Consider the following 144,179-nt stretch of genomic DNA (forward strand, 5'->3'; position numbering starts at 1 on the left):
GGAGTTGCAGCAGCGGATGGCGGCGATATTTAACGCCGGATGGTACAGCTGGAATGCAGGTGGCTAAAGGCGCAGACCCCATTCGGAATCAGGCGTCCTCATTGCTGCAGGGAACTTCCGTTGGTTGCTTTACGACGGCGGTTTGCTCGATTCCGGAGGTCAGCGACAGTGTCACTGAAGGAGATAAAATCTCATACCTATGGCAAAACAGGGTCTTATATAGCCTAATAAGTCCCTTTTTCGGCGGTCTCTCTAGAGCGCCCCCATTGGCTCGCTCTCCTCAGACGCCTCTCCATAGGTTCCTGCAGTTGCCACAGCCCGGCCAAACAGAGCGCTCCTCGTGCTGTGCTATTGCCATGCAGCGACACTGCACTTTACACAGATACCATATAATAAAGTTTTGCTTCATATTCTCGAGAAAATTAGCTTTTCCCATACGCAATATGAGAGACCACATGATAGGGAACCCAGTGTATAAATTAACCCTCCTATATTTGACTAGTCATTGTGAGAAATATTAAGGAAACATTAGAGAATTAGTAATGTCTGATTTGTAAACTATTCTCTTTCTTTTTAGGTATCTTTCTTTTTAAGTATCTTAATTAAATTGGTTGATTTGTTCATGAACTGGACTGATTCAGTTTTTCTGAACGCAATGCAAATTTCAGTATGTTCATCAAACAAAACTCATCGTATGACTTCAGTAAGGGGAAAATAGTGCACACGTCAGTTATGATACTTCTGTGGTGCTTTTGTTTCCTTTTTGAAGCTTGAAAGCTTCAGTTCACATGCATAGAAGAGAGAGAAGTGAACAGAACATACATTTTTTACTAATTTTCTTTACCAGAAAGAAATTATTTGAAATGATGCATGGAAGAGTAAATTCATTTATTTGGATTGATATAAAATGTTCAACTTCTTTACGTTCTCCTGGACATAAATATGTATATGTATATAGGCAGAACCCAAGGTTTCACAGCAGCGTGAAACAAAACGTGATTCATCAGACCAGGCCACCTTCTTCCATTGCTCTGTGGTCCAGTTCTGATGCTCACATGCCCACTGTTGGCACTTTTGGTGGTGTACAGGGGTCAGCATGGGCACCCTGACTGGTCCTCATCTATGGAGCCCCATAGTCAACAAACTGTGATGCACTGTGTTTTCTGACACCTTTCTATCAGAACCAGCATTAACTTCTTGAGCAATCTGAGCTACAGTAACTAATCTGTTTGATTGGATCACATGGGCCAGCCTTCACTCCCCACATTCATCAATGAGCCATGGCCACCCATGACCCTGTAGCCGGGTCACCACCGTTCTTTCCTTGGACCACTTTTGATAGAAGGAAGATTGTCGGACACACACAATGTGGACATCTCATTGTAAATAAGCCAATAAAGATAATGTCTGAAGACAATTTCAGTGTGTAACTGGGTCTTCTTAGCTAATCTAGAAAGGTTTTTTTAGATTTGAAAAGATAGCCGACTAGATCAGCAAATGTATTTGTCAGCATAACTGTGAAACCAGAATGTACAGTATTTTGACACAAAAGCACAGTAAAAACTGGTGTTTTAAGTGAATGTATAAAGTCAGTTCTCTTCAAAGTCACACAGGTTTCCTAAATAACCACAGGTCTAGTTCATCATAACTATGAAAAGTATTAACTATTTTAACTAACAGTTGAAACAAGTCCAAATACTTTTTGTCTTCATTTTGAACACTATTTATGATATTTGTTTGTCCTTTTTTGTGACATATTTAGACTGAAAAGTGTTCTTGTCTAGTGTATGAAATGCAATGATATTAATACATATAATTAATACATTAAGACAATTGTCTTTGGGGGCCATATAAACAAATGATAGATTAATCATGTTTTGTCCAAAATATTGAATTGAATTGCCATGTAACAGCACATTTTAAGCATAAAACAACAAAATAGGCTATTCTTTCATTCTTTCTTTCTTTTTTACATTCTGTTTTATCATATATAAATTTACCACACAAACTTATTTTCGTGAAACTGTTTGACCACAGGCTTGAAAAAAAAAAGTGTTTGTGAAATGTTTCATTAATGTCATATTACTTATCTAGTAAATTCATCTCGATTTAAGACTTTTTGGATATTTAGACTAGAAACAAGAAACAACTACTAAATAAGAAAAGCATTTTTGCAGTGTTATTGTTTTTAGTTTTTCATTCGATGTGGGTTAGTTATTAATAACCGGTAAATTAAACAGTAGCCTACTGGAGATGTTTCAAAAATATTGAACTAGCCAACTATGTTAATAATTTTTCAATGAACACAAATGACAACAATCCATGTGTTTTCACCAACAAAACATAAGTTCGAGCTTTCTTTTGCAGGCAAAACTTTAGGAGCATAAAAAGTGTGCTTACATGACATAAACTCGTGTTTTATCTTACCAATAAAAAATAAAAATACAAACTTGTGCTAAATAAAGGTGTCTTACCTGGAAAATGACAAGGAACAGAAGCGATATGCATAGAGTTTTGACAGAAAGATATCCCATCTTTATTCATGAATCGTAATATTCCTGAGCAGCGATCTTCATATCATCTTCAGATAAGTTTCCCGCGACTTTATTGAGCTGTCTGATCCTTGCTTGTCAAACCGCGTCGAGCACTGATGTGAGAGGTGTGAGCTCTTGCTCAAGGTGAAGCTGACTAGAGTTAAATGTTACTGTTACAGAGAACGGTTTTAATGTCCCGCCTATGCTTCACCAGGTCTATGGGCTAAACGGAATGGGCGTTGCGAAACTCATCGCTTCACAAATCGCTTCACTACATCACCAAAAATAATGACTGCTATTCCGCCCCCACAGTCCAAACAGGAAGTAATAATGTCCTCAATTTTAAACAGGCCACTGTAAATCGTAAACTTCATGAAAGTATGGGAAACAGACAGTTTTTTTCCTTCCTTTTTTCTTTTGGCAATATGTAATGAGGAAATAGCCTACGCATCGTAATGTAAAGATAAATAAATAATATAGCTAACTTATGTTTAACATTTTCGGGACTGAAACTTTATTTTATTTTCCCTGATCAAGCTGCACTGAACACTTTCCCAACACTGCTCAAAATAGCTGTTCTGATGAAGATTTGCATAACTCCCACACGAAACACACACACACACACACACACACACACACACACACGCACGCACGCATGCACACAGACACACACACACACACACTTTTTGTGACATATGGGGACATTCCATAGGCTGTACAAACCGTATTTTCTATCCCCTTACACTGCCCCTGCCCCTTACTACCCATCACAGGAAACATTTTGCATTTTTACTTTCTAAAAAAAACTGTTTAATCCTGTATGATTTTTAAGCATTTTGAAATGTGAGGACATGGCCAATGTCATCCTCTCCTTGTAATACCTATGTCATACCCATGTCATTATGCACATTTGTGTCCTCATATGTCACAAAAACATGCCCACACACCTATCTATCTATCTATCTATCTATCTATCTATCTATCTATCTATCTATCTATCTATCTATCTATCTATCTGTCTGTCTGTCTGTCTGTCTGTCTGTCTGTCTGTCTGTCTGTCTGTCTGTCTGTCTGTCTGTCTGTCTGTCTGTCTGTGTGTGTGTGTGTGTGTGTGTGTGTGTGTGTGTGTGTGTGTGTGTGTGTGTGTGTGTGTGTGTGTGTGTGTGTGTGTGTGTGTGTGTGTGTCCTTGTTTATATTACATTGTGGGGACCAGTCAGCCAGTAAATCATACAGCCTACATGATTTTTTTTTTTTTTTTTTTGCAGAATGCAGAATGTTTCCTGTGATGGGTAGGTTTAGGGCTAGGGGCGGTGTAGGGGTATAGAATGTACAGTTTGTACGGTATAAAAACCATTACGTCTATGGAGAGTCCGCACAAAGATAGTGAACCAGACACTGTGACAGTGTGTGTGTGTGTGTGTGTGTGTGTGTGTGTGTGTGTGTGTGTGTGTGTGTGTGTGTGTGTGTGTGTGTGTGTGTGTGTGTGTGTGTGTGTGTGTGTGTGTGTGTGTGAGAGAGAGAGCCTGTTTATGTGGTTTATGAGGACACAAATTTGTATAATTACATGGGTATTACACTGGTATTACTCTATAAATGTGGTTTATGAGGACATATCAAATGTCCTCATAATTCAAATGGCCTTAAAAACATACTAAATTAAGTTTTTTTGAGAAAGTAAAAACGCAAAATGTTTCCTGTGATGGGTAGGTTTAGGGGCAGGGGCAGTGTAAGGGGATAGAAAATACGGTTTGTACGGTATAAAAACCATTACGCCTATGGAGAGTCCCTGTAAACCACATAGACCAACATGTGTGTGTGTGTGTGTGTGTGTGTGTGTGTGTGTGTGTGTGTGTGTGTGTGTGTGTGTGTGTGTGTGTGTGTGTGTGTACACTGATCAGGCATAACATTATAACAACTGACAGGTGAAGTTAGCCAAATAACAGTGATTATCTCTTCAACACTAGGCAGCATGTGAACATTTTAGCATGTGAGCAAGTTGATGTGTTAGCATAGCCTGGCCCATGTGGTCCAATCAAACAAGACGAGCTACTGTAGATCAAAATGTCAAGAAGTTAATGCTGGTTCTGATAGAAAGGTGTCAGAATACTCAGTGCATCACAGTGTATTGAGTATGAGGCTGCATAGCTAAGGACCAATCAGGGTGCCCATGTTGACCCCTTTTTACTACCAAAAGCACAAACAGTGTGCACGTATGCATCAGAACTGGACCACAGAGCAATGGAAGAAGGTGGCCTGGTCAGATGAATCACGTTTTATTTTACATCACGTGGATGGCCGGGTGTGGGTGTGTGTGTGTGCGTCAAACCTGAGAAACACATGGCACCAGGATGCACTATGGGAAGAAGACAAGCTAGCGAAGGCAGTGTGATGCTTTGGGCAATGTTCTGCTGGAAAACCTTATTTTGCCATCCATGTGGATGATACTTTGACACATACCACCTACCCAGGGCCGTACCCACCATTGAGGTCCTCGATAATTCTCTGAGGTGTACATAACAGAAGTTGCAAAATAATATAGCCTATTAAGGCAGCGTGTAAAAACAGGTGTTCTTGCCTCGTCCGGCGTATGTTTTCAATTGTTTCCAATAGATGCGCCGCACTTTTCAATAGCGCCAACAGCTGGTAGGTTTTGTCCATTTTTACGCGTTGAGCTCCCACAGTTTAAAGGGGGTGAAATGCTGTTTCATGCATGCTGAGCTTTTTACACTGTTAAAGACTTGGATTCCCATCCTAAACATAGACAAAGTTTCAAAAACTAATGTTGGACGTTTGATGGAGTATTTCTGTGTCAAAAATACTCCTTCCGGTTTCTCACAAGTTTCAGAGAGTTTTTTTTAGAGTATGGCTCGGCTTGACGTGGATAGAGCGTAAGGTCCTTGTATGGGCCGTACGGGCTCTTCTCCTGGTAGGGTGCGCGTACGCGTGCGCGTGACTAGAGCGAGAGAGGAAATGCACGCCCATAAACACTCGCTCAGGTGCAGATCCCGTCGTCTGTGAACACTTATGTCCTTATAGTCCGCGCCGCACTCCACTTTATTCCTATGGGTGACATCAATTGACTTCAACGCTTCAACACAGCATTCCGGGAAGGCAGCGCTGCATTTGAACCGATTTGAACGCAGAAATGACGGGAAGCTTCACAACATCGCTTCAGTCGTGTCGCAAAGTGGATTTCCAGACACCACAGTTTTATATATATATATATATATATATATATATATATATATATATATTAGGGGTGTAACGATACGCGTATTCGTATTGAACCGTTCGGTACGAGGCTTTCGGTTCGGTACGCGGTACGCATTATGTACCGAACGGTTCTTGGACTAATTAACTAGATTTGGAAAATAAAAAAGTGTGTGAAATATAATAATATGCGTTCAACAAGGTAGCCCAATAACCAAAACGACATAACAGCCAATGCCCCTGACACCGCCGAAGTGAAAAAAAAAAAAAAACACCAAATATGTTTTAGGCTGCTCAGTCAGGTGTTCGCTTACTCAGTAGGCTACGCGCTGAATGCTCGTGGCAAAATGGCAATTGCGTTTAAAAAAACAGAAATAGAAGATCCTCCAATAACCAACAGGTCTGGTGTTTGGGTGAACTTTGGATTCTTGGTAAGCTATGATGGTGTTGGCAAGATTGATGGATTAAAAAACAACGGTATGTCGCATTTGCTGAGGGTACAGCAGCGGGAATAATTCATGTCATGTCAATCAAAGCCGACAACAAGACGATAAAAAGGAGAAACAGCAACAAACTATCCCACAAACTATCCCCGCAGCATTTCCAACTTATTCAAATGGCAAAAGACATCACCGCGGCGAGTGGTCCATTTATAGCCGCGGATATGAGACCTAACGCCCGTTTCACACATACTCCGTCTCCAGTACGTGTGCGGTGCGTATTTTTTTTCCGTACATGTTAACGGATGACAGCTTTCAAACTGCACGCGGGTGCTGTCCGTCAGTCTGTTCCAGGAGCGTTGCGTCTGCAGCAGTGCACGGATCGTTTTCGTACCGAGTCTATTTTTTGCTGCGCTGCGTTGCTGCATTAAAGTGGTAGAACATTGTTCGCATTAAAATAAACATACTGACGCGAAAATCTAGTAATTTCACCACAGATGCATCTCATTTAAAATATACTCTTGTTTCAAAGTCAACACATGGCTTTTTTTTCTCAAGTAAAGCAACAAAACGACACCTTACCTGGCATTTAGGTAAGGTGCCATAATGGAGAGCACTCATACTTTCTTGGAGGTGAAAAGCAAAGTTCTTTTTGACCTGCAGGATTTCTTTTAAAAGGGTGTAAAAACGAAAGTAAAGACTAGAGTCGGCTGTTTTTGAATAGACTATTGTAAGTTTCTAATTTAAAATGTTTGTGATTTAAGGCTATAAACTATGTTTAAATGTTTTGCCACTTGTGTGAGCTAAATCTAAAGTATATAAATATGAATAAATGAATTTAATAAAATGTTGTTTAAATGTAGTAGGCTACCTAACCTGACTTCTATTAAAGAGTAAACAAAGAAAATTGGAATTCTGACGAGGCATGTTCAGTAAAAACTTTTGGATTTTAAATAAAAAATAATGAATAAATGCTGTGTTTGTGATATGCAACAGCGGATCAGTTACGACTGCAAACGCAGCATATGTGAAAGCACTACAGGGTGTGGGGCTCCTGCAACGCACACGCAACGCAACACGCACCGCACGCTAATGTAAAGAGCTAATGTATTCCTGTAACTACATAGAAGATGGGTAAAATCATACAACAACAAAAAATTATACTTTGTTAGTTTTAATAAAATAATAATAAAAAAGGTAATTTCTGCCAATTTTTTCTTTTTGCTGTATCTAAAACATACCGAACCGTACCGAACCGAACCGTGACACCAGTGTATCGTATCGAACCGAACCGTGAATTTTGTGAACCGTTACACCCCTAATATATATATATATATATATATATATATATATATATATATATATATATATATATATATATATATATATATATATATATAGTAAGAGATATGTATGTATGTATATGTATGTATTATTTACATATACTGTATGAAACGCCTATTATATCCATTCATTTCATTGTTTCTGACTATTGTAATCTTTCTCTTCCTGTAGATTCAGACCCATTCTAATTCCCAAACCCATTGTTTACTTAAGTTCTTGACGAAAATAGTACTAATTATACTTGCGCAATGCCCATGAGAGGAATGACCAAGTTTGCACACAAATATTTAGAAGTTCTAAAGCTTTTCTTGGAGATTCTGTGTTTACTATGATCACTGTATGATATCACTTTCAGATTCATCTATGTAAAGGGCGATGGAGAGAAGCCCACAGGCCCTCTCACTGTCCCATGTCTCGTGGGTCTGGGTGGTTCCTCTCAGGGAGGTCATTATCCAGCTTCAATTAAAAACCAGTCCCTATACTCTTCTTTCTGAGTGGGCACCATGTAATCAAAGAAACTGATGACAGAAACATACAGATCATACCATTATATGACGTTATAATGTTATGTTATAATGTCATTTAGCAACAGTGTTGGAGAAAGTTACTTTTAAAAGTAATTACTGTGCTAGTCCTTAAAAGGTGACTAATTGTGTTACTTATATGGAAAGTAATGCATTACTTTTGTGTGAATTTTTCTTACCTGAGTTAGGCTTGGTTATGTGTTTTAATTTTTTTTTCTTCTATTTTTGACAAATGTAATGGCACATCAAAGGTGTTGATGCAAAAGGAAATGCAAATTCACGCCTGTGCATTAAAGCGTGCAGCTCAAATGAACATTTTAGTTGTGTTGCCATTCGGCCAGAAGAAAGAAACATTCTTACTTCAGCAATAAAAACATAAATGAAACTCAAATGTGATGTTTATCTTAAGTAATTTTTTTCTTATTAGTAACATTATATGACTACCTTCCTAATACTGTGTTGTTCCCAGTACCGCCGCCCAGTGGCATGCACCCCAGTGCGCAATTACTACTGAGGGGGCTTTCTTACCATAGTGCATTCAGGTGCCATGTGTTCCCCAGGTAAGCGACGCACACGCACCCGGCCATCCACGTGATGCAAAAGAAAATCTGATTCATCAGACCGCCCACCTTTTTCCATTTCTCTGTGGTCCAATTCTGATGCTCACATGCCCACAGTTGGCACTTTCGGCGATGGACAGGGGTCAGCATGGGCACCCTGACTTGTCCTTAGCTATGCAGCCCCATACGCAACAAACTGCGATGCACTTTGTATTCTGACACCTTTCTATCAGAACCAGCATTAACTTCTTGAGCAATTTGAGCTACAGTGGCTCATCTGTTTAACCGGACCACACGGGCCAGCCTTCGCTCCTCACGTGCATTAATGAGCCTTGCCCAGCCTGTTCACTGTTCCTTCCTTAGGCCACTTACTTGATAGATACTGACCACAGTTTTGGAGATGACTCAGTCGTCTAGCCATCTCAATTTTTCCTTGTCAAATTTGGTCAAATAAATCCTTGTGCTTGCCCATTTTTCCTGCTTCTAACCCATCAACTTTGAGGACAAAATGTTCATTTTCTACCTACTATATCCCACCCAATAAAGGTGCCATGATGAAAAGATAATCAGTGTTACTTACTTTACCTGTCAGTGGTCATAACGTTATACCTGATTGGCGTATTTCGTAATTTAGATATATTTTTAAGATGGAAAAATACAGATGCTAGAAATGTGGCTTTAAAAAGAAATTTGTATTAAAGAGCACACCCAGGTTCCTAACTGATGCCGAAGACTTGACAGCATTTCCACAAGAGTTAGACAGTAGTCTATTCTAGGTTATTACATGCAGAGGTTTTTGGTCCAATAATTAGAATCTATGTTTTCTGTTGATCTCTGTATTAAGTAGTAGGAAATGACTAATTATCCAATTTTATGCATTCCAGTTATTTTATGAATTTTTAAGTTTAATTTGGGGATTGAACAAGTATAGAGCTACATATAATGTGTTACCCCCAACACTACGATGTTAGTACAGTGTGGGTGGGTGTCAAGGCATTGCTATGTTGTTGCTTTAGTGTTTAGAGTGCTTGCTATATAGGGCTCAAATAGGTCTAGACCCTAGTCTACTGTTGCGTCCAAAATCGCATGCTTAATTAGGTACTACATTTGGTTTGAAACTTACTTTAAAACTGTTAAAAAGCACATTCTATAAATGTGTGTAATATGAATGAAATTCGAATGTACTACACCATGTTGTCAATATCATAGGCCGTCATTTGTGGCACTTCACTGCCATTCACAAATCCTCTTCCGTGGCCTTATGGGATAGCAAAACAACTAGTGGATGCAGACTTCAGATTATTAACAGAAGTGATAGGTCATCCGGGCACCTTTTGCCTACTGTTTTATGAATACAATGAATTTCACATCCCAGCCTATGATGCATCTGCAGAAACTATGACAGAGTTTGTTGGAAGGTTTTTGCTCATTTTCTAATGTTTATTGAACTTGTTGTCTGTGTCATACAAAGGAGGAACGGACTATCGGAGTGACCAGTGTTTAGCAATTAAACTAAACATAAATATTTACAGAATATATTTACAGGTACTTGTTTGATTTCGCGGAAGGATTGAGATCAAAGGACTTTGCAGAGTTTCACCAGAGAGGCAGCAGCAGCAATTTTGAGGGTGCAGTTCACGCGTCAGGTAAGTGGTAATGATTAAATTGCAGACAAATATGTCGAACATATTAGGCTTGTGTGGATATTTAACGTTAGAAGTGAAGTAAGAAGTAAATTAGAAGTAAATATATCCAAGGGAAATAGGGATTATTTAGGCCTAAGTGATGTCTACGTCAAATTCACTCGTCATCGAATAAATGATTTACGTTACATTATTGTGGTAATAATACATAATTTTGTTTTAAACTATAACACTATATAATGTATTTTAGATTCAATTTCTCTGCGTGCTGTGTGCTATTTTTGTGTAAGACAAACTTTCTCTCATTAGATATAGGCCAAGGTGCTGTGGTGATTTTTATACGAGCAAATGTACTGAAACATGTCAAACGTGTAAATGAAGTTAGCGCCACATCCTTTACCGGAGCATATAAAGGTTGTACTTACTCATGTTTGAGTTCGCAGATACTACCGCTTCAGCACCACCATCCTCCCCACCACCACCAAGATGGGACCTTTCCTCCATCCCCTCCTACACAACCAGCCAGGCTTTCATATGATGCTCAACACCACCAGACGGGATCTCCCCTCTACCCTGAAGACTTCAGGATGTCTCTCCCTCCATCCACCCCACCACCACCAGATCTGGTGCTTCGCAGGGGGTGAGCTGCGCCCCTGCCTCTGTAATCAGGCAGGATACGCAGATTCCGTACCCTCGGAATGCGAATTACAAATGGGGTCTACGCCAAAGAACTTGATTGCTTGCTGAGCTCCTAAATAAATGTTATTGTTACAGTTATTGTTCATTCTTCCGAGTCTTTCTGGCAGAACTTAATGTAGGCCAAATAATGTACGCTATTTAGGGATACGTGGTTGTGTTGAACCTAATTTTTTTTTGTGTTCCAACTTTTGAAATTGTCCCGTAAAGTTAAGGGAACAACATAACCACGAATACTATGATAAAATGGCGCTCATTTCATCGTTCTCACAAGTGGGACGAATTCTAAACAGCTTAAGAGAAAGAAAGCAAGCCATGTAGGCCTATGTTGCAATATAGGGTTAAAAAAATACCATTGTAGTAAATGGTTGCTCTATCTGCTTTGTTACAAACATTCTTCCAAATATCTTATATTGTGTTCAGCAGATCAAAGAAAATTATACAGGATTTGAACAACATGAGAGTGAGTAAATGATGACAGAATTTTCATTTTTGGTGAACTATCCCTTTAACATCTGAAACACTGGCAAGTAGCAAGAATGCTCCACTGTATCTACTTTGACTGTGTGTGTATTTTCAAAACTAAAGGTGCATTAAAGACATTAAAGAAAAGTGACAAGGGCTTTGGTCATTTTTTTATTATTTAAAGAAATTTGAAATGAATTCTTATGAAAATGTATTATTTGTATGACAAATGTTATAAATGAGATGATACAATGTGTTTTCATTTGTTTTCATCCTTTTTACATGTTCTAACGAGTTCCACTGCAATTTCTAGTAAAAATTAAAACCATTTAAAAATAAAACCCCTAATTAAAATGTTTTAGTTGAATTAATTATAAAAACAGGTTGAGTAAACGTACATTTTAAAGTTGAAGTCAAGTTTGAGCCAACTAAAAATTATTAATTAAATTAGCTTTAAAAATAATTGAGCAAACATACATTTTAATGTTGAAGTCAAGTTGGAGCCAATTAAAAAATATTAATTCAGGTAACAATTTCTAGAATGAAATTGAGTGAACGTAAAACATCTGTGGAACTAGTTACTAAATAATAATTAGTTGAAAGGACTAGAATTTTTTTTACAGTGCAACCCTACCCTGGTCTTTAACTCTTTCCCCGCCAGCGTTTAAAAAAAAAGTTGCCAGCCACCGCCAGGGTTTTTGACAATTTTCACCAAAATTGAATAGCCCATAGAATATTTTGTTTAATGAATATCTGAGCATGCAATATATCAAAATAAAGAGCTGACCCTCTTCTTTTAAACAAAAAAACTGTTTTATTCTAGCTTCATGCATTCCTTTTTTATCAACACTTGAATATGGGTAGGTTTCATAAAAAAATAACATTTTGAACAAAAAGCTGAGAAAATCAATTTTTTGTGAAAGACTGTTTCCAGATCAGATTCAGAGCGATGATCAAACGCAGATGGAGTAGATCGAGTCCATTAACACCCCTAATGCTAACACAGTCCTGTAGCTCATCCTGGGTCACCATTTCATTCAGTAACATTAGATAGTTTTGATTCATATGCTGTTTATTGATGATGATCAGGTTATTTTTAATATATGACTACATGCGATCGTTCGTTTCACTGCGTCTTACTCGCGTGTGTTTTGATCAGGAGATTCAGGACTCATTCAGAAGATGCGCAATAGCGCCCCCTAGCGCCCGACAGTCAAAACACGGAAACACAGAAAATTCCGTTATTGGCCTGGAAGCATTTTCTCACAAACAATGGAAATTTCCGTGTTTGGCGGGGAAAGAGTTAATAACTTTCAGAAAATGTTAGTTACAAAATATTGTTTTTAATCATTCATAGATTTTTTTTTTCTGAGGCATTACATTAGATTGAAGATTAAATTAGTTTGCACCTTTTTAAGTGGAGGTCTTTCTTGATTGCTTTGAGGGGGTGGTTTATGGGCAGGTAAATGTATGTTTTTTTCTTCTAATGGACCAAATAATCTCAGGCAATTCATATATGATAGCCTCGAAACCAGCTGAACATTGAGTGTGTGTTTGAAATCAGGAATGGTGAGAGAACATTGTGAAGACTTGGGTCTTCAGCCAACAAAGTTTAAATCCCATCGGACTAGCTTCCCTTAATGTTTACGCATTAGGTCAGTAGGTGGAGAGCAGACGGTATTTTGTGGCTGTTCAAACACATTCAACACATGAGTGTTTACACTACGAAAGCTATCTGGTCTACTGTGTTTTCAACTACCTCTGGAAGTGGTGGAAAGTGGACAAGCATAAACCATTTTGGACCCCATTTACACCTGTGTTTAGCATCATCCACTCGTGATTCGATCAGTCAAACCTCATCTTAAAGCTGCACTATGTAATTTTTCCATCCACTAGAGGGCGCCTATTCAAAACAAAGGCGTAGATTGAGCACAGAATCTTGGGACATATGGTCTTCACCTCACATCCGGTGAAAAATAATCGGGATAGGAAATCGTCTCGGGTTATGTATATAACCCTTGTTTCCTGAGAGGGAACGAGCACTGCGTCGGAACGACGAAGTTGGGGATGCTCCCTAAGCATCAACACATCTAAAGTATAAATGAAACTAGTCCAATCCTGATTGGTGCTACATCATGACGTAGATGTGACGGCATACCCGGAAGCTATAAAGGGGAGCCCGGCGCATTGTAGCGTCAATTATCGCAATGAAGCAAAATGCTTCCAAGCGATACGCGGTGTGACGATGAGACACATTGCTCGTTTCCTCTCAGGGAACAAGGGTTATTAATTAATTACTAATAGTAGGGGTTGATGCAGGCAACCCTTTCTTGGGGGAGCCAAAACTCACTAACAGCTGGTCTGATTTCCTCCACTGAGCTGACCTTTCCAGATAAACCCTCAAGGCCCGAACTGGGCACAAGAGGAACAGTCTTCCTTCTTCCGCCCTATTGTGGGGCAAAAGGATGAAATGCCTGAAGGACCAAGGACCTGACCACACTGGATGGGTCCTTAGACACGTAGCCAGGTCTAGGGTGCAGTACGGCTTTGACTCCTCCGGGGGCAAACTCCAGGCAAGTTGGCGTAATTGCCAAGGAGTTTGGAGGAGAGGTGATAGCTAGGAGGAACGCCACTTTAAGCGTCAGATTCTTGGGTTCTGCCGATTCCAGTGGTTCAAAGGATGCCTCAGCCAAACCCTCGAGCACCACTGCCAGATCCCATGTTGGTACTGTAAGAATGGATTTCACCTGAGAACAAACTCAAGGGATCAAAGCTGCAATAAGACAATAAAACTTTACTCTCTGAATACAAGAGAAAACAAGACTCCACCTGGTCCAGTCCTATTTCCTCACCCCTGCCGAGATATGACCCTCTCGCCTTTGTCTCAGGGTCACACAAACATGCAAATTTCACAGATACTGCCACAAGCTGTTTTGTATGGTCAATATAAATACTTTTGGTGTGATTGGTAAACAGGTTTCATCCTCACATCAGTGGAACAGGTTAGGGTAAGGGTTAGGGTTAGGCTAACCCTAACCCTAACTCTGGTGTGGGGAGATGCTCATAAAGATCTTTTGATAAACACTTGCTTTCAGGCCCCAAGGATAGGTGGGACCATTTGGGTCTGAGAAAAGAACCAAAAGCTGCATAAATATTTGGGTGCTAAATGTTTATTGTTCTTTGTTCTGGTTGAGTATTTAAGGAGAAGGGGCAAACCACTCTGGGAAGCATCTGAATCCAGAACTTCCCACACTGTTACGGTGTGTCTCTATTGCCAGGTAAATGATGACTCTTTGAAACTATGTTTACACTATTTTATAATTGAGTTATGTTGTATGCTGATCAGTTGTGTATAATTGTCTATGAATTTCTTTATTTTGATGTTTTTGCCTGGCTAAAATAAACATTAACTTTGATTAATCTTGTATAATTCCAAAGCCGCTTCTTTTAGTATGGATCAATCGAAGTCCGTTATTACCACAGATTTCGTGCCAGGATAGATCAAACCGAAGGACTCAATGACTGGAGCATGGAGCACAGCATTAGGGATAATCTGATTTCTGACTATCACTGTTTTAGCAAGTTGCAGTTCCTGTGATTATTATTCCCATTACGCTTTAAGATGAGTGAGCAGGCACAACCACTTAAAGGTAAAATATTCACTCTGTAATCCTCTGACTAATATCAGAACCGGCCAGTCTGCTACCGTGAGCAAATGTAATCGCGGACATTCATTTCTCTGAGCAATATCAGGTCCCTTAATTTACGAAGAAAGTGAGAAGTAGAGATACTCAGAGAAATCAAAGATCTAAATTAAATCACAACTAATCATACGATCAGCCGTAAATTTATAAACGTAACTCAATGAAATTACATACAATTAGAGTCAGATTAAATTCAACAATGAGTCTGATTTAAAATTGGATCTTCACATTTTAATAAATTGCAGTGTTCTTTATAGAAGCGCCTGAAAAAGACATACACGCAGAAGTCCTTCGACCAGCTGTTGGATTCCTACGTTGGGCCAAACAGGTGGAGTTTACAGTACTCTGGTACGGACTACAGGCCTCATCCGCCATGCCCCACGGAGGAAACGTACCACCAAATGGTGCCTACCCAAAGGCCCATCACTTAACGGAGCATGGAAAGCTCCAATAGCTGCCACATACACCTTAAGTGTGAACGGGGTAAGCCCTGCAGAGAATCGATTTTGGAGGAAATCCAGCACTGAAGCCACTGGGCAGTTAACTGGGTCCACCTCACGTTCTCTACACCAAGTGGCGAAAACATTCCACTTGAGGCTGTACAATCTCCTCGTAGACGGGGCCCTAGAACTAAGTAGGGTCTCTATAACGTCTACTGGCAGCCCCTCTTCTCGGAACCTGGCCCCCTCAGGGGCCAGACCCAGAGGTTCCATATTTCGGGGCGGGGGTGAAATATTGTGCCCCCTGCCTGCGATAGGAGGTCCCTCCTCCCCCTGCCACGGGGGACCCACCAGCAGAGCTATTATATTTCCGAGAACCATACTCGAGTCGGCCAATGAGGAGCCACCAGAAGGAGACTGACTCCTTGTTGCCGGACTCTCTCCAGGACACCTGGGAGCAGAGCGATCGGGGGAAATGCCTACAGACGCTGCCTCGGCCACGTCTGAACCATGGGAAAACCACAGTGGACAGTGGGACGATTCTCGTAACGCGAACAAATCCACTTCCACTGGGTTTTCAGTTTGCCTTGCGACCAACAGAGAATGAGATGCGCCAATTTGCATAGGGGGCGAGATCTCAACCCCCCCTGGCGGTTCAGGTATGCCACGACTGCCATATTGTCGGTATGGACCAGAACGTGGTGCCCGCGAAGTTCCGGGAAGAAACTCCTCAGAGCTCTGTAGACCGCCATCATTTCTAGTCAATTTATATGCCAGGTGGAAAACTTGTTTTCTGGACTGGCGTCAACACGCTCTTTTTCGTGTTGAGTCTCAGCCCCAAGCATTGAATATATGCTAGAACTACATCTCGATGTTGAACTGCCATCTCGTACGACTGTGCCAGAATTAGCCTGTAATAACCCTAAAAGGGAACGAGCACTGCGTCGGTATGACGAATTTGAGGATGCTCCCTAAGCATCAGTGAATCTGAAGTCTGAATAAACACTAGTCCAATCCGATTGGCGTGCGTGATGACGTCCTTGTGACGGCATACCCAGAAGCATGCGCTCCAGGCGTGCCGAGGTGTGGCGACGCGACGCAGTGCTCGTTCCTTCTCAGGGCACATTGGTTATATACATAACCTGATCCGTTCCCTTATCAAGGGAACTCCCACTGCGTCGGAACGACGAATTTGGGGAACGAGTACCCACTAGGCCACACCAAGGGTACCGCCTGCCCTAGTGTGAAGCTGGAACCCGGGCACAACTAGGACTGGAGCACCCTAGCGCCAGGCATTGCAGGGAGATGCAGGTTATAAAACCTGATAAAGGTGTGTGGGGTAGCCCACCCAACCGCCTCGCAGACATCCTGCAAGGGGACCCCAGAAAGGAGGGCCATCGAAGAGGCCATGCATCTGGTGGAATGAGCCCTCACGGCCATAGGTGAAGGCAAACTGTGCACCTGATAGGCCATGGTTATCGCCTGGACAATCCAGTTACTGATTGTCTGAGTAGACGCAGGCTACCCTTTCTTGGGTGAGCCGAAACACACCAAAAGCTGTTGAGATCTCCTCCACTGTGCAGACTTCGCCAAATACACTCTAAGCGCCCCAACCGGGCAGAGTAGGTGAAGTCTCCCTTCTTCTGCCGTCATGTGAGGCAGAGGATGAAATGCCTGCAGAACCAAAGACCTGACCACCCTTGATGGGACCTTAGGCACGTGCCTTGCCTTTGATGGCTTTTACTCCACGCGGGGCAAATTCCAGGCTAGTTGGCGTTACCGCCAAGGCCTGGAGGTCTCCCACTCCTAAGAGAGGTAATGGCAAGGAGAAAAGCCACCTTAAGGGTCAGGTTCCGTCGACTCTAATGGCTCGAAGGAGGCCTCAGCCAGCCCTCCGAATCCACTGCCAGATCCCAGGTTGGAAATCTGGTCCGAGCCGCAGGCCTCATCCTCCGAGCCCCACGGAGGAACTGTACAACCAGCTGGTGCCTACCCAAAGGCCCATCACCCATAGGAGTGTGTAAAGCCGCAATGGCAGCCACGTACACCTTGAGTGTGGACAGGGTTAGACCCGCAGAGAAGCGATCTTGGAGGAACTCCAGCACTGAAGCCACTGGGCAGTTAACTGGGTCCACCTCACGCTCCCTGCACCAAGTGGAAAATACGTTCCACTTGAGGCTGTACAGTCTCCTCGTAGACGGAGCCCTGGAACTGAGTAAGGTCTCTACCACCTCTGCTGACAGGCCAGCCTCTAGGTACCTGGCCCCCTCAGGGGCCAGACCCAAAGGTTCCAAATCTCCGGCCGGGGGTGCCCGCCGCCTGAGACAGGAGATCCCTCCTCAGAGGAATCTGCCACGGATGACCTGCCAGCAGAGCTATGATATCCGGGAACCAAACTCGAGTCGGCCAACAGGATGCCACCAGAAGTAGGCTGACCCCCTGTCAACGGACCCTCTACAGGACTCCCGGAAGCAGAGCAATCGGGGGAAATGCGTACAGACGCAGCCTCGGCCACATCTGAACCATGGCATCCAACCCCAGCGGGGCTGGATACATGAGGGAAAACCATAGTGGGATGTCTCTCGAGACGCAAACAGGTCCACTTCCACTGGGACGAACCTCTTGCACATGGCCTCCACCACATCGGGGTGGAGTCGCCACTCCCCGGGCCTCAGCCCCTGCCTCGACTGGATGTCTGCTCCCTCATTTTGGACCCCCGGGACATACATTGCCCTGATGGACAACAGTTTCCCTTGGGACCACAGGAGGATTAGATGTGCCAATCTACACAGAGGGCATGACCTCAACCCTCCCTGGTGATTGAGGTATGCTAAAACAGCCATATTGTCTGTCCGTACCAGGACATGTTGGCCGCAGAGGTCCGGAAAAAAGCTCCTGAGAGCTTTGTAGACCGGCATCATCTCCAGGCAATTTATGTGCCAGAAGGAATGACGGCCCTCGCAAAGCGGTCGTCCATGACCGTGCCCCAACAAGTGAGGAAAGTGTATGTTGAAATGGACTTCCGGCAACAGAACGCTCCCAACACTGGCTCTTCGGACAGAAACTAAGGTTTCTTCCATATGATTAGGGAACGAAGGCACCTGCGCGTTACCCTGAACATACGAAAAGGATTTCCTCTGGGGGAAATCCCCTTGGCTTTCAGCCACCACTGGAGGAGTCTCATGCGTGAGCTGCCCAGCCGCAGGTCTTTCCAGAGGCGGCTGGAGCAGCATGCGTTCGTGGGAAATCAATGTGACGGCAGGATTACCACATCGATTTCCCCAGGGCGCCATGAAGGAAGCAACCTCGGCTGCCCCTTCGCGGGAGGGACCGCCCTTAGAAGTCCCGCCGCAGCTAGGACTGCTTCCCAGCAGCCTTCCACGCCTGAAGGACGTTGCTCAGATTGCCCTTAGGAGCGGAAGGCTGTTGGTGAGAACGCCGCCTCTGTTGCCATGCTCCCGGGAGAGGGGCTCTAGAGGCGACGCTCTCCTTTTGTATCTGATGATGCGAGGAGCTGGCAGATGGCTGAGGCTGCCCAATTGGGCCATCCTTCCCGGGCTTAGAGCGGCGAGGGAGGTACTGCTGGAAGACCGCTGAGTGCTTCTTCGCCTCCTGGTGTCTGGAAACGACGGTATTAACTGCATCTCCAAACAACCCAGAAGGCGAGATCGGGGAGTCCAGGAGAAAGGATCTATCCTTCTCCTTTATCCCCGACAAATTCAGCCAGAGATGTCTCTCCACAGTTACCATCGCAGCCAAGGAGCGGCCGATGGCACGAGCCATCTCCTTGGTAATGTGGAGAGACAAATCTGCAGCCTTCCGCAGCTCTAGAACATCCTCCGGAGAGGGACCCTCGCCCTCATCAAGCTCCTTCAGGAGGTCCGCCTGGTAGGCCTGCAAGATGGAAAGAGTGTGCAGGGAACTACCAGCCCGCCCAGCTGCCATATAAGCCTTGCCCACCAAAGATGAGGTGTCCCGACAGGGTTTGGCGGGCAGCACCGGGGCTTTTAGGGACGACGCAGATTCGGGCGAAAGATAGCTAACGAGAGCCTCCTCCACCCGAGGCATCGCCCCATAGCCATGCCTCGCGTGCCTCCAGAACATTGGAATAATCCAACACCGGGGGATTGGAAACATGCGAGGAATAGGGCTTATTCCACGATCTGCACACCTCAGTGTGCAGATCCGGGAAGAATGGTAAGCGCCGGCGCGGTGTTTGGACCCGGTGCGACAGAAACCAGTCATCCAGCCTACTGGGTGGCTGGACTTCCTGCGTCTCTTGTGGCCAATCGATCTTTAATTTGGCCACCGCCCGAGTCAACACCACAGCCAGCTCCTCATGGGTGGGTGGATGAAGCAGGGAATATAACGCCTCGATGCCCACCCCTTCCGGCTCCTCGGAACCGGAGAGAATGAGCATCGGACCCTCCAACCCAGGGGAAGATGCCGCCAAGCGGGCTTCCACACGGGGAGGAAGATCCTTAATAATACTGCATTATATAATCCATTAACAACAAAAATGGATTCTTTGCGATAAAGCGTAACTTTCAGATACAATTTCAAGTGAAAGTGATTGATCTTGCATGGATTAGAACCTTGTGTAAGCTAACCTAAATTCTTGCTTTATTCCCTTTGTTTTAAATATAATTTCAAAGAAAATTAATTTCATCGATAGATAAGTGCAAACACTGTTCAGAAACAGGAATCATGTACTTAAATGTGTGTAGGAATGCAGAACTGATCAGTTCTGAGGTGTCCCGCCACCCGAAGGCCGTTGAGTATTGGTCTTTCTTTAAATCATTAACTCTGTATTTACCTAGTTTTTCTTTCCTGAATACCAGTCTTTGACCTTGTAAAAAAAAAACAGATTGTAGGAACAGGAACACTGTGACAAATGCCAACTGATTCCCACACATATTTTAATATTCATTCATCATAGCCTACAGTAAAAAGAAATTCAGAGAATACAATGTTGCTCTCTTATGCAGTGCTCTCTCAACACTGGCCCCCATGAGTTTTATCTAGATATGTATGTATAAAGTTTGTACAGTTATACTAAAAATTATTCAGACACCAGATATATATATATATATATATATATATATATATATATATATATATATATATATATATATATATACATCATTCTTGATGCAACTTGATCGTAAAGAATTAGTCAATTACTGGCCAATCTCAAATCACTGTTTCTATCAAAAATACTAGAAAAGGCTCTGTCTTTACAATTATGTTCCTTTTTTAGAAAGAAATGGTATATGTGAGGATTTCCAGTCAGGATTTAGACTGTATCATAGTACTGAGACTGCTCTCATCAAAGTTACAAATGATTTACTCTGATCATCTGATCATGGTTGTATCTCAATATTAGTGTTATTCGATCTTAGCGTTGCATTCGATACTATATCGATCACAACATTCTTTTGAATAGACTAGAAAATTATGTTGGCATTAGTGGAATTGCACTGGCATGGTTTAAAGCGTACTTATCTGACCCAGGGCTCTACACTAACTTTTTTCTTGAGGAGCACTTGTGCTCCTAATAATTTTTTTTAGGAGCACCGTCAAAATTTATGAGCACTTAATCCAATCCATCAAACACATTCCAATTATAACTTTCCCATTCCAGGACGATATTTGTCCCTTTAAATTAATGTCCAGGGGCATTTATACCATTATAAGAGCAATGTTTTCTGATCTTATTAAATATAGGCCTATGCATCATCTGTCAATTTCTTAAATTAAAATAGAAAAGTTGTTTTTAAAAATGTTAATTTAAACAATAAATAATAATAAACAATTAGACACAATCAGATGAGATACGCTTCAAAAGATCCATCTTTGCACTGCAGAGTGGCACAGAAGCTCTATCTGAAGTGGGATTTAGACACATTTACATGTTTAATACAGCTCATGGGTAAATAATATTGTATGAATGTTTTGTTTTTAATGCAAGTTTTCAATTTAGAAATATGTACAAATGAAACTGTGGCTTTGATTTTCACGAAATTGACAGTGTTGTGGCTAAAACATTGTAACTTAATATCAACTTGTCTATTGGACTTTTGTACAAGATCAGTTTTACATGCACTTTTATATGCAATCATGCAATCAATACTCGGAGCAATAGTTAGCCGTAAATTTTGGCGTTCTGGTGCTTTATAAACAGAAATGCGGCAGAACATTGCAGCCGGAGCTACTTCTCTCTGTTTGTGTCTATGCCGAGTCGCACAGTTACTGTGCTAATCCGCAGTGTACCATAGTGATTCAGGATAAGACAAAAACATGGTTTAGAAAAAATCTCCATGATATACTCGCTCATTATATACATTTAGTATTTTTTTTAAACAGCGTGTGTGATAAAGATAGAACTCAAGGGCTTTTTAAATGTAGAATAATAAATAATTTTTTTAATAGCATTTTTGCCCCAAGCATCTGTTAATTTCTGAGCTTGTTCCAAATCCAAATGTGGTCCAGTTAATTTTGATTTGGCTGCGTCTACAAGTGTGCATTCCTGCGTCAGACTTATTCTTATTCTTATTTTGTACTTATTCTGCTGACCGAAGGCATGAAAAACAGTTGATTGCAGTAGGAAACGTAGCGTAGTGATCTAGAACACACAATCAAAAACGTTTTACGCAATGAACTGACACTACCAGCTGATACTGCTAACAAGATCACCTTCCATCATGTGCACCGCCTTGGAAAACGCTTGAAAGATAGACCATAATCCCCCCCATAATCACCAAATTTGAACATTACAAACAAAAAGAACTCGTGAAGAGCAAAGGAATAGAATTAAAAGGCACCATATTTGGGATGAAAGACCACTTTCCACGGGAAATAATGGAACGGCGAAAAATTCTGTATCCTATTCTCAAGCAGCACAAGCAAACTGGAAGCCGGGCTTCACTTGTGGTGGACAAACTATACATAAATGGACAGTTGTACAGAGATTCTAAAAGTAGCCCCTGTCTCATCTAAGCCATGAGTAAAACAATAGAAGAAACCAGGAAGAAAAAAAGAGGAATTTCCCCCCCTGAAGAATTCAAATTATCTTACCTTTTGTGTTCAAGTATTACTATGTTTTGTCACTTTTTGTTAACCTTTGTTGTGTTTTTGTATGTGTATGTGCTTTCTCTTCTTCACTACCTTTTTCCAATTATTCACTTGTATAAGTGGAATCAACAGGCACTTTTTCTCTTATTTTCATATACAGTAATACCAGCTATATGACTCTTTTAGTATACTCCAAAGACCCTTTTATGCTAAAAGGGTTCTAAAATTACAAGAAAGAACCCTTTTGGCACTTAAAAATGGGTCTATATATAGAACACTGCAAAAAAAAATGCATTTCTTATCAAAGAAAAAAATGCATTTCTTATGTTAGTAAAAACTTTCTTAATTTTGAGTTCCCTTTATCGAGGGAACGAGCACTGCGTCGGAACAACAAAATGGGGATGCTCCCTAAGCATCAGCGACTCTGAAGTCTGAATAGAAACTAAACCAATCCGATTGGCGTGTGTGATGACGTCATTGTGACGGCGTACCCGGAAGTATAAAAGGGGAGCCGGCGCATAATGGCGGCAGTCTTTGCTCTTCAGCAGGTGCTCTTTGTACATTGTCTGTCTATTTACTGTTGTTTTGTCCAGTTGTGATTGAAGTGTGTGTGATTAGTTTAAAAAGTGAGAATGGAGAGAGATTTCAAGCAGTGTGTGCATCCTTGCCCTCATTACATCTCGGGCTCGGATACACACATGCTTTGTGTGCAGTGTTTGGGTGTTCAGCACGCTCGGGCGGCTCTCGAGGGAGCCGCCTGTGAACACTGTGAGCGGCTGACACTCAGACTGCTCCACTCTCGGCTGGCTGTGTTCGATGAGACCGGCCAGCCTCGTGAGCCCCTTGGTTTTGGACCCGCAATCGCTGAGGCGGCTCGGCATCGCAGATCATGGGGCTCACAGCGGGACTTGTCAGAGGGTTTTGGGACTGCTACAGTTCCGATGATCTTCCTCCCTGTGTGGAAGCCCGCTCTGCGGGATCTTCCCCCGGGGTGGAGGGTCCGATGCTTGTTCTCTCCGGTTCTGAGGAGCCGGAGGGCGTGGGCATCGAGGCGGGGGATGAAGCGGGAAATTGTACGTTTCATCCGCCGGAGCTGGTTGAGGTGTTGACCCGGCCGGTGGCCAAATTAAAGATCGAGTGGCCACAAGAAATGCAGGAAGTCCAGCCACCCAGCAGGCTGGACGACCGGTTTCTTTCGCACCGGGTCCAAACACCGCGCCGGGGCTTACCTTTCTTCCCGGATCTGCACACCGAGGTGTGCAGATTGTGGAAGAAGCCCTACTCCTCGTGTTTTTCCAATCCCCCGGTGTTGGATTATTCCAATGTTCTGGGGGCACGCGAGGCGGGCTGTGGGGCGATGCCGCGGGTGGAGAATCTTTCGCCCGAATCGGCATCGTCCCTGAAAGCTCCGGTGCTGCCCACCAAACCCTGTCGTGACACCTCGGCTTTGGTGGGCAAGGCTTATATAGTGGCTGGGCGGGCTGGTAGTTCCCTGCACACTCTTTCCATTCTGCAGGCCTACCAGGCCGACCTCATGAAAGAGTTGGACGAGGGGGAAGGTCCCTCTCCGGAGGACATCTTAGAGCTGCGGAAGGCTGCAGATTTGTCTCTCCGCATTACCAAGGAGACGGCCCGTGCCATCGGCCTCTCCTTAGCTGGAATGGTAACTGTGGAGAGACATCTCTGGCTGAATTTGTCGGGGATAAAGGGGAAAGATAGATCTTTTCTCTTTGACTCCCCGATCTCGCCTTCTGGTTTGTTTGGAGACGCGGTTAACGCCGTGGTCTCCAGACACCAGGAGGCGAAGAAGCAGTCAGCGGCCTTCCAGCAATTCCTCCCTCGCCGCTCTAAACCAGGGAAGGCTGGCCCTAGCGGGCAGCCTCAGCCGTCTCCCAGCTCTTCGCAGTGCAGTGGGACAGCTCGTGCGTCCACACATAGAGACTCTTTCCCAGCTTCTCCCTGCTGGTCAGCCGCTTCAGGGGGTTGGGGACGAGCCTCGTGTAACACCCGACGCCAGCCTCGAGAGGCTGGTTCCCTTAGTAGATTATCTCGGCGCATGGAAATGCCTTCCGAGTATTTCTACATGGGTCCTGCATACTGTAGAGACAGGTTACAGAATGCAGTTCGGTCACCCTCCTCCGAAATTCAGGGGGTTGAACTGGACCGCAGTGGTACCAGAGCAGGCTCAGGTAATGGAACTAGAAGAAAAATCCTTATTGGCGAAGGAAGCCATAGAACAGGTTCCTCCGCTGGAAAGGGAGTCCGGGTTCTACAGCCGGTACTTTATAGTTCCCAAAAAGGATGGGGGGTTACGTCCAATTCTAGATCTGCGGCATTTGAATCGGTCTCTAAGGAGGTTCAGATTCAAAATGCTCACGATCCCCATCATCGTGAGTCAGATCCAGTCCGAGGACTGGTTCGTCACGATAGCTCTGAAGGACGCATATTTCCATATCCCCATCCTTCCGTGTCACAGGAAGTTCCTGAGGTTCGCTTTCGGGGGCGAAGCGTACCAATATCGAGTGCTTCCCTTCGGCCTAGCCCTCTCCCCACGCACATTCACGAAGTGCATGGATGCAGCTCTAGCTCCAATGAGGCTTCTGGGCATCTGTGTACTGAATTATATCGACGACTGGCTCATATTGGCCCAGTCGTACGATATGGCAGCCCGGCATCGAGATGTCGTTCTGGCCCACATAAAGTGCTTGGGGCTGAGACTCAACACGAACAAGAGTGTGTTGATGCCATCCCAGAGGATTACGTTCCTAGGGATCGTATGGGATTCGACTACGATGCGGGCACAATTGTCTCCTGCGCGAGTCGAGACCGTACGGGCGATGGTCTCAGGAATAAGGCTAGGCCACAGCATCACTGTGAAGCACTTTCAGAGAGTGCTGGGGCACATGGCAGCAGCGTCCAACGTGATACCGTTCGGCCTGCTGCACATGAGACCCCTCCAGTGGTGACTGAAAACCAAGGGTTTTTCCCCCAGAGGGAATCCGTTCCGTATGATCAGGGTAATGCGCAGATGCCTTCGTTCCCCAGTCATATGGAAAAAACCTTGGTTTCTGTCCCAGGGGCCAGTGTTGGGAGTGTCCTGTTGCCGGAAATCCATTTCAACAGACGCCTCCCTCACTGGTTGGGGCGCGGTCACACTGCACGAAAAGTGGGATTTTCGTCCCCGTAAACGGCCGGAAATCTCCCTGATTTTCGACAATTAACGTCAGTTTACAGCCTGTGAACGTCGCGTTCGTCTGTGCCACATATTGACGGAAACGAACCATGACGTATGTGGAGCTTGCGGAGGCATGCTGGCGCCGGCGCTAATGGCTCTAATTAGCATATGAATAGCAGCTCTGGGCGGCGCCTTGCCGGAATGGCTTGAATTTCCTCACTCAGTATTGGTTGAAACTACTACATTGAAACAAGAAATATCACTCGTGATTGGTTGGCAGATCTGTTACTATTGGTCAACCTGGTTAATAAATTAATAAATTTAAACCCCCAAATTATAATAATTTTACACACATATATAAAATTATGATTTGCATATTATTTTTTAATTGTATATATTCATATTCATGTGATATGCTATTATGTTTTATATTCATGTCATTGTTATCCTATGGACTACGCTATTATAACCATCAAGGACATTCATTTATTGAGGAAAGGAAAATATGCCAGGGACGTGCAGTTTATTCGAAGAAAGAGCTTTATTAGAACAAACACAAACACACAACCAAATGCAAAACGTTTGAGATCTGCCCACACAACAATAGGAAGCTCACGAGAAGCCCAAAGCCCATGAAGTCTCTGTTTTCCGCTTCAGAGCTGTAGGTAACTACCGCCATTCTGTCTGTTTTAAGTCCATTTTTCAGACGTCTGGAGACGTCTGTCGTGCGTTGCCCTGTTCTTTGGAATCGCCTCTAATCTCGATTGCAGCGTGGCACAGAGCTCGGCGAACTCCTGGCTGGTCGAACAGTCCATCCAGACACCGCGCGAACGATGCCGTCTTCCTCATCAGACATCAGGTCTATGGTAGCGCACTTCCAAAGGCCCACCTCATATCCTCAGCTAACACACTCTTTCTTGCTTGTAGCAGCTGTAAAAACAACCAATAAAGACAATCAGTATTGCGCGATGTACTGCGTAAAATGCACCTGAAAAATAGTCACACTGACCAAAAACGGATCTAATCTAATAAATCTTACCCTCTTTCTTCTCAATCGAGTTGAACTCTTCACAGCTTTTCAAGAACTGGATGTTTGTACCTCCTGCGTACTGTCTCTGTCTTACATGCAGCTGGAAAACAATTAAATGAGTGTTATGACGAAGTTGTGAAGACGGCGTAGGCTACTGCTTCCTGTAAAATGACCAGAAAAAGAAAACACGTTTATAAAGCAACTTACATTTGTTCTTTTACAAGGCTAATTTCAGCTTGTGCTACTTAAAAAGCTTTGCTTTAGGTTACTTTAGCTTAGATAACAGTCTTACCGCAATCTTAGGACTGGTCTTCGTCTTCTCTTCTTAAAGTTAGTATCTTCCACACAGTTTTTCGACTCCAAAGCAAGCAACCTATCATCTATGGACAGCAACCTGGAGATTACTAAAGTTAACTGCTCGTTAAAATCGGCAGCAAACTGAGCAAGCTGACGAGATAGCCCACTGATTGCATTCAGCTGTTTCTTCCCGCCGGTGTTACGGATCAACTGGGGATCATGTTATCTGGGGACGGGCGCGTGCACGCAGCTAGTTTTACCTGGATTTACAGCAGATGTTAGACGAGGACAGATTCGTCACAGCGGATTTTCCACTGAACAGATTTAAAACGCTTTCCACATTATTGGTAAATGTTTGCATAATATCAGGCTCTGTGTTTTCCTCTGTCGCTGCTTTGCTGTATGTTTCAAACGCAGTTTAAGGGAAATTTTAATGTGGTTTCATTTCACAACACAGACCACGCCCACATTTTGTTACATTCTTTTCGATGAAAGTCGTATCCAATGACAATTACATTCAATAAATTACATTGTGTCGTATTAGTATCGGAATTTTTATTTTATTTTTAATAACTATTGTTTTTGTAATTTGCTTAGGGTATTTTTTAATATATATATATATATATATATATATATATATATATATATATATATATATATATATATATATATATATATATATACGATATATATATATATATATATACGATATATATATATATATATATACGATATATATATATATATATATATACGATATATATATATATATATATATATATATCGTATATATATATATATATATATATCGTATATATATATATATATATATATATATATCGTATATATATATATATATCGTGTATATATATATATATATCGTGTATATATATATATATATATATATATATATATATATATATACGATATATATATATATATATACGATATATATATACGATATATATATATATATATATATATATATATATATATATATATATATATATATATATATATATATATATATATATATATATACGATATATATATATATATATATATATATATATATATATATATATATATATATATATATATATATATATCCTAACTAAAATAACTCATAGCCTGTCATATTACCTTTCTCATATTAGCCTATTATATTCTATTATAATCTATTATATTGCCCACCCCTTGCCCACCTGCACATCCCAGCTGATATACAAGATTTGGGGGGTCATTCTGCATTTGAAAGTTTGAAAGGGTTTTAAATCTTCTAAATAAAGTAAAATGATTCAAAATCAAGTAATTTATATATGCCAAAGTCAACTTTAAACGTATACAATGTAATTTCCAAACAGCAAAATTGTGGCCAGTGAAAATGCTGAGTGGCTAGTAACTTTGGAAAACCACTAGCCACGGTGGCCGGTGAGCAAAAAAGTTAATGTCCACCCCTGTATATATATATATATATATATATATATATATATATATATATATATATATATATATATATATATATATATATACATATACACACACACACACACACACACACACACACACACACACACACACACACACACACATATATATGTAGTGCCGTTAAAATTAATTTGCGTTAACACGTTAATTTTGACAGGCAATGATATATAAAGTTTGCTGATGTATGACGCCGCTTATTAGCAGGAGACCGCAATGATTGGTAAAAGTTGCGGTGATTGGTCAAAATTGCGAGTCGCACTGAATTCACGGGGACTGATTGCAAATGACACACAATAAATAATCTAGAATACTTTCATCAAATATATAAATTCAAGCTTAAGTTTAAGATTTTACAATTAGGCTATACTGAGCCTGATCTATCTAAGAGATTTTCTTAGAAGGAAGTTCATACCTTTTAGAAAAATGTCACATGGGTTAAAACTCCTGCTACCATGATTTGCATTTGTATAGCTCACAGCATGTTCATTTACATGTTAAAGCCTCCCCTGGAGTTAAGGGAAGGGGGGTCTTGGGGGGGACAACTGCCAAGCAATACCCACGTCAATTTCTGACAATTCACGGCAGTTTTCGGTGTCGCCTGCAAACTGCCGTGTACAGTCGTAAACCTGATCTTCCACGACAATCTACAGTGCCGCTTACTGACGAAAATCCCACTTTTCATGCAGTGTCATGGACGGCCGCTTTGCGAGGGGCCCGTGGGAGGGCCTTCATTCCTCCTGGCACATCAACTGCCTGGAGATGATGGCGGTCTACAAAGCTCTCAGGAGCTTTTTCCCGGACCTCCGTGGCCAACATGTCCTGGTACGGACAGACAATATGGCTTTCGTAGCGTACCTCAATCACCAGGGAGGGTTGAGATCGTGCCCTCTATGCAGATTGGCGCATCTGATTCTCCTGTGGTCCCAAGGGAAACTGTTGTCCATCAGGGCAATGTATGTCCCAGGGGTTCAAAATCAGACATCCTGTGTCTATGGCAGTGTGTATTCTCCTGAGCAGCAAACAGGTCGACCTGCGCCCTGCCGAACTTTTCCCATAGGAGCTCCACCACCTCGGTGTGGAGTCTCTATTCCCCGGGCCTCGGCCCCTGCCTCGACAGGATGTCTGCTTCCACATTCAGGCGCCCTGGGATGTAAACTGCCCTCACCGAGCACAGTTTCCCTTGGGCCCACAGGAGGATCTGACGGGCCAGTTTGTATAGCGTACAAGACCTCAGACCCCCCTGATGGTTGATGTAGGCGACCACCGATGTGTTGTCTGTGCAAACTAACACATGGCGCCCCCTGATATATGGCAGGAAGTGTTTCAGAGCCTGAAACACGGCCAACATTTCTAGACAATTTATATGCCATAAACGCTGGTCCTCTTGCCACAGGCCCTGGGCCGAGCGACCACTCATGGTCGCCCCCCAGCCCGTCAGGGAGGCATCCGTGGTCAGAGACGCGCGCTGACACGGTGCCCCCAGGGACGGGCCTTGGGCCAGAAACCAGTGTGCCACATTGAGTTGTATGGGACTCGACAACGATGTGGGCACAATATTCCCCGCACGTATCGAGTCCATACTGGCGGAGGTCTCCAGAGTAAAGCTAGGCCGCAGCCTCACTGTTAAGCAGTTCCAGAGACTGCTGGGTCTCATGGCAGCAGCGTCCAGCGTGATTCCGTTCGGCCTGCTGTGGTGGAGGCCATATGCAAGAGGTTCGGTGGAAGTGGATCTGTTGTGTCTCGAGTAGGGATGGGTATCGTTAAGGTTTTAACGGTATTACTACTCTTATCGATACTGCTTATCGGTCTGGTACTTTAACAGTATTCTTATCGGTACTTTTTGAGATATATATATATATAACACACACACACACACACACAATTAGCAAAGATACACATTATATAGGCCTACACAGTGCTTTAGTTTCAGGAAGAATTCTAGTAATCAAATGCAAAATAACACTGCATAGTTTATCATAGATAGCCTAAATTAATGCGTATTAAAGCTGAAGTTATTCAATCAAGAGCTGTGAGTGATTTTCTCTTTGCATTTGGTTGTTTAATTCGCAGTAATTCGTCATCATGTTTATTTACACTGCTGCCTCTTTAAGACAGATGTGCATCTATAGGCGACTGATAAAAGGCATCGATGTACTATACTTTCTCCCGACTATATCCATAACAACAACATCCATTTTAGACACAAACTGTGTTGTGTTTAAGAGACTCTCCAAGCCGGTCATTTTGACATAGATGTTTGTGTACATTTGATCGTTTAGACGCGAGTGTGAAACCGAAAGTGTAATTTGCTCGTCTCATCTGCGGCTGTTTCGGAGCTCGCGCGTATTTGAGAACAATCTCTTGCTCATATTTTTGTGCTTTTAATCGCTCTTTTTATTATTAAAGTCTTTTCACACAATTTACCAACTGTAGCTAGACTGTATTTTACAACAATCACTGATTGTGCTGATTCTGTCATTGTGTTTGAGTTTTAGGGAGAAATGACAGTGTTGCTGCTGTGGGGAATTACCTAATAAGTTGCGCTAGACATAAATATTATAATTATAATCTTTGGAAGCCAAAATCTAAAATAAAATCAGACTATCACAGAACTAAAGTGTAACCAGGCTGTTTGAATTAGTTCTGTCCGTCCTCTGTCATCACTCATTAGGGCTGTCGTTTTGCGCCCCTCTCTCTCTCTCTCTCTCTCTCTCTCTCTCTCTCTCTCTCTCGTCACGTGTATTTTTCAAAAGTACCGACAGCAGAATCGATAACGTCCAAGCTTATCGATACAACGGCCTTTCAAAATTCACCCCCGGGTCCCGTTTAATACCGGTTTTCGGTACCCATCCCTAGTCTCGAGAGACGTCCCACTGTCCACTGTGGTTCTCCCTCAGGCATCCTGCTCCTTTGGGCCTGGATGCCATGACACAGACATGGCCAAGGCTGCGTCTGTATGCATGTCCCCGATTGCTCTGCTCCCGAGAGTCCTGGAGCGAGTCCGCCGGGAGGGCGTCAGCCTGCTCTTAGTAGCACCCCGGTGACCGTCCAGAGTATGGTTCTCCGACATCATAGACCTGCTAGACGGCCTTCCATGGCAGATCCCTCTGAGGAGGGACCTGCTGACTCAGGCAGGGGGCATTCCACCCCCAGCCGGAGTTATGGAACCTATGGGTCTAGCCCCTGAGGGGGCACAGCTCATAGAGGAGGGTCTGTCAGCAGGTGTCTTTGAGACCCTGCTCAGCTCCAGAGCTCCTTCCAACAGGAGACTGTACAACCTGAAGTGGAATGTGTTTTCCACATGAGGTGAACCCAGCTAACTGTGCAGTAGCTTCAGTGCTGGAGTTTCTCCAAGATCGTTTCTCCGCCGGGCTTACCCCGTCCACACTTAAGGTGTATGTGGCAGCCATTGGGGCTTTCCACACACCTATAGGTGAGGGACCACTGGGAAGGCACCATTTGGTTGTACGGTTCCTCCGAGGGGTGCGGAGGATGAGGCCTGTAGCTCATTCCAGGGTTCCGACCTGGGACCTGGCAGTAGTGCTCGAGCCGCTGGAGCTGGCTGAGGCCAAGAACCTCACACTTAAGGTGGCCTTTCTCCTTGCCATCACTTCTCTGAGGAGAGTGGGAGACCTCCAAGCTTTGGTGGTAACGCCAAATTGCTTGGAGTTTGCCCCAGGCAGAGTTAAGGCCATCTTGCATCTGACCCCGGGTTATGTACCCAAGGTACCATCTAACACGGTACAGTCGGTGGTTTTCCAGGCATTCCATCCCCCGCCTCATGTGACGGCGGAAGAGGGTAGACTTCACCTCCTCTGCCCGGTACGGGCATTGAGGATTTATTTGGAGAAGTCTACCCAGTGGAGGAAGTCAGACCAGCTGTTGGTGTGTTTTGGTCCACCCTAGAAAGGGCTGCCTGCGGCAAGACAGACTATCAGTAACTGGATTGTCCAGGCAATGGCCACGGCCAATCAGGTGCTCAATCTGCCTTCACCTATAGCCGTGAGGGCTCATTCTACCAGGGGCATGGCCTCTTCAGTAGCCCTCCTTTCAGGAGCCTCTTTACAGGAAGTCTGCGAAGCGGCCGGGTGGGCCACTCCGCACACCTTCATTAGGCATTATAGTCTGCACCTCCCGGCGACGCCAGGCACCAGAGTGCTCGCCTCTTGAGTGTGCCCAGAATTGGCTTCACACCTGGGGGTTACGATGGATGTGGCATAGTGGGTATTCGCTCCCGAAGTGTCATCTACGATGACGCAGTGCGAGTTCCCTCGATAAAGGGAACGTCTCGGGTTTTGAATATAACCCATGTTCCTTGAGAGGGAACGAGACACTGCGTCTCATAGCCACGCCTATTGTCAGAGCGATCGCTTCATCGCAACAAGCTAACACTGCTTGTGCCGGCGTCCCTTTGTACCTTCCAGGTATGCCATCACTCGCTACGTCATGATGCAACACCAATCAGGATTGGCCTTTTTTCATTCAAGCTTCAGTGGCGTCACGCTAAGGGCGTTCCCCGAAGTATCATCTACGATGATTCAGTGTCTCGTTCCCTCTCAGGGAACATGGGTTATATTCATAACCCAAGACTTTTTTCAACAAAACATTATTTAAAGGGATAGTTCACCCTGAAATGAAAATGTCATATTTACTCACCCTCAAGTTTTCCCAAACCTGTATAAGTGTTTTTCTTCTGCTGAACACAAGAGAAGATATTTTAATTAATGTTGTAACCATTGATTTCTATATTAGGAAAAAAAATACTATGGATTTCAATGGCTGCCAACTGTCTGGTGATTCATTAAAATATCTTCTTTTGTGTTTAGCAGAAGAAAGACACTCATACAGGTATGAGGTTGAGTAAATGATGGCCATTTTCATTTTGGAGTGAACTATCCCTTTAAAGCTGCAGATTCACCTTATGTCGACCATAATACGTAAAGAAGTATCACAAAATAGCCATGTCAGTCCGTTTCTCAATAAACACAAGATGTTTTTTCATTTGTGTTATAGTGGATACTGAATGGAGATCAGTTACATTTAGGGGTGTAACGATTCGTTTTAACAACGATTCGATTCGTATCACGATTTGAGGTTGTCGATACGATTCAAGGAGGATATTGGTTAATTTAGAACGATTCAGTGACTTGAAATCGATTCAGTAACTTTTTAGCCAAAAATTTAAATCAGTGTGACTGAAATAAATACGTGCAGATGAAGTTTCCTAGATTCCTGTTGTTTCTTTTAAGGGAATCAGATATCAATGACTTATGAATATAAACTAAAAAGTAAAGAATTAATGGCAATTGTGTTCACATTTTATTTGAATAAAGTGCAACCAACAGTTTAGGTTGAATTAACAGTAGGTTTACCTGCTACTTTTGCTGTTGTTTTTCAACATAAAAAAAATACAAATATAATATTAATATCAAAAATAAAGTGCAACCAACATCTCTTCAGGTTGAATGAGCAGTGGCTGAACCTGCTACTACTACAAACAGCGAGAGACTCCTTTAGAACAGCTCTGTCTTTACTAAAGCCAAGTTTCCACAAACTGGACCGCAATGGTGGCCTGATAGTTTCTCGCTTGTTGGCTTCTGCTCTGTTATCAGCTGTCATGACAAATCCTGTCCGCTCTGTGTTTTGTTTTCTTTGCGCTCGCTGCTGCTGCCACGTGCGGCTGATGTCACATATAGGCTGACTTAGTAATGTTTAACGCCTTTATCATTAAAAGTGCTAAGAAAAAATATCCATATAAAGTCTGACGTGCTTAAATCAAATGCGTTATTTCCTATTATCGATACAATCGAACGATTACCTTTTAAAACGATATTAGATGGATATCTCTCGTCCGGAAGGCCAACTTGCAAAGCACAGATCGATGTAGTTGGATCATAGGAATATAAATCGATACATCGATGTAGTAGATGAATCGTTACACCCCTAGTTACATTCCATAAATGTAATAGTGATTCAGGAATATGAATAATTACCTGATTAGTAATTGGGAGTAGATAAAACACAGGTCAGGTGAGGCTGTAGATAACTCAATGGCTGCGTCTGAAAACCTAGTCAGCTGACTCGTTGCCTCGTCCTCGCTGCCTTATCAGACAATGACTTGTAAGGCAGCGTTTTGTGCATGAAGGCACCTCACGAAACTAATTTTGGACAGACTTCTAAGGCAGTGTAACAGTTTAATGATCTACAGAAAAATAGAGCGTGCTTTGGTAAGAACTAAACACATATTTAATTACTACATTGGTATTGTCTTGCTAGAAATGACATCAGAAGTGGAAAATATTGGTAAACAACATTCACACACAAACTGACCAGCAAACACAACTTTTGGACGCCATCTTCCCCCCCCCCCCCAGCTTAACTGTCACTGAATGAAAAGCATAGGATTTTGGGATACCAAAGGCAATGAAGGATACATGTACCATGCCTTCAAAAATCCATCAGATGAAGGTATCTCGGTGGTGCTTCATCCTCTTCATCCTCCTTCACTCCGACTAAAAGAGAAATGTGCCCTGCAAGCACCAATAAAGACATGGGCTGTGTGTGCAGTGTGACATTCCTGCTCATGTTCGTGTCTCTTGCACTTCTGTTAAATGATGTTAATACTTTATTCAGGAATTCCCCAATAAACATTACTTGCATTATGCATTTTTTAAGAATGTAGACAAATACTTCTAATTACAATAAGTAACAATTCAAATCAAATGCAAATAACAAGCACACAAAATAGAGGAACAGAGAAATAATAAAGTAGATGGAGCATTGTTTTAAATTGCACAAGAGAAGTCGTGTGTCTGGTGGTTCAACACAATATAATGCACCTATGTACAAATGGCTTATTTTGTTTACATTTTAAGTGTTTTTATGATAAAAATACAATACCCCACCCATTGGTATCACTATGGTATTTGGTATGGGGGCCCAGCAAGATGGTTTGTACCCAGGGCCCAAAATTTGGATCTACACCGGAGCTTTCTGTATTGGTCCCCCTATTGCTGCTACAACAGTCCTGACCCATCGAGGCATGGACTCCACTAGACCCCTGAATGTGTGCTGTGGTATCTGCACCAAGATTTTAGCTGCAGATCCTTTAAGCCTCCATGGATTGGACTTGTTTGTTCAGCACATCCCATAGATGCTTGATTGGATTGAGATCTGGGGAATTTTGTAGGCCAAAACTTGTTGTTATGCTCATCAAACCATTCCAGAACCATTTTTGTTTTGTGGCAGGGTGCATTATCCTGCTGAAAGAGGCCTCAGGCACCAGGGAATACCGTTTCCATGAAAGGGTGTACATGGTCTGTAACAATGCTTAGGTAGGTGGTATGTTTCAGAGTAACATCCACATGGATAGCAGGACCCAAGGTTTCTCAGCAGAACATTGCCCAAAGCACCACACTGCCTCTGCCGGTTTGTCTTCTTCCCATATTGCATCCTGGTGCCATGTATTCCCCGGTGAGCAACGGACAGGCACCCAGCCATCCACATGATGTAAAAGAAAAACGTGATTCATCAGACCAGGCCATCTTCTTCCATTGCTCCGTGGTCCAGTTATAATGCCTACATTCCTGCCCATTGTTGGCACTTTCGGCAGCGGACAGGGATCAGCATTGGCACCCTGACTGGTCTGCGGCTATGCAGCCCCAAACGCAACAAACTGCGATGCCTTGTGTATTCTGACACCTTTCTATCAGAACCAGCTTTAAAAGGTTAGTTAGGCCAAAAAATGAATTTTATGTCATTAATGACTCTCCCTAATGTCATTCCACACCCGTAAGACCTCTGTTCATCTTCAGTTTAAGATATTTTATATTTAGTCAGACAGCGTATCTAAGTGTATTCACACTATACTGTCCATGTCCAGAGAGGGAATAAAAACATCATCAAAGTAGTCCATATGTGACATCAGTTAGTTAATTAGAATATTGAAGATACATTTTAGTCAAAAAATAGCAAGAACTACGACTTTATTCAGCATTGTCTTCTCTTCCGTGTTTGTTTTGCAGAGCAGTTAGGAGAGGTTGGGGTGTTGCTGCTCTTTTTAAAGAAGTCTTTCAATGTAAGCAAGTGTCATTTGGTGAATATTTGTCTCTAGAATATCTGGGTATTGTGTTAAAAGGTGCTCCACGCATCCTGCTTATCATTGTTTACAGGCCTCCAAAGTACTCTCCAGCCTTTATTTAGGAATTTACAGAACTGTTAATTTCCTCCGAGTTTGACTGTTTTGCTATTGCTGGAGATTTTAACATTCACATATCATAGTGATTCATGCTTTCATCACCAGTAGGGTGAACTATTGTAATGGCCTTCTCACTGGCCTTCCCAAAAAGACCATTAGACAGCTTCAGCTCATACAGAACACTGCTGCCAGGATTCTGAGCAGAACCAGAAAATATGACCATATCACACCAGTCCTCAGGTCTTTGCAATGGCTTCCAGTTACATCTAGGATCGTAAAGTACTACTACTTGTTTATAAATCTCTCAATGACCTAGGACCTCAATACATTGCAGATATGCTGATTAAATACAAACCCAACAGATCACTCAGATCAGCAGGATCAAATCAGTTAGAAATACCAAGAGGTCACTCAAAGCAAGGAGAGGTTGCCTTTAGCTATAATGCGAGCTGCAGTTGGAACCAGCTTCCTGAACAAATCAGATGTGCTCCAACAGTAGCTACATTCAAATCCAGACTCAAAACACATCTGTTCAGCTGTGCATTAACTGAATGAGCTCTGAGCACTGTACATCCGACTGATTGCACCTTATCTATGCATCATTTTTAAAATTATTTTTATAACTGTTTTAGTTTACCTTTGTTATTTTCATTCTATTATTTTTAATTCTCTACATTGTATTCTTTTTCTTATGCATTTTTATCCCTATTTTAATTCCTTTCTATGTAAAGCACTTTGAATTGCCATTGTGTATGAAATGTGCTATATAAATAAACCTGCCTTGCCTTGCCTTGCCTTGTTTTCAATCCTCTAATAAAGATTCAAACGGTCATTAATCAGCAGATTGATTCATGATTTGGATCGCATGTCAAACTGCCAAACTGCTGAAATCACGTGACATTGGAGATCCGAATCATGAATCAATCATCACGCTAGCTATCACAATTTGGCCCTTGTCAAACTCGCTCAAATCCTTATGAGTGCTCATTTTTCCTGCTTCTAACACATCAACTTGAGGACAAAATGTTTACTTGCTGCCTAATATATCCCACCCACTAACAGATGCCGTGATGAAAAGATAATCATGTTATTCACTTCATAATGTGGTTAAATGTTATGCCTGGTGTATATGCCGTAGAGTGTAATTCAACCTTTTAACCACTAGATGTCAGACCTTCACTGTAACAAAAACGATCACAGTTTTTGATACCCCCTCGTCCATAAGAGGGCGCTCATTTAGAAACGTTCTACACTGTCACACGCCATGTATTTTACAGCAACATACATTTTGAACTGTACAATTAAAGGGATAGTTAATCCCTGAAATTACCTTATGTTATTGTTCACTCTAAAAAATGCTGGGTTAAAAACAACCCAAGTTGGGTTGAAAATGGACAAGCCCAGAAATTGGGTTGTTTGAACCCAGTGAATGGACCTATTTAAAAAGATAGCTTTTTAAATAAAAAAAAGAAAAAAAAAAAACATGCTCTGGGTTTGTCCATTTTCAACCCAACTTGGGTTATTTTTAACCTAGCATTTTTAGAGTGCATAATCATGCCTTTCAAACCTGCATGGGTTTCTTTCTTGTGCCGAACACAAAAGAAGATATTTTGAGGAAATTTGTGAACCAGACAGTTGACAGTAGTCACTGACTTCCATAGTAGGAAAAAAATGTTAGGGAAGTAAATGGGGTCAACGGTTTGGTGAACAATATTCTTCAAAATATCTTATTTTTTGTTCAACAGGAGAAATAAACTAATACAGGTTTGGAACAATTTAAATTATTTTTGGCTGAACTATCCCTTTAACATTGCCATTACTTGTATGCCAATTTGACCCACTATTAAGTATTACACAAGTATTAGTAGGCCTATTACACTTGCATAATTAGTATTGCATCAAAGCTTATGTTCCTTTGTTGGTCGCTTATTTTCTTTCAAAAGAAGAAAATAGCTGGAAATATTCAATATCGGGTTTATCTCATGTCCAGCGAGTGACCTACAAAGTGAGCACTAACCCTAACACCCAGCTCTCTTTTAAACCTCAGTGTCCCTTTAATCTGCGGATCAACGCGCTGACGTCAGCTAACCCCCTGGGCCACGCGCTTCCATTGGCTGGAGGTGACGTAAACGGCATTTTTTTCCTCCTGAACCATGACCTCATCCTTAGTTCATTTATAGTGCCTAAGTGCACCTTCTGTTTTCCCGGCTGGCTAATATCTACTATCGCTTATCTCGCTATTCGTCACGGCGTCAGTCGCTGGCCCAGATGCGCTGCAGAAGAATGAAGGGTTTTTGATGGGTTTTATTCGCATGTGACAGAGACTCATCCAGACTCATGCTTAGTACACACTAGTGACGTCTGCTGGCGAATGGCTTCCCATCGGAGCACAGTGCCCTACATGGAGAGCAGCTGAAAAACTCGGGATCAGGGCAAACGGAGGTGAGTCCAGGACTACGAACAGGGCGGATTGATATTTGAGACCTCGCATTTAGGCATATGGCTTTATTTGATGATAGTCGAAGAGCGAGTGTGGTTTTGGAGATGGACGCACTGGCGTGGATCGACCGCTAGTCTATCGTCTGTCTGTTTGAGGGCAACAATGACATGCTCAACAACACACTTTGGTCACAATGTGTCATCAACCGGTTCATTTATTGTTTAATAAGGTATTGTATGGTCAGTGTCACCTCACGCGTAAGAATTACAGGGAGAAAATGACAAATAATATTGAATGTTTTTTAATATTTGAGTGAGGCTTGTGCTCATTGCAGTCTAGGAGCTTTGTTATTATTATAGTCCTCTGAATGTCCAGCATCAGGTTTATATAGTAGCCTACATACAATTTACATGAAAGAAATATATATATATATATATATATATATATATATATATATATATATATATATATATATATATATATATATATATTTATTTTTGTGTGTGTGTGTGTGCGCGCGAAGCAGACCCTACAAATGAGCGGGAAAAATGCTAAGAAGATGTTGATGATAATTAAACATTAAACAATGATAACAAAATAACACTTGCTATAATAAGTAGTCATTGATTTTTAACATTTTAATTAGTGGTTTCCAAAATTGATTTTAACTTTGTAATGTATATACAGTAAAATTTAATATTTAGTTTAAATAATTAATATTAACTGCAACTATAATAATACATTGTAATAACTGTTTTTTAGTAATAATATAACATGATAAAATAAAAATAAATATTGAATTGGATTGATATTATCACAAAAAATTGTAAAATAACAGAAATAATACTTTTTATTATTTTTATATTAATGATCAATATAATTATTGAATGATTACTCAAAGCTATTAACATTATACAATATAAAATATAATATCATGTATAAAATATGGTGTTACTCATTGTGATAATTTATTATTGACATTAGTAATATGCTGTTTTTATGTTAGCATAATGTGATACTATTAAGGATAGTTTGTCCTATTCTACAAATGAGCTTTATTATTACATAAATATAGCATTCATTTTCTCATAATAGATGGATGGATGGATGGATGAATGGGTGGATGGATTAATCTCAGGCTGCAGGGTTTAGATCTTGCTCATGCTCTGAGTGCACATGGCTATAGTTTGCCTCAGAAGGATAACTTTGAGAACGTTGTCTCTTTATGGTATATACAGACATCTATTGGTGCATTGATTTGAAATTATATGATATTTTTTGTGATTTGAAATATCATGAAACTAAAAAACTTCTTGCGCCATAATGTGAAAGACAGATCGGCCCATGTTACCAAATCCAGTTCATCACAACAGATGATATCACTGCAAAAATGATTAACAAATGCATGCAGGCTCAGGCAGAACAATGGTCTATATCACCCTGCGTATGGCACAGAGTCCAAATAAGTGATGTCATCCATATAGTTAATGAATAACACAGATTAAGATATTTTGCTTTCTTTTCTCTTCCATTCTGTGATGTTTGTCCGCTGTTGTCCAGGTGCAGTCTGTCATTAGAAAGCAGTTGCTGTCACTTTAAACAGAGACGCGCTTCTCTTTGTTTTGCTGTCATGGGTCATTTCAGCCAAAAAAAGAATACGAATATATATTTTCTTTTGTTTCCCAACATGCTACTCGGAAGTAGTATGGAATCCCTGAAAATCAATAGAACAGATGTTTGGAGTGCTTCATTCTTTGGGATGTGAGGCGACAGCCTCCGCAACCTCTCCGCATGCCCAGACTACTTTTTTCCCTTTCCGTTTTTATATTCCGTTGCCATGGCAACTGTGTAGTCTCACTCCATCTCCACATCTTTGCACCACTGTTGTTTATGCCAGAATTTTTGATGATGTAAAGCAATTACACTACCAGTCAGTTTGGAATAATTATGATTATTTTATTTTTTTATGTTTCTGAAAAAAGTGTCTTCTTCAGTGCTCACCAAAGTTGAATTTATTTGCTCAAAAATATGGCAAAACGCATATTTTTTTACCATTTAAAATAACTGTTTTGTATTTTAATATACACTCACCTAAAGGATTATTAGGAACACCATATACTAATACTGTGTTTGACCCCCTTTCGCCTTCTGAACTGCCTTAACTCTACGTGACATTGATTCAACAAGGTGCTGAAAGCATTCTTTAGAAATGTTGGCCCATATTGATAGGATAGCATCTTGCAGTTGATGGAGATTTGTGGGGTGCAAATCCAAGGATGAAGCTCCCGTTCCACCACATCCCAACAATGCTCTATTGGGTTGAGATCTGGTGACTGTGGGGGCCATTTTAGTACAGTGAACTCATTGTCATGTTCAAGAAACCAATTTGAAATGATTCAAGCTTTGTGACATGGTGCATTATCCTGCTGGAAGTAGCCATCAGAGGATGGGTACATGGTTGTCATAAAGGGATGAACATGATCAGAAACAATGCTCAGGTAGGTCGTGACATTTAAACGATGCCCAATTGGTATTAAGGGGCCTAAAGTGTGCAAAGAAAACAGCCCTCACACCATTACACCACCACCACCAGCCTGCACAGTGGTAACAAGGCGTGATGGATCCAGGTTCTCATTCTGTTTACGCCAAATTCTGACTCTACCATCTGAATGTCTCAACAGAATTTGAGACTCATCAGACCAGGCAACATTTTTCCAGTCTTCAACTGTCTAATTTTGGTAAGCTTGTGCAAATTGTAGCCTTTTTCCTATTTGTAGTGGAGATGAGTGGTACCCGGTGGGGTCTTCTTCTGTTGTAGCCCATCCACCTGAAAGTTGTGCAGATTTTGGCTTCACAATTGCTTTGCTGCGTACCTCGGTTGTAACGAGTCAAAGTAGCTCTTCTATCAGCTTGAATCAGTGTCCATTCTCCTCTGACCTCTAGCATCAACAAGGCATTTTCGCCCACAGGACTGCCACATACTGGAAGTTTTTCCCTTTTCACACCATTCTTTGTAAACCCTAGAAATGGTTGTGCGTGAAATCCCAGTAACTGAGCAGATTGTGAAATACTCAGACCGGCCCATCTGACACCAACAATCATGCCATGCTCAAAATTGCTTAAATCCCCTTTCTTTCCCATTCTGACATTCAGTTTGGAGTTCAGGAGATTGTCTTGACCAGGACCACACCCCTAAATGCATTGAAGCAACTGCCATGTGATTGGTTAATTAGATAATTGCATTAATGAGAAATTGAACAGGTGTTCCTAGTAATACTTTAGGTGCGTGTAGTTTAAAATGTAATGTATTCCTCTGATGCAAAGCTGAATTTTCTGCATCATTATTACTGCAGTCTTCAGTGTCACATGATCCTCCCAAAATCATTCTAATATGATGATTTGATGCTCAAGAAACATTTATGATGATGATGATTTATTATTATTATTATTATCAATGTTGAAAACATATAAAAAAAAAATTTGCGGAATATTTAGCAAGGATGCATTTAATTGATATTATGCATCGAAGAAACCTGAAAAAACATATTATTAGTTCTTAATAATAATATACAATATTAATAATTGAGCTCAAATAATAATAGATAATAATTAAGCATCAAATCATCATATTAGTATGTATTTATTGTCAAATATTTAGCAAGGATGCATTAAATTGATATTAATTAAAGAAACCTGAAAATTGTTTTATTATTTCTTAATAATAATAACCATTATTAATAATTTAGCACTAATAATAACTTATCATAAGCATCAAATCATCATATTATAATGATTTCTGAAGGACCATGCTAAACTGCTGAATACATTTTCACATGTATTAAAATAGAAACATGTATTCTGAATTGTAACAATATTTCACAATAGTTTTCCTTTACTGTATGATGATAATAATAAGTTTCTTGAGCAGCAAATCATCATATTAGAATGATTTCTGAAGGATCATGTGACTGAAGACTGAAATAATGATGCTGGAAATTCTGCTTTAAATCACAGGAATGAATTACATTTTACAATATATTCAGTTATTTTAAATTGTAATAATATTTCACAATATTACTGTTTTTACTGTATTTTTGCACTCATTCTAGAAAGTGCAAGACAGGTGTAAATATTAAATAACAGCACAAGGTAATGATCCACCGGTGGTCTCGAGAGAATACACACCTTCTCATTTCGACATACACAGTGTTAAACTGCAGTGCCCCCCCCCCCCCCACTCGACTCGAATTGTCAAGCCGAAGGAACGCCATTAGACACATGCAGCGTCAGCTTTGTTATTCTCTGACGTGCCTCCACTTCTTCATCCCATCCTGCAGGCCGGGGGTGGGGGGTGGCGGGGCTGTTGTCATGCTACCGATCGTCCGATTGAAGGAGAGGTTACAGTGAGGGCTCCTTTTCTCCAAGGTGTGGCTGTACATCCTTCCTGTGGTGCGATTAGAGAGACAGAAGGGTGGTAAGGAAGATTCTGTCTCTAGTGGATTAGTCTGGAATTGTGCATGTTTGTGTTCTGGTGAGAGGATGAAGGTTATGGTTACTTATGGTTACTGGGAATGTGATCAAAACAAAGGCGTCCATGTTGGGATGGTGGTTGCGTGAGGCTGCTCCGTCGCTCACCTCGCACTGGGTTTGTTTATGTGGATGTGATGTGAAACTGATTATTTGACTTACAACTGTTTGGATAGAAAGACTGGAAGTGTGAGGTGAAATGGAGATTGTGTGTTTTGTTTATGCTTTTAAACATTTTGTTGGAATGCTTGTTTTTCTTCTATTATTTTCTATATAGCAAAAAGTGTAGTGAGTATATTTATATACCACACGTGTGTGTGTGTGTGTGTGTGTGTGTGTGTGTGTGTGTGTGTGTGTGTGTGTATATATATATATAATATACACACACACACAGAAATATTGCATTAGAGTCTCCTGATTTCTGCATGGCGCTGCAGAAATCTCAATGTTGCAGCATCACCCTCCCTTAATGCACCAGAGAGAGAGAGAGAATGAGAAATTGACGGAAAGATAATGTGTGAAAGTTTGCAGCAGCTTGCAGTCAAGGTTATTATTGTTAGCAAAAGCTATTGCAAAGATGAAAACAAGCGGTACAACATATTTTTGCTAACAAACATTTTTATGTGAACAGAATTTAAACAAACTGCAAAATGATGTTCATCATTCTTAGTTTTTTTTCCCATAGTTATTTATTTTTGTTAAGTAAAATAACAATTAAAACATTTGCATGTGAACAAAAACAAAAAATATAAATATGCACTAAAATACAAAGAAAAACTAAAGAAACATTCATTGTTATTAGTTGTTTTGTATTTTTTAATAGTTTTTTGTTTTATTTTTGCTAAGTAAAATAACAACTAAAACATTTGGAAGTGAATTAAAACTAGAAAAACTCAATAAATGTTCATAGTTATTCATTTTTTCCATTTTTTTCCATTTTTTTTAGTAAAATAACAACTCTTACATAACATTTGCAAGTGAACAAAAACTATAAATATGCGCTAAAGTGAATAAAACTTGGTTAAAATATTTTTTTTCTTTTGTTTTTTTTGTTTCATTTTCAAGTAAAATAAAATCTAAATGTTTGCAAGCAAACAAAAACGGAATCTATAAATATGTTATAAAATAAAATAAAAACGTAATATAACTGCATACAATTATAATAACTGCATTGTCATTTTGTTTCCTTATATTTTTTGTTTATGTTTAAGTAAAATAAAAACCAAAAAAATTGCAAATAAACAAAAACTACAAACCTTTATTAAAGTAAACAGAATGTCATTAAAATTGGATTAAAGTCTTCATCGTTTTTGGTCATTTATTGAGTTTTCGTATTTTCACTGAATGTTGGATGGACTGAGTTAATTAATCTCTTAAAGTTAGGGTAGGCAAAATTACTCATAAGCACTTCTTTATACTGGTTAAAACATCTGCATCTTCTGTGGAAGTCCCAGGACCAAATACATTTCTTCCAATCATTGCATTCGGTCCGAATTCAATGATAGGATGACCTGCATGTCATTGCATACTTCCATGCACCTGCTTGCACAGACAGTGCGTTCATGAGGCAATACAGGGTTGAAGAAGTTCAAAGAATTAACTGCCACCGAGCACAGCAAACAAACAGCAGCCAACTTTACAATTCCTCCTGAACAAAAACAATGAGCTTTTACTATGTTCACCTAATTATTGCCTTTCGGGCAGGTACCCTTGACATTTTGGTAGCCTGAAAATAATGTAACCAGTCCGAATAAAAATAAAAAGATTTATGTAGAAAATTTAACAGGAGTCGAAATATCAATTAAAAACAAAAAACATTTATTTGGTTCTAACTGACCTGAAATTTCTATTAATTTCTGTTCTGACCTTTCTTTTTTGGGGTAAGCAGAACTGAAATAGCATTGTAAATCCATGCACCTCTTAACATTTTTGTGCACACACAGTAAAGTTTAATTGTTCACAATTTTCCCCCCACTGTGTGTGCAATCTCTTTCATTCAGCAGCAACAAAATAAATATATATAAACTAATATATAAATATAGCTGGGGAAAAAATAATTTTGATTAATCACTTACAAAATAAAAGTTTGTGTTTACTTTAAGAATGTGTACTGTGTATAATTATTATGTATATATAAATACACACTCCATGTATATATTTAAGAAAAATATTATATGTTTATGAAAAAGTTTTATATGTAAGGGATAATGTACACCCAGCCGGTTGTTATCCCAGAATAAACCCTGACAGAGTGATCAGGACCCTGACGCGAAGCGGAGGGGTCTTGGATCACTCTGAAGGGGTTTATTCTGTGATAACAACCGGCTGGGTGTACATTATCTCGCTTATTACATGGCTACTAGTCTCAAATAAATAATTATTAGACACAAAATATTGTCTTGAGATGAAATATTTTATTAGCTCTTATGCAAAGCTTCCACGAAGAAAAACAGCTCCAACCTGCATTAAGCCTAGGGATACACCACAGGAAACGCGCATGCTTCAGGATCGGCTCGGATCAGTCGGACGTAGTGGTGTACAAGAGGTAAAAACGATATAAATACTGTTCGTTTTTTTCACACAAACCGCTCGTTTCATGTCTTAGGCCATCAGTGTGTACTTACGATGGGGGATTGTTTAATTTGGACTTCTCTGTGTATGCTCTTTGAGGTGGTGACCATAGACTTGCATTATGTGAGGCACAGACAAGAAGGGTGTGACCTAAAATGATTAAAATTGAAACTACTGGGGAAACAAATACTCCTGCATCTCGGATGCCCATGAGGTAAGCTAAAACGTATCAAAATTTAATTTCAAAGTGAACTATCCCTTTAAGAACGTTTTTGTTGATTAAAGTTGAAACTATGATGAAAACATGTTGTGTTTGGGGTTGCGCCATCAGATATACAGCAAAAGGTGTAGGATTGTATTGAGTTCCTTCAGAAAAAAGTAAATATATCCAGCAAAACCTGTGGGTGAGGAGGCTAAAGCGAGTGGATGTCGTCAAAAGTGGCGCTACAGAGAAGTATTCTCAAAACGGTCCAGCTTCAAAATTATAGCAGAGCATAATTATCTTCAGCTGGGGAAATTTGAGACTAATATTACTAAACTTTAGATCTCTTTTAAAGATTGAACTCTTTGCCAGTCACTGCCTGGAGTAAAAGTAGGAACCGAACTTCTAGTGTCATGTAGGCTACTGAACAAATGTCAATGGAAGAAATAGGAAAAGCAAAACATAGTTGTAGGCTGATGGTTGATTGATGCGTGTACCACATTGGCTTTATCATCACAGCAAGTTTAGTTTGAGTGAATGTCTAACGTAAGCGGAGTAGCGCTAGTCTACAGCATGCTATCCTTTTGACCGTCAGAAGCTCACGTCTGTGCCATCTTATCCGACCCCGACGAGCAACAGAAAACGCTCATAGCCTTTTTAGTTAGATAACAGGGAAATAGACCATCTACGATAGCCTAACATATAGTAAGTCAAACAGCAACAGTCACTAAAAGAACTACTCAAGGGTAGGCTGAAGCTTATTTAAAAATTATGGTAGTAGATGGTAGTAGACTAGCGCTACATCTACTAGACCAAGGTTAGGCATTTCATGTATTGCTATCTCCTGAATTAATTAATCAGTCACTCAATAATCATGTTACCTATGTCTGAATCCCAAGCAATTTACTAGCGTTGCCATAGGAATGCTTCGGCTTTTGCCACCCGGAAGAACGTTTATTACTGTTGTGACGTCATGGTTTGCCCGTTCAAGCGCAAGATTTGAATCAGAGCTCAATATTTGCGCGCTGTGAGACGTGCGCACGCTTTTGGACGAGCGCACAGAGACAGATCTTCTCACACTGCAGAAAGTTCTTATTCGCATCTTCTAGCGAATATACCCAGGTGATGATGGCGAAAATGACTGGTCATTCGGCAGCACTTGCATGCATTGAACAAATGCTTGCATGCAGTTTACAAAGATAGACCGTTTTGCCCACGTTTTTCTTTTATTATCGCTGTTGTAGTGTAGCCTATCACTGAGGAGCCAGCATGAGTATCCATCAAAGGAAACATACATAAAGCATTATTTTTCAAGCTACAACCAGTGCCGGCGCTCCCACCACGCGCATCACGTGCTGAGCGTAGTCAAGCAAAACACAAGCTACCCATAGCAATGCGTTATGACAACGACATTTCAGACTGACAGATAAAAGATAAACGGCTTTTCCGCCATTTGTTACTGTTTTGTACACATTGTTATATTAATTATAATTCAAATTCTGTTTTATTGGCCACAATATAGTAATGATGAAAGTTGAGAGGGGCACTTTTGAGTCATTTTCAAAAAGGGCAGGGGCTCAAACCCCCAAAGCCCTCCCCTCTGCAGTGCACTTGCCTGGTGTGTCCATGGTCCTGACTCCTTTCGCAAAATGTGGCAAAATCTCCGACAGGGCTTTAATAGTCTAACGTTACAGTGAAAACGTTACAGTCGGCCCTAAATTGACAGGGTCGGTCGGGTTACGGCAAACAAAAATAATTTTTAAGGATGGCCCTAATGATGTTTGTGTGGTTTTTACATTCAAAACAATCATAACCAATAAGTAATAGGCTATTTTCTACACTGGTTTTGAGGCTCTCTCCAAAACGCTGGGTTTTGATAGGTATGCAGCACTGGAGACTTGGTTGTAAATGCCCACGGCTAGGATTGGATAAGATTTGCATATTTAATGAAGATGCCTTCAGATGAGAGAGAGAGAGAGAGAGAGAGAGAGAGAGAGAGAGAGAGAGAGAGAGAGAGAGAGAGAGAGAGAGAGAGAGAGAGAGAGAGAGAGAGAGAGAGAGAGAGAGAGAGAGAGAGAGAGAGAGAGAGAATAGCAGAACAAGAATGGAATATAATGAGATTCATCGGCCTGCCTTTGCGAGTGATGGCCAAGACTTGTCTGAGTCCAGCATACTTAGAGGATATTCTTATATTACCATGACCTTTCATATATCAAAAGCTCAAGGGAAAGTTGATTTCTCAATTCATCACCACTTTAAATTAAAAATTTAAAATTTTTACACTGTTACTGCAAACTGAAATATTTTTATGGATGACCTGAGGGAGGGTGGGATCTTATGTTTTAAAAGCTAGCTTGCTATTGCTAGCCTCTATAAAACTTCCTAGCCTAACTTTAGACTATTGGTGTATTCTGTGAAAAGAAATAAAAAGACAAGAAGGACTGTCTGAACTAGGGAATAGTACTGATATGAAAATCTTGGCCAATACCGAAAGCCTGATAATTGTTTAAAGCAGATAACCTATATATTGGCTGATAAGTCTAAATTCAGATTTTTATATAATTTTTGAGAACCTGTTAAAAAAAAGGCATGTTCCAAGCAGACAATTACGATGATGTTCTCATTTTAATTGAGTATTTTATTGTATTGTATGTGTGTCATTTTATATGTTGCACTTAACTGTATTTTCCGTTTAAGTGATTTCAATCATATTTCAAGCTATTCAAAACCATCATGGTGGTCAGTGCGCATCTGAAGTGTCTCATCTGAAGAAAATAATCCATTATTTATCGGCTTTAAGATATTTGACCAAATTTTCTTATCGGGCCAATAACGATAACATTAAAAATGAATATATCGATATATACATATATCGCTTGTACCGATATGGTGGCCTATATATTATGCATCCCTATTCTGATCATCATGTAAAACAACAGAATAGATTATGATTATCAAGGAGATAATTCACCCCAAAAATGGCAATTATGTCATCATTTATTCAACCCCAATATTGTTCCAAACCAACATGATTTTCTTCAGAGAAATAATATTCCAAGAAATGTTTCATTGTGTTTCAACACATTATTTCCAAAAGACACAAGTAAATACTATGTTTTAACCATTAAAACTACTTAAAACTAATAAAAATACAAAGCTAGTTACTTTTCCAAAACGTTAATAACCTTGCTTACAGTCTGCCACTTGGCTGTTAGAGGAGAGCTTATCCTGATCATCTGCTTAACTTTAACCATGGCCTTGGTTGTCTTTGTTCTGTGTATCTTTGCCTTGTTGCTCACTAACCTGTGGTAATGCACAATGATCTGTTGCGTTCAGTGCAAATGTGTTTTTCAAGGAAACTGGATATATGCAAGTCTTTGGTCTGCCAAAGGCGCCAATTCTAAAGCAGCAGAATTTGTCATAGAGTGACATGTTTGTCCGGTTGGAGGAGAAAGGTTACCTCGTTCCACTTTCACTTTTGGTGCGGTTAACCTCCCATTAGTAAGTCAGTGGAGGAGGGTGACAGCCAACACCATGTTTTTTTATGATGGGTGTTGCATAGAGTAGGCTTGGGAGGAATACGACTCACATGAGCAATTTTGTTTAAGAATATATTATGTTGAACTTTGATCATCTACTATGATATTTGTATGTTTTTGCTTTTTTATCTCAAATATTGTTCACATATCTGTGCTAGTGAGCACTTCCCCTTTGCCGAGATAATTCATCCATCTCACACTTTATTTTAAGGTGACATAGTTACATTTTAGTTACATTCAGTACTGAATTGTTACATTCAGTACTGAGCAATATTAATTAACTTCATGTACTTATTATAGAGTTACGGTAAGGTTAAGGTTTAATTTAGGATTAGTTACTTGTAATTTTGCATAATTTACTGTTACTAAATTACTATAGTAAGTACATGTAGTATAGTGATTCTATAATTAGAGATACATTTTGCATTTTAAAAAGTTAAGAAAAAAACTGTTCACTAACATTAAATTCCAGTATAATATTGAAAACATACTTAATTTTAATAATTCAGTGCTTGCCAAACACAAGTTACTTTCTAAGTAATTTCTTTCTAGTATTGCTTGTCAACTCTGTTACAGACAAATTAGGCAATGTGTAGAAATATCACTGGTGACAGTTTGACAGGAACAGGATTTACAATTTTAGCCAAAAATTCCACTTGCTAGCATAAATGCTAAGAGCCCATGGCACCAATGAAATCATGACTTAAAAGTCTTTTTAACAAGCCACTGTGTGATCAGTGACACATTCTGCTTTCTTTTTGTTGTTGTGGTAACAGTTTTGACATTTTTCAGAATAAATAGTAATTATTTCCTCAGAGAGAGCACACATACCTTTCAGTGCTTCAGATCTTATCAGTAAGGGAAAATGACATAATTGCCTGTATCTTACATAGTTGTAAGAAATTGCATGTATCTGTTACAGTAAGAAAGTCAAAGTATGGCACAGAATTGACGCAAGGGCTATGGACACATTTTACACAAGATAAAAGTTATTTTGAAACAATTTAATGTTGTAGAATTAGGAAAATGACTATTTAGGACTTCTTATAGCTTGATTGAGCGCATATGTTTTTATCCATATTTAAAAAAAAAAGTATTTATGTGCATCTTGACATTTTAATCTTGCAATTTTCACTGAACAAAATTATAAACACAACACTTTTGTTTTTGCCCCCATTTTTCTTGAGCTGAACTCTAAGATCTAAGACTTTTTTCTATACACAAAAAGCCTATTTATTTCAAATATTGTTCACAAATTTGTCTAAATCTGTGTTAGTGAGCACTTCTCTTTTGCCGAGATAATCCATCCACCTCACAGGTGTGGCATATCAAGATGCTGATTAGACAGCATGATTATTGCACAAGTGTGCCGTAGGCTGGCCAACAATAAAAGGCCACTCTAAAATGTGCAATTTTACTGCATTGGGGGGTCTGGAGGGTTCCGAAAACCAGTCAGTATCTGGTGTGATCATAATTTACTTCACACAATGCAACACATTTCCTTTGCATAGAGTTGATCAGGTTGTTGATTGTGGCCTGTGGAATGTTGGTCCACTCCTTTTCAATGTCTGTGCAAAGTTGGTGGATATTGGCAGGAACTGGAACACGCTGTCGAATCACCCAGTATTAACTACACCACCTTAAAACAATGTGTTATCAAATGATCTACCTCGTTTGAGCACATACATTTTTTATTTGTATTTTTTTTTACAATTTATGCGCATCTTGGCATTTCCATCCAGCAAATGTTATGCGATATCCCAAAATTCACAGAAAAATAGATGGATAGAAACCTAGCTAATAAAATGAGGGTGAATAAATTACATGATATTTGGGTCAAAAAAACCTTTTAGTATGAAACGGTTGCATAATAGTATCTATGGTAACCAAGGTAAAGTGTTGTACTGTATGGTTTGCGAACACAGCCATTTTCCTCAGCTAATGTATGTTTTACTTCAAGAAAGTTATGGCTTTCTATTCAAAAGATTAAATGAACCCACTGCAGTGTTGCTGCTGAAAACAAATATTTCCTTCATTCTCAACTGGCGCACGATTTAGTCTGTTGCTCTGCATAATGTAAAGCAGTGAGCGGTTTGGAGATTGAAGCATTCAGAAGGTCATTGCATACTTAAGCGGTTCCTGCTCTTTCAGGCCTGATCAACACATCTCCCCACTCATACACAGTCATAAACAATTCCTCGCCCTCCCTCACAGATGCCTTCCTCCAACACAGATGCACGTACGTTGAACATATAAAGCTCTTTTCAGTCTGCCAAGTGGAATATTTAGGTTTAATGTACCTCTGCAATAACAGGATTATTGTAAAGACTATATATATGATCCTTGCAGCCGTAGCTATAAATGGAACATTTTTCCAGTCTTGTTACATAATCTACATTGGTTCAGTTTCCTAGCATCACATCCTCTGGCTGTAATATAAACAGGGTTAGGATGTAATGTATCGCATATTTCCGATAAAGATCTGCTGAGTTAGAATCAGTATTGCTATTCATAAAATACTTATTAATACTGTGCAAGGAAGCCTACAACTTCATTATGGCCACATTAGTTTGTTGGTAATCAGATTTTACAGAAAATGCAATATTTTGACATATAATACACACAGTAAAACAAACTTGGTAACTTAGATATAAATGTTTATATATAAATGTTTATATATATATGTTTATATATATATATATATATATATATATATATATATATATATATATATATATATATATATATATATATATATATATATATATATATATATATATATATATATATATATATATATATATATATATATATAGTGTGTGTGTGTGTGTATGTATGTATGTATATATAAAAATGTTATATATAAATATACAATTTTTTTCTTTTATATATAATATATACATGCTTGTGTGTATTTCTATACACATAATAATTATACACCGTACACACATATATTATGTAAACACAAACTTTTATTTTTGGATACATTTAAATATATCGTTGTAAATGTAATATAATGTTGTAATTACTGTGTTTGTATAATACAGTGAATTGAATATTTACAAATGTAAGGATATTTATCACATTATTTTTATTTGGAACATTATAGTCACAAACTAAAATATAAGATTTACAAAGGAATGAATAAATGGTATCAAACCCTAATCCTACCCTAATCCTATAGTAAGTACATGTAGTTCATTATTATTACTCAGTACCTAAATATTTAATTGCATGGTAACAATGACACCTTAAAATAAAGTGTAACCAAACCTTTTTTCATTTGAGTTCCCAAAACTGACACATGTTAAGTAATTGAATTGTTTTATTGAGTTGAGTTTATTTTGAGTTCTATGAACTTGTTTCTTTTAATTTAGACAAACTTTAATTTACTAATAATTCCTATTTGCCAGCATGCTTTGCCATGGCACTTGAAAGGGAGAGTAATTGCTCAAATTAAGTTTTTTGTGCAAGTTTAATGTTAAATGGGAGATTTAGTAGTGTTTTAATGTTTTGCTGTATTAATTTTGGAAAAGTGTCTGTTATGCTTTTTTTGTGGGGTTTACCATCATGGTGACGAGTGGAGCATGAGCTTGTTTTGAGAACAGATATATGTTAAATGGATTATATTGCTGTTCTCTTTCAGCAAGTGCTATAACATTTTAGCATTTGTTGAATTAGCTAGTTACATTTCCACTACTACAAATATTAAGTTACTCAAAATTGTTAAGTTTAAGAGCAATTCAAATGTCCAAAAGTACAAATTGAAATTTGAAATCTGCTTACTTAAACTTTGAACTTCTTATCTTAAAATGTAACTGATTACCTATATTTTTTTACCTACAACATATTTGGGTTTATAATGTAAACTGAAGAATTGTACATAGTTTTTAGTCACTTTAAGAATGTAACTATACTGTATTTTTTTTAGTATTATATATTTTTGCCATGAATATAGTCTTTTATGCTAACATGACATTAAAAAGGTAAATAAACAGTATTGACAATGGCATTTTGGCTATGATAAAAAATATATTATTAAATGTGTTTACAATACTTTTTTAGTAATTCTCTATTTCATGCTTTTTTAGAATTTGGGTCTATATGTGCATCTGTCGGACAGCTAAGAATTGGTGATCACTGTCGATGAGAGGGGGCACTTGATGCATTTATTGAAGGTTGTAGTGTGACAGCAGATGTTGCTTGGGCTGCAGCTGGCTTTCATACTCCCAGAGCTTAGTTTGCCCTAACGCAGGTGGTTCCCGTTTCATTAGTGTCATTAATTCCAGAAACATACGCAAATGCAGACGTGAATGCCTGGCCAATGAATTGCAAGTGCGCTGTATCATCGTGCAGACTCAGCTTGTGTTTTTGCACTGCTGTGGCGGTAGCACACCTTAATACCCAAGGAAGCGATAAAGTTATCTTTAAACGTCTCTGCCATTAATCTGGATGTGTTCTTATTCAGACTGCTGGCTATTCACTTCCATATGCGTTTTGTCAATAGAAATGTGTCATTCACTACTGTAAAGGGACATGACCGGCTGGTGGTTTTTGAGCACAGAGCGCAGACGCTACTAATTCAAAGTAGCTAAGAATAAACTAAAAAAGTTACAGTGTAGCTTTAAGTTTTTAAATATTCCATAAGCTAAAAAGTTATAAAAATTACAAATCACACATTATTCATTAATAGATGTCATTGTTTTGGGGGAATAGCACCAAATTGCATAAAAGACTTATTAATGATATAATTTTATATTTATATTCCCTTTATGTTTTATATTGCATGTTGGTTGTACCACATGACTTTGAATGAATGAATTACACATTAATTCATTTTCAGTGAAGCACTTTTGGTTATTTTAAGGTGTCCTTATTACAGTTTAATTATACATTTACTTATTGAGTAAGGTTAATTAACAACATACTGTTTACATACTAAAAGGTAGGTTTGTGGTTAGTTGCATACATGCAATTATGCATAATTTACTGTTGTTACTTTAGTAAGTACATGTAATAACAAGGACACTATAAGATAAAGTGGTATAATAGTTAAAATAGTAATTTAATAATTTCGCAGAGAATAATTTTATTGCACATTCTTGGGGTCTAAAGATGTTTGTGATGCATTTTATTTACATTCACCATTCAGTCTTTAATTTTGTCCTGTGTAGTTTTTCATTACAAGAACAACAATCCTAACTGTATTATGAAAAGACTAAACGAGATGCACCCTACCCATTTATGATTGTTGGCGATGTGCTGTCTGAAATAAAAATGCTAAAAAAAACTCTATTGTTTTTGTCTTTCCGCAGACACCATGCGCACCTTGATGTCTCTTTGTGACCTGTGTCAGTGATTTTACTATCACTGATCCACAGCCTCTGCCTTGGTTGTCGTTGTGAGCCACCTTCATCCAGAGAGGGGTACCTCCATGGCGGGGGAGAAGAGCCGTCGCAGCGTCATGGATATCAAGCGCCTGGCGGGCCTGCTCCAGCGCGGAGCCGGGCGATTGCTGGTCATCGACAGTCGGACTTTCTCGGAGTACAACGCCTCGCATGTGCACGGTGCCGTTAACGTCTGCTGTTCCAAACTGGTCAAGAGGAGGCTTCAGCAGGACAAGGTGTCAGTTACCGAGCTCCTGCAACCCAACGGAAAGGTCAAGGTATCGAGTGTGTGTTTGAGAGAATGTGTGGGTAGTTTACTTAATCGAAAAATTGGGGAACTATCAGTGGCATCCAAAGGAGGTTGTTGTGTGTACGTGGACAGCTGCAAGCCTTTGAAGGGTTCGGTTTACAATGCTGTTCGTGTTGTCGCTTCAAAATATTATAATGAACTAATATTTACTTGTGAACACCCATTAAAGAGTCCCTGCTTTTGGCGCCAACTTGCAACATCTGCAGTCAAATTCATATGCGTGTATAGTATTTGACACTTCCTTATGTAAAATGATTTTGTAATTAGGTGTAGTAGTCAACGTTCAGTTTGAAGTCAAACTAAATCTTTGAGACAACACAAACCGGGGGTCTTGATGTTTGACACGCAGCTACCCTTGTTCTTCCCAGATTGCTCATTCCTAAATTTGGAGGATCACTGTAGGTTTATTAGTTATCAGAGGCTCTGAAATTGGAGACTTGAGTTTTCCATGACTTCTACATTGAATATGACATCATTTTTCCCTCCCGCCCGACTGGCATGCCAAGTCTTTATATTTTTAGGCACTCTGTGAAACTGACAAAACTCAGAGGGGGAAATCCAACCACCGACAGATGTCACGTAAAACTCCATGCCATTACTGATGAGGTCAATGGCGAAAACTGATCTGCTTTTATTGCGTACCTTGCTTCCCGAAAAAATTGCGCCGCATAGGGAATACAGTACAATTTTAAGTCACACCAATGATAAACACTGATGGTCTCAAACCCACCATGACACAACGCCCTGTTTTTGAGGGCATAGACGCAGCTTGCCTTTTTGATTGTCATTTCCTCATATTAAGGTTCACGAATGAGTGAACAACCTGTCATGCATGCAGTCTTGTGCTTTTCCGGTTTGGCTTGCAATAAGAATGTTTGCAAGCTCTTTGTTACCCATTTCAACTTGGTTTTTAGTTGCATTTTTTTGCGTCTCATCTATTAATTTACACAATTGAGAGTGTGAATGTCCAGCGTGTTCCCTGCCTGAGGCTCAAGATGCAGGGATAGACTCCAGCATCCTGCAATTACTGTAAAAGAAGCAAGTTTTTTGATGGATGGATGGATGGATGGATGGATGGATGGATGGATGGATGGATGGATGGATGGATGGATGGATGGATGGATGGATGGATGGATGGATCATGGATCATGGATTTGGGTAGCATAAAGAGAAACATTTAAGGGCGATACAAATGTACTGATATAATAATGAAGGAAAAAAGCTTTATTAAAAAATGAAATTCATAAAAAGAAACCCATATTAATTAGCATGGCATAATCTTCTATTGTTATTTCTTCAAAAAGTAACAACAACTATATTTGAACAAAGAATCATACAGAAAAAAAATATGCCTTGAAAAATTCTGTATATTTAAAAATGCTTGAAAATAAGATTTCAAGGTGTTAGTAAATATTTAGTTATTTTTTACTTTATGGTTACACCATGACATTTTTTGAGTAATTAAATGTAAACATTTGGTTTCGTCATAACCATATGAAACCAACATGAATGCACATGGTCTGTTTCTAAGAATTTGGCTAAATAATTTATATAGATTATTTAGATTATTATTATTAGATTATTCTTCAAATATTCTTCGATATGTACTTCTTCCAATATGTTTCATATGTTTTAGTATGGTGTTGTCGCTGAGTATGTCAGCTCTGGGTCTTTGTGTGCTATTTGTTTCCAAAAAAGGCATTTTGATTTGGATCTGCTGGCCAAAACCAGTTCCATCTGAATTTAACAGAGTGGCACTGTTTTCTTGGGTCACTCTTTCGCGGCACTCCCCATTTCTTTCCACTGCCGAGCCTAGAGGCTGTGTGGCTTTTATTATCTCCCTCAGTAAAGAGGATAACACTTGTGATTAATGCAAGTCCTGGATAAAGCTGGAGCTATCTGGGTGTAAGTGGGGGGAGGTGGGATGGGGGCGAATTCAGGAAACTCTTTGTTATTGGATGAGCATGACATCATAATCTTTAGTGTGGCCACTGACAGAGCGCTAGCTAAGCACGTGCAAATCGTCTACGCGACTAGCGCAGGATCCAGACAAAACCCTTACCCCCCCCACTGCTTTGGACAGCTGCCATTGCCAGAAGTTGTGGCATCAATGTGTGAGCTGAAAGTAACGACATCACCGCAACCAAAGGCCACCAGTGTGGTCCATTGTGAGTGCGAATAAAGGAAGGAAGTGAAAGAGGGTATTAATGGATGGGTAGCACACATCCACACTGAGATAATGCCTGAGGTCCCCCATGGCTCTGTGTTCAGCCCATTTCAGATTACATCAGCGGAAGGCACCATATGCACCAATTGCATGGCCTGCATTGTAAATGGGTCAGTGTTAAGTGCAGTAGATAGAGTGCAATGGTACAGAAGCAGGTCTTCCTTTGCAGCCAGGAACAGTCTTGGCTTATGGTAATCTGTGCTGCTGAATGTTCCATTGAGCTGGTACTGACAGATGGCTATGTAGTCGCCCAGAGCGAAGACAGCCGAATAGGCAGATCTGAAGGATGTACAGATTGAACAATGGCTCAAGAAATCAAGGCGATTATCCAGGCCTTTATTTTACACTCTTTATAAAACATACACCTTTTCAAAATTTCACTCATGTTTCTATTTTCTAACAAAAACATCAATAATGATTTTACATGCAAAACTCACTGCCAGGCTGATGCGAATTGTTGGCAGTGTGTTGCTACACTATATTGCCAAACATATTGGGACACCCCTCCAAATCATTGAATTCAGGTGTTCCAATCACTTCCATGGCCACAGGTGTATAAAATCAAGCACAAGGTCTGCTTCTACAAACATTTGTGAAAGAATGGGAGCTCATTCTCAGGAGCTCAGCAAATACAAACATTTGTGATGTTTGAATTTCATTCGAAAGTCCATTCGTGAAAGTGAAATGCTGAGGAGCACAGTGCGCAGAAGTCGCCAACTTTCTGCACAGTCAATAGCTACAGACCTCCAAACTTTGTGTGGCGTTCTGATTAGCTCAAAAACAGTGCATAGAGAGCTTCATGGAATAGGTTTCCATGGCCGAGCAGCTGCATCAAGGCCTTACATCACCAAGTGAAATGCAAAGCGTCCGATGCAGTGGGGTAAAGCTCGTCGCCACTGGACTCTAGAGCAGTGGAGACATGTTCTCTGGAGCGACCAATCACGCTTTTCTGTCTGACGAGTCTGGATTCGGCAGTTACCATGATAACGGTTCTTGCCTGACTGCATTGTGCCAAGTGTAAAGTTTGGTGGAGGGGGGTTTATGCGGTGGGGTTGTTTTTCAGTGGTCGGCTCTTAATGCTTCAGCATACCAAGACATTTTGGACAATTGCATGCTTTGTGGGGATAGTTTGGGGATGGCTCCTTCCTGTTCCAACATGACTGTACACCAGTGCTCAAACGAGGCCCATAAATACATGGATGAGCGAGTCTGGTCTGGAGGAACTTGACTGGCATGCACAGAGTACTGACCTCAACCTGATGGAACACTTTTGGGATGAATTTGAGCAGAGACAGAATCTCTGAATTTGAGCAGAAGGTCTGCGAGGCAGACATTCTCGTCCAACATCAGTGCCTGACCTCACAAACCTAAACTGAAGGGATGCACAACAGAGTCCGTTAAAGATGACAAAGTAGTATGTCCCAAAACTTGCATACTCTTTTGCTACACACTTAAAAGTATGTACTTTTTCTTCACAAAAAGAGCACATACTTTTAGGACGTAGTATCAGTAGCCGAATTGGGATGCAACATATAAACTTCTGAAATGCTGCTTTACTGCTGAATTGATTAATTTTACCACATTAACAATGTTATTTTCCTGCTTTGACTCGATCATAAAACGTTATATGTATGTGACTTGACTTGAGCAATATGTATGCTCAAATATGTGCAAATCACATCAACAACACACTAAAAGAAGTAAGAAGCTTCCTGTACTGTAGCTTCCTACACATATTTTCATGTGAAAATTGACTCCAACATCGTTGACTGTGTCCTGATGCATCCACAGAACATGTAAAAGGATAGAGGACATACTTGTCAACAAGTTAAATTATAACAAACGAGCCCAATGAAAATCGAATGGCACTGGTCAGTGGTCTAAAGAGATATATGTATCCACACAGGCCCCGACAGGTGATATTAATAGTAATCGAACGTGCCATTTTTAAAATTCTGCTGATGTCACAGCATGCAAACGATCTAAATGTGTTATAGATCTCAGCAGTGACCTTGGGAACATCCTGTGGCTCTTGGAAAATGTAGCTATTTGACATGCTCGTATTTGTGGGTGACACCTAACTATTACTGAACCGCTCTATTGCTCGGTTTAGTAATAATTGGGTGCCTAATTACAACCCCATAGCACTAGCTGATGGGATATTCGAGGCATCTATGGCTATGTTTGGAATAGCATATTACCATGATAGTTTTAATTTTCCTTCAGTATGCAATATATACTGTATACTATTCGCATTGTGCCAATTTCTGTATGTGTGGAATACCTGAATAAATATATTTTTTGCACTTTATTTTAAGTGCACTTATGTGTACTTAGTGTTTTTACTTAAGAAAGTACTAGTTAATATAAGGTAACTATATGGGTTAAGTTTAGGTTTAGGGGGTTATTTCAGGTTTAGTACATTGTTATTACCTAGTTATTGTTATAAGTACATAGTATGTACATGGGGAAGAGGACTGTAAAATAGTGCTGCCATATTTAAAAAAGTTAAATATCGCAATAACATAAGAAATAATATTATACATCATACTATGCATTATATATACATTTTCTCAAATAATTAATAATAAAAAAAACATTATACAGTATATAATAAATGTATTATGTTGTTATCCAACGTAATTAATAATTAAAATAATAAACAGTATATTATACATAATAGAGTACATTTTATGTATTGTCTAAAATATATACATTATACATGCCATTTCATATTTAAATATGCAGCACACTACAATGAATATCATTGCACTTGAGGTGATCTTACTTTTCCAGTGCAAAATATGAGCTGTGAAATATTTCTCTGTCTGCCTGCGAGATGTTTATGATTAGAATTTTACACAAAATAAAAAATATTGTAAAATAATAAATACAATTTTGTAAAAATAATAAATAAAAAAACCTAATTTCAGAGAAAACTGGACATCACTTTTTAAATGAATAATATATAATTTTGATGTTGACCAGAAGGACTTTGTTGTCAACTGTTTTTTATTACTAAGTCATATGTGTAATTAATTGTCCAATTATTATTATTATTATTATTATTATTATTATTATTATTATTATTATTATTATTATTATTATTATTATTATTATTATTATTATTATATGTGTAATTAGTTATCAATTATTTTTATTACTATAATAAGTACATAGTTTGTACATGGAGAAGATGACTAAAATAAACTGCTACCGTTACCATATATATATATATTGTTGATTTTTTGTTTTTAAAACAATAAAGTTTTTTTTCTTCTTATCCAAGATATTGCATAAAATAATAAATGCATAAAGTAAATATTATACTGTAGATTGTATTTTTCTCAAATAATCAATAAATAAATATAATACATTATATAGTACATTTATTTTCCAAAATAAAATAAGATAAATTAATAATTTTAGAGAAAACTGTACAACACATTATTAGTAAAACAACAACAACAACAACAACAACAACAACAACAAAAAAAAACGTTGAAAATGAAGTCATATGTGTAAATGTGGAAGCATTCAAGTTTGCCCTAAAGGTGACCCAGGCTTCAGCAGGCCTTCACGGGAGGCCATGCTTCTCAGAGACCATAATCCCCAGGTGATGATGTCACGTCTGGATTTAGCTTTCATCCAATTAAGGTGGAACACCTTGTACCGAAGCAGGAGGGGCCTGTGGGAGAATGGCAGGGCGATGAGAAGGGAGGCTTAGGCCTAGTTTCTCACTATCCTGTCAATCAATAGCCTCTGTTTAATACCTTATCTAACAGCTAAGCTTCACTTGCATAATCGGTCAAGGTAAATGAAGAAGGATACACGTAAACGTATTCCAGGCCCTTTAAAACCAGGACCAAGGTGCTGTTATTTAACTTTCTCAGTTAGGCTGGCAGGGAATGCATGGTAATCTTCCACTCGAGTCCCACCTTCGGCAGGTAACGTCACCTTTTAGGCGCACTGCCAAGTTGACGGTGTTGTAAGTGTACACAGAGGCCGACTTTCGTTTTCGTTTAAATACACCTTCTCACCTTCTTGCTTTTAGGTACACCCTATATTTGCAAAGTTCACTGGTTGTGCTATGGATTTGAATTAAATTATCAATATATTTTACTGTAAAGACCAAAACAAATTTTCACTTGCACAAAAGGAAATATGACTACATCATATAACTGAAGTCTACAGGTGGTAAACTTTTAAAATTTAGTCAGTGCTGTTTATAATAAAGGCTAGGTTAGGTAGGATTTTACCTTTTATTTAAAGATGAACATTTTGTCATAATTTTTTCACCCTTACCCTGTATGAGTTTCTTTAGTAATGAGTAAGTAATGACAAATTTTACATTTTTGGATGAACTATCCCTTTAAAAGAGCTTGAGCATTTAAAGCTGCAGACGATATAACTGCAGTGCTTGCTTATAATAAACAGAATGTTATCGTCCATTGGTGTGAGTGCTATTAATCATTATAGTTATCTTTATAATTTATCGTTCTTGGTGTGATAAAATCATTGACCAGAACCATGACGTTTAACGTTCAATAAGCACTTATCCTGCAGCGCGTATTGACTCTGTCAGCATCTGTTTCATGCACACATCATGGGTGAGTGTAACGTCGGCCAGTAAGAGCTGTGCATGTAAACCTCACTCGCTTGGCCTCAAGAGGCGCACTAGTGAATGACTCCAGAAGCTGGGGTCTTTAGCATCTAGTTAGTGTTAAAGTCCTTGTTAGTGCCTGCCTTCCACGTCAGAGACCCCGGTTCGAATCCTGCTCAGAGCGGGTCGAGCAGGACCATTTACATTTCGTGTTGTGACCTGAATGGGAGTGAGGTTTATGGGGGGATTAGTGTAACGTAGGCCAGTAAGATCTGTGTGTGTAAATCTCACTCCCCTGGCCTCAAGAGGCACCTTAGGGGCTGCGGTCTTTAGCGCCCTTGTTAGCGAGACCACCTCCCACGCCAGAGACCCTGTTTCGGTTCCGCTCAGAGTAGATCGAGTAGGACTGTTTACATTTGGTGACGTGACCTGAATAGGAGTGAAGTTTGGGGGGTGAGGGTAACATAGACCAGTACGAGCTGTGTGTGTAAACCTCACTCCCCTGATCTCAAGAGGCACACTAGAGGCTACAAGCATCCTTGTTAGCAAGCCCTACTCCAGAGACCCCGTTTCAAATCCCGCTCAGAGCAGGTCAAGTAGGACCGGTTTTAATTTAGTGTTGTGACCCGGATAGGTGTGAGGTTTAGTAAGAGCTGTGCATGTAAACCTTACTCCCCTGGCCTCAAGAAGCACGTTAGAGACTATTGACTCTAGCGGTCTTGTTAGTATTGCTGCCTACCACGCCGGAGACCCCGGTTCGAATCCTGCTTGGAGCAAATTGAGTAGAACTGGTTAATGGTTGAGTAGGCTATTAAGACCTGTGTCTAAACCACACTTCCCTGGCCTCAAGAGTCATGTTAGTGACTGATGCTAGAGGCTGTGGTCTTTAGTGTCCTTGTTAGCTCTCTCGCTTTCCTTACCGAAGCCCCCGGTTCAAATCCCGCTCAGAGCAGGTTGAGTGAGACTGGTTACATAAACTACAACAGGTAAACGTAACCAGTGTGAACACAGTTCATTGTGACCAAAAATTATGCTAGAGTAGCAAGATGGATTGTTTTTTTTTTTACTGAAATACCAAGAGGTGGCTCATTGATGATGAACTTTGACTGGTTATCACTTGAGAACACAACACCACGAACCACATAACATAACAGTTACCTGATTTTAATTACCAGAACTGTATTATTGGTTTCTGATAAAGGAAAACTTAAATTTCTATCTCAGTAGAAAAAATTAATGTGCATCACTAATCTCACATTTTTTCTTAAACTCACTTAAGGAGTGCGTGAACTGACTTGACTCACTTAATCTTGATTTTCAGTGAATAGCAATGATATTTTTGAGGGATTGAAAGCTTCATTGCAAGTTAATATTCTATAGAGGAAAGAAAGAAAGAAAGAAAGTATTTTTTTGACTATTAGTAATCACAATGGAATGGTAATATAACCAATGCAGTTTTTTCTACACACCTATGCATCCCTAGTAATTGTCGATATTGTCTGTGTTTTTGCTTCCTGCATGACTTTCCTCTTCTCATCCCTCCTTTATCTGCTCCTCCATCTTTCCTCCTCTTAGTCCTATGTCACTGCCCTCGTTCTGTCTCCCCTCCTCTCTTTCTGTTTTCTCCAGTAGTGCTCCAGTATTGTAGTGAGTCATTCTGCAGCGGCTCTGGCTGATGGTCATGTGATTAAAAACTGCCTGACAACATTGAGACAGCCGGGCTCGCGTGCAGCCACACACAGCTTCGCGCCCCTGCTGCATCGTGAACGCACACACATAAGCGCATCACAAAGTGCATGCACTCCTATTCAGGTGTAACGTAGTAGTGCATGTGCCAAAGCCTCCCAGCCCTTTTATTTTTTCCAAAATGCGTGTTTTTCTGCAAAAGATTTGAATTTGGAGCAAGAACATGATCATACCAAACCTTTGCTCTTGATTCTTGCATGTTTATCTGTTCAGCATTAATGCACATTAAAAAGCTGAGGCATTTCTTAAAAATGCACTTTAATGGAACAGTGATTGAGTGATTTATCACACAGATTGATTATTCGGACAATAAACATGCATGTCTGGCCAAAATGCAGTCTCCCCCTTGTGTTGATTTCACCATAAATTTGTTTGATATATTAATAGTATATTACTTATATTTATAGCATATCGCTCATATGAACAAACATTTATATATAATTGCATTCTAAAAATGTATATTAAAAATTTATATTGATAAATTAATCACCCACACCCACACTCACACATATATACATACATGCATAGTTACATACATAAATACACACACACACATATGCATAAAAACGTAGTAGTATATTTATGTAAATACACACATATATATTATCAATTTATCAATATACATTTTTTTTTTTAATGTTTTAAATATTTCTATTTAGGTTTAATTTATTTTTATTTCAGTTTTGATTTATTCCCAGTTAATAATTTTAGTACTTTAACTTAAAGTTATTTTGAGTTTATTGCCAAGACAACATTTTTAATTTTCATTTAGTTTTACATTTTTCAACTAATAATTATATTTAATTTAATTTTATTTAATCTTTAGTTAAATTTACATATTTTAATGGTTTCAGTTAACCCTCATATATATTATATGCATGTATGTGTGTATTTATATTAAATATATTTTGATTTATAGTTTATATTCAGAATTCTTAGATTCTTGTAAATATAATAAATAATGAATATCATATATTGTGCATAGTTAATATTGTCTAATATATTATTACTTTTCTAATTACACATATATCATTCATCTTTGTCTAATTTTATGTGTGTATATATTAATACACTATTAAAACATGCTAATGTAAACAATCATTTTCACAATATTCACGGTATATATGACTGTTGTATCTGATTATATAAATTCATATTATATTTAGCTTTTTTTGCACGTTACATTTGCTAAATGTCATCGTAGCAGCCTTGCTATATTGTGATAATAGTCAGCTGCCTGTTTGCATTGCAGATTCTATCTGTGACCTCTCTTACTGATATGTCCCTGTGTATTTGTGCACTCAAGGTGGACCTGGGCCGCAGACAGGAGGTGGTGGTGTACGATCAGAGCACTAAGGACGCCGGTCAGCTTTCCAAAGACAGCTTCGTCCACATCCTCCTGAGCAAGCTGGACAGCACCTTCCACAGGGTGTCTCTGCTTACAGGTACAGAACACCAACACTTCCTGATACTTAAGCTAGGAAACTGATTAGCAGTTGAGGTCTGAACTGCGGGACAGGGACAGGGACTGGTTCTGGTGTACACCAGCAGATGGCGATTCTTACATCAGAGATCCTCAAACACACTCCTGCCCTATGCTGTCATTCCCTCACATTTACACTTTTCTCTCTCTCTCTCTCTCTCTCTCTCTCTCTCTCTCTCTCTCTCTCTCTCTCTCTCTCTCTCTCTCTCTCTCTCTTCTCTCTCTCTCTCTCTCTCTCTCTCTCTCTCTCTCTCTCTCTCTCTCTCTCTCTCTCTCTCTCTTTCTCTCTATTTTTTAATTTCCCTTTCGGCTCTGTCTTGTCTGAGTGCTTTTTTTGTCTGTGCAAATGAATCAGAGGCCTTGATGATTTATGTTGCGTGCTGACAGACATTTTTGTTATGTCATCATTTAAGGAATGCGCACACTCGGCTGGACGAGTACTCATGTTGCACAATGTAGTTGGCTAGTGAAAACACTCTTCATGGTTTGAGTTTTCATTTGCATTTTTCACACCAATAAACTATACTTCTGAAAGGTGGACCTGGGCCGCAGACAGATTGCATGTTTGGTTCAATTAAAACGAACCCTGGGGAGATTGCTCTGTTAACACAGTTCTTTTGAATACGTGTGAACGACATTCAAACCCTGGTGTGATCAAACAAACAGACCAAGACCACTAAAAAAGATGGATCTCGCTCCGCTTACAAACGAACTCCAGTGCGGTTCAAAAGAAATGTGAACACAGCACAGGCCAAATACATGTAAACGAACCAAAAACAGGACATTAGGTCACAAGATGAGGAATGTTTAAAAAACATATGTAGGCTACACAATTATAACAAGCGCATTAAGCCCAGCACACAGCATTGTTTTGTATGTTTAGTAAGTTCTGTCTCAAAATATATAGATGCACAATAAAAGCCGATCAATCAGATTGTAAACATATCCTGGTGCCTTTAGGTTCGGTATCTTTAGGTTCAGTGTTAAAATGCTAGCGTGAAGGCTAAGCGGACCAGGACTAAAAGTTTTTTTTTTGTTTTTTTTTTGGTCCAGACCAAACAGACCAATCGAAACAAACTACAAGTGTGAATATACTCTAAGTCTCGCCGTTTCCAACAAACAGGCTAAGACTTTGTTACAAATTGTATGCTTTATTTAATGCAATGCAACCTGGAAAATTTGTAAACCTGAGTTAGCATTTTAGCAGTTCTTATTCCATCGCCCTGAAGTCAATGTTTTTTAATGGGTTTTTGATTAAAGGGATAGTTCACCCAAAAATGAAAAGTTGATGTTTATCTGCTTAATCCCAGGGCATCCAAGACGTAGGTGTGTTTGATTCTTCAGTAAAACAAAAAATAAGAATTTATGCATGTCAGTGGGGTGTTTTCTATGAGAGTAAAAAACACATAGACATACGAATCCATATTAAACCCTGTGGCTCATGGAGACACATTGATGTCGGTTTCTGCAAGATATAAATGATCGGTTTCTGCAAGATATTCTCATCAGTGTTCTCTCAGCTTTGACATAGGCCTACTTAAATCTGCATATTTGTGATATTCACCCCAGGGGGTTATTTAATTTTATAAATTAAAATTAATTTAAAATTTTTTTTAAAAATCTTATTAAATGTATGCATCATCTTTCATGTTAAATTCTTACATTTGATTAATAAATTCAGTTATAATATTAAAAACACTATAGGCTGTTACCAATCAAATTAAATAATTTAAACTGCAAAAAATACAGCTGCAATAAATAATGTTATAAGATTGATGTTCTAAATAAAACATAAACATAACCGCCAATAGGGGGCAGAAAGTGATCGTCTTCATAAGTGAGTCATTGAGTCAAAATGTTGAATCATTTAGTAACAAAACACCGCCCTGAGTGTTGCTTTCTTTGTGTCGTTTTGGAACTATTTTGAAGAAATCATGGGTGAAATGAAACAAAAAAGGTTGTTTGGATCTAAAATGTAAGTAACTTAATATTAATTAGGCTACTTGTTTATTGGCTACACCATTCATGCTACACAATTCACAATTGCAAAGTCGACTTGTGTTATTAACAATATCACACAAAAAAAATTTACCCTAAAATGCAATGTAAGTCGCTTTGGATAAAAGCGTCTGCCAAATGCATAAATGTAACTGTAAATGTAAATAAATATTAACAACAACAAAAAACTCAGTTTTACCCCAGACAAAGAATGTCAAGCCCTTGGCTTAGGCTACAGACAGCACTGTATTCTCCTGTGACCAATGGTTTGTCTGTATGTGTATTCAGAGGCAGTGAGCAACGGCCTTTCAATATAATAATAAATAACTACTTTAATGCGAGAAAAAATAATTGTCGGCGTTAATTAATTAATGCGTTAACGCAATAATAACGCGTTAACTTGCCCAGCCCAAATATATATATATATATATATATATATATATATATATATATATATATATATATATATATATATATATATATATATATATATATATATATATATATATATAATATATAATATATAATCCTCATTAGTGCCTGTGCGGATGACACGGATCAGTTGAAAGATACATCTATGTAAATAAATATTTATGATCACGCCTGGTTTTGACCTTCTTCTGGCGGAAGTAATGGTGCTGGGAATACTAGAGGAGATTTGTCTGATATGAGGTAAAAAAATAACACATACTGTTCTGTTTCTTGCAGAAATTGATCGTTTCATGTCTTGAGACATCAATGTGTCTCCACGAGCCACAGGGTTTAATATCGATTCGTATGTCTATGTGTTTTCTACTCTCATAGAAATACACCCCATTGACATGCATTATACGAGCAACGGTTGGAGTTAAAAATCTTTATTTGTGTTCTATTGAAGAAACAAACACACCTACATCTTGGATACCCTGGGGGTAAGCAGATAAACATCACATTTTCATTTTTGGGTGAACTATCCCTTTTAATTCCTGAAATGAGGCCTGTGGTGAACACAAGCTCAAGATATTTTCACGTTTTGTTCTACGCCATCAAATAGATGAAGCTTAGTGATTAAATGAAAAAAAAATGCTGTTACGTGTGTTGTAAAAGGCAGTTGCTAGCAAGTGACTAAATGGGACTACATAGCTTGTCATCAGCCGGACAGGTAAACTCATCTATTCACTTTCACAGCCTCATAGTTTATATAATTAGCAATATATAGTAAATTGTTTTTTGGGGTAATTTAGAACGCACGTTTGTAAAATGCGTCTATAGGCGGGTGCACAACGCACATACATTCAGCTTATTACACACACAGGGTCGCGCAGCAGTACACAAACATTTTTTTAGATAAAAAATTAAAGGATTCAATGTAAAAGATTATCATTGTGTACATAAATATAAAAATGCCTAGATGTCATAATGGACAGTCATTGCATGTTTCAGAATTAGCCTACCTATTTGCAGTAATGACAAGCAAGCTGGCGTCATTGGACGAGCAGATTAATTTCCTCGCTAGAGAAGCGTTTAGTTTTTCCGCTTGCAATTTCCGCCATATAAATAGCGAATCCACCATGGTACAAGCACAACTGGCTTCTAAAGGGAATGTGAGGTGAAACTCTGATTGGTTTATTAAAACACACCCATGACTCATTAAGAGACTAGGTACAACCTTTTTAGGCCATGCACCTGATGTGCCGACCCTTTTACCCATCGTTAAACTAGCAAAAGTGGATTCGGACATGCCCTGAGGGCACTTACACCATATAATTTAGACCATGTGCCTAGAACGGTAAAAAAAGGGCCTACAGTCACCAGTGTTGAAGTTAGCAATAAAACCCATAATAATAATAAAACAAAGTAAAACACATTTTCACATGTCATAATTGTTATTTCTATTTATTTATTTTCATGTTGGAGTTTGGAAAATTACTCAAAAGCCCATCCTTGTCTGCAAACAAAGGAAAAGAGTAAATGATGTAATGCTGACTGTTTCGGCAGTTGCTACACACTGGTCTGACAGGAATCTCCTGCTGTCAATCAAATGATGATGTCATAATTCACAAAGATGCTGCTAGCTGCTAAAGGCATGATTTTGATCCAAAAATAGTATTTTTTTCACTTTCTTCTTTGCACACTTAATACCTATAAAAATAATAATACCTATAAATATTATTTTTTGTTAATAGCGAATGTCACAGCAAAGTTTGTCTCACAAAGTGACGAGTCTGTAGAAACCCTCACAGTAGGTAGTTTTTTTCTCTCTCGCTTCTTACTAAGCTGCTTGATCCAAATATGTCAGCAGTGAAAAGAAGCTCTAATTTATTTGTCAGGATTTGGAGAAATTTCACCCCGTCTGCAAATCTCTGATTATATGGCTGCTTGAGCTGAAGCGCCTGTCACTTTTTTGGGTAAGCTTCTGCAACCTTAAATTAGAAGTGTCACACATGACATGGATACGTAACACGGTCATCACTGAAGCTGAGACAGCACAACGTTGATTTTTTAAATATGCGTTCTTTGCTAAGGCAAGCATCCGTATTAACTACCCACTGTTGCTCAACCACTGCAAATATTGCAAGTATATTGCTGTTGGAGACGTGAAATATGATCTGTTTCTCAGAATTAATGATGTAATTAATTTTCAGACTCTGAAAATAGTTATTTGTGTACATTAAGTCAGGAAAGAAGACATACTTATTTTATTAAGACCATATTAAGACAATATGAATGACAAAATGGCTCTTGGCGGCCTTTGATAAACATTAAAGGACAGCTCTAGAGGAGATGATGTAATGTTTCTGGATGTACTCAGTCCACTACTTGCAGTAATATACAGACTATATATATATATGTTTCATGTGATCTGAATTTTTATCGACTTGTTTTCATTTAGTCACAGTATTTTCACCCACAAAATTTGTGTATTATTTATATTTTGCTTTTGTGTGTCAGAAATATCAGTTTACATTTCCAAACATTCCTTTTGCCATTAATTCAGTGAGATTTTTGTATGCACGCTATACAAAACAATATTTGGCCCCACTTTATATTAGGTGGCCTTAAGTACTATGTACTTGCATCAAAAAATAAGTAAAATGTACTTACTGTGTTCAAATTGTATTGCAAAGCACCTTTACTGATATTGAGGTGGGATACATGTAAAGTTGGGGACAGGTGTGGGGGTGGGGGTCATTTTAAGGGTAAGGTTAAATGTAAGGGAAGTGCCAACTGTGTAATTACAAATGTAACTACAGAAATTAATTACATACGTAATTACATTCAGGTATTTTTTAAAATGTCAGTACAATGTAAAAACTTGTATGTACACAATAAGTGCACTGTATCAAATTATTATTTAAAATGTTAGCACATGGTAGTTAAGCCAACCTTATATAAAGTGGGTCCTTTGGAAATATAAATTTTTTTTTTTTTTTTTAAAGAAGTATCTTATGCTCATTAAGCCTGCATTTATTTGATCAAAAATACAGAAAAACTGTAATATTGTGAAATATTATTACAATTTAAAATAATGGTTTTCTATTTTAATATGCTTTAAAATATATTTTATTCCTGTGATGCAAAGCTGTATATTTAGCATCCTTACTCCAGTCTTCAGTGTCACATGATCCTTAATGGGATGATTTGATATTCTATTATTATCAATGTTGAAACTGTTGTGCTGATTAATATTTTGTTTTGGAACCTGCTATACTTCTTTTCAGGAAAAAAAGGTAAAAAGAACAGAATTAGGAATCTTTTCTAACAATATAAAAATTTACGGTCCCTTTTTATCAATTATACAAATAAAAATGTATTTCTTTAAAAAAATAACCTTTGAACGGTTGTGTGTGTAGTGAAAATGAAAATAACTTTGTTATAATACCACTAACAGTTGACCGTGGAATATTTAGTAGTGAGGATATTTCACAAATGGACTTATTGCACAGGTGGCACGGTACCGTGCTTGAATTCACTGAGCTCTGAGAGTGACCCATTCTTTAACAAATGTTTGTAGAAGCATCTGCATGTGTGTGTGTGTATATATATATATATATATATATATATATATATATATATATATTCTACGTGGCATTGATTCAACAAGGTGCATTCTTTAGAAATGTTAGCCCATAGCATCTTGCAGTTGTTGGAGATTTGTGGGATGCACATCCAGGGCACAAAGCTACTGTTCCACCACATCCCAAAGATGCTCTATTGGGTTGAGATCTGGTGACTGTGGGGGCCGTTTTAGTACAGTGAACTCATTGTCATGTTCAAGAAACCAATCTGAAATGATTTGAGCTTTGTGACATGGTCCATTATCCTGCTGGAAGTAGCCATCAGAGGATGGGTAAATGGTGGTCATAAAGGTGATGCACACGGTCAGAAACAATTTTCAGGTAGGCCGTGGCATTTGAACGTTGCTCAATCGGCACTAAGGGGCCTAAAGTGTGCCAAGAATATATCCCCCACACCATTACACCACCACCAGCAGCCTACACAGTGGTAACAAGGCATGATGGATCCATGTTCTCATTCTGTTTACTCCAAATTCTGACTCTACCATCTGAATGTCTAAACAGAAATCGAGACTTATCAGACCAGGCAACATTTTTCCAGTCTTCAACTGTCCAATTTTGGTGAGCTTGTGCAAATTGTAGCCTCTTTCTCCTATTTTTTTGTGGAGATGAGTGGTACCCGGTGGGTTCTTCTGCTGTTGTATCTCATCCCCCTCAAGGTTGTGCGTGTTGTGGCTTCACAAATGCTTTGCTGCATACCTTGGTTGTAATGAGTGGTTATTTCAGTCAAGGTTGCTCTTCTATCAGCTTGAATCAGTGTCCATTCTCCTCTGACCTCTAGCATCAACAAGGCATTTTCGCCCCCAGGACTGTTGCATGTTTTTCCCTTTTCACACCATTCTTTGTAAACCCTAGAAATGGTTGTGCGTGAAAATCCCAGTAATTGAGCAGATTGTGAAATACTCAGACTATGCCAACAACCATGCCACGCCCAAAATTGCTTAAATCACCTCTCTTTCCCATTCCGACATTCAGTTTAGAGCATTGAAATGCATTGAAGCAACTGCCTAAATGCATTGAAGCAACTGCCATGTGATTGGTTGATTAGATAATTGCATTAATGAGAAATTGAACAGGTGTTCCTAATAAAAGTAAAATCACAGAGCGGGGTCAGGGCATGCTGAGGAGCACAGTGCGCAGAAGTCGCTAACTTTCTGCAGAGTTAATAGCTACAGACCTCCACACAACGCATGGCCTTCTGATTAGCTCAAGAACAGTGCGTAAAGAGCTTCATGGAATGGGTTTCCATGGCCGAGCAGCTGCATCCAAGCCTTACTTTACCAAATGCAATGCAAAGCATCAAATGCAGTGGTGTAAAGCACTCCGCCACTGGACTCTAGAGCAGTGGAGACATGTTCTCTGGAGTAACCAATCACGCTTCTCTGTCTGGCAATCCGATGGACGAGTCTGGGTTTGGAGTTGCCAGGAGAACGGAGCCTGACTGCATTGTGCCTGCAGTGTAAAGTTTGGTGGAGGGGGGATTGTTTTTAAGAGGTTGGTACCAACTTATTAACATGGTCATGTCAGATTCTACTGGATTCAACTGCGAGCCTTAATCAAGATTCTTATGAATTCAATCAATTAATATACTTTTTTAATGCGAACACTTAGTGCGCCTGTACAGCTAAACGCATAACCAAAAAATTTCAAAGTGTCCTCCATATGATATTGTGCATGAACAGAGGTGCTCCTCATAGAAAGTTTTATTCTTTTCCATTGATGGTGCTAATTCTTTTCAGAAGTTATGAGTGTTGTGTTTAAACTAGAGTTGCATGTCTATGTGGCATCTATTCTTGTTGGGTCTCCAGTAGTTTGTTTTTGTTCCATCTGTTACTTTTCTTTTTTGACTGCGAAACATGGCTGGTCAGTGTCTCCACCTCGTAGACAAAATTATTTGTGGAAAAAATGTGCAAGTGCGAGTTGAGCATACATTGTAGGTGCAGTAAAAGATATGTCTGCGCGTGTACAGGATGCCCTTACAATGCCAATGCTATCTACATCACAAGCACTGTACACATATCCTAAAGTATAGCTTGAAGGGATAGTTCACCCAAAAATTCTAATTAGCCCATGATTTACTCACCCTCAAGTCATCCTAGGTGTATATGACATTCTTCTTTCAGACAAATACAATCTGAGTTATATAAAAAAATATACTGGCTAATCCAAGCATTATAATGGGAGTAAATGACGGTCCTGATCAGTCACTGATAATGATACTGTTAGGATGCCAGCTTAAGAAGCTACATATGAAGAGAGTAAAGGCTGCTCACTAGGGTTTGAAACCGAGCTACTTGTTTTTGGTTTATCAGCAGATTAGATAAGGTGTTATGATCGGAATAGCGATGATTGTGAGTGATAGACTCTAAATGAACAGGAAGTTTATGACCACTTCCTGTCTCAGGCAGTCTCGGTTTTCTTAACTATAAATGCTATCTGGATAAGAGAGTGTTGTTTATGCACTAACCAACTGTGAAACTCCCTCAAACATGCATGCAGACTGATGCAACAGAAAGCAAGTGATGGTTTTAATGCTTGATAATACCATTTCAAATGTATTTCACAAAATGTTAGCACTTTATGTAAAAAAGGCAATTTTTGAGTGGTTTTATATGAGTTAGTTCGCCCAAAAATCAAGCGTATAGCGTCAGTTCTGGCAGGTCACGTCAGTCAAGCTCGCGTCAGCTGATCACGTCTACCTATAGGAATACGACTTCTATCACCGCATATATACACTCACCTAAAGGATTATTAGGGACACCTGTTATATTTCTCATTAATGCAATTATGTAATCAACCAATCACATGGCAGTTGCTTCAATGCATTTAGGGGTGTTGTCCTGGCCAAGACATTTACATTTACATTTATGCATTTAGCAGACGCTTTTATCCATGTTGGTTCTTTTCTGTTTACCCAAAGGGGGGTTATTGCTACTCGCCCTGCTCTTATCCACGGTAGGCTGCAATGCTAGTTATTGACCATAACAGAACCATACCAATCAATCAATCAACTTTATTTATATAGCGCTTTTACAATGACAATTGTTTCAAAGCAGGTTCACAGTGTTAAACAGGACAATATTGCAACAAAATTTTGACAAAAAATTGTTTTGACAAAAAAAAACAGCAATTCAAACTGACATCAATACATGTGTCAAGGGTTCAAGGGTCATGGTTACGCTTCGCTAGTTATTTTAGTCTATACAGTTTTAAATATGGATATTTTTCTTACACAAATGCACCACTTCGCTTTAGAAGGTATTTATTAACCCACCGGAGCTGTGTGGAGCAGTTATATGATGGATAAATGTACTTTTATGGACTTCAAAAATGACCTAACAATTCACTGCCATTATAAAGATTGGAAGAGCCAAGACATATAACATTTAAATATCACTCTGATTGTGTTTGTCTGAAAGAAGAATGCCATATACACAAGGATGAGTAAATAATTGGCTAATTTATATTTTGGGGTGAACTATCCCTTTAAAGAAGTTTGTCCTGCAACTGTTGTGAAATCTTGGTCAGTGGACCTTAGACTTGCATTGCAAAAAATAAATACCTACAATAAATATCTAAAATGATACCACCGTCATTTCACCAAATTGTGGAAGTTCAATAGGCATAGTGGTGAATTATAGCAAAGAAATCGTTAGTTAATATGTTTAGCTTGCAAATTTGGCAGCTAGCCAGCATAATTGGCCATGTTTATGGAGTAATGGAAATGGAGGATGACGTGAAAGATTTAGTCTGCCTTAAACTTGTTGAAAAATATGCAAGTCTATATTGCAAAGAGTCTAATCATTTAGTTTGTGAACGTTACATAGTGACTTCCTTTACCTTACTGCAGGGTTTAGCTTAGACTGTTCAGACTGTTAGCCTGTTCTCACAACGCCCTTAGCCAGTGTTTCCCTGTGGAACTGGGCTACATTAACATTGTATTAATGTGCTGGCAAGCGGGCTGTTTTTCATGTCCGCGGGTTGAAGCGACCCCAATAATGGGATATTTATCTAATGCAAATTTTAGCAGAGTAACCCCGCCAAAAAAACGCAGATTTTACCCCCAGAATGAGATTTTTACCTGTGGAGGTTTTGTTCTGAAGACCTGGCAACCTTGCCCTTGGCTAAAACTGATATGTTGTGTGTGGGTGTCTGTGTATGCATGAGCCACCTGTATGATCCCTTGAATTGTTTCCTTATAATAGAGGAAACCACTTAAATTACTCGGTCATTTATTGTCGTAGATAAGAGTAAGACACCATTCAAAACTGTAAACTGTTTGCTTTTATTGGTATACTATCACAATAAAAAAATATATATAAGGAATAAATAGGCGAGATATATTTCATAAACAAGTTCACGGAAAGTAAACAGAGAAAGCAGTTCTAAATTGAAGAACTGCTGTCTCTTTTTCCTTTCCGTGAAAAAGTTTGTAGAGCGTGTTAAAAAAATGAAGCGAAACTCAGCAACGTATCCATTCTAAATTAATTTAATTCTAATTTAAAATAATCATGTCCAGTAAATATTAATGATCAGTTAACAAGCTTCGGTTTTCAGTTAGTGGAAAAACTAACTGAACATCCCTAGTGTAAATAAATTATAACTAGTGCTGTCATTTGAATTTGAAAAAAAATAAAAATAAAATAATGAATGATGAATGAAAATATCAGAGTTTTGAATATTTTTATATTGTAATACCTTGCTCTTAACTTAAGTTACTCTCCAAATTAATGTAGAAACAACTTGAAGACAGTGTATTTTAAATATTTGTTGTAATGCCATCATATGAAAGAAGGCATCACTGATTCTAAAACTGCTACTGATCTGTCTATGAAATAATGTTTTATTTTATTTAAGGGAACTTAAAACAATCTTCACATAAACCCATTATAATAAATGTCATATTTACCTGTGGCATTCATATACAGTATAATCAATATAAAGAAATTTTATAAAGTTATCAACACATTACAGTCTTGACTACATAAATTATAAATCAAATATTGATTAATCCTCATTAAAGCTACAATTGTCTCTGTTATCTTTGTTCTTTGATTAACGTCAGACATCACACCAACTGGTTTATGCTGCTGTCACTTTAAGAACATGATGTGGATTTGACGCGCTGTTGTGCGCATCTCATTTCCTCTCTTCAAATTAATTTAAGATGTTATTTAACTTGTTTAAGACTGCTCTTATCAGAATACTCAACCAAACGGTCATTTTGGCTTAATTCTGTGTGTTATTGTTTGTTCAAGTGCTAAAGAGAACTGGATTCTGGCACGCTGTCTGAGCGTGCAATACTGATGTTGGTCTTTCTGAGCGTAGTGTGAGTGTGTGTCAGGACAGTCACAGACAGTGCATTCTCTTGACTTGACGCTCTTGAATGGTTCAAAAGCGTTTGCCTGAATAAGAATGTGATCATATAATGTAAGGCTAGCCAAAGGATGACCGAAATAAAGTATATATCGCATGAGTTATCACGCTAATTTTGACAGCACTAATTATAACGCATCTGAACCAGCTCTTCGGGTCCACCTGGTTGACTGACATTAACATTGTCTTTGTTGCCTGTTGAGATGTCCTGCTGTTTCCTGTTAATGTGTGGCAATCACAGGTTCTTGGACTGAAATGTTATGCATGCTGTTGTTGAATTTGATCTTCCATCTCCCTCCACAGGCATCTCATCCACGCTGTCCTTCTTATTGGAATGGAACACACACATTTACACACACAGAGTTCACAGCCTGAAGCTTTCACACCTTACCCACAGGGATGTGCAGCGGAACATACACGCGTGTCATACAGATGTGCAGTCACGCTTAATCTCCCTAGCTTGATGCCATCTGCCTTTGTTTTTCTATGCATGGTGGGACATCAATTTCACTGGGTCACCTAGATGCATTTACATGTGCCATTTTCTCCAGGTATTGTTTGAGCCAATGACATCATACACGTTTTTTGCTTTATTTATTCATACATCATTTTTGGTATTAAAATCTGCATAAAGATCTGAAAAAGCCAATATATTTACCAGCCCAGACCCTCGTTTCAAAGAATACAGGACAGAAGTAATTGAAAGTGGACAAAAGAGACAGAAAAAAAAACACATCAGGGGCCTCATTTATAAAACTTTCCGTAGTTTTCATCCTAAAAGTTGCGTACGTAGCCTGGTAAGCCAGACCCACATCAAGATGTTGGGTCTGGGAACTCACCATTGGCAGGGCTCAATCCAAGGGGCGGGATAAACTGTTGTCTTTCAAACTCAAGACTCAAACTGCAACAGGATAGTGCTACAATCAACCAGAGAAACGAAGAAGGTGAAGCAGTCCACAGAGCTAGTTGATTTAACTTTTGCCGTATCTGGTCGGCAAAACACTGAACACATCTTCCTTTTTTGCCATTCTTTGATCTTTTCTCAAAGAAAAGCATAACTCCAAGTCTTCCAGAGTCACGGCCAAAGCAGATTCAAAAGGTGATGTTCGCCAGCTGCTTCATTTTCAAGTAGCACGCAACTCTGCCGTCATTATGTTAAGCCCGATCACCGACTTTGTACACGATGTGATTGGCCTGACTAGAGTTTGGTTTTTCCAGCTCGCAAGCCAACGGAGAGTTGCTTGACGCCCTGGCTCCAAATTATATTAAAGCACAAAAGCTTTAAGATTTATAAAACCATGTGGCAGAACCCATGCAAAATTCCCTTTATAAATCCAGTCAGCGGAAGATGTGCATACACTCATCTCCATCCCGTGTCCACCATATATGGAGCTGAAATCACCATAAACAATGCCTCGTTTAACTATGTATATCCTTTTCTGCATATAATTTGCATATGCATATTCATCCACGTTTAACCAACCCAGGCTCATTGGTAATATGTGACTCTGCCTACATTTTTGCAACACCCAAAATATGTACCTCCAGGTACGTTTACCTGCACTTTTTGGGTGAAACGTCCACTGAAGGCGCTAAGTGGTAATATTTTTTCTCCGTTCCCAGACTGATCTCATGAAATGGTGTATGTATGACACGCCAATTCGTATGCCATTTTGCCGTGCTATCAAGACGCATAATCGCTTTTTAGCGTGTTTATCAACGGTGTTTCATTCTATCCCCCTACACTGCCCCTACCCCTAAACCATCACACACACACACACAACAGCCCCTAAACCTACCCATCACAAGAAACATTCTGCATTTTTACATTTAAAAAAAAACAATTTAGTATGTTTATAAATCCATTTACCTTGTGGACACACACACACACACACACACATATTCAGACACATTTTGAACGCGTAACTCAAACGCTTCCCTAAACCTACACTGATAAAAACAACTTGTAAGATTTACTTGATAAAATCTTTGTAACAATTTGTAAAATTTACTGCTGCGATATCAAGTACAACTTACTTGCCAATATCAAGTAAAATGTACTTAACTATAAATGTAACATTTGCAAAGACATTAAGTAAATGTTACTTAATTATATTTAACTTAGCATGTTGTATTTATTAAAAGTAATCAAGTAAATTTAATTTTAAAAGGAGCATAACTATTGTGAAAATTTTATAAATCTGTATTATTTACTCTTATGAAGTAATTAACTAGATTTTATAATGTTTGTCCATTTGACATTTTGAATTACTTAGTTGAATTAATTTATATTACTCACTATTATTATGTAAATGTTGCTATTTTAAACCAAATAAATGTAATAATGTTATCTGCATCAAATACATTTATCACAAATCACACATAAATACAATGAAGTTGAACAGTTTATTATGTCAAAATTTAACCATTAAATCAGTAATGTTCACATCAACTGATTAAGTAGTTAAGGTACATTCATTATAATTTACAATAACTGTAGAATTAACCATGTATGGTTCAACTAAACATCAGCAGCCAACAGTGGCATAACTAACATTAATGGGTTAGTTCAGCCAAATATGAAATGTATCACATTTGAGTCCAAAAATAACAAAAACTACGACTTTATTCAGCATTGTCTTCTCTTCCGTGTTTGTGTTCAATCCTCAAATAAAGATTCAAACGGTGAAGAGAAGACAATGCTGAATAAAGTCGTAGTTTTTGTTATTTTTGGACCCAAATGTATTTTGGATGCTTCAAGAGACTCTAATTAACCCACTGATGTCTCATATGGACTACTTTGATGATGTTTTTATTCCCTTTCTGGACATGGACAGTATAGTGTGCATACACTTGCATACGCTCTCGGACTAAATATAAAATATCTTAAACTGTGTGTTAAGATGAACGGAGGTCTTACGGGTGTGGAGCGACATTAGGGAGAGGAGTTAATGACAGACATTGCATTTTTGACTGAACTGAACTAACTTAACCCTTTAATGACGAGCACATGCATAGTCCAGCTGAAACAGAATGGTCACTTTTCCTTAATGCTCATTCACACATCGACTGGATCCTCTCGATCAGCTCCATGGACGACCATCTTAAGGATATGTTCAGCGGCAACACTGCGACTGTCCTCCTGCATACAGTTTGTAAGAAAGAAAGAACACAATTCCATTTAAGAAATAGAATTACATTTATAACATTACATTTTATATTCATTAAAAAGGTGACCGGACCTTCATGTCGTTAGCTCACTAAAATAGAATTGCTGACATTCATGCACTTGTTGCTAACGTTATACATCAATGCTTATTTGGTATCAGAGTTCACCTGCCATCCAAACTTTCCTTCTTTAGTGCAGAGTGCAGACTAACTTATGCTTTGATATAATAATTGCTGTGAAATTTTCAGTGGATATAAAAACAACTAACTTAGACACTTTTAAAAAATGCTAACATTAGCTAGAGGACACACACAGGCAGCCAGCACTTAATTACGGCCAGCTAACATTAAATTATTTTGAAGTTAACCAGACAGGGTGACTTTTTCGACAAGAACGTGGCTAACTACATTTAATCCCCTCTATCTTTGACTAAACACCAGTCTCAACTTTATAGAAGTGGATAATGCTTTAGCTTTAGCTACCGTTATTGTGATTAAAACTCACTTTTAGTCAATTTTAAACCGTAACGTCTATGCAATAATCAAACCATCAAAACGAAGTACAACGTTATCACAAATCTAAAATAGAAAGGTCAGAACTTACCGAGAATAAGTCAGCCATGTAAAAGCGACATCCCAAACCGACCGTCTCTGCCACTGAACAGGGATATTTTTGAGCAACAACAAAAACGGGCGGGCAGATTCACTTTGCTTTTCAGATTAAAATTTACTTAGTATTTTTAGGTGAATGTGCTGTGACTATAAAACATTAAATACTATTTGTAAATATATGGTAAAATTTACTCTTTCTTCTCAGTTAATTTATTACATTAATAAATTGTGTAAATTTTACATAAGATATATAGTTCCAACTTAATCTTGATTTTACAATGTATAAATTACATGAATTAATGTAATAGATTTTACAATACCACAAAGTCATTTTTTTCAGTGTACCCATTTGTGTATTATAAAAACAGGATATAACAGGCAGATATGATTGCATGCATAATTTATTCAAAAAGTACAAATATCCCAAGTGTTCCGAGGCCAAACGATTGATTTGTGTGAAGAAAATCCCCAAAAGCGATCAGAACGTCGAGTCTATCCACCAAAGATTAATACCGGTAATACATTTCAAATATTGCCGCCGCAAGTAACGTCATGTCAGCTTTGACAGCATTGGCTATCGTGTGTCTCGTGACCAATTGCGTTATTACGTCAGCTTTGATTGTAAAATGTCATTGGCTCTCGTGTGTTTCTTGACCGATCACGTCACTTGCCGTGTGTATCATTTGAAATTAGAAATATGAATGAACGACTGCGTGTGTGTGTGTTCTGTTCACAAAGTAGCGCGATCATCATTTCAACGACTAAACATTAAGATCAACTCTGTTCTTCACATGAAGATATCGTATGACTTCAGAAGACTTGGAATGCAACATGAGTTAATACTTCTATACTGTTTTTTGGTCAGTTTTTGCAATAAATACATGTGACTGTACATTTATTTGCCTGTTACGTGTTTTATATTGTTGAGAGTGGGTAGGTTTAGGGTAGGAGTGGAGTAAGTAGCTCCAAAATATAAAATTAGGCTATAAATATGAATTCTGTGAGATCAGGTTGGCGAAATCACATGGCATAGACATACACGCGGAGATGATGGTTTTATATTTTATATTTAAAAAATATTACCACTTAGCGCCTCCGATGGACGTTTCACCCAAAAAGTGCAGGTAAATGTACCTGGAGGTACATATTTTGGGTGTTGCAAAAATGTAGGCAGAGTCACGTATTTCCAATGAGCCTGGGTTGCGTTTAACACTCAAGACATTAGGAAGATCCAGGAGAAGTGCCCATACAAGGAACTTCGCACTTTATGACATCATGCAGGGCCAAAAAACTTTTCGTAACATATATATATTTTTTTTACATTTTGGCACGAGAATCCAACTCTTTAACAGTGTAAATTAGTCAGAATGTATTAAAATGGCAAATGGCATTAGGACACCCCCCCCCCCCATTTAAATCATTATTTTATTTATTCAAACTGTTATTGTGAACATGCACTATATTTATGATAAGAACCCATAAGGAGGATTCAAAGTGGTTTTCCTTCATCTGCATAAGTATCTCAGCTCACCAACTGCTCAGTCTCCAAAATGTTCATATGCATGGGTCAAATTTTCCCGTCAAGTTTGTTTTAATAAATCACAACTGGTGCGTAGGGAGGGCCTATTTTGTGCATATGCATCGGTTGTAAATGAGGCCCCATGTGTGAACAGAAATAAGTCTCCCTCATCCACTTGTGATCCAATCTACCAAAATGCATCTTAATACCTGGTGTTAATACCTTAATACCTAAAATCTGAAAGTAAGATTGCAAAATGTCATGTGGTGTGCAAAACCTAAATTTATGAATGAACAAATTAAGATGACTTGAAAATGATTAAGATATATACATCCACATGTATTCATTGTGAAAATGTTACTTTTTATTTGACTTTTTACCACAACAATTTTTTTTTATAGTTTAAAACTTTTCAAAATCCAATTTTGTTTCATCCAAATGAAACCAACATTATTTCAAAGAGTACACTGTAAAAATTATATGTTCAATAAGTAGACAACATAGGTTTTTACATTGTTTTAACTTATCAAAATAAGTTAAGAAATGTTAAACTTTTTTTTATTAGTTATTCAAGATGTAACTCATTTTTTAAAGTCAGTTTAACATAATTTAAGTTGAAATAACTTAAACATTCAAGTCGATTGTACTGCAAAAGTTCAAAATTTGCCTTTTTTTTTTTTTACAGTGTTAGTTTTTTGTTTGACACATTTTAAACTTCCAGCTGCTCTAAAATTGCTCACTCAAAAAGGATGAATACAATGTCTTCTGTACCACCAATAGTTAACACAGCAAAAGTGGGAGGAATTCGGCAGAAAGTAGCAAATTATGCTCAATTAGAAGATGAAAGTTTTAGCTTGGCATGGAGCAGAGCGTGGCTGTTCCTTCCCCCTTTGTATTTAGCTGCTTTTGGAGCTGAATTCAGCTTTGTCTCACTCCCGGGCTTCTATTATGCAACTGGGCGTTTCTTGCTGAAGTGTTTGTGTGTGTTCGCCAAAATGAGGTAATGAACAGGTGGTGACGCATTTGCTCTAAAACAATATCAATATATCCTTTCACTGTAAGCCTGCCCTCAACATTACGTTCTCTCTCAGACTCCAGACTCACCACAGTCAGCCAAAGCTCCAGTTTTTGCAGCCATTTCTACGACCAGTTGAGGTAAAGGACAGGAGGGCATTCATGATTTAAACCAGCACAGGAAAAGTCTGACAGACTTCTCTGGAAAAATGTTTCCTATTATATTTGCACGACTTTAACTGTTCTAAGCCAAGATTATAAAAGACGAATCATATTTTTAGCCTAAACATTCAGCATTGCAAGATACATTTGACACATAAATATACTGGTAGTCCAACTTTGAAGTCAATGAAACGAACAAAAATGCCACTAAATTAGATCCCGCTGTTGTTTTTTACATGAATGCATTTACCACACTGTAAAAAAAAACTTTTGTTTTTTGTTGGTTTAACTTAAAAATGTAAGTAACCTAGTTGCCTTAAAATTTTGAGTTTATTGAAATTAAAATTTTGAGTTGATACAATGAAGGAAATTTGTTTAATAAATAGAAACTCAAAATATAATTGTATATGAACCACATAAAAAATTTGATAAATCATGAAAATAGCACTATTTGGCATGTTTCACTGCGTCATCAGAAATAAAACACACAATTACTCAATATGCTTACAAAATCTTTTAATAATATTTTAATAAAGGTTGTCAAATCTAAAAAAAAATGTTCATTGTATTAACACAAAATTTTAATTTCAATGAACTCAAAATTTTAGGGCAACCAGGTAACTTTTTTGCTAAATAATTTTTTACAGTGCAGATGGTTTTATCCAGGAACAAAAGCAATTTTTCAAAGTGCCAACTATAATCATAATATGCCACTGCAAAAAAAAAAATGCTTCTCTTAACATTTTTGTTTTGTTTCCAGTCCAAATATCAGCAAATTCTTAAATCAAGATGCATCAATTATATTGGTCAAATGACATAAGATATTATATCTTGTTTTCTGAGGAAATAAATCTAAATTAAGTGAGTTTGGAAAAAAATCAAGAAAAAAAAAAGCAAACTGATCTGCCAATGGGGTAAGAAAAACTTGCAAACTTTCCAAAAGAGACGAGATTACTTTTTGTACCTGATTGGCAGATATTTTAGCTTAGTAAAGTAAAATTAAGTAAAAACTCACTTAATTTTGCATTTACAAGATAAGTAAAAGGACATGAGATATTTTCTGTTTTCTTGAAAATCAAATAAAAATTAAGCTTTTAAAACAATCAAAATTATTTGCCAATGGGGTGAGACACAAATCCTGTGTCTTGTTTCTATCCCAAACAGATATAAGATTATTTTCCTCACCCCATTGGCACTTCATTTAGATTTTTCCCCAGAAAATAAGAAAAAATATCTTATGTCATTTTACTTATCTAGTAAATGCATCTTGATTTAAGAACTTGTAGATATTTGGACTGGAAACAAGAACAAAATGCTAAATAAGAAGCATTTCTTTGCAGTGTATAGCTGCAACCTTTCACACCAGGTAACTCCAATAACTTAGTTATATGACTTAGCCAGGAGGACAGTTCCCCTAGGAACATTTTCCAGGTTGCCAGTAGGAACTCTTAAGTGATGTTGTTGTGACTTTTATTTTTACAACGCTGCAGACCTTTATTTTGAAGGAGCTGTGAACGCCAAAGCCTGAGCACACATCGCTTCTCAGTCTTCATTCGTTTGCTATCTGTCTAACAGTCATGTCTAATACATTATTAGATATAGAACTGTTATACAACGAAAGTAGACAGTATATGAAAAAGTATCAGCGTTTGCTGTGTGCTTGATGTCCAATGTCGCTAGCTGAGAAGAAATACATGTTTCTCTTGGTTCCCCTCAAAGTTGCATTGGATTTTCTTTTTAGTGTATAGGTTAAGAGGTCCATCTGTCACTGTTTTCCACTGTTTATGTTCATAAAGTTAGTTCTAAAGTAAATATATAGGCTATAATCTATGTGTGTACATGGCTTTTTATAAAATGGCGGGAGTTGGTGTTTTACATGCGTTCGGCCAATCAGCACACACATCACTGGTAGCTCCTATAGTGCTGGGTTAGATCCTACTCTTGGGGGAACTGATTTAGCTCCTACTTTCAAGAAGTTTCTAGATCGTTACAGCGGTGCGAACACACCAAAAAGTCTGTACTTTCGCCATTAGTTCTAGGAACTGAAAATGTTCCACAGGTGGGAAAGTATCTTATGCCGGACAGATTCAAACTTACGTTTTCCAGAAAGGCACCAAGGCTCAACATTTGTACTTTTAGAAGTTATTACATATAAATATAGAAGCAAAAAAATGAAATGATGCCTAAAATTGTGCAGCCTATAATGGAAATGCTATCCGATTCCACATTTTTTCATAGTAGATCAAATGGGTAAGCAAAATCCCAAAACTTGCATTTGACCCAAGTCATATCTAAAGAACCAGAATCTTATAAATGGGCTGTTTTTGGGCCAGTAGAAAACACCTACAAACCATCCAGAACACCCTAGCAACCCCAAAGCATTTCCCTGAGACCACTAATTTACTCGAACAAATACCACTTTTTTGGGGGATCGTTTATTGGATGCTTTTAGATGATGTGAGGAATAGCAACATAATGTGAACATTGAAACCCTAGTCATAATAGACATTTTGTAAAACAAATCTTGAATCAGTTTAGAAGGTTAAAAACTAAAACATTGTCATTTAGCAACTTGACTTCCTTTGTTGATGTATCCCATGTCCATTATCGTCCCAGGGCAGCACGGGGATCAATGTTTCTATTGAAAAAGAGCCACTGTTGCCATTACTATGAGGTAAGCTCTCGAGGGACGATCTTGGTGCTCTGTTATTTTCAACACACACACACACACACACACACAAAACTCTTTCTCTCGCTGTATGTCTTTCTGATTAGAGCATGGCTCTATTTTTAGTTCAGGCTCCTGTGGTCATCACATCTGGCGCCAGTCGCCTACTTGAACAGGCACACATACACAGGCCACAGATTCGCAAAGGTCAAAAAGATGACCTTTCGGTCTCCACCCTGTACCCTCGACATGCACATACACCACTTTGCGGTATGAAGAAATGAGTAGCATTTGTCCTACATATGGCCCACTGTAAACTTGGCTTTAACTTCTCTGTGCTCTCATAGACCTCAAATTATATGTGTTATGTCAATTCTGAGAAACAAGCTGAAGAAATGAAGAAATGTCAGCGAGCCGACCAGTGCCAAATACTTTCAGCATGACATGAACTACTTCTCCTTGCCTCTCTGCTACCGTCTCCCTCTTTTTCACTCTTTTCTCCTTTGGTTTACCCACGCCCACTTTTCTTTTCTGGATTCTACCTATCATTCACATTTCACCTCAAAAAATAAAAACGTTTAGTGCATTTAACTAAACGAAGGAAAAATTTTCCACTCTATGTCCAACTTGCAGAACCAGAAAGAAATATTTAACGCTTTTGCAGCATTTTATTTCCCCACTTTTATGCTTTTAGCAATGCTTTCTTGCATTAAAACCAGCATAATTAAAACCATAAATAATTATATTTTCCATCCTCTCTCAAATTGAAACAGCTGTTTTTGCAATTGTACCTTAAAGATCATATGGAAATGACTTGTTATAACTGGCTAACCTCCAAGCACCAGCATATTTCATTCAGGACAGGCCAAGTGAAATTCTTGTCAAAAGAACTCAAAGGGTAGAAAATGGCACTTATAATGCCAATGATTATTATTATTTTTTAAAGTTGAAATTATATTGGATATATATTTTACAAGAAAATACTTTTTAAAAGGCACAATATGTAAGTTGAAAATTTCCCAAAAACACTAGAACATTGTCCTATATATTTTGTTGACCTGTGTACTTGCATTATCCCAAATGTTTCCGACAATGTTTATATCCAGAGAAATAAGCCATTTTAACCAGGACGCGGACCATGTCAATTTGTCGGCTGTCAATGACGTATCCACATTACCCTCGATTTCTGTACAAACCATGGAAACACCAGAGATGCTTTAATATAATAATGTATTTTATTAGACAGATGAGCAACTGTTTGAATACATTTATCAACAGAAAACGAATCATTGTACAGCGCAACATAGTTATTTTATGACTCTCTTGTTCTTGATTCACCACGAGTAATGGTTTTACCATTCCTCAGAGACAGCACTTTTTTGTCAAGTGGCTAACATCAGAGAGAGAGAGAGAGATTTCTGTTGCATCACCTCATACTCATGACCGAAAAAGGAGAAATGGCGCCGGGGACTGTGTCCCGTCATAATAAAACTCCATTGCGTAACAATTGCTCCAGTGGCCTCCTTCATACTAGAGTAATGTTAATAAAACTTTAATACTTTCGCTCATCCATGAATACGATTTCTGCTCGAGTGAAAAGTCAAGACTACAACTCCCATGATTCCTCGCTCATTCACGGCATCATCAAGCTACGCCATTGTTTTGAATAAGCGACCTCTAGCGCCAAAACTTACATGAGCCCCTTTCACACTGCACGTCGGACCCGCAATATTCCCGGAACATTGCCGGGTCGCCTTCTGTGTGAAAGCAACCACATCCCGGGATTGATTACCGAATTCGACCCGGGTCGGGGACCTAGTAATATTGCGGGATTCGACCCGGGACGAGCGCTGTGTGAACAAAAGCCGAAACTAATGCTGCAACGTGTACGTAGTTATCGTGCGACTCCTAGAGCTTGTTTTTTCAATAATACAACCCTGCAGTGCCAGAAGAGCTAGTCAGTGTTTTAAACGCAGAGAGTGTTCGTATACAAAAGAAACTAAAATTAAACAAGCAGAATTGTGTGCAAACTAGACACAAGTCGAGACCACGGAGCTCCTTACTATCCGCACTGAAGCTGAGATCGCTCGCCATTATACGTCACATCAGGATGTCACGTGTCAACTCGACCCGGGACCATTGAACGCTGTGTGTGAGAGCGCACATATTACGGTATTTCGCTGGCAGTGTGAATGGACCAAATCTAGCGGCCCGGGAACAAATGCCGGGTCGCATTATCCGTGTATTTGCCGGAATCGCAGTGTGAAAGGAGCTATATTGTACCCTTAAATATGTTTAGTTTCATGCTCAAGTTTCACATTTAATTCAGTGTGTTACTTGCTGTTTCTACCAATTTCTGAGTGAAAATTGTAAATCCTGTAGCATCAAGTTTTTACTTGGTTTTTTCTTCAGTGTGGGTTTGATTCCCAGGAAGATTGGTCAATTATATATCTTAAATGCAATTTAAGTTTAAAAAAAAACTGAAAAAGCATCTGCCAAATGCATACAGTCAAACCAAAAAATATTCTGGTACCAGGTATAATTTTTTACTAGTGGGTGCAGGACACTATAGTTTATGAAAGTGAGGATAGCAAAATAAAGTAAAATGACATTATACCCCAAAATTCTTAATACTGTGACTACAAGTACAGTTGATACAAGGGACCAACATGATTCAGACACCTGACCTGACCATGTTTTGCTTAAGTGTTTTTTCTTTAATCGCTAATGCGACCTTTTACTGAACAAAATGAAGCATTGCTTGGTCACCGGTCGACCTAAATGGGTATTATCTAATTGTGTACTTAAATTTAACAGCTGATTGGTTGATTGTAATCCGTAATATCCCTTTCTATCAAAGTTATCTGACATAACTCTGAGTTCTTGTCATATTTTATTACCATTTTCTAAACTATAGTGAACAAGCTGTGGGTTAAAAGTGTCTAAATTTTGGTTTAATTGTACATTTGCGTTAATCAACTTAAGTTTAAAATGATTTTTGCTGCTTAGTTTCAGTCAATGTTCTGGATCATTTTGTTGCTGTACTTCATCTTACAATAAGCAACATTTTGAAAGTGTTATAGATTTTACACATTTCAGAAGTGTTGTTTGTTGCTATCACAATGCTACACTATGTTGCTATTCCATGTCGTTTTAGTCCAGGGTGTTGAATTGCTCCGACGGTAGGAAAATTCCTTTAATTTATGTACATGTCAGGGAGCATTGTCTTTAGTTATTTTTCTTAAATGTGACATATATATGGATCAAAACCAGTCATAACGGTCAATTAATTTTTTTTTTAGTTACAACTATTGAAATATCTGGAATCTGAGGGTGCAATAAACTCTAAATATTCAGAAAATCACCTTTAAAGTTGTCCAAATTAAGTCCTTAGCCATGCATGTTGCTACTAATAATATTTTTGTATATATATTTATGGTAGGAAATTTACTAAATCTCTTCACAGTACTTTACTCAAACATAAAAAAAGAAAATAATTTTGACTCGTACAATGTATTGATGGCTATTGCCACAAATATACCCGTGCAGCATATGACTGGTTTTGTGCTCTAGGGTCACATACAAAGAATTGTTCTAGTTCTAAATTAGCATGTTCAATCAACACTTCTATTTGTAATATCTTTCAAACGTTCCAAAGGTTTTGGTGCCTCTTGAAGAATGCAATGAATTCCAGGAAAAGTTTGCAGAACACAGGACATACACATACACAAACAAGTGACGCAACCCAGCACTCATTTCCTGATAGAGGCCCAAAGTCCTTCCATTCCATCTTCGGCTAAATTTGGATTTCCAGTGGAGCTTGAAGCCCCTGTGTAAAGAATATGGGCTTTGTCATAATTCCTCTGTCTTATTGGAAGCATTAATACTCCCTTCTCATTTCTCTCTCTCTCTCTCTCTCTCTCTCTCTCTCTCTCTCTCTCTCTCTCTCTCTCTCTCTCTCTCTCTCTCTCTCTCTCTCTCTCTCTCTCTCTCTCTCTCTCTCTCTCTCTCTCTCCCTCCCTCTCTCTCCCCGTTTCCCCCTTTCCTTCCCACTCTCACGAAGCACATCCTCCCAGTTGTGTAACCCTCTCTGGAGACCTCTATCCTGGTTTACATGTGGCCTGATGACATCATTGTTCTCCACAGGGGGGTCTAGATTACTTTCTTTCTCCGTCTTTTAAGGGGGAAGGGTGGGTCCATCCATATTAATAGATCAACCCTAGTTTCTCAATCACCCCTTCTTTTCTAGTATGGAAAATTGGGAATAGTTGATGCAAAAAATTATACATCAGTGCTCATGTTTAAGGCACAGTTCACCCCAAAATTTTAATTCTTCAATTGTTCTCCATTGTATGTCTTCGCTTTCTTTCCATGTTTGAACATCTGACATTACGACATTATTTTTAAGCTTGGGCAAAGGAAGGAGTCCAACAGTTGGTCAATCTTCTTCTCTGGACATCCTTGTCTCACAGTGACATTAGAATACTTGCTTAAAACAATCAATTTCATCATCCGACTGTATTAATCACACTAGATGGTTTTAAGCTTTTGGCTGTTAACACATCTTTGCGAAACCTCTGAAAATTTAAATCTGGTGTAACTGGCCCCCAAAAGAGTGTTAAAACTGTGTCCTCCTTCGGCTGTCGGGAACATAGCTGAAACATGGCAGACCTTGATTAATGAACTTGACCTTTGACCTGTACACTGGGTTTCAGCCCAGTACTGAGTGACGGCATCCTGTTGAGCCCTTACACTTGGAAGCCTTGAGTCTTTTCTGAACTGAGCGAGATCTGGTTCATATAGTCTTTTTAACATTAATAGTGCTTAACAGTTTTGGCAATGTTAAATGAAAACTAATATAAGACTCAAGCAATGCTGAATGTTTCAGGAGATTTGGAGGTATTGGTAGAAACATGAAATAACAGCACATATCAGCAACCAAAAGCTGTATCCTCTTGTAAGAGGATGGTGTACCATTACAATAAAACTAGTGGTGTGTCCCATTTTGATTTTTGTAGTTAATGTCATTTTGTAGTAAAAGTTGTGTTAATAACGTTCTCACACTGAAAAACAAACAAGTGCACTTCTCAGAGGATGTATTGATGCTTCCAAGTCCTCGTGCCAAGTTTGTATTTAAGTGTTGGAAAGTCGTAAGTACAACACCAAATGTGTTCAAATCATTTGTTAGAATCCTGAAACTTAAAAATACTATTTCCCCACTAAATACGATCTTTCCGACTTGAACACACCATAATTCAATAAAAAAAAAGGAAAATGGAAAAAAATACTTTTTATTTAGTCAATGGTTGCAGCTTTCTCCAAATAGCAGGAGGGGCTAAAAATGCTAGCAGCAACATATCAGTTACTTTTGAAATGTCATTTTCAAATAGAAAACAGCAAATGGTTCCATGTAGTAAAAAAGTAAAGGTTTTCAATTTGAGACAACAACATTCTTCTAAAATTCATATTCAATTCAGTTATTTAATTTGCGGTCGTCAGTATGCAGAACTTTCAACATCTATTGACGCTTTTTTGGAACTGCGCTCTTACGCTTATTTTCCCTGTTTAGGCAATCTGGCCCCATAGTGTTATGCCCGGTACATTGTATGAGTTTGGGTTGTCCCAGACGAAAGATGACCAATGATCGTGATGATCCCTGTAGTTGTGGCTCCTAAACAGTGCTCCTATGATATACAGTGGTTCAAAGAAGGCCGTTGTCACAGTCTTACGACCAAAGACAGCCTGCGAAAATGTTCTGATAATATCAGAAATTCAGCATGATCATCTCACAGTGTTTGCTGCTACACTATGTCTACTGACTTACGTCACTATAAATACGACAAAATACGACATGAAATGGCGTATTGATCAACGTGACATGCCGCTAAAAGTTAAAACTACTTACCTCAAGCTTCATTTGCAAAATTGGCATGCCAAGTTGGCCTCTTTTCCCTAGCCACGACCGCATCCATATTCTCCTCCTTCCTTGCTCCTAATTTTTCTCACAAAGAAACCACAATTGCCAAAGACTGATTCATCTTGCTCTATTTGTTTACCACTAGCACATGCTGATGATGTTTCATTCTTCTATACTAACTTGCATGGTGGCCTACGATTCAATGAGTCATTATCAAACAATCTACATGCATGTCGTTCCCAAGTTCATTAGATCCATGTCATCGTGTGGTTTGCAATGATCTTATAGGATTGCAGAAAGTGCACTGTGGCAGGCATTAGCCATATTTAGTGATGTTTGGTATAGTGAAGAAGTTTGAAGAGAAATATTTGATTTACAGTACAGGAACAGTACTCAAGCAATCTGGGAAGTTTCATTCTCAAGAACACAATGGTGATCGTTTATGGGTTCAGATCCACAACCTTTTTTGTTTCTTGACCTCACCTCAGCTATACAATTCCCTTAGTTAGCCTGAAGTGTGGTATTTAAATGTTTCGTGTGGAAACTCCTACGTCTGGAGCGTTGTGGGCAGCTGCCCAATGGCTGGGATATGTCCGAGTTGACACCTACAATTAAAATAGCATGTTTGTTGCGGCATGTGTTCTCGATTAAAGCACTTCAAACAGTGGTTCCAATCAAGAAGGATGGTGATTAAATGATATGAAATATAGAGTAGTACACCACAGCAGTAAAGACATTGCAACACGGCAAATCTGCTCTGTTTCAGTGGCAGTAAAAGGATATTGCTACGCATGCGCAGCATGTAATGTTAGCGTGTCATGTTTCTTTCTTTCCATGACTTCATCATGACTTCACTTATGGCTTGTGTACACAAGACATCTAGAAGCGTAATCATGCAGTGAGAATTCTAGCTCCTTCGCCCCATATTGTGAGTGCAAATGAGAGATGCCCCATTGGGATCCATTTATGTCATATGCATATCAAACTCCAGCTAAATTTCACGCTGTTTTATCACAGACTGGGGGATTTAGACACACTTAGACTGATGCACACATGTGAGTGTTGAGTGATTGAAGCTGGCGTTGGGCTCGGCTGAAGACTACCTCACACCTCAGGCATGACAGCTGGGCCTCGTAAGCATTACATCATGGACTGATGTATCTGTGTATCACATGTCACTGGTGCTCTGAAACAAGCGCTATCAGCGATAACCCCTTTTCCTACTCCACACACATACAAACTCCTTTTGCACACACACACACCATCCTCTGTTAAAGTCCAAAAGCTTTAGATTCAATTTATTGTGGCAACACTTCATAAACCCCACATACTGGCGAGTGGAGTTGCAGCCAAACTGCATGAATGACGTAGCTACTCTGCTTGACATGATAGATGATCCTGCAGTGTAATGTTGTATTCTGATACAACTGCTCCCGCCATAGATATGCACATGCATTTTGATAAAAAAAACTACAGTTAAAGGACAACTCCGGGAAATTTAAGTTTATCTTGATCGTTATACCTTTGTGATTACAGAGGTATAACTTAAGGCTAATATAATTTAAGGCTAATATAATTTAAGGCTAAACCCTAACCCTAACCCTAACCCTATAGAAAAAAAAGGAACCTGATTGGTGCTTGCAACACGGAACTATTACAGTTAATGCCCAGAGCCCCCACTCAGCTAAAACGGCAGTTATGGGGGCATAAATGTAAAGGGTGTATTTGTGCCTCTTAACAGACACAAAATGCGATTAAAATGTCTGTCCAACATGAACAGGGGCCTTACATGACAACGAGATGTGTTTAGCCACTTAGCATAAAAACGTAAAAATTTGCCGGAGTTGTCCTTTAACATTCATACAGTTATGAATGCTGCAATCAAACCAGAACTAACCAGCAAAAACCAGCCTGGATCTGGACTTGATTGCGCTACAAGCTGGTCTTTTCAGCAGGGATCTTACTAAACCAAATATGACATGCAATAATGCAATAGAAACAGCCATTCCATTTACTTCATGCAATGATATTACTGCTACCAGCATTAAATCAAAATCGCAATGTTTATTGTAAACGAGTTATCCAACTTCGTGCTCTTATAATCTCACAACCTCTCCCTCACATGAGATCCCAACAATAGCACAGAACATTTAAATGAGCCAATCAATTCCCGATGATTAAAAGCAAGTCCCGCCCTATATTTATTCTTGTTTGAGAAGCGGCTTCACTTGGATGTGTCACAATAGGGAGGAAAAGACTATTGCAACTTACGTTTTATGTTGACTTTAACACATTTCTTGCAGCAAATGGATAGTTGTGTTAGACTTTAAAAGTAGGGTAGACACTTTTTGGAGAGGCTAGCAATAGCGAGTTAGCTTTGTAAGCATAAGATCCTACATTCCAAAGATATAGAGATATGGAAATGCATTGACAGGCAGGGAGGACATCGTATCATTGCATTCGGACTGATTGGACAAACATTTCATGGTCCTACGCCTTTCACAGACAATATATATTTACATTTAGATCACTTAAAAGGTTAGCTCACCCAAAAAGGAAAATTAGCCCATGATTTACATTTAATCCGTCACAAGCCACTGTAGGTGTATATGGCATTATTCTTTCAGATGAATACATCAGGGTTATATTAAAAAATATATTTAAAAATGTCATAGCTCTTCCAAGCTTTATTATGGGAGTGAATGGCAGCCCAAATTTTTAAGATCAAAAAAGTGTTTCCATTATAAGAGTAATCCACATGGCTCCAAGGGGTTAATAAAGGCCTTCTGAAGCGAATAGATAGGTTTTTGTAAGAAAATATCCATATTTAACAAAATCTAAATATCTAGCTCCCGGCAGACTGCCTCCCATATTCAACTTACATAGAAACTGTCTCGCAGTTCAAAATGCTTATGCTGTGTCCAACATCATGTGTTGTGCCAGTTGTGGTTTTATCCGTAAGTTGAATACGGAAGGCGGTCTGCCGGAAGCTAGATATTTGACTTAAATGCGTATAAATATGGATATTTTTCTTTCAAATCCCCATTGATTCGTATCAGAAGGCCTTTAGGTTTTATCTCAGAAATAAAACTACATTTACACATTTCTCAGATGCATTTATCTAATGTGAATCAGTGCATTCAGTATGTGCATTTATATGAAATCCTCTACTGGAGCATTTTAGATGCAAAATTTAGATTTTTGGAAGAAAAATTGAAAATTGGCTCTCAATAGGCCATACACAACATAATTTTATAAAAACATAATATACATATAATTTTAGTTTTCCCCCTATATGCATTGACAATAAAACCATTTTCAAATGTGCACAATGCACATTTAGGGAGTGTGAAGAGAGACAAACTAGCTAAAATGGTTATATCTGCATATAGCAATTGTGTACTTGCATTCTGGTTCCTGTTCGAAAACAGTTGAAAGGGTGTTATATTTTTTCATTTTCAGAAAAACATAGAGTGGGCCCCTAAGGTGGCTGCATATTTGCTTGGTGAGTAAGGAATGTGGTTGCATGCCATACTCATGAGCCGGATTCAGCTCAGAGAGAGAGAGAGAGAGAGAAACGGGGGGAGACAGAGTGAAAGTAAGCGAGAGAGGAGAGAGACAGGGCAGACTATGCTCACGGCAAATGAGCTCATTCGCTCTAAGGTCACACAGAGAGAGAGAGAGAGAGAGAGAGAGAGAGAGAGAAGGCGGGGAAAGACTTGAACGGAGGCTGTGCAACAATAGCGAGCTCCACTTTCAGTTGTTGCCACACAGAATGAGATCGAGGAAGGATCCGTGGCGCTCCTGAGGAAAGACCACACACTTCTTTCTGTGAGGGGGATGCAGTTGATTCTTCCCTGCGGAGTGTTGTTTTTAGGATCGTACATTTTTGTGGTTACCCAGCATCTTGCAGACGTATAGTTTTTGGACTGTGGTTTGGACTAGTTGGTGCATTCTGAGTTGGTGCGGATGCCCCTAGACGTGGTCATATCCCCTCCGGAGAATTGCTTCTGGCCGGGGATCCAGCGAACAGACATGAGGCTCAAAATCCGAGTCCGTAAGATGAGGAAGGAACGCAAGCTTAGAGGTGTGTAGCGTCTGTTGTCACCTGAACAGATGGGGCTTTCCCATATGTACCTGTCAAACACGTGTAGGTTAGAGATTATGCGACGTGTTTTTATATTGTTCCAATATTTTAAATTGACTGATCTTCAAATTCATTTCTATTACCATGAATGTATATTATAAAGTAAAACATTAACCTAGCATTGCTATAGTGCTCCTATGATTATCTCCTAGAGTTGTAGCAAATTAAAAGGACATGAATAGAGTTGCTTTACATGATTTAAGTACATTAATGCAGTGTCTTTGTGTGTGATGCGTTGCACATATGTGAGTGCATATTTGAGTTACTACGCGTGCGTTTTACTGATGTCACCAGGCAGAACTTAAACAGTTGGACTTTGCCGGGCAATTTACTTTTATTGCAGTGACGTCTGTTTTTGTAATGGCTTTAGGGCAGAAATGCAATAATTGTAATAGCGCCAACAGTTAATGATTCGATGATACAGGGTCCTGGAGTTTAACACTTCTAATCTGTCAAGCATGACACAAAGCACCGGGAGTGATGAGGTAGCCACCAACCCCCTGCTGTTTTTTGTGTTCCTCATTGTGCAGCATGCATGTGTGCAATGATGTCATTGGGCCTTTATTGAGATGCTAATAAGTGAGTGTGTGCGCGGAGATGGGGACAGATGGGGGCTGCTCCTCAATGGCGTCATGTCTTCTGCATCTGGAGACTTGTGTGTGTGTGTGTGTGTGTGTGTGTGTGTGTGTGTGTGTGAGTGTGTGTGTGGGTTGGTGTGCATTAGTTTCATTCAGAGGCCCATCAATGCCGCTGGATGCAGAGCCTTGAATAGAAGCCTGTGTGAGAGTGTCTATAGAGCTCAGCTGAAAAGATGAAAAACTGAGGGGCTCCTAAAGATGGAGGTCAGGTGCCGCAGGACAATGAACTGATATCAAAGGCTGGAGTTAATGAACTGTGCAACTCTGTGTTATTAAACACAAATACGTCTTGATAAGTTCATGGTCTCGATAGTTCATGGCCATATCCGAAAAGTGTAACCTTTTTACCTTGTCTGCTTTGTTGCACAGTAGGGGAACATGGCATTGCAACTGCTGTAGAATTTGGGTAAGTCTTTGTTGACCCAAGCATTATAGGCTCTACAGAACCTATTCGCCACCTCTGCAATTTCAGATAAATGTTGTGGTTCCCCCATACGAGAAAGGTTATTCCACTGTTCTGTTTTCAGAGAAAGCTGGATGGCAAATGAAGGTTATGTAAGGTTTGGAGACTGAGAAAAAAACCGTAGAGGAAGTGTGCGAGTGGCACATTGCCTTCTCGTCCAGTGTGAGTTTCACCCTGGCACACTTCTCTTGCTAAAAACACACATGCTTAGTGGTTTAGAGAAACGTCACCACTGGCCTCTTACACAACTGGAGACTATAAAAGTGACTAATGTTGCCTAAGTCTGTCGTGACTGTAACTTTAGTGCATGTCTTTGCATTGTGCATGTTTTTTAAGTTTTACCAATAATATCCGATAGTCCATGCACACTTGCAACATCCAGTGAGAACTTTAATTTCTTTTAAATGTGTATTTGTAAAACTTCTTTGACTTGACTTTTTACGGTGCAATTAATTGTTCACATTTTTGCTGCAAAAGTCAAATTTAACTTTAGCAAGATGTTAAGACAGATACGGAAGCTTATGGTTTCCTTGTAATCCTAACTGTCACCACCACCGCCCAGTAAAAAATGATAGCTGATGACCTCACTCAAGCATTTCCTCTCTTGGCTTTTCAACAATGTGGTGCTGTACTTGTTCCTGTTTGTGTTGCTGGGGTACAGAAACAAGTTTTTTGAAGGAAGATATATAAAGCACCCCTCTAGAACTTCGCAGCAGGACGATATTCCAGTTCCTTGATATGAAAAGAGCATCAAAGATAAGTTGCGAATGAGATCCTGTCTGCTTTCCTTTTTGAGCTGTGGTCTTGCTTTCACAGATCCCAGATGCTCTTTGAAATCCTTGACCTTTTGAGTTTAAGGGTCAGGATTGCTTCTCTGTTTTGACCTAAGTAATGCATTTGAGAGATGTGAGAGAGGGAGCTAGTTTTAACAAGCCTTAACTAGGCAAATCTTATGTATTGCTGACAGTGTTGACATAATGACCAACATTTTTAGGCGGTTATGTCACTGAGCCAGTAAGGGGAGTTACATTTGGGGGAGGGGAACAGATATCCAAGATTAGATGGTTGTATCAATGTGTTTGAATTTATTTGTGTGTGTGGTTAGGGGGGAAGGGTGCATTTGAACCAGTATGGGGGATGTAGAACATTTGGTCGGTAGTCATTCATCTAGGTTCGAGAGCGTATGGAGGAGGCACAAGGGGCCCGTTGGTTCTGCTTGAGTGACATGCAAATCACCTCAGACTTCTGTGCTGAGAGATGATGTCATTGTACCAACCGTTGCCATTAATAGCAGGAAACAGACAGGTTGTCGCTCAGGCTCTTAAAAAAACAGGCACCCCCTAACATACAATAGTTGTTTAGATGGTGATGAATGCATGGATAAGAGGGACAGGTGCTCCTTGTTGTCAGTTAGGGCAAAGCAGGTGGTGTCAACCTTCTATAGACCCTAGATGATGTTCAGAGCATACGTTTTTCTTTGTTGTAAATATTCTTATCACCTCACTCTTTATTTGCCATGACTCATTTTATTGACTTGTTCATTTTAACTCCATCCCACCCAGATCTGTTTAACAGTTACTTTTGTTTGGACTATTGCACTCTTTCCTGGCTGGGACAAAATAATTTCATGGCTCCCTGGTTGACTGCTGTGTCTGCACGCTCCCAGGGTTACCATGTCCCGGATTCTCATGAAGCTCATCTGAGATTAAGGTCTAAACCCATCTGCTGGGGCTCACACGTTCTGGCAGTATTGCACAGCTCAATGAAGACTACTTTCTTCCTCTGTAAATCCATTACATTTTTCCATCTTCCCTGATGCCAATACAATATAATTCAGCTTCTTATAGATGTGCAATGTGAATGCTTATAGTTGCGAATTTATACATTGCATTTGAATGTGTGTATGTCGTTGTCCACGCACCCAACACCCTAGGGCTATGAATCATGGGCTTGGTCTACACCTGTGACCACCCTCATTCTCAAAGCCTGACACAGTTGTTCAGTTGAGGATATTAGGTCATTCAGGAAAAGGAGCTCCAACAGACAAATGCCAAAACTGGAGCCACCCACCTCTTAAAGAGCCAGGATCCTTCATTAGGCTAACTGGCCTTTGCTCACTTGACTGCCGTGTTCGTACATGCGCTGACCTAGATTGGCATAATCTTTTTCATAACATCTGAATCCTTTCATTCTTGGTTTTTGACAAATGATGTGTGACATCAGCATGTCCTTTGTTAGTATGAAAGGTTTTGACTTGAAGTATGCCCTTTATTATTATAGTTTGCAGCTTCTTTGTTCAGTTCTTTGTCCTGCTTGAGAGATTTTGAGTTGCATCCCATACATAATGACTGTTGACAGTCGCAAAATCAAGCTTGCTGGTCTTGTCTTTTTTTCAAATAGGTAGGGGGTCATTTTGGTAATGTGCTCTTTCTTTTTTTCTCTGTTTCTTCAGGTGGTTTTGCAGCATTCTCATCCTGTTTTCCGGGCTTGTGTGAAGGCAAGCCAGTGGCCACTCTGCCTATGAGCTTGTCCCAGCCATGTTTGCCTGTGGCGAACGTTGGTCCCACACGAATCCTGCCCCACCTCTACCTGGGCTCACAAAAAGATGTGCTCAACAAGGTACAACTGACAAATAAGATCTTGGAATGTTGGAGAATTTTTCTTGCGTTAATATTTAATCCAAAACAGAAGTAATCACATGACATAATTCTTACTGTGGTTCTTTGCATTCTCAGGATCTAATGGCTCAAAACGGCATCACATATGTGTTAAATGCAAGCAACACTTGCCCAAAGCCAGAGTTCATCTCCGAAAGCCATTTCATGCGCATACCCGTCAATGACAACTACTGTGAAAAACTCCTGCCATGGCTAGACAAAACCAACGAGTTTATTGGTAAGAATCTGCTTGTGAAAATAGAGTGTTTATTTAAGACTTGATTATATATGATTTTCTTTATGTGAGCTTCACATGTCAGCTTGAAAAATGAGTAGCATGCCCTGTGATGATATCAGGAAGAACAAATTTGATTCTTTTTCAGAAATGTGTTTTTTTTTTCCTGGCTTGTCACTGAGGAGATAGTTTTCTCACATGTTTCCCTTCTCCCTTTCAGACAAAGCCAAGGTTTCCAACTGTCGAGTCATTGTCCATTGTTTAGCTGGCATCTCCAGGTCCGCCACCATCGCCATTGCTTATATCATGAAGACAATGGGCTTGTCATCAGATGACGCGTACAGGTAAATTCACTCAGACACCCTGCAGCTTAAATTGCACAGCCTCAGAAAAACGTTTTCTGCTACCTGTAATTTTATATCCATTTCCTGCAACAAGTAAAATGGATCACATAGAAACCAGTAAACAATACCTGTTGTAGCCTTCTTAAACACACATTTTTTTCAAGGCCTTTACAAGCTCGCGTGATGAGTCTTTGTGTTGAAGATGTCCTCCTATCCTTATATGTGGATTTGTCCCTAGGGTACTCATTCTTGCTCTTCTCTTGTTTCCAGGTTTGTCAAGGACCGCAGACCTTCAATATCACCCAACTTCAACTTTCTGGGACAGCTGCTGGAGTTTGAGAAAGGTCTGAGGCTGTTAAAAGCGCTGTCCTCAGGTCAGGAGAAGTTGGAGCAGTTGAAGGAATTGTCAGAACATAAAGGAGAATCTTCCAGTGATCCTGAAAAGGGCCGTTTGGAGGCTGAGAAAAACAGCACGGATTTGGACGCTAAGCTACCTTCTCCAACCTCTCTCCAGCAGGGCTTTAATGGCTTGAATCTTTCGGCAGAGCGTATCCTGGACACCAACCGGCTCAAGCGTTCTTTCTCACTTGACATCAAATCTGTCTACGAGCCCAACCACTGTCCTCGCCTCGCGCCTCTGCACACTGAAGATGTCCCCAAACTCTGCAAGCTGGATAGCCCAGAAGCCGGAGAAGCAAATGGTGTATGCCAGTACTCACCTGTTTCTGTCAGCTCTGGTTTAGCTGAATCTCCAGGCCTCCTGCCTGAGAGCAGCTCCCGACCTCGGTCGCGGAGGAAAAGCAAGCACAATGGTAGCAGTGCTGGAAGTTCTCCTGTGCACTCGCACAGCCTCAACTTTGGACGCTCACTCCCTGCACACAAAAGCCCCAGTCTTGATGACAATCTGAAGACCTCCCTGCTGCTCAGCCTTCCCACTGTGGGCACCGGGCCCATGTGGACCAAGCATAGAGACACCGTTCAGGCCACAACCCCTGTTACACCAACAGGCGAAGCCCCATGGTTCTACAGTTCGGAGTCAATGAACAGTAATGGTGGTGGAGGGGCAGTACACTTTCCTGCCCTAGGCTGTAGCAGTCTCCCTGGGCCGTGTGAGGCTGTGCGTCTGCGGGAGAAGGTGGGGGAACCGCGGGACTCGAGGGGCAGTTGGCATGAGGATGCTCCCACTTCCAGTGCTGCCGATAAGCAGTTCAAACGGCGCAGCTGTCAGATGGAGTTTGAAGAGGGGATATCAGAGACACGTTCAAGGGAAGACCTGGGAAAGATCAGCAAGCAATCCAGCTTCTCTGGGAGCATGGAAATCATTGAAGTATCCTGACATCACCTGCACAGCCCCTGAGGACTTTTACACACATGCAGCAGACAGGCGCCACTTATGAGCAAGAATGACTCAGAGTGGGTCTGGAGAGGCTGTTGTGTGGGACATTCATATTAATTCATAGACTTGTCGATAATGACTGGTTCTCAGAAATATGACTCTTTTTAAGTCAGTGGAACCGGACGCAGATTGACTTTGCTTTTGTCTTTCTACTGTTTTTAAGCCATAGCCATCCCCAAATGACAATGAGCTGAGACTCCAGTTGCAGAATCCCTCATTTCCTCAAACAGATTTCCCAGTTTCCTCATAAAAGCTTTACCAGTGTTTTGGTGTATTGAGAATCAAGCATGGCTGTTATGCTCACACTTGTTTCTTTTATTATGCCGCCCTGGACTCAGTGAAGTTACATGGCCACAGCACAAGGAGTCAGCATAGACTAAGCCTTAGTGGTACATGCTTTTACTGGCTGAATGAAGGCCTCTTTGTGCAGTGCTCTTGTCCACCCTGGTCCTGTATCCTTGCATTCATGGAATCCTGGAGGAGGAACCAGGCATGTCATGAAGGAAACACATTGTGGGCATTTTCCCATAATGTTCTGTCACTCTTTTGTTACCCAGATTTCAGGGTCTTGTTCTTCCCCTCCTGTGCCCAAGTGGTGATGCTCGAACTGTTGTGCAACCCACGTTCCTCTCACCAAGCATGCTTCAAAGCTGCTGTTTTCCTTACAAACAAATAGTATATAAACTATACACAGTGATTTCAACGGACGTCATTTTTCTTAGTTACATTTTTAATTTATTCTACTGGTTCATTCTGGTAATGAGAAATAATATAAAGATTGTGGAGTTTTTATTTGTCCTCTTTTTTCAGTGTTGATCTTTCTTTTTCAGTGATGTTCACAAAAATACACTCGCTAGACCGATACGCAACTACAAGCAATATGTTTTCACTTTTTGTTTATAAGAGAGTGCGGTTATTACCAGGAATTATCTGATGTTAAAATGCACTTTCTTTTGCTTTAAGTGGGAAGTTTTTGGATGTTCTCATTAAAAGGGTACCAACAATGCTTTACAAAAAAATCATGTGTAACCATTGATGTCCTGCGGTGTGTGTCACAAACTAAAGCATTTGGTATGGCTTTCATTTGTCTCTCCAGCCTGCTGGCTTGAATTATTAAAGACTTTAATCCAGCATGAATAATCTAGAGTGATCTAGAAAAATATGTATGATACCCCAGCATCTTAAAATGAGTAGCAACTCATTTTTGATGTTCAAAATTAGATTTTTGTATTAACAAGCACACAAGATAAAATGAAGGGAAAAAATGACAGGGACTCTAAAGGGGTTTGTCTGCGTCCCCCATTTGTTCTGCATATTTATGATATTATTTATTGTTTGTTTGGGTCTGTTTGCGGGAGGATGGATGGATGGATGTTGTGAATGACCCTTTGCCAGATGCTCGTATAGACTGGCGTCTTAGAGAGGAGATGAGCCCCTAACCTTTTAACCCATGACTGTGCAGCCCTATGATAAAAGTACACAACTAGATGATTGTTGATCAGCTAGTTTCTATTGGATCATAAACTTTATATGTAAAACTCACTGATAAGAACAGAATCTGCACTATTGTGACAATACATTCTGCTTGCTTTCTCAGGGGAGCTTTTGATGACTCGATCACAATTATGGGCTCTGAGCTTTCTCTTTTCCTGTCCTCTCTCTTTTGCACGAATTTCATTTCCCTTTATCCTCTCCATTTCTCTCAGAATCTCTAGAACGCTCCAAAGTTGAAATATAACACAGAAAGGGTGTGTGTGCGCAAATGTGAATGGGATTGCCCTCTCCATGGGAGATAGTTCAGCGATTTATTTATGTCTGTATTTTTTCAGTTAGCTTTCCTCTATGGCAAATCTTGTATTTTGTGCTGCTGTAATTGTTTTCCTTGTGTGAGACATTACCTATATTTCCTTTTCCTTCCCTGTACTATATTTTTAAAGACATTGTTATCATTATTTAAAACATGTAATAAAAAGATGCAGGCTGTCCTTTTTTGCTGAAATTGTTAAATAGTTGGCAACTAATTATTATTATTATTATTATTATTACTATTATTATTATATGTTGTGTGAATAGCATCGTATCAACAAAACTAATTGAGATAGGGAATTTTTAAAAGAAGAAATCTTGATACCTTAGGCTGCTTGACGCAAAATACCTCAGGTTCTTTGGAAAAGGCTTGTTCCTCCCCATGTACCCATTTTGTGATGATGAAACAAAATACAAACATTACAAAATATGAAAAAGTTTCGTGATTTCTTTTCCTTTGATTTTTGTATTGGTATAAATGTGCAAGATCAGAGATTCCCAACAGATTTCTTGAATTGGAGAAAAAACTAATAGACAGCGTTTTCAACTGGAGCGTTTCGTCTGCAGGTCCATTGATTCTCAGCATGGAAATAAGGCTGTGAAAGAAAATTTGTAAATATGCATCAAAAATGTAAGTACTGCATGTTAGAACAGCATGGACATTTCTGGTTTCAGGAGGTAGGCTTTATGTTTTATTTCATAAAGGTAGTTTAGGTCTCTTCAGGACAGAAATAATTATATGGATTTTAGATAACTTATAGAAGGGATAATATATAACAAGTCCTAAACTACACATTTTTTATGTGAACTTTTTTATGATGACAATAATGTAGAACACATTAATGTAAAGGGGTAATGAACTGAATTGTTTTATAATGTTGTCTGGGGTACAACTTTGTGTAAACGCCCACTGCTGATTTAATGATCTGAGCACATGGTCATGGCGTGTGGCGCAGGTGCACTTAGGGCATGTCCGAATCCACTTTTGCTATTTTAAAAACGGGAAAAATAGTCGGTATGCCCAGCACATGGTCCAAAAAGGTTGTCCCTATTCTCTTAATGAGTCATGGGTATGTTTTAGGCGTAACATGCAATCCAATCAGTCTCAATTCACATTCCCTTTAAAAGCCAGTTACATTTGCGCCATGGTGGATTCGCTATTTACATGGCTATATCTGCAAGCAGAAAAACTGAACGTTTCTCTAGTGAGGAAATGGGGCTCGTAAAAAAACGTTTACAGTTAATTTTTTTAATATTTAAACATGTTTGTGTGCTGCTGCGCATCCCTGTGTGTGTAATAAGCAGAGTGTATGCGAGTTGTGGTCCCGCCTAGAGGCGCATATTGCTAACCCGCCCTTTAAATAACAAAAAATACTGTGCTATTGACTTTAGACCAGGTTTTTGTTGGTTAATGGCGCAGTCGTTTTCAGTTTCTCAAAATAGCAATGCACCAACAATGCGCCTGAACACACCTGGTTTTCAGACCAGCACGTCTATGGGTGAACAGATGGGCGCGGATGCATTTGCTATTTAAACAACTGGACATGAAAATGATAACCGCGTCAGGCTGAAACTAGCAAAAAACACTTGCATTGCATGTACACTCACCTAAAGGTTTATTAGGAACACCTGTTCAATTTCTCATTAATGCAATTATCTAATCAACCAATCTGTTGCTTCAATGCATTTAGGGGTGTGGTCCTGGTCAAGACAATCTCCTGAACTCCAAACTGAATGTCAGAATGGGAAAGAAAGATGATTTAAGCAATTTTGAGCGTGGCATGGTTGTTGGTGCCAAACTGAGTATTTCAAAATCTGCTTATACTGGGATTTTCATGCATAACCATTAGGGTTTACAAAGAATGGTGTGAAAAGGGAAAAACATCCAGTATGCGGCAGTCCTGTGGGTAAAAATGCCTTGTTGATGCTAGAGTAGGGCTGCACGATTAATCGCATTTTATTCAAGATAACTATATCAATCGTCACAATATTGGCCCACTCATTATTTATCCTTAAAGCTACACTGTGTGATATTTTCCCCCATCTAGTGGTGAAATGAAATATGACCATCCAGTGAATAATAGTTTCTGTTCCTCTCAATTTCGTTTTCGTTTCAACTCCTACGGTGGCCGATTTAGTCATGGCTTCCAGTTCGACCTCTTCGGTGAGTGTTGCAAGTGATGAGGTTACTTTTGAAAACTATTGTAATTTGCAGTTATTTAATTTGCCAAATGATCTATGATCAAATTAATATATGTAAAATTAATAATAGTTTTACGTTTTCGTTATTTTTTACCATTTCATTGCTAACATCAGCAATCAGGTTCCCAGATGAATGCAAGCTAATCTTAGTAAAGGAACTTTTTTATCAGTGCTATCGTTATTCTTTATATTGTACGACATCACTAGCGTAAGGCAAACAAATTATAATGCAATTCAAATATTAATCTCAGGTTATCCGTCATAGAACACGGATTTATGTTATAAGGTAAACAATACTTTTTCATCATTGACGCGAGGAAAACTATCCTAGACGTCATTCTAGTGTTATGCTCAGCACACCATGATATAATTAGCCAAGCAACAATAAAACTTCCAATATACACAAATAGGCTGAATTAATATTACCTGTCGAGAAGAAAGCAGGAAACGTCGGCGTTCTTTTTAAAATCGTTGCTCCTCATGAGCTCTTTCCATCTTGGAAAGGCCACTCTAATATTTACTTTTGTCTTGTTGATTTGCCCGTTGCATTGCCGTCTTAATTCTCTTTTACGCTTCCTTGGCGACTCTGATACATATGACAACAATGTTACTAGGTCCCCGACCCGGGTCGAATTCGGTAATCAATTCCGGGACGTGGTTGCTTTCACACAGAAGGCGACCCGGCAATGTTCCGGGAATATTGCGGGTCCGACGTGCAGTTAGAAAGGGGCTTAAGAGTGATCCTCCATCATCATATAGCAGCCTCAAGCAATCCTCCTCTTCACATTCGACACAGTGCCATCGAGTGTAAAAACGCGAAAAGCGAAGTTTGAATTTACGTGTATGTCCCTCTTTGGCAAATGTACTTTCAAGATGGAGGAGCAACATGGCGACCGCCATCCAAACCCCTAACACTTATGCATTTTCAATGGTATATTATAAAATTACGAGAATGCATTATTACTTGAAAGAAGTAAATATACATTAATGAGCACATATATTTTTGAAAGAACTAAGTGATTTTAGCTAAGAATAAACTAAAAAAGTTACACAGTGCAGCTTTAAAACTTGTTTTTTGGGGGGTTTGCATTGATAACAAGCCTCCACTAGCAGTCATGCATGTGGTTGCCAGATGCAAAGAGCTTAAATCCCCCAAATAGAGTTTTTCTCCTTAAAAGGATATACTTTCTTCCCGGTGTTTTACTTAATCTGTGCAATCTGGCAACCCTCTGCACACTTCCTCTAAAGCGGAAAGCGTGCTGATGAGCTGAAAATACACACACACACTGGAGTTTAGCATCTCCACAGCAAAATTCTGCTTCAATGAAAGTGTCATACAGCCAGTCTTTGTTTCTTCACAAGACACTTGTGCTATTTGTGTGACTAAATCTTCCATGATCAAACCTTCAGTGACAAATTTTAACAAATGCACGTACGGATCTCCACCCCTGTTTGCAACCGATGTGACAATGCAATCGGGAAAAGGAACCTAATTTCGAATTATTGGAAATAATATTACAAGTTTTGCCGTTTTATCTTTTGATGTTCCTAAAGGTTTTAGCAGTTCCGATAATATGAATCAGTTGATAATGATATCGCCAATGGGACGTTCTCAAACGCTTAACATGAAATGTGAAAAAAGCTTAACGTGGCTTAATTAACAAAGACAGAGTGTTATTAACAAACTGCACGTATAGGGAACACCATACTAATAAAGGATACTATGTACAGAAAAGCAGATGAGCCCAAAATAGAAACGCAACGCATTTGCATTTTCCTTCCATAAAGAAAACACTTAATGTGGCTTAATTAACAAAGACAGAGTGTTATTAACAAACTCCACTTATAGGGAACACCATACTAATAAAGGATACTATGTACAGAAAAACAGATGAGCCTTAAATAGAAACGCAACGCATTTGCATTTTCCTCCCACAGTTAGCCTTACAAGCCAGGCCCACAATCAAGATGTTTGGTCTGGAAACTCACCATAGGCAGGGCTCAATCCAAGGTGTGGGATAAACGGTTGTCTTTCAAACTCCCTCTGCACGCGATAGGATAGCGCTACAACCAACCAGAACTACGAAGCTGAAACAGAGCTCGTTGATAGATTAAACATTCGACGTGTCCGGTCGGCAAAACTCAGAACACATCTTCCCTTCTTAAGAATGACTTCAGTGCCGTTCTTTGTTCTTTTCTCAGAGAAAAGCTTAACTCCAAGTCTTCCAGAGTCGCGGTCAAAGCTGATTTGAAAGACCAGCGTTCGCCAGTTTCTCTGTGTACTAGAAGCACGCAAGCGCAACTTAGCAACTTAAGCTCAACACAGACTCTATACACAATGTGATTGGCCCGACCAGAGTTTGCCGTTTACAGCTCAGAAGTGTATTGAGAGTTGCTAGACGACACTCGCGGCAGACTAGATTTGCTGCCGCTAGGGTGTGTCTAGATTTCTAGGCTAGGCTACAGTGACAATAAAAGACCAAACTTAGACATTAATTACTAATAAAGCATACTATACAGAAACATTAGTTTGTGCAGAATTTGATAACATTTTTCTATGGGAGGAAAACAACGTGTAATTAAACGCATTGTGTTCATATTCTGGGCTTAACTGTTTTGCTGTACAGTAGCCTGTTTTATGATTTTTACAGAGTTTGGTCTTCTAATATTACTGTCAGTGCATTAAGCCACATTAAGCATTTTTCACGTTAAGCGTTTTAGAATGTCCCAAGCCAACGACATGTTCCCTTATCGAGGGAACTTCCCACTGCGTCGAAACGCTTTGGGGATGCTCCCTAAGCATCAGCGAATCTGAAGCCTGAATAAACACTAGTCCAATCCGATTGGTCGTGCGTGATGACGTCATTGTGACGGCGTACCCGGAAGTATAAAAGGGGAGCCGGCGCATAATGGCGGCAGTTATTGCTCTTCAGCATAGCGCTCTCTGTTTGGTCTGTCTATTTACTGTTGTCTGTCCAGTTGCGAGTGTGTGTGTGAGTGAAAACTTTATAGTAAAAGTATGGAAGGAAAGAGCGGATTTAGACAGTGTGTGCATCCGTGTCCCCGCTTCATCTCGGGATCGGATACACACCTGTTATGTGTGCAGTGTCTGGGTGTGCAGCACGCTCGGGCGGCTCTCGAGGGAGCCGCCTGTGAGCACTGTGAGCGGCTGACACTCAGGCTGCTCCGCTCTAGGCTGGCCGTGTTCGATGAGACCGGCCAGCCTCGTGAGCCCCATGGTTCTGGACCCGCGGTCGCTGAGGCGTCACGGCGTCGCAGATCATGGGGCTCACAGCGGGATCTGTCCGAGGGCTTTGGGACTGCTGCGGCACTTTCCCAATCCTCCTCGGACAGTTCCGATGATCTTCCTCCCCGTGTGGAAGCCCGCTTTGCGGCTTCTTCCCCCGGGGCGGAGGGTCCGATGCTCGTTCTCTCCGGTTCCGAGGAGCCGGAGGGCGCGGGCATCGGGGCGGGGGATGAGGTTTTTCCATCGCCTCATCCGCCCGCCCAGGAGGAATTGGTCGAGGTGTTGACCCGGGCTGTGGCTAAACTCAACATTGAGTGGCCACAGGAGGAACAGGAAGTTCGGCCACCCAGTAGGCTGGATGACCGGTTCCTCGCACACCGGGTCCAAACACCGCGCCGGGGTTTGCCTTTTTTCCCCGATCTGCACACCGAGGTGTGTAGATCGTGGAGGAAGCCCTATTCCTCGCGTGTCTCTAATCCCCCACTGTTGGACTATTCCAACGTTCTGGGGGCACGCGAGGCGGGCTATGGGGCGATGCCGCGGGTGGAGGATGCTCTCGCGAGCTATCTTTCGCCCGAATCGGCATCGTCCCTTAAAACCCCGGTGCTGCCCACCAAACCCTGTCGGGACACCTCAGGGCTGGTGGGCAAGGCTTATATGGCGGCTGGGCGGGCTGGTAGTGCGCTGCACACTCTGTCGATCTTGCAGGCCTACCAGGCTGACCTTCTAAAAGAGCTGGATGAGGGCGAGGGTCCCTCTCCGGAGGATGTACTGGAACTCAGGAAGGTCGCAGATTTGTCTCTCCGTGTTACCAAGGAGACGGCCCGTGCCATCGGCCGCTCCATGGCAGCTATGGTGACAACGGAGAGACATCTCTGGCTGAATCTGTCGGGGATAAAGGAGAAGGACAGATCCTTCCTCCTGGACTCCCCGATCTCGCCTTCTGGTCTGTTTGGGGACGCGGTTAACTCCGTCGTCTCCAGACACCAGGAGGCGAAGAGACAGTCAGCGGCCTTCCAGCAGTACCTCCCTCGCCGCTCTAAGCCCGGGAAGGCTGGCCCTAGCGGGCAGCCTCAGCCGCCGACCAGCTCCTCCTCGCATCGTCAGATGCAAAAAGAGAGCGTCGCCTCTAGAGCCCCTCCTCCGGGAGCTTGGCAACAGAGGCGGCGCGCTCAACAGCAGCCTTCCGCTCCGAAGGGCGATCTGAGGAACGTCCTTCAGGCGCGAAAGGCTGCCGCAAAGAAGTCCTAGCCTCGGCAGGACTTCTCAGGGCGGTCCCTCCCGCGAGGGGGCAACCGAGGTTGCTTCCTTCGCGGCGCCCTGGGGAAATCGATGTGGTAATCCCGCCGTCTACGACGCTTCGGGCCACATCGATTTCCCGCGAACGCACGCTGCTCCAGCCGCCTCTGGAAAGACCTGCGGCTGGGCAGCTGGCGCGTCCGCACACAGAGACTCGTCCCCAACCACTTCCTGCCGGGCAACCGCTTCAGGGGGTCGGGGACGAGGCTCGTGTAACACCCGACGCCAGCCTCGAGAGGCTGGTTCCCTTAGTAGATTATCTCGGCGCATGGAAATGCCTTCCGAGTGTATCCACATGGGTCCTGCGCATTGTAGAAAATGGGTACAGACTGCAGTTCGGTCGGCCTCCCCCTGGGTTCAGGGGGGTGACCTGGACTACAGTGGTACCAGAGCGGGGTCGGGTAATGGAACTAGAAGTAAAGACCTTACTGGCAAAGGGGGCCATAGAACATGTTCCTCCGCCAGAGAGGGAGTCCGGCTTCTACAGCCGGTACTTTATAGTTCCCAAAAAGGATGGAGGGTTGCGTCCGATTATAGATCTAAGGGATTTGAATCGGTCTCTAAGGAGGTTCAGATTCAAAATGCTCACTATCCCCATGATCGTGAGTCAGATCCAGTCCCAGGACTGGTTCGTCACGATAGATCTGAAGGACGCATACTTTCATATCTCCATCCTTCCATGTCACAGGAAGTTCCTGAGGTTCGCTTTCGGGGGCGAAGCGTACCAATATCGAGTTCTTCCCTTCGGCCTAGCCCTCTCCCCACGCACATTCACAAAGTGCATGGATGCAGCCCTGGCTCCTATGAGGCTTCAGGGCATCCGTGTACTGAATTATATCGACGACTGGCTCATACTGGCCCAGTCGTACGAGATGGCGGTTCGGCATCGAGATGTCGTTCTAGCCCACATAAAGTGCTTGGGGCTGAGACTCAACACGAACAAGAGTGTGTTGACGCCGTCCCAGAGGACTACGTTCCTAGGGGTAGTATGGGATTCGACGACGATGCGGGCACAATTGTCTCCCGCGCGCGTCGAGACCATACTGGCGATGGTCTCAGGAATAAGGCTAGGCCACACCATCACTGTGAAGCACTTTCAGAGAGTGCTGGGGCACATGGCAGCAGCGTCCAACGTGATACCGTTCGGCCTGCTACACATGAGACCCCTCCAGTGGTGGTTGAAAACCAAGGGGTTTTCCCCCAGAGGGAATCCTTTTCGTATGATCAGGGTAACGCGCAGATGCCTTCGTTCCCTAGTCATATGGAAGAAACCTTGGTTTCTGTCCCAGGGACCAGTGTTGGGAGCGTCCTGTTGCCGGAAATCCGTTTCAACAGACGCCTCCCTCACTGGTTGGGGCGCGGTCATGGACGGCCGCTTTGCGAGGGGCCCATGGGAGGGCCGTCATTCCTCCTGGCACATAAATTGCCTGGAGATGATGGCGGTCTACAAAGCTCTCAGGAGCTTTTTCCCGGACCTCCGCGGCCAACATGTCCTGGTGCGGACAGACAATACGGCTGTCGTAGCGTACCTCAATCGCCAGGGAGGGGTAAGATCGCGCCCTCTGTGCAGATTGGCGCATCTAATCCTCCTGTGGTCCCAGGGGAAACTGTTGTCCATCAGGGCAATGTATGTCCCGGGGGTTCAAAATCAGGGAGCAGACATCCTGTCGAGGCAGGGGCTGAGGCCCGGGGAGTGGCGGCTCCACCCCGAAGTGGTGGAGGCCATATGCGAGAGGTTCGGCCCAGTGGAAGTGGATCTGTTTGCGTCTCAAGAGACGTCCCACTGTCCACTGTGGTTCTCCCTCACGCATCCAGCCCCGTTGGGGTTGGATGCCATGGTGCAGACGTGGCCGAGGCTGCGTCTGTACGCATTTCCCCCGATTGCTCTGCTCCCGGGAGTCCTGGAGAGGGTCCGTCGGCAGGGGGTCAGTCTACTTCTGGTAGCACCCCGTTGGCCGACGCGAGTTTGGTTCTCGGATATCATAGCCCTGCTGGCAGGTCATCCATGGCAGATTCCTCTGAGGAGGGATCTCCTGTCTCAGGCGGCGGGGTCGATTTTCCACCCCCGGCCGGAGATATGGAACCTTTGGGTTTGGCCCCTGAGGGGGCCAGGTACCTAGAGGCTGGCCTGTCGGCAGAGGTGGTAGAGACCTTACTCAGCTCCAGGGCTCCGTCCACAAGGAGACTGTACAGCCTCAAGTGGAATGTATTTTCCACTTGGTGCAGGAGGCGTGAGGAGGACCCAGTTAACTGCCCAGTGGCTTCAGTGCTGGAGTTCCTCCAAGATCGCTTCTCTGCGGGCCTAACCCCGTCCACACTCAAGGTGTACGTGGCTGCCATTGCGGCTTTCCACACTCCTCTGGGTGATGGGCCTTTGGGTAGGCACCAGCTGGTTGTACAGTTCCTCCGTGGGGCTCGGAGGATGAGGCCTGTGGCTCAGTCCAGAGTTCCAACCTGGGACCTGGCAGTGGTTCTCGAGGGATTGGCTGAGGCCCCCTTCGAGCCACTAGAGTCAGCAGAACCTAAGAATCTGACCCTTAAGGTGGCCTTTCTGCTCGCCATTACCTCTCTAAGGAGAGTAGGGGATCTCCAGGCCTTGGCAGTAACGCCGACTTGCCTGGAGTTTGCCCCGGGTGGAGTAAAGGCCATCTTGCACCCTAGGCCGGGCTATGTGCCCAAGGTCCCATCAAGGGTGGTCAGGTCTTTGGTTCTGCAGGCATTTCATCCTCCGCCTCACGTGACGGCGGAAGAGGGGAGGCTTCACCTACTCTGCCCGGTCAGGGCACTCAGGGTGTATCTGGCGAAGTCCGCACAGTGGAGGAGATCGCAACAATTGTTGGTGTGTTTTGGCTCACCCAAGAAGGGGTTGCCTGCGTCTACCCAGACTATCAGTAACTGGATAGTCCAGGCAATAACCATGGCTTACCAGGTGCGCAGTTTGCCTTCACCTGTAGCCGTGAGGGCACATTCCACCAGAGGCATGGCCTCTTCGGTGGCCCTCCTTTCTGGGGTCCCCCTGCAGGATATCTGCGAGGCGGCGGGGTGGGCTACTCCACACACTTTTATCAGGTTTTATAGCCTGGATCTCCCTGCGACGCCTGGCGCGAGGGTGCTCCAACCCTAGTTGTGCCCGGTTTCCGGCTTCACACTAGGACAGGCGCTACCCTCGGTGTGGCCTAGTGGGTACTCGTTCCCCAAAGCGTTTCGACGCAGTGGGAAGTTCCCTCGATAAGGGAACGGCTCGGGTTATGTATATAACCCTTGTTCCCTGAGAGGGAACGAGCACTGCGTCGTACCGCCACACCTCGGCACGCCTGGAGCGCATGCTTCAGAGCAAGAACTGCCGCCATTATGCGCCGGCTCCCCTTTTATACTTCCGGGTACGCCGTCACAATGACGTCATCACGCACGACCAATCGGATTGGACTAGTGTTTATTCAGGCTTCAGATTCGCTGATGCTTAGGGAGCATCCCCAAAGCGTTTCGACGCAGTGCTCGTTCCCTCTCAGGGAACAAGGGTTATATACATAACCCGAGCCGTTTTATATCATTGTTCTCGATTTAAGAATTTGCTGGGCAATCTGATTTTGTGGTTTGTTTTGATCATTTTCAAACAAACTTTGCTTTAAAAATCTAATGTGAATACAGGTTACAAAGCGTTCACCAAAACCATGTGTTTTGTATTGACTTAACATCTAAAAAAGTAATCATAGTTGGTTAAATGAAGTCGGTGTGCCACCTACAGGCCTTTTGGGTGAAGTGTAGGTTGGTAAACAACATGTAAAATGGCCATAACTTTATTACCCTTTTTGACAGAATAATCGTGATTATGATTTTGAGCAAAATAATTATGATTATCTTTTTAACCATTATCGTGTAGGCCTATGCTAGAGGTCAGAGGAGAATGGGCCGACTAATTCAAGCTGATAGAAGAGCAACTTTGACTGAAATAACCACTCGTTACAACCAAGGTATGCCGCAAAGCATTTGTGAAGCCACAACATGCACAACCTTGAGATGGATGGGCTACAACAGCAGAATACCCCGGGTACAATTGTAGCTTCAATTTGCACAAGCTCACCAATATTGACAGTTGAAGACTGGAAAAATGTTGCCTGGTCTGAAGAGTCTTGATTTCTGTTGAGACATTAAAGTCAGAATTTGGCGTAAACAGAATGAGAACATAGATCCATCATGCCTTGTTACCACTGTCCAGGCTGCTGGTGGTGGTGGTGGTGTAATGGTGTGGGGGATGTTTTCTTGGCACACTTGAGGCCCCTTAGTGCCAACTGGGCATCGTTCCAACCAGGGTATGGTTTCTGACCATGTCCATCCCTTTATGACAAGCGTATGTGCCCATCCTCTGATGGCTACTTCCAGTAGGATAATGCACCATGTCACAAAGCTTGAATCATTTCAAATTGGTTTCTTGAACATGACAATGAGTTCACTGTACTAAAATGGCCCCCACAGTCACCAGATCTCTACCCAATAGAGCATCTTTGGGATTTGGTGGTACAGGAGCTTCATGCCCTGGATGTCCATCCCACAAATCTCCATCAACTGCAAGATGCTATCCTATCAATATGGGCCAACATTTCTAAAGAATGCTTTCAGCACCTTGTTGAATCAATGCAACGTAGAATTAAGGCTGTTCTGAAGGCGAAATGGTGTCAGACACAGTATTAGTATGGTGTTCCTAACTTTAAATGGCTCAGAGATTTACTGCAGAGCCAGACCTGAACACGATCAAATAGTGTCACTGTCACTGATGGTGGATCTGAAGAAGCAGTCATGGATCAAAATATTGATTTTAAAGATGTTGAAAATGATAGTTTTGGGAATATGTTTGAGATGATGAATATGAGCCAGATGTACTGGGAAATGAGCTCTGATGAGGACAGTAAAAGTGGTATAAAACATCTCAAACTGAACCCTTCCAAGCTCCAAAAGGTAATAAAATATGCTTTATTTTATCCTTCTGTAAATGTTACTTTAATATCAGGAGAGTTTTATATTATCACAACAGGTAGCGATCAATCCATGTTAGATCCAGGTTGCAAAAGACCTGAATATGTAATAATGACTGGCGAAACATTCATGCATTTAAGAGTTAATGTATGAATTAGCTTAATCAAATATTTTAAGTGAGTACAAAGTAAAAATTGGCCAGTTCTGCTTATTAAACTTTGAATTTCTTAACTTAAAAATGTGGAAGCAACTGATTAACTCAACATTCTTGAGTTTTGCCAACTAATTCAGGATTACAGTGTAAACAATTGATTAAGTTTCGCTATATTTCTCTTTGTATCCATTTAGAAGCACCAAGGATGAAATCTGGTCACAGTCACAGCATGCATGTTAAACATTGAATGCCTGAGCTTTGACTGTGATGTGAGGGAGGAAGACAGGAGAGTCTTTTGTGCTGACTGCATGTCATCATGCAGTCATCGTCAGCTGGGCTTCCGTAATCATTATCTCTTCAGAACACACAGTCCAAACACACGGCCTCACTTGACTTACTCAACAAACATTTGAATACGTCACAATGGTGCATGTATGAATCACCCACATCATATCCCTTATTTTGTTTGCACAAAGTTAAATTTGTTCTAATAACAAATTACTAAGAGCAAAGGCTGCAGACATACCCACAAAGTTACTCATTCACTGCACACATTTTCAAAAACATGAGAACAGAATGGTATTCTTGAGTGGGAAGTGGGGAATTTTTTCTCCTTTTCCCACAGGATTTAGTGTTCCTGGTCATACGGAGGGCCTTTCTGAACACTGTTTCACCTTGACCCCACGTCTTGCAAGTGGGTAAAGACTCTGCACTGTTAAAGGCCAAGAACAATAACTATTTAGATAACTATATAAGCATCCACACCAGCGGACGATATCAATATGTCAAGCTCTTTAATCAATTCTGTTTGGTTGTCAATGTTTTAATCGTGCTTTTTTTATTTTTCCATTTTTCATTCATTTTTCTAAGAAATCATTCTGAAAGTGATTCCATCGATAACGGTTTTCTGTGCCGTTATCATTATAGTTGTGGTGTTGTAATCTATATCATCACAGATATCGTCCTGTGTGTGAATGGGCCTTTAATGTGATGGGAGTTTTTATGCCACATCTACCACCTTCTCCTCTTTCACAGGGGGCAGACGATAAAGACAGGTCTTTATTGAGGAGAACAATAGCGAGGAGTTACACCAGAAGAAACTTTCAAAGTATGTGCAGTATATGCAGAATTGCAACAACGTTTAGGTATGCAAATCCCACTAAGGAGTCTTAGATCAGTGTTTCTCATTTGGACATCACATAAGCTGCCAAAATGCATTACAAACAAACACTTTGCTATCATTTTGCATGTTTTTTCCTCCTGTACCTCCAACCTTAATTGAACATATTTTCTACCCATTTTTGTAAAACACTGTTTTAGAGTATATGGATTAGTGGATTATTAGGCTTGTTTTGAAAAATAACCAAAAAGGGTTAAATTCCAGGTGACATATTACAAGAATATCCTGCAAGTTTCAGAACTGGGGCCTATTGCACAAAACTATGATAAGGGATTTAGCCGGGATATCTTGGTGATCCTGGTTCAATTTATCTGTGATCTGGTTGCACTAAAGCTGGATAGGTTGGCAGTAGGATATTATAGTAAAAATTAACAAGGAGAGTTATTCTGTGGAGCTAGCCTGCTCCAGACCAGGCTAAATTCCAGGATCTATTTAATCTCAATCGTTATGTCAGTCAGCAGTCATCACAAACGGAAAGCAAAAGTTATATCACTGCCCACTGTAACTTGTTAGACCCACTGTCATTATTAAAAAGTTTGTGATCATTAATTTAAATAATTTTGTATAAATTATGATTTTCAGGTGATGGGGCTATTATTAGATAATTTACAGTTTTCCATAGACAATAAGGCTATATATAAAAATTATTGAATATTAGGGCCACAGAGGGAAAAAAAGAAAATTCACAGACATAATTTTGTAACCCGTTGTTTTAGAGGAGGATAGTTTGGATATTTGGATTTTTTCTTCAGGATGGTTTCACAAACAAGGACATAATTTTTTTGGCACATCAACATAACATTGACATACAATGTAAAAAAAATTCAGGTCTCCATTTGAACATTTTCTAGTGACTGATCACATCTATTTTTCTTTCTTTATGTTGTATGTCTTGTTGTTGGGCCTAGAGCCTGTAATAGTTTATTTATATATAATAATTTAGTTGGTCAAATTGAATTTCTGTGAATTAAATTGCATCAATTCACAGAAATTCAATTTGGCCAAATGAAATTTTTTTTACAGTGTAAGTATCAGGACTGTAAAAATAATTTTACCTCTTTCCCGCAGAAAGAACCAGCCTCATAAATTCATGACTTTTTCCTTCTTCCTTAGTGTGGCCCTGCTCTGGCATATAAAATACACATTCTATATAAATATATAAACACAAAGTGTAACATTATGTTTCTTTATTGAATAAGGATTTTTTTTAAAAGCAGGTAAACCACCAGCTCCTTTCGAAACTGTAGTCACACAGTGACTCTATAAGATAGAAAACACAAAATCAAAGCATATTATACAACAAAAGGATAAATACACATTCAAAGTTCTGTATATAACACACCCTGCATGTCTGCACACTGCAATTGTCAGACACAGAGGGATTAGTGCAAGTGCAAAGTTTATTAACAGAGGTTACGGACACAGGTGATACTTAGATGGATGGTGACACTCAGATGAAGGACGATGGAGGTGAAGAGGATGATGATGGTGAAGATGACGAAGGAGACAATGGGGATGAAGACGAAGAGGGTTACAGGTGAGGGCTTCGATGAAGGACAGGTAGTCACGGGTGGATCGGTGCAAGACCAGACAGTGAGTGTGAAGGTGAGGAGTGCTTATGTAGTGTTGCTGGTGATGGTGCCCAGGTGTTCAGAATTCAGGTGATGGTGAACGAGTGGGCGTGGCAGTGTGTGAGGGCGTGACAGTACCCCCTCCTCCATGGGCGGCTCCTGACGGCTGGGACGGGCGGTGACAGGGTCTACCACGGCCCAGAGGAGCGTGTTGGTCAGAGTGGTCTTGGTGAAACTGAGTGAGAAGATTAGGGTCCAGCACATCGTTCCTGGAGATCCAGCTCCGCTCCTCAGGACCCTATTCCTCCCAATCTACCAGGTATTCCATCCGGGAAACCCCGTCGCCGCGAGTCGAGGATGGCTCTCACCCGGTAGACTGATGGGTCCTCATCAATGGTAGGAGGAGGAGGTACGGCACTGTGGGTGAAGAAGGGACCGGTTCAGTGAAGGGCTTGAGCAGTGACACATGAAATGAAGGTGATATTCTGTAGGTGGGAGGAAGTTGAAGGCGGTAGTTGACTTCCAATGTATCGGGGACTCAGCTTACGGCAAGGCAGCCGGAGACGGACAGCCCTCGTGGAAAGCCAGACCTTCTGACCTGGCTGGTACCGCGGCGTGTGTCTGCGTTTGGCGTCAGCGTGGTGCTTGTGACTCCGGACTGCCTGCTGGAGTTAGACGTGCGCTGAGTCCCAGACCCTCTCGCTCTGGCGGAACCAGTAATCCACCGCTGGGATCTCCGAGGGTTCACCCGTCCAGGGGAAGAGCGGTGGTTGGTAGCCGAGGACACATTGGAACGGGGTGAGTCCTGTGGTGAACTGCTGGAGTGAATTCTGGGCATATTCGGCCTAGGGCAGAAACTGGCTCAAGCTCTCCTGATTCTGGTGGCAGTATACCCTCAGGAATCTCTCGATCTCCTGGATTTTCCGTTCAGTCTGGCCATTGGTCTGAGGATGGTAACCTGATGAGAGGCTGATGGAGACCCCTAAGAGATGGAAGAAGACGGCCCACATTCTAGAGATGAATTGGGGTCCTGGTTGGAAACAATGTCTTCTGGAAGACTAAAATGTCAGAAGACTTGGGTGAAGAGTGCCTCCGCGGTTTCCAACGTGGTAGGTAACCCTTTGAAGGGGATGAATTTGCAGGATTTCGAAAATCGGTCAACAACGACTAGGATACAGGTGAAACCTTGGGAGGATGGCAGGTCCGTCATGAAGTCGATCCCCAGATGGCTCCAGGGACACTCGAGGATTGGAAGATTGACCAGCTTGCCCTCGGGGAGTCTCCTAAGGGTGTTGGCAATGGCGCAGATTGAACATACCTTGACGAAGTGGTAGAAGTCCCGAGGCATGGCGGGCCCCCAGTAACGGTGACGAAGGAGCAAGAGGGTCCTTCTCCTGGCTGGGTGTCCAGAGCCTGGTGAAGAATGAGCCAAGTCCTGAAGGGGCAGGCGATGTCAAGGCGGGACATAGAGGGGAAAACAAGGAAAAATATGTCATTTTAAATGCATCTTGATTTAAGAATTGTTAGATATTTACACTAGAAACAGGACAAAATTTGTTTTTGCAGTGCAATGCACAAGCACATATTGTACCCAGAAGGTTCCTGCTCACACATTGTCTGTACTGTTTAAGCAGTGAAAAAGACTGCCTTAAGTATTAGTCCGGGCCTTTACCATTCTGCAGAATGTTCTTATTTGATTTTGACTTGCTCTCATGTCCGTTTTGGCCCGGTCATGGTTAATCTACATCACACACAAAAAGAGACACTTTCTTTATCACACAAAAATATTCAATGGAGTCAGTGAGCAAGCGACCTTGGGTCCTTTGAAAGGCGCTATATAAATTAAAGTGATTATTATTATTATTATTATTATTATTATTATTATTATTATTATTATTATTATTATCTATTTATTCAATTCAATTTTAATTTATAGGCTATAGCGCTTTTCACAATTGTTTCATTGTTTCAAAGCAGCTTTACATTAATAAAAGCAGGAGAACCCACAGAAAAATTGGGGGACAACATAAGAAGCAGAGTAGCCTACAACGGCTAAGATTAAACCGTACTACTGAGCATAGTGATAATGTAAGGCTTTGATAATAATTTATTAAAGGGATACTTAAAATGCCTTTTCATATTAAACTGTTATTCCCTTAACTTAAACGAGTTGATACATACCTCTCTCGTCTCAGTGTGTGCACTTAATTTCTCTGACACGCAGTGACGATAGCATTTAGCTTAGCTCCCTAAGCCCAGTTCATTCACTATGGAACCAAACAGAGATCAAGTTAGAAGTACAAAACACCTCCACGTTTCCCCTATTTAAATACAGTTACATGAGTAGTTGAACGATCAAGTATGGTGACAAAATAAAACGTGGCACGTTTCTAATCGGATTAAAAAGGAGAACTATAATGTATGGCGGAATAGCACTTCTGAGAGTACTTCGGCTCGGCACAGTAAAAAGTCCCGGCCGAAACATCTTCCCTCACATCTCCCCATATAGTCTCCCCCTCACTCTCTCATTTCTGTCAATAGGGAGATGTGAGGGAAGATGTTTCGGCCGGGACGCCCTAAGCCCTTGATCACTTGGAATCCACTATGGAGTTGATTTATTATTATTTTTTTCCTTTACGAAATTGTTTAATGCAGCATTCTATATGTATATGGATGTGTTTGGGTTGTTTTAAATGTTTTTAAAAATATCATAGAGTTGTTTGTGGTGGGGTAAATTAAACGCGATATGTGGTGACGTCACAATTGCGTTGCATTGTGGTATATGAAGCTGCCTGAAGTGTACAGGCTTGTTCGACTTCACCTAGCGATGCGCAGACCGATCGGCGGCTGACTTGAAGCAGTGCATGCCGGTTAGAAATGTTGTCCGACTTGAGACAGCGCCGACAGCACGTGACTGTGACGTATGTCAACAAAGTACCGCGAGAGCGATTCGAGAGCAGGTGGCTGATGCAGCCGCTGCAGATTCTCAAGGGGGACTGCAGGAGGCTGCTCGAGCTCTGATCAAGGGGGTAATCTAGCGCTCGGAAAGCGTTCCACCCCTAGGGGCTGCCATTGCTAACCAAGCCATCACCTGCTGTTAGCATCCCATTGACTCCCATTCATTTTTGAGTCACTTTGACAGTGAATAACTTTACATCTGAGACGTTTAAAGATTCAATTTGTCCATTGTTTATTTCTAAAGAAACACGACAATGCATAAAAGGCTCCATTACCTTGTATCTTACACTATCGTCCCGTAGAAGCTGTTTTTGTAAAAATAGGCTAACGATTGCGTCATAACCAACGCGACTCTGTCGCACAGTTGAGAAATTACCGTATAGACCTAAGGAGACGCTCGCAGGCAATCTTTACTGTCTATGAGGCAGTCGGGGGGACGTGGAGACATAAAGTCTGATAAAGTCAAGGGGGAAGAATGGGGAGAAGCCCATAGTGAGCCAAAAGCAACAGGAGAAAATATTTAAACAACGTGATTCAGCTTTCACTTTCCACAACTACTAGAAGACCTACAGCTGTCAGACAGGAGGCTCATGTCACATCTACGTCGTCAAGCTCAGTCTGAGCCTGCGCAGTTCGCTCAGCCATCAGGAAGTGAGTGCCCCTAGGTTGACTTCATTATTTCGCCTTTGACGTCAATGGGATCGCTCAGTCCATTTCTTTTACTGTCTATGGCTCTGATGACGACACAGCTGATCCACGATTGGCCGGATTCACCGCATGACAGTGAACACCTGCGTTTCGTGTTTATTCTAAAACCTTACGTTATGCTAATGCTCACAAATAATTTATTTATAACAGTAAAACCGCTTTTCATGTAGCCACGATGTTATATCATCATGTTTATCAAACTAAAACTGATCAAAACCGTTGACAACACTTCATTGATAGTGTAGGTTTATATGTTGAACATTAATCTTGTCCAAATAGACGCTTTATTAAACAGTACATAAAGTATTGAATGAAAATGTCATTTGAAACATCTGTGTATTTGAGAAATATTGTATTTATTTAACTTCAGCTGTGATAAAGTTTGCAAACGCAGTGCAAGCGTCACCACGGGAAGCAGAAAGTGTCCGACTTCACGTCTCCGTTTGCAGCTCCTCCCCGCCTGCACTCGGCTACTCTCGCCGATCGCATCCATCCAGCCGCAGCCGATGTCGAACACACCTTACATATGAAGTAGATTTGCTCACTCGGTCAAAATCAAGGGAGCAAGGGTCCATATAAACTTTCCTTGTCCACTTCACGAAGTGGAACGCACTTCAAAATGGCGGCGGGGATTCCCCCGAGGGGAAGTGCTTAGGGAGGTTTGCAAGTGAGTGTCTTAAAGTGGAGTGGAACGCAGCACAGGATTGGTTTCACCTGGCTTGATGAATCCGTGACTACTCATCCTGGCTTGGTCTTTGTGCAACCAGTTAAGCCTGAACACCCTTGTTTTGGATTCATTGAGTTCAGCTCAGTCATTTATCCTGGATTTCTTAATTCTACTTTTGTGCAATAGGTCTCTGAAACATCCTTGTTAGTTTAAAAACAGCTTTTATAGTAACCTTGCCCAGAAAGGGCACATCTCTAGATGAAAATTAATGCCTACTTCATCATTGCAACTTTGGCCACGCCCATTGGTGTGTTAGTGAGATGATGAGGGAGAGAGAATGGACTGCATTTATATAGCGCTTTTAACAGACCCTATGACCATCCAAAGCGTTTTACATTTTTGCCTCACATTCACCCATTCATACACCGATGGCGATGTCAGCCATGTAAAGTGCCATCCAGCTAGTTGAGAGCAGCTGGGGTTGGGTGTCTTGCTCATGGACACCTCGACACTTGGTCAGGTGGAACCAGGGCTCGAACCACCAACCTTCCAGTTTGTAGACAACCTACATGGACCACTGAGCCACTGCCGCCCCCAGCCACTGCCGCCCCGAGAAGAGTAATATAGGATGGACTATAATTGCCTTCTAAAGCATCTTAATGCCAGGAATCTGATTATTAGGGGCCAAGCACCGAAGGTGCGGAGGCACCTATTGAAATTGTTAGTGTTCCTATTATTATTATTAGGGGCCAAGCACCGAAGGTGCGGAGGCACCTATTGAAATCGTTAGTGTTCCTATTATTAGGGGCCAAGCACCGAAGGTGCGGAGGCACCTATTGAAATCGTTAGTGTTCCTATTATTATTATTAGGGGCCAAGCACCGAAGGTGCGGAGGCACCTATTGAAATTGTTAGTGTTCCTATTATTAGGGGCCAAGCACCGAAGGTGCGGAGGCACCTATTGAAATTGTTAGTGTTCCTATTATTATTATTAGGGGCCAAGCACCGAAGGTGCGGAGGCACCTATTGAAATTGTTAGTGTTCCTATTATTATTATTCTGCTTCTTCTTCTTCTTCTTCTTCTTCTTCTTCCGCCATAGGAGTCTCTGGCAGCCCATAGAACCGTATGGTAAAAAGTTGTGAAATTTGGCACACTCATAGAGGCCAGTCTGAGCTGTCACTATAGCAAATTTGGTGCCTCTAACTCAATCCCTCTAGCGCCACCACCTGTCCAAAGTTTCACTCATATTTATGCTTATAACTTTTGACCCCTAAGGGCTAGAAACAAAATTCTTTTTTCATCGGATTCCTTGGCTCAAGCCGATTCGATTTCACCCTATGATGTCATTTTCCGGTATGCAAATTTTCCCGCCATTTTGAATTTTCTGAAAAACCTACTTTTTCGAACTCCTCCTAGGCCGTTGCTCCGATTTTCACGAAAATTGAAACAGATCATCTTCAGAGCATGTTGACAAAAAGTTATGGAATTCAAGTTGATTCGTCCAATCGTTTTCAATAAACGCACAAACAAATTTTACGTGGAGGTTGCAAAAACACACTAAAGGCTATATCTCCGCAACGCTTTATCGTATTCAAACCAACCTTGGTACATGTCATCACAAGCATGACTTGAAGCAACATGCAGCGTTTCGGCGCAGCGCCACCTACCTGTCCGGAGATACGAAAAATGCCTATTTTGGCTTATAACTTCTGAACCGTTAATCCAAAAATCATAAAATTGGTCTCATTAGATTCAGGGCGTCATGCCGAGTCGACTGATATCCAATTTTACCATGTCGGCCATTTTGGATGTCGGCCATTTTGAATTATGTGCAAAAATGCTGTATTTTATGAACGCATGAACAGATTGTTATGAAACTTGGTATGGGTCATCACCACGATGCCCTGAAGTAGCCTGAGAAGTTTCGAAACAGCGCCACCTAGTGGAGAATTTTTTTTTTCAAACGCTTATAACTTTGGGTGTGGTTGACATATTTTGATGGGAGTGTGTTTTTTGGTCTCCTGAATCCTTGCCGACTCCAACGATACCAGACTTGCCAGGTTTCGGCATATGGTTTGCGCAGAGTTGTAATTTAGTGCTTAAAAAACATTTGCTGATATCTTCGAAACCGCTAGTCCGATCGAGACGAAACCAGCCTCAGAAGTTCGGAAACATAGGTCGATAGCTATACGCTAATGGCCAAATCTCAAAATATTGATAGTAAGGGGTAGTAAAATCCAATCAAAGTCAGGTGTCAGTCATTTTTTACGTGTTTTTTCATATAAATGTCTATAACTCCAAAACAAAATGAAATATTTTCACCAAACTTGACACACATATGTATGGGCTCACTACGAGGACACATAAAAAAATTGGTGGGATTGTGCCTCTTGGTGGCGCTATAATAAAACAAAACATGAAATTCCCATTGACTTCAATGCAGTATTACGGTTTAAAATGCTAATGCTATAATTTAAGAATGCACTAGTGTATCATTACAAAACTCGGTATGTGTCTTCCGCTCTATGTCCCGAAGATATTCAAAAAGTTTCGGGGCAGCGCCACCTTGTGGTCAAAAGTTGTAATAAAATGTACAAAAATGCTAATAACTTTTGATTAAATTAGCCTATTGTAATGAGACTGGTCATAATACATTCATTGGCTCATGCCGAGAAGATAGATACCAATTTTGCCATATTTTGCAAACATATCTGTGCTCCATCTTGTTATTTGTTAAAAATCTACTTTTTCAAACTCATCCTAGACCGTTTGTCCGATTTTCACCAAAATTGATCCGTATCGTCTTCAGACCATGCTGACAAATAGTTATGGATTTCGGATTGATAGACAAAACAGTTTTCATATACCACTGCAACAGAGTTGAGCCATGATGCAAAAATGACTCTTGAGGCTGTATCTCTGCAATGCTTTGACATATTGACACCAAACTTTGCATGTGTCATTGTCATCTCAATCTGACTAAACCACATCAGTTTCGTAACAGTGACACCTATTGGTCGAAAGTGATAAACCATTAAACCATTATTATTGACTGTATTTAAAATTTTACTGCTATTTTGCCTAAAATCAACTTAATAGGTCCTTAATGGCTCATTGTTGCAGTTGGCTTGAGACTTCCAGCCATGCTGGCATGTCTTGTCTTCTTCTTTGCGCTTGGCCCCGATAATGGCTGCTTGTTCTGCTTCTTCTTCTTCTTTTTCTTCCGCCATAGGAGTCTCTGGCAGCCCATAGAACCGTATGGTAAAAAGTTGTGAAATTTGGCACACTCATAGAGGCCAGTCTGAGCTGTCACTATAGCAAATTTGGTGCCTCTAACTCAATCCCTCTAGCGCCACCACCTGTCCAAAGTTTCACTCATATTTATGCTTATAACTTTTGACCCCTAAGGGCTAGAAACAAAATTCTTTTTTCATCGGATTCCTTGGCTCAAGCCGATTCGATTTCACCCTATGATGTCATTTTCCGGTATGCAAATTTTCCCGCCATTTTGAATTTTCTGAAAAACCTACTTTTTCGAACTCCTCCTAGGCCGTTGCTCCCATTTTCACGAAAATTGAAACAGATCATCTTCAGAGCATGTTGACAAAAAGTTATGGAATTCAAGTTGATTCGTCCAATCGTTTTCAATAAACGCACAAACAAATTTTACGTGGAGGTTGCAAAAACACACTAAAGGCTATATCTCCGCAACGCTTTATCGTATTCAAACCAACCTTGGTACATGTCATCACAAGCATGACTTGAAGCAACATGCAGCGTTTCGGCGCAGCGCCACCTACCTGTCCGGAGATACGAAAAATGCCTATTTTGGCTTATAACTTCTGAACCGTTTATCCAAAAATCATAAAATTGGTCTCATTAGATTCAGGGCGTCATGCCGAGTCGACTGATATCCAATTTTACCATGTCGGCCATTTTGGATGTCGGCCATTTTGAATTATGTGCAAAAATGCTGTATTTTATGAACGCATGAACAGATTGTTATGAAACTTGGTATGGGTCATCACCACGATGCCCTGAAGTAGCCTGAGAAGTTTCGAAACAGCGCCACCTAGTGGAGAATTTTTTTTTTCAAACGCTTATAACTTTGGGTGTGGTTGACATATTTTGATGGGAGTGTGTTTTTTGGTCTCCTGAATCCTTGCCGACTCCAACGATACCAGATTTGCCAGGTTTCGGCATATGGTTTGCGCAGAGTTGTAATTTAGTGCTTAAAAAACATTTGCTGATATCTTCGAAACCGCTAGTCCGATCGAGACGAAACCAGCCTCAGAAGTTCGGAAACATAGGTCGATAGCTATACGCTAATGCCCAAATCTCAAAATATTGATAGTAAGGGGTAGTAAAATCCAATCAAAGTCAGGTGTCAGTCCTTTTTTACGTGTTTTTTCATATAAATGTCTATAACTCCAAAACAAAATGAGATATTTTCACCAAACTTGACACACATATGTATGGGCTCACTATGAGGACACATAAAAAAATTGGTGGGATTGTGCCTCTTGGTGGCGCTATAATAAAACAAAACATGAAATTCCCATTGACTTCAATGCAGTATTATGGTTTAAAATGCCAATGCTATAATTTACGAATGCATTAGCGTATCGTTACAAAACTCGGTATGTGTCTTCCGCTCCATGTCCTGAAGATACTCAAAAAGTTTCGGGGTAGCGCCACCTTGTGGTCAAAAGTTGTAATAAAATGTACAAAAATGCTAATAACTTTTGATTAAATTAGCCTATTGTAATGAGACTGGTCATAATACATTCATTGGCTCATGCCGAGAAGATAGATACCAATTTTGCCATATTTTGCAAACATATCTGTGCTCCATCTTGTTATTTGTTAAAAATCTACTTTTTCAAACTCATCCTAGACCGTTTGTCCGATTTTCACCAAAATTGATCCGTATCGTCTTCAGACCATGCTGACAAATACTTATGGATTTCGGATTGATAGACAAAACAGTTTTCATATACCACTGCAACAGAGTTGAGCCATGATGCAAAAATTACTCTTGAGGCTGTATCTCTGCAATGCTTTGACATATTGACACCAAACTTTGCATGTGTCATTGTCATCTCAATCTGACTAAACCACATCAGTTTCGTAACAGTGACACCTATTGGTCGAAAGTGATAAACCATTAAACCATTATTATTGACTGTATTTAAAATTTGACTGCTATTTTGCCTAAAATCAACTTAATAGGTCCTTAATGGCTCATTGTTGCAGTTGGCTTGAGACTTCCAGCCATGCTGGCATGTCTTGTCTTCTTCTTTGCGCTTGGCCCCGATAATGGCTGCTTGCAGCTATATTTATTATTCTGCTTCTTCTTCTTCTTCCGCCATAGGAGTCTCTGGCAGCCCATAGAACCGTATGGTAAAAAGTTGTGAAATTTGGCACACTCATAGAGGCCAGTCTGAGCTGTCACTATAGCAAATTTGGTGCCTCTAACTCAATCCCTCTAGCGCCACCACCTGTCCAAAGTTTCACTCATATTTATGCTTATAACTTTTGACCCCTAAGGGCTAGAAACAAAATTCTTTTTTCATCGGATTCCTTGGCTCAAGCCGATTCGATTCACCCTATGATGTCATTTTCCGGTATGCAAATTTTCCCGCCATTTTGAATTTTCTGAAAAACCAACTTTTTCGAACTCCTCCTAGGCCGTTGCTCCGATTTTCACGAAAATTGAAACAGATCATCTTCAGAGCATGTTGACAAAAAGTTATGGAATTCAAGTTGATTCGTCCAATCGTTTTCAATAAACGCACAAACAAATTTTACGTGGAGGTTGCAAAAACACACTAAAGGCTATATCTCCGCAACGCTTTATCGTATTCAAACCAACCTTGGTACATGTCATCACAAGCATGACTTGAAGCAACATGCAGCGTTTCGGCGCAGCGCCACCTACCTGTCCGGAGATACGAAAAATGCCTATTTTGGCTTATAACTTCTGAACCGTTTATCCAAAAATCATAAAATTGGTCTCATTAGATTCAGGGCGTCATGCCGAGTCGACTGATATCCAATTTTACCATGTCGGCCATTTTGGATGTCGGCCATTTTGAATTATGTGCAAAAATGCTGTATTTTATGAACGCATGAACAGATTGTTATGAAACTTGGTATGGGTCATCACCACGATGCCCTGAAGTAGCCTGAGAAGTTTCGAAACAGCGCCACCTAGTGGAGAATTTTTTTTTTCAAACGCTTATAACTTTGGGTGTGGTTGACATATTTTGATGGGAGTGTGTTTTTTGGTCTCCTGAATCCTTGCCGACTCCAACGATACCAGACTTGCCAGGTTTCGGCATATGGTTTGCGCAGAGTTGTAATTTAGCGCTTAAAAAACATTTGCTGATATCTTCGAAACCGCTAGTCCGATCGAGACGAAACCAGCCTCAGAAGTTCGGAAACATAGGTCGATAGCTATACGCTAATGCCCAAATGTCAAAATATTGATAGTAAGGGGTAGTAAAATCCAATCAAAGTCAGGTGTCAGTCCTTTTTTACGTGTTTTTTCATATAAATGTCTATAACTCCAAAACAAAATGAAATATTTTCACCAAACTTGACACACATATGTATGGGCTCACTACGAGGACACATAAAAAAATTGGTGGGATTGTGCCTCTTGGTGGCGCTATAATAAAACAAAACATGAAATTCCCATTGACTTCAATGCAGTATTACGGTTTAAAATGCTAATGCTATAATTTAAGAATGCACTAGTGTATCATTACAAAACTCGGTATGTGTCTTCCGCTCTATGTCCCGAAGATATTCAAAAAGTTTCGGGGCAGCGCCACCTTGTGGTCAAAAGTTGTAATAAAATGTACAAAAATGCTAACAACTTTTGATTAAATTAGCCTATTGTAATGAGACTGGTCATAATACATTCATTGGCTCATGCCGAGAAGATAGATACCAATTTTGCCATATTTTGCAAACATATCTGTGCTCCATCTTGTTATTTGTTAAAAATCTACTTTTTCAAACTCATCCTAGACCGTTTGTCCGATTTTCACCAAAATTGATCCGTATCGTCTTCAGACCATGCTGACAAATAGTTATGGATTTCGGATTGATAGACAAAACAGTTTTCATATACCACTGCAACAGAGTTGAGCCATGATGCAAAAATTACTCTTGAGGCTGTATCTCTGCAATGCTTTGACATATTGACACCAAACTTTGCATGTGTCATTGTCATCTCAATCTGACTAAACCACATCAGTTTCGTAACAGTGACACCTATTGGTCGAAAGTGATAAACCATTAAACCATTATTATTGACTGTATTTAAAATTTGACTGCTATTTTGCCTAAAATCAACTTAATAGGTCCTTAATGGCTCATTGTTGCAGTTGGCTTGAGACTTCCAGCCATGCTGGCATGTCTTGTCTTCTTCTTTGCGCTTGGCCCCGATAATGGCTGCTTGCAGCTATATTTCTGCTTCTTCTTCTTCTTCTTCTTCTTTTTCTTTTTCTTCCGCCATAGGAGTCTCTGGCAGCCCATAGAACCGTATGGTAAAAAGTTGTGAAATTTGGCACACTCATAGAGGCCAGTCTGAGCTGTCACTATAGCAAATTTGGTGCCTCTAACTCAATCCCTCTAGCGCCACCACCTGTCCAAAGTTTCACTCATATTTATGCTTATAACTTTTGACCCCTAAGGGCTAGAAACAAAATTCTTTTTTCATCGGATTCCTTGGCTCAAGCCGATTCGATTTCACCCTATGATGTCATTTTCCGGTATGCAAATTTTCCCGCCATTTTGAATTTTCTGAAAAACCTACTTTTTCGAACTCCTCCTAGGCCGTTGCTCTGATTTTCACGAAAATTGAAACAGATCATCTTCAGAGCATGTTGACAAAAAGTTATGGAATTCAAGTTGATTCGTCCAATGGTTTTCAATAAACGCACAAACAAATTTTACGTGGAGGTTGCAAAAACACACTAAAGGCTATATCTCCGCAACGCTTTATCGTATTCAAACCAACCTTGGTACATGTCATCACAAGCATGACTTGAAGCAACATGCAGCGTTTCGGCGCAGCGCCACCTACCTGTCCGGAGATACGAAAAATGCCTATTTTGGCTTATAACTTCTGAACCGTTTATCCAAAAATCATAAAATTGGTCTCATTAGATTCAGGGCGTCATGCCGAGTCGACTGATATCCAATTTTACCATGTCGGCCATTTTGGATGTCGGCCATTTTGAATTATGTGCAAAAATGCTGTATTTTATGAACGCATGAACAGATTGTTATGAAACTTGGTATGGGTCATCACCACGATGCCCTGAAGTAGCCTGAGAAGTTTCGAAACAGCGCCACCTAGTGGAGAATTTTTTTTTCCAAACGCTTATAACTTTGGGTGTGGTTGACATATTTTGATGGGAGTGTGTTTTTTGGTCTCCTGAATCCTTGCCGACTCCAACGATACCAGACTTGCCAGGTTTCGGCATATGGTTTGCGCAGAGTTGTAATTTAGTGCTTAAAAAACATTTGCTGATATCTTCGAAACCGCTAGTCCGATCGAGACGAAACCAGCCTCAGAAGTTCGGAAACATAGGTCGATAGCTATACGCTAATGCCCAAATCTCAAAATATTGATAGTAAGGGGTAGTAAAATCCAATCAAAGTCAGGTGTCAGTCATTTTTTACGTGTTTTTTCATATAAATGTCTATAACTCCAAAACAAAATGAAATATTTTCACCAAACTTGACACACATATGTATGGGCTCACTACGAGGACACATAAAAAAATTGGTGGGATTGTGCCTCTTGGTGGCGCTATAATAAAACAAAACATGAAATTCCCATTGACTTCAATGCAGTATTACGGTTTAAAATGCTAATGCTATAATTTAAGAATGCACTAGTGTATCGTTACAAAACTCGGTATGTGTCTTCCGCTCTATGTCCCGAAGATATTCAAAAAGTTTCGGGGCAGCGCCACCTTGTGGTCAAAAGTTGTAATAAAATGTACAGAAATGCGAATAACTTTTGATTAAATTAGCCTATTGTAATGAGACTGGTCATAATACATTCATTGGCTCATGCCGAGAAGATAGATACCAATTTTGCCATATTTTGCAAACATATCTGTGCTCCATCTTGTTATTTGTTAAAAATCTACTTTTTCAAACTCATCCTAGACCGTTTGTCCGATTTTCACCAAAATTGATCCGTATCGTCTTCAGACCATGCTGACAAATACTTATGGATTTCGGATTGATAGACAAAACAGTTTTCATATACCACTGCAACAGAGTTGAGCCATGATGCAAAAATTACTCTTGAGGCTGTATCTCTGCAATGCTTTGACATATTGACACCAAACTTTGCATGTGTCATTGTCATCTCAATCTGACTAAACCACATCAGTTTCGTAACAGTGACACCTATTGGTCGAAAGTGATAAACCATTAAACCATTATTATTGACTGTATTTAAAATTTGACTGCTATTTTGCCTAAAATCAACTTAATAGGTCCTTAATGGCTCATTGTTGCAGTTGGCTTGAGACTTCCAGCCATGCTGGCATGTCTTGTCTTCTTCTTTGCGCTTGGCCCCGATAATGGCTGCTTGCAGCTATATTTTTATTTATTTTTAACAATGTGAATGCCTCAGGTGAGCATTATTTATTTGTCTTCAGTCACATGTCTATGCTCGGCTACAGTGCTCATCACTGCAACCTTTCATGCCATGATCTAAACAGAATGCTATAATCAACCATTTTCATGATTAGTTACCTTGAGAGCATGTAACTGTAAAAAAACATGCTAAAAGTTTTTGAGAGAGTTAAACATGTCATATACATGTATCATATACATATACACTCACCTAAAGGATTATTAGGAACACCATACTAATACTGTGTTTGCCTTCAGAACTGTCTTAATTCTACGTGGCATTGTTTCAACAAGGTGCTGAAAGCATTCTTTAGAAATGTTGGCCCATATTGATAGGATAGCATCTTGCATGGAGATTTGTGGGATGCACATCCAGGGCACAAAGCTCCCGTTCCACCACAACGCAAAGACGCTCTATTGGGTTGAGATCTGGTGACTGTGGGGGTCATTTTAGTACTGTGAACTCATTGTCATGTTCAAGAAACCAATTTGATTGTTGGTTTCGAGCTTTGTGACATGGTGCATTATCCTGCTGGAAGTAGTCATCAGAGGATGGGCACATACTGCTTGTCATAAAGGGATGGACATGGTCAGAAAAAATGCTCAAGTAGATTGTGGCATTTAAACAATGCCCAATTGGCACTAAGGGGGCTAAAGTGTGCCAAGAAAACAGCCCTCACACCATTACACCACCACCAGCAGCAGCCTGCACAGTGGTAACAAGGCATGATGGATCTATGTTCTCATTCTGTTTACGCCAAAATCTGACTCTACCATCTGAATGTCTCAACAGAAATCGAGACTCATCAGACCAGGCAACATTTTTCCAGTCTCTTCAACTGTCCAATTTTGGTGAGCTTGTGCAAATTGTAGCCTCTTTTTCCTGTTTGTAGTGGAGATGAGCCACTTCTGCTTACTTCAAGGACTCCCTCGATGCTACTTACCTTTCTCCTGAGAAAACGTCCTAGTCTCCACCGTGTTCCCATTTCCAGCGTGTGTGTGTTCAGTGCCTCACCATCACCAGTCAGCCATCAGCGATCGTCACCTGCAAGTATACAGACTGTGTCAACCCGAAAATCAGCACCAGTTAAGGCTACAACATACTCCGCAAGAACAGAGAAAAACGTTCTTGCTCCCGTCATTTTTACGTCAATGACATCATTTTGTTCTAGCAGCCCTTAGTTCCGGAGTTCTCGCAGCTTGTTCTCGACACATCGCCTGAGCAGAACTTTTTTCTTGCGGATGTCTGAAAACTATTGTGTGATTGGTTATACATTTTATTTGGGTGTGGTTAATACGGAGAAACGCAGATGATCGCCACCAGCTTTTCTGGGGAAGTATGGAATGTACTGGCCAGAACAAACTTTGTTCTTGTTCTTGCCACCTCGAGAAAACAAACTCATTTCTTTGTTCTTGCAGAGTATGTTCCAAGCTTTACTCTGCACATCATCTAAGTCACACACCTGTACTTCAGTTACCTCTGCTGGTTCTCATAAATAAACCTGTTAACTTTACCTCTTGTCTCCACATCTTCTGTACATTTACATTTACATTTACATTTAATCATTTAGCAGACGCTTTTATCCAAAGCGACTTACAAAAAAGGGGAGAGTAATAGAAGCAACGGAACAGACAAGGCCAAAAACCTGTAAGAGCTGTAAGAAATCTCAATTAATTAGCACAATACACAATTTTTTTTTTTTTTTTGTTTTTTAAAAAGACAGACATCTACAACAAAAACTCACGTCCGCACAGTGCCGAACACTGGATTTGGATAGCTAAGATAGCTACAACCCATTAGGACTAAGGCTGTTGCCCCAGCTGTTGTCGTTAATGCAGATTCAGTGGCCCAATGGGTTGGTTTTGTATTCTAGCTAAACGCGCAGCAATAGCCATCTACAACAAAAACTCACGTACGCAATATACAGAACACTGGATTCTGATAGTTATGATTACTATGTAACATACCCGCCTGAAGGCGCAAATCCGGATGAGAGACGTAGATATGATCCCGGAGTGTGCGCTTTTGGTCGTTGCTGTGGTGATCAGTAAGTGCTATTCTGTATTGGTCAAGTGCAAATAGTGTACAGTACCACTATTATTCTTGCTCTTCTCCTTAGAAAAATTACTTATAATTTCACTCATCACTCCTTACACTACATATCCAGATGAAAGTTGTTTATTCCCAATGTCCCTTTTGTTTGTTTTAGCATATGTGCAATGAGCAGAATCTGTATCACATTTCTGTCAGGACCACTATTGCAAAGATGATTGATTGACTATCAGCATACAGATTGGATTGCCGGTATAGTTCCATTCTGGGCAAGAACTAGCATTGCAGCCTGGTGTGGATAAGAATAGGGAGAACAGCAATAACCCCCCTAGGAGAAACAGAACAGAACCAACATAATATATTGCAGATATTATTAATGTCTATATGTATATGTACAAAATGTATTCAAGGGGAATTATAATACCAAATCCTGACTGAATGAGAGGAGGAGCTGGGGATGGAGGAGGGTAATGAGCTCTGGAGAACGTGATAGCAGCCGAGAGTAATTAAGGAGCTTAGATATGTGCGGCGATAGGTATCAGCTGATGTGAGCTTGACTGGCGTGACCTGCCAGAACTGACGCTACGCATGATGGTTAATGGGTCCATGATCAGGTTTTAAAAGGCTCTTCAAAACCTGGTTCAAATATTGCCGGTTTGTAAAATACATTATAGGATAATAATTAATTATGTTATACTTTAAAAAAACTATATTTAATTCTGCCTACTTAACATTTTGCAGGCTTTAGTCTGAGTGCAAGAAAATTGTGTTATTGTAAGCTATTGGATATGAGAGTGACAAGTTCCAATGAAGCTGATTGTTCCCAGATGCAGCCATGTTGTGCGCCAGAGCGCTCTCAGATCCCGGAGTTTATATATGGCAACTTATAAAACTGTTACATCATAGCAACAATTCTCTTCAATTTGCTGTAGTCGGTAGGTAACTTTCCGTGGGATTTCTTGCCCCATTGCCTGTGTCCTCAAATGACCTTAAATCAAAAAGCATGTGCAAATGCTTTTTTTACTACAAAAGAAAAACCACAGAGACTTACCATAATACATTTTATAAACTTGTGATGCCGCAAAATGATGTATTCATGACATTACTGCTGCTTGTTAGTGTGGCTGCAATGTTCCAATTAAAAAAATAAATATTAAAATGCCATAATATATACATAAAAAGTAACCACTACAACCCAATGGAAAAGTATAATTATCTAAATGCTTGTTTCATGAAGTGCTAAAAGTTACCTTGTGTTATGGAACCTTCATACTATATAAAACCTAAAAAATGCAAAGAAAATGTATTTAAAAGTATGTTTTGCTCATTTAACAAAAACTGTGTACACTTTAGTGTCCATAATTTTTTTTGTTCACAAATTAGGCATACATCTCAAATTTGTTGTTCTGAGACTAAATAAATAAATAAATAAATAAATAGTGTGTGTGTGTGTGTGTGTGTGTGTATGTATATGTGTGTGTGTGTGTGTGTACATTCACCTAAAGGATTATTAGGAACAACATACTAATACTGTTTGACCCCCTTTCGCCTTCAATCGATCAACTTTATTTATATAGCGCTTTTACAATCACGATTGTTTCAAAGCAGCTTCACAGTGTCAAACAGGATAATATTGCAACAAAATTAGATTTGGCTGTACAGTCGTACTGGAGAAAACAGTGATGTTATCAGCTTATTTTAATTTATCATATAGCGACAATGTTGGCATATCAGTATTATAGTTTATAGAATTAAATAAAACCTAATTCATACATTTTATTTGTATAATTAGTTGATTAGTTGAGCCTTCAGAACTGCCTTAATTCTACGTGGCATTGATTTAACAAGGTGCTGAAAGCATTCTTTAGAAATGTTGGCCCATATTGATAGGATAGCATCTTGCAGTTGATGGAGATTTGTGGCATGCACATCCAGGGCACAAAGCTCCCATTACACCACATCCCAAAGATTCCAAATATTGGTCACATGGTTGTAAATAAAGTAAACTGAATATCATATATAATTAGAGGTAACTACACTTTAAAAATTATTGTTGGTTTTACTTAAAAAAGTAAGTTACCAGGGTTGCCTTAAAATTTTGAGTTCATTTAAATAAATATTCATTAAAATATTAATGTTATCTTAACCATATTGATTATATAAGTTGATTTGACAAAGCATAAAAAGCTGTGATAAATCATGAAAATTATTTTTACAGTGTATTTATACATGCAATAATATATAATTTGGTTTGACCTCATGAAGCTGACTTCTCTTTTTTAGAGGCTTCCTCCTTTCACAGAACATTTACTATTTATTTTATTTATTTATTTTATGTGCTATACAAGCTGTGTAATTACTTCTTAAATCAACTTATCACTTTTTTTTTACTTTGTATGGTGCTGCCATCTATTGGTGGTTGGTGGTGATGTTGTTGTTCTTAGTTTATTGTCATCAAGGAGGACAAGCAGGGGTCATGTATTATTCAGTACACCTCCTTCCACATACATCATCTCTGCTCTCCTGAGATTTCAATGATGCCAATGTAAGGAGACACCATTTATAACTGTCAGGTGGGACAGATGTGCACTTGAATCACAGGTAGGGCTGAGTCCTCAGGCGCCGAGCACATTGCTCAGGGAAAGACAGGAGACGGCGTGTCTGGAATCAGAGATATGGGTATTGATTTGTACAGTATTCGCACAAGGAAAAAGAAAGTGTATCAACCTTGTGTGCTACAATTTCACGTAAGACCTGGTCATATCTTTAAAGAGATAGTTCTGTCATCTTTTACTCATCCTCATGCATTCCAAACCCAAAGAGATGTTCAACAGGCTTCCTTTTTCCAAGTGAATGAGAACTGGGGCTAACAAGCTCCAAAATAAGCATCACAAAGAGGCTACATGTGCTATATTTCAAGTCTTTGTGTGAGGATTGAGGAACAGACTGAAATTTGAAGGGATAAGTTTTACTTATCCTTCAAATTTTTTACTCACTCACATTTTATGTTCGTGTTCGTGTCTTTGTTTCTTCAGTCGAGAAGAAATTAAACAACGTTTTAAGACAAATTGTGTTGTTTAATAGAAAACTATGAATGGTGGTGCAGGATTGTGAACTACTTTTATTAGGCTATCAATCATCTGTTTGGCAACTAACGTAATATTCTCTTATTTAACGGTAATACATGAACAATGTGCCGCGCCGCCGCACGTCAAAATACATGCTTCTTTCAATAGGATGTGAAAGGGAAATAGCCATCTAAATTTTGGGGTGGCACCCAGGGAGGCCAGTCAAATGTCAGGGGTGTCCAGTGCCACCCTGGACACCCCTCTAGCTCCACCACTGACTTGCCACATTTTTTTAGAAATGGCAAACGCCTACATTTGTCACGAATTTGCATTGTATTGGATTTCTCTATAGGATCTAGATGGAAATGTGCCGTGTTAAGCTAGTGTAGATGTTTAAGAAATGCCTGTTCATTGTCAAAATAAAATACAGTCAGCATAATGCATAAAAAGTTATACTATTTGAAACAGTCTGTGTACAATCTGTGCCGTTCACTGTTATGCCAAGCTTTTTGTGTATGCTTTTTGTCAATTATTGGAACAATAATAATAGACAAATAGTACAAAACTTACAAAAAATATAGTTTAGCACACAAATAGCCTAGCTCTTGAATATGGAAACTTTGGATTTCTGACAAATGAGAGAGCTATAACGGCCGTTTCTGTTTCAGTTCAAAGTAAATTCGTTTTGGCTTCATAGCCCAGTTGATTTTTTTCATTTTTGTTCTGTTTCTGAATATCATTTTATTTTTTTAAAGGATTAGTTCTAGAGTGAGGGTCAAATTACTTAATAAAAGACAAACATTAGCCAATTATCATTATAAAGGTTTATTTCTTGCAAGAAAGAGCCACAGTCAACATAGTAATCAGTGCCTACATCGAGTGTGAACTGAAGACATAACAGAAGTCACAATCTCTTATACCCCCATTGTCAAAACAATCCCTCTCATTAGTTTTCCCACACATGGTAAGAGTTAGCCTGACGTGGTCATACTCAATTCTAGTCAGAATATGAGTCTGAAACTGCTCCATTGGGCTGTGATTATGGGGCGTGTTTCAACTGAACCAGGAAAGACCTCAATTGGATAGAGCTACAACCAATCAGAGCAATGAAGTGACACATTGTCATTCAAATGTCAACAGAGCTCAACTGCACAGTGTTCCCAAGTCCGCATTTTTTCCGGAAGGGACTATTATGTTATATAGACCCATGAGTGTAAATTTTAGCAGGCAACCTTGCCAAAATAACACACATTTTACCCCCCAAACACCATTTTTTCCCCGGAGAACCCCCCCGAGAAGCTATTGTTTAGAGCTAGTAGTTGGCGGGTTATGTTGTAAAAATTTGGCAACCCTGTCTGCACACGCACTGAAATCAGGCTGGAATACACGATCTTTGCCGGTGTTGTAAAAAAATAAAATAATATAATGATACACAGAGTACTTACCCAACATGTTCATCATTTCTGAGAGAAATTCTGAAGGTTAATGCATATACAAACAAGCTCTCCGTTTAGGATTCGAACAAATATAATCCAAGCCCCTTTGATGACGTGCATTATTACGTTACTGTTTATCATCTGTCCGTCATCGTCTAAAGCCTTCCCTGATGATTTCATTGGTCCGAACAGTTTCTGTTCGGAGATAATTACTCCTCTGTGGATCAAGGCCAGACCGAACTGCCCGACCTAAAAAATGTGTGGGCGGGGCTAAGTTCAGCTGGCATCCAGGCTAGGTAAGAGTGTTAAACAGCACAGAAGTGTCCTGCATGGCAGAGATGCATATTAGCTCCTGTATGAATATTCATATTCATATTCAGTCTATCATATTCAGCAAATAGGCTACACTCTTTCAAACCAGACCGGCAAAGAGCGGGACACGAACCGGTGATCATTTCGGAATGGGAGTCAGACACTAACAAACTATTGACTACTATGATGCACCGCTTTTAAATACTATCTGGGACAGGTTCTTTTATATTAGTGACAATTTCTCGTTTTGGAAACATTACTCAAAGCTTTTGTCCAGTTATTTATTCTAACTTGAAACGTGTGTAACAAGTTAAATACATGGGGGTAGGATAATTGCTGAACATGAAATCTTAGCAAATTATATTAAAGTATGATAGCGAGTTGTGATCTTTAATGTTTAATGTTAGTTAAGATGAAAATATCCAAAGAGTTAAAGGCTATTGTAGATAAATATACCCTATCAATTCATAGGCACTCCTTTGGCTAAAATGATCCGTGCTGAACTTGTCTGGTCTGACTCAGTTCATCACGGATTGGGTGAGAACAGTTTAAAATGACTGGCTGTGGAAATCACTGGGTGTGGCTCATTATACTACAAGCAAAACGCCGTAAATAACGCGTGCTCTGTGGAACCAAAGTGGTGTTTTTTACAAACTCATCCCATTCAAATTTTCACTTGAGTGGGTGTTCATGTCCAATTTTTAATACTAGGAATCTAGTATCAAGTCACTGTCAATTAGGGATGTGACGTGAGGAAATTTTCCCACCGGTTAATCAGCATGTGACAATTGTTCCGATAGCACGTGAAGGCAGCATAGGCAAACTTATTCTTTTAATATGCACAACGCAATATAAAGCACAATTCGAGATTTTTAATCCATTTTGCTTTCCTTTTCACTTGAAGACTTCACAGAAACTCACTTTGAAGAGAGGAATCCATTTTTGCAATTAGCACTCCCTCAATTGTAATTTGTAATTTGTAATTACAATGTCCATTGTGTATCATTACATTACAGTTAGGCTACTAATGAAAATGTCACTACAAATGATCAATTACACAAATGAGCCACAGATAAGGTACCCAGGTGTTCGAGAGCCCCTAGCGGTACATGCAGAATCGTCTGTGGGATTGTCATTAAAATACTAAATCATTTTTTTTTTTTGATTGATAATAGTGCTGGGGAAAAATGTATCGTGATTAATCGCATCCAAAATAAAAGTGTGTGTTTATATATGTAGCACCCTCTTCCCGTTCAAAAGGGATGTCCTTGAGCTCTTAGGGTGGGCACTCGGGTTAGAATTTTACAGTCTCTCGACTAATTATAAGAGAACTCTCTTAACGTCTCGGGTTACTATTGTAACCCTTGTTCCCTGAGAGGGAACGAGACACTGCGTCGTCGAGTGACGACACTCTGGGAACGCCCCCAGCGTGACGGCTCTGAAGTATGAATGAAATCAGCCATCAATCCGATTGGTGCAACGTCATGACATAGTAGGCGACGGTGTACGTGGAAGCTATAAGAAGGCGCCGCCCCAAACGAAAGACAGTCTTTGCAATGAAGCGAGCGCTCTACGTGCAGGTGTGGCGACGAGACGCAGTGTCTCGTTCCCTCTCAGGGAACAAGGGTTACAATAGTAACCCGAGACGTTCCCTTTATCGAGGGAACTCAACACTGCGTCGTCGAGTGATGACACTCTGGGAACGCAATACCCACTATGCCAGACCGAAACACACACATCCTGGTGTGAAGCTGAGTACCAGGCACACTCAGGATGTGAGCACTCTAGCACCCGGCGTAGCCGGGAGGTCCAGCTTATAAAATCTTATAAAGGTGTGCGGATTAGCCCATCCTGCCGCCTCACAAATCTCAATAAGTGAGGCTCCCGAAAGGAGGGCCACCGAGGAGGCCAAGCCCCTCGTAGAGTGAGCCCTCACGGCTATGGGTGAAGGCAGATTGCGCACCCGATAAGCCGTGGCTATAGCCTGTACGATCCAGTTACTAATAGTCTGTCTCGCCGCAGGCAACCCTTTCTTAGGGGCGCCAAAGCACACCAAAAGCTGGTCCGACTTCCTCCAATGAGCTGACCTGTCTAAATAAATTCTCAATGCCCTAACAGGGCAGAGCAGGTGCAGCCTAGCTTCCTCTGCCGTCGCGTGAGGCGGAGGATGAAATTCCTGAAGAAACACCGACCCCATCCCCATAGATGGGACCTGCTCGCCCGCATCGTGGTTGAGTCCCATACTACACCGAGGAACGTGGTCCACCAGGCGGGTGTTAACACGCTTTTGGCCGTGTTCAGTCTCAGCCCCAAGCACCTGAGATTTGCCATCTCGCGCGAGTGTGCCATAATGAGCCAGTCGTCGATATAATTCAGTACACAGATGCCCTGAAGCCTCATTGGGGCCAGAGCCGCATCCACGCACTTGGTAAAGGTGCGAGGGGAAAGAGCTAGACCGAAAGGAAGCAGCCGATATTGGTACGCTTCGCCCCCAAAAGCGAACCTCAGGAACTTCCTGTGGGCAGGAAGGATGGAGACATGAAAGTATGCGTCCTTTAGATCTATCGTGACGAACCAGTCCTCGAACTGGATCAGGCCCACGATCATTTGAATTGTGAGCATCTTGAACCTGAATCTCCTCAGAGACCGATTCAAGTACCTCAGATCTAACATTGGACGTAAGCCCCCACCCTTTTTGGGAACAATGAAATAGCGGCTGTAAAAGCCCGACTCTCTGTCTGGCGGAGGGACCCGTTCAATCGCCTCCTTGACCAGCAGAGACTGCACTTCTTGTTCCATAACCTGCCTCTGGGCCGGGGGGACCACGGTCCAGACCACACCGCTGAACTTCGGTGGTGGAGCTCTGAACTGTAATCTGTACCCCCTTCCCACTGTACTCAGGACCCAGGCAGAGATATTCGGGAGGCATGCTGGCTACAGGAGGCCCCTGGCGGCGAGGGAGGTATTGCCGGAAAGCCGCCGACTGCTTCCTCACCTCCTGGAATCTCTCGACAACGCTGTTAACTGCGTCGCCGAAGAGACCCATAGGAGCTATCGAGGAATCCAGAAGGAAGGATTTCTCCTTCTCCTTCATCCCCGATAGATTCAGCCAGAGGTGTCTCTCCACGCACACCATGCCAGCCATAGAACGGCTGATGGCACGGGCCGTCTCTTTGGTGACGCGGAGAGACAAGTCGGTTGCTTTCCGCAGCTCGGTGATATCGTCCGGGGACGGACCCTCTCCCTCATCGAGCTCTTTAAGGAGCTCAGCTTGGTAGGCCTGCAGTACCGCCATGGTGTGCAGGCAACTACCAGCTCTCCCGGCCGCTCGATACGCCCTGCCCACCAGGGACGACGTGTCCCTGCATGGCTTGGTGGGCAGGACAGGGGCTTTCAGGGACGCTGCTGCCTCGGGAGACAGATAGCTCACTAACGCCTCCTCGACGTGAGGCAGCGTCCTGTAGCCAGCCTCAGCCGCACACACGACACACCCGAAATCGAGGACTGGGGGTGTCGATAGGCACGATGTGTACGGTTTTCCCCAGGATTTACACAATTCATTGTGTAAATCCGGGAGAAAAACGGCAAGCCCCTGCGTGGCGGCTGAACACGCTTTTTGAAGAAGCGTCCATCCAACCTGCTCACAGGCTGAACTTCCACCTCTTCCTGTGGCCAGTCGATATTAAGTTTGGCCACAGCACGTGTCAGCAAGTCCATGAGCTCTTCTTGAGCGGGAGAGTGAAGAGGTGAATTCACCTGCACTCCGCCCGCCTCCAGGCTGAACTGATCTGACCCCTCGGAATCAGACAGAATCAGCACTGGGTTATCGCCCTCGTGGGAAGATGCCGCGGCACAGGCTTCCTCACGAGGCGGAAGAGCGTCTGAATCATCGGACGAGGATTGGGAAGATGCCTCAGCATGTCCGCCTCCCGTCGAGAGATCCAGTTGTGAGCCCCAGGATCTACGAACTGCTCGCTTGCCATGCTTGTAAAAGACTGGTGACAGACAACAGTAACTAGACAAACAATATTCACACAGAGCGCCTCGCTGAAGAGCAAAGACTGTCTTTCGTTTGGGGCGGCGCCTTCTTATAGCTTCCGCGTACGCCGTCGCCTACTACGTCGTGACGTTGCACCAATCGGATTGGTGGCTAATTTCATTCATACTTCAGAGCCGTCACGCTGGGGGCGTTCCCAGAGTGTCGTCACTCGACGACGCAGTGTTGAGTTCCCTCGATAAAGGGAACACCCACTAAAACAAAACCAATTTTCCTCTTTCCTTATACTGTGCCTTTTATGTGAATGGACTCAAAAGCAGTACTCAAATTTGCACTTTTACCAGTGCTCTACTTCAGTGAAAATAAGAATAATTGACTGAGATCACTTCAAACAAATAAATACAGTATTTATTAAATTAGAAGTTATGAGGGGGAAATGATAACTAGAAAGATTGAAAATAACAAATAAAGACAATTAACTGTCGTACTTCAAAATAAGATCACAGACAGTTAAGAGATATATAATCACTAAAAGCTGTCTCTCATTCATTAAACGCAATCTCACAATGCTCCACAATGAAGCTGGTATACAATGAATCTCTTATTTTCATGATGTCTGCATTTGCAGAGATGCGTGGATTAACTGAAC

At 40.4% G+C, this 144,179-nt stretch overlaps 1 protein-coding gene across 7 annotated transcripts; it reads left to right on the forward strand.

The window, feature by feature from the left end:
- Positions 1-38,975: 38,975 nt before the first annotated feature.
- Positions 38,976-104,214, forward strand: dusp8a (dual specificity phosphatase 8a). Of its 7 annotated transcripts, XM_067435781.1 has the most exons (8): positions 46,126-46,334; positions 46,460-46,574; positions 55,417-55,766; positions 65,681-65,819; positions 100,050-100,216; positions 100,333-100,492; positions 100,710-100,833; positions 101,104-104,214. In XM_067435781.1, exons 3-8 carry the CDS (start codon positions 55,536-55,538, stop codon positions 102,167-102,169), a joined length of 1,887 nt encoding a protein of 628 aa, XP_067291882.1. In that variant the 5' UTR covers positions 46,126-46,334; positions 46,460-46,574; positions 55,417-55,535; the 3' UTR covers positions 102,170-104,214. The 7 variants fall into 7 exon arrangements, with proteins under 7 accessions (XP_067291881.1, XP_067291886.1, XP_067291883.1 ...); XM_067435780.1 differs by lacking the exons at positions 46,126-46,334; positions 46,460-46,574 and adding an exon at positions 38,976-39,264; XM_067435785.1 differs by lacking the exons at positions 46,126-46,334; positions 46,460-46,574 and adding an exon at positions 39,375-39,491.
- The last annotated feature ends 39,965 nt before the right edge of the window (positions 104,215-144,179 follow it).

The sequence above is a fragment of the Pseudorasbora parva genome, chromosome 25 (genome assembly GCF_024679245.1).
Source record: "Pseudorasbora parva isolate DD20220531a chromosome 25, ASM2467924v1, whole genome shotgun sequence".
Classification (NCBI taxonomy): Eukaryota; Metazoa; Chordata; class Actinopteri; order Cypriniformes; family Gobionidae; genus Pseudorasbora; species Pseudorasbora parva.

What these genes read in the sequence shown, in the direction of transcription:
- dusp8a (XM_067435780.1), top strand. Translation starts at nt 55,536, where the DNA reads ATGGCGGGGGAGAAGAGCCGTCGCAGCGTCATGGATATCAAGCGCCTG. An exon ending in AAAAAGATGTGCTCAACAAG is followed by an intron (nt 100,217 to 100,332) that starts GTACAACTGACA and finishes TTGCATTCTCAG; the next exon opens with GATCTAATGGCTCAAAACGG. An exon ending in CAAAACCAACGAGTTTATTG is followed by an intron (nt 100,493 to 100,709) that starts GTAAGAATCTGC and finishes TCTCCCTTTCAG; the next exon opens with ACAAAGCCAAGGTTTCCAAC.